General features: G+C 50.9%; 1 protein-coding gene across 1 annotated transcript; it reads right to left on the bottom strand.

Moving 5' to 3' along the window:
* Positions 1-24,183: 24,183 nt before the first annotated feature.
* Positions 24,184-121,214, bottom strand: LOC140427384 (spondin-2-like). Its single transcript, XM_072512927.1, has 7 exons — positions 121,067-121,214; positions 57,230-57,445; positions 54,619-54,842; positions 50,312-50,503; positions 39,576-39,742; positions 33,235-33,245; positions 24,184-24,376 (listed from the first exon to the last, which is right to left on the bottom strand). Exons 1-7 carry the CDS (start codon positions 121,212-121,214, stop codon positions 24,195-24,197), a joined length of 1,140 nt encoding a protein of 379 aa, XP_072369028.1. The 3' UTR covers positions 24,184-24,194.
* Between the last annotated feature and the right edge of the window lie 682 nt (positions 121,215-121,896).

The following is a 121,896-nucleotide window of genomic DNA, read 5'->3' on the forward strand; positions in this document are numbered from 1 at the left end:
TCACGTATAATAAGGAGAAATGTGTGTTCCGCACCAACCGCTTAGCCATCCTTGGCTATATTGTGGAAAATGGAGTTCTAGGGCCCGACCCCGACCGCATACACCCCCTCATGGAACCCCCACTCCCCCACTGCCCCAAGGCCCTGAAACGATGCCTGGGGTTTTTCTCCTACTATGCCCAGTGGGTCCCTAATTATGCGGACAAGGCCCACCCACTCATTCAGTCCACAATTTTTTCCCCCAAGCCTTCAATCGCATCAAGGCAGACATCGCCAAGGTCACGATGCACGCAGTCGCGAGTCCCTCCCCTTTCAGGTCGAGAGCGAATCATCGGACGTAGCTCTGGCCGCCACCGTCAACCAGGCGGGCAGGCCCGTGGCCTTCTTCTCCCACACCCTCCATGCCTCCGAAATTCAGCACTCCTCTGTCGAAAAGGAGTCCCAAGCCATTGTGGAAGCTGTGAGACATTGGAGGCATTACCTGGCCGGCAGGAGATTCACTCTCCTCACTAACCAATGGTCAGTTGCCTTCATGTTCAATAACACACAGCGGGACTTCCGGGTGCGGCGATGACCAGCTGAGTCGCACGTTTCGGCAGCTCCCGGTGAAACGGACTTTTGGGCTCTTGATAGGAGCCCCAACGGCAATTTTGACGGCTAAAAACACTGTGCGGTAAACCAGAAGGGAATCCCCCCTGGATACGGATGAAAAAAGGAGGAGAAAGTGGCCGGATTGCAGTGGATCCTTTAGAACAGCAGCAAGGAAGGCAAGCAAAAACCAAGATGGCGTCGGAAGGTGGCATTTTAACATGGGGCCCTGAACAACAAGAGTTCTTGAAATGCTGTGTGGAAGAGCTCAAAAAGGAAATGAAGAAAGAGCTGTTGGCCCCGATACTACAGGCGATCGAAGGGCTAAAGGAGGAACAAAAGACCCAGGAGCGGGAGCTTCGGGTCGTGAAGGCAAAGGCAGCCGAGAATGAGGACGACATACAGGGCCTGGTGGTGAAGACGGAGGTGCATGAGGCACATCAGAAACGATGTGTGGAGAGGTTGGAGGCACTGGAGAACAACGCAAGGAGGAACAACCTGAGGATTCTTGGTCTTCCTGAAGGTGCGGAGGGAGCGGACGTCGGGGCATATGTGAGCACGATGCTGCACTCGTTAATGGGAGCGGAGGCCCCGGCGGGTCCGTTGGAGGTGGAGGGAGCATACCGAGTGATGGCGCGAGGACCGAGAGCAGGAGAAATTCCCAGAGCCACAGTGGTGAGATTCCTCCGTTTTAAGGATAGAGAAATGGTCCTTAGATGGGCAAAGAAAACCCGGAGCAGTAAATGGGAGAACGCGATGATCCGCGTTTATCAAGACTGGAGTGCGGAGGTGGCGAGAAGGAGGGCGAGCTTTAATCGGGCCAAGGCGGTGCTTCATAAAAAGAAGATAAAATTTGGAATGCTGCAACCGGCAAGACTGTGGGTCACATATCGAGGGAGGCACCACTACTTTGAGACGGCGGATGAAGCGTGGACTTTTATTGTGGAAGAAAAACTGGAATGAGCGGGTTATTAAAAAGAACGTTTGAACAAAGTGGTGGGGCGAATGTGGGGGGCGAAGAGGGGGGTTAAAAAGGGGGGAAAGAGGAGTTTTATGTACTAATCCTGCGATGTGGTAACTTTTCTCTCTTCCACAGGTGGTGATGGGGGAGGAGGGGAGGTGGAGGAGATGGGGCGTTGGCCATTGGGGGCGGGGCCAAGGGAGAAGCGCGGGCTTGGTTCCCGCGCTATGATAATCATGGCGGGAATAGAGAAGCAGGAAGGAGGGGGCGTCACACGGTGCGAGCCGAGGTCACGGGGGGAAGCCGAGGTCGGCCAGAGTTTGCTGACTTCTGGGAGCAACATGGGGGGAGTAATTACGCTAGCGGGGGATCTAGCGGGGGGGGTGGGAGGGGGGAATTACTGGGTTGCTGCTACTGGGGAGAGGGGGGAGCTGGTTTGGGAGGGGATGGGCGGGGGGGCACCGCCTGGGGGAGATACAGCTGCGTGGGAACCGGGTGAGGAGCTGGAAAAAGGGGATGGCTAATCGACAAGGAGGGGGGGGGGAGTAGGAAGCCCCCCAACCCGGCTGATCACGTGGAACGTGAGAGGGCTGAACGGGCCGATAAAGAGGGCACGGGTACTCGCACACCTTAAGAAACTTAAGGCAGATGTGGTTATGTTACAGGAAACGCACCTGAAACTGATAGACCAGGTTAGGCTACGCAAAGGATGGGTGGGGCAGGTGTTCCATTCGGGGCTAGATGCGAAAAACAGGGGGGTGGCTATATTAGTGGGGAAGCGGGTAATGTTTGAGGCAAAGACTATAGTGGCGGATAACGGGGGCAGATACGTGATGGTGAGTGGCAAACTACAGGGGGAGACGGTGGTTTTGGAAAACGTATATGCCCCGAACTGGGATGATGACAATTTTATGAGGCGGATGATAGGACGCATTCCGGACCTAGAGATGGGAAAGCTGATAATGGGGGGAGATTTTAATACGGTGTTGGAACCAGGGCTGGATAGGTCGAAGTCCAGGACTGGAAGGAGGCCGGCAGCAGCCAAGGTATTTAAAGATTTTATGGAGCAGATGGGAGGCGTAGACCCGTGGAGATTTAGCAGACCTAGGAGTAAGGAGTTCTCGTTTTTCTCCTATGTCCATAAAGTCTACTCGCGAATAGACTTTTTTGTGCTGGGAAGGGCGTTGATCCCGAAGGTGAGGGGAACGGAGTATACGGCTATAGCCATTTCGGATCACGCTCCACACTGGGTAGACTTGGAGATAGGGGAGGAAACAGGAGGGCGCCCACCCTGGAGAATGGACATGGGACTAATGGCAGATGAGGGGGTGTGTCCAAGGGTGAGGGGGTGCATTGAAAAGTACTTGGAACTCAATGATAATGGGGAGGTCCAGGTGGGAGTGGTCTGGGAGGCGCTGAAGGCGGTGGTTAGAGGGGAGCTGATATCAATAAGGGCACATAAAGGGAAGCAGGAGAGTAAGGAATGGGAGCGGTTGCTGCAAGAACTTTTGAGGGTGGACAGACAATATGCGGAAGCACCGGAGGAGGGACTGTACAGGGAAAGGCAAAGGCTACATGTAGAATTTGACTTGCTGACTACGGGCACTGCAGAGGCACAATGGAGGAAGGCACAGGGTGTACAGTACGAATATGGGGAGAAGGCGAGCAGGTTGCTGGCACACCAATTGAGGAAAAGGGGAGCAGCGAGGGAAATAGGGGGAGTGAGGGATGAGGAAGGAGAGATGGAGCGGGGAGCAGAGAGAGTGAATGGAGTGTTCAAGACATTTTATAAAAAATTATATGAAGCTCAACCCCCGGATGGTGACGAATGTGATATAAAATAGTTACTTTAGAGTTACTAGTTAATGTAATGTAGAAATAAGCCACTTTGATTCTTGCAGTTAGGGACAAAGGAATTTGAGACCGCATGGAAAAAGCAGGAAGAGGTGGGTCTATGAGAGTGATGCTGCATTGATAGGGGCCAGAGAAAGGGATTGGAAGTGAGCCAATCAGAATAGATCGAACAGGTCAGGAGGGACATAGGCTGACCTATGTCCGTCGAGTATGTGAAACTTGATACCATTTGAATTGATTTTGCAGAGATCCCTTTGTCTTTTAGTTCAGTCGTTTTCTGGGATGTAAGAAGCTGGATGTCTCTTACATTTCTGTAAGATGATTCAAGCTTGCAAGCTAAATAAATAACTTCTGTTTACGTGCGAATCCGTCTCAACTTTTATTGAGGCCAGACTGACAGAGAAAGAAATTTGGGAATCAACATTTGGTGCCGAAACCCGGGATTTCTCTGGGCGATCCTGATCCAACTGCGAAATCAGAATTAGACTGATTATGAACAGGAAGATGGGGAACAAAGGGCCCTCAATGTAGAACTGGAAAACGACCGCGCATTGATTGTTCCCCTCTTCTTATCGTCTGATTAGTCTGGTCACTCGCGGTTGGCACAGAAAGACCGCCTCGACGAAATCACAGGTCAGTCTGGGGATTAGCACTTTAATTGATGGGATTTCATATTGTTGTTTCGGCTTGGGTTAGGGTTTTGGGCTGATGGGACTTTAATAATGAAGGTTCAGTCTATTATCAGGGTTCAGAGGCTGATGGGACTTAAATAATGAAGGTTCAGTCTATTATCAGGGTTCAGAGGCTGATGGGACTTAAATAATGAAGGTTCAGTCTATTATCAGAGTTCAGAGGCTGATGGGACTTAAATAATGAAGGTTCAGTCTATTATCAGGGTTCAGAGGCTGATGGGACTTAAATAATGAAGGTTCAGTCTATTATCAGGGTTCAGAGGCTGATGGGACTTAATTAATGAAGGTTCAGTCTATTATCAGGGTTCAGAGGCTGATGTGACTTAATTAATGAAGGTTCAGTCCAGTATAACTGTTTTTAAATCTGAAGATGGTTCAACTCTATGTGTGAGTGTTTTAAATATATAGTTGATTAAGCTAAAATTGTCTCCTTGGACTGTAAAGTTCCGAGGTCTAGTTGAGATTGTGAGGAATGCTGCATATTGGTTGAAGCAGAAGTCTCTCAAAGGGTTAACAGCAGCAGGCGGAGTTGAAAACAGACAGTGCTTCTCACTCAGGCCTTGAGATAACAGCACCAGTCTGCAGTGTAATCGGATACCTTTCCTTTGAGTCAGTGAACACCAGCAAAGTTACGTTTTGAATTAATTAAAGGAAACCAGTGGGTTTCTCCACCTCTTTGATAAAAGTTATTATTTTCGAAAGCAATTGATTGAAATTGCCAGAATCTTAAATTTTACTTACTTGAAATAAGGTTTATCTCATTTTATCTGGAGATTAATAGAAACTTAAAGAAGATCATGGACACCATTTTAAAAAGTGTCAATCTGGAGATGATAATTGATTTTGCTAATACTTATGATAGTTGATTTTGCTAATACTTATGTGTATGTAACAGAAAAAAAACTTGTTAAAAGAAAAATTGTTAAGATAAAGAAATAATTAAGTTGTAAATGTTATACAAGTTTGTGTTAAGCAAATTGTAAATTTAGTTCTGAGTTGAGATCAGAGCTAAGCTTGCAAGTTGCAGTAATTCAATTTGAATTTTCAAACATTTTTAAGTTTAAAAAAAAGAGAGCAAATAGAGAAAAGAAGGACACAGATCTTGAATGCGTTGAATAGCACATTTCAAAGGCCCATAAATCTTTCTGTTATCTTAGACCTAAAACCTAGGAAGATTGACGAGCCATAGGAATTTCTGGGGCGTTTTAATGAAATCTACCGGGGGCAGTCAGGCGATTTGCTGTATCAAAATGGTCAGAATTCCCCTCAATACTGTGCTATGTTAATGCATTGCCTACCACCTTCTGTGGTTACTGCTGTGAAATGTAATAACATGAATTGGACAGAGAACGACCCTTCCCAGATGGCAAGGGCAGTCAGATTTTACTGGAAGGAGGGTGTAGGCCAAGAAGGAGGCTCAGTTACAAAGGTTAAGACTGAGTATGTAATGAAAAAGGATGATCTGCGATCCCAACAAGCGGCAGAAATGGTAGTTTACCAGCAGGAGCTCCAATATAGTGACTTTGGGTGGGTGGATCAGCGAAGAGGAGGATGAGACAACAGTGCTATATTTCTATCACCCCCCAGTGGTGGACGTTAGACATTGAACAGTCACTGCATCACGTTACCCTGGCCTATGACAGAACTGGACGAAACAGGGAGTTGGAGGACAAATACCGGCCATTACTTGAGACCGAATGGCCAGTCAAGGTTACAGCCACAGTCACGGGAAAAGAAGGTACAGCCGATTTTGTTACAATATCACCACATTTATGGCCACAGTCAGCTTCGGTAAGCCCTCATATTACACGTCAGGTCCATGACCAGTACCATGCCAGGGATATGGGGCGAATGGTCAGCATCTTACCGCAGCTCGTCAGAATAGGTATGAGATATACCTTTTGAACAATCCACGTCTGACATTTAAATACTGTACCACTATCAATCCAGCCTGTTTTCTTAGTGGTCCCCCTGTCCATGAAGACGCACCTGGCCACGACTGTTTAGCCTTGATTCAGGAAACTACCACAATAAGGGGCGATTTGAGTGACATTTCGTCAGAACAACCTGACATGATTATGTGTGGTCAAATATCCCACCGGGGTTTAGTTAATGACCTACTGCAGGCCCTCCTTCTGCCAGCGCAGATTTCCGTTATTAAATGCGCTGCCCACACGAATGGTACAACCCCAGTTGACGTTGGTAATGAACGAGCAGATCGTGCAGCGCGCACAGCCGCACAAATTCAGCAAGTGAAGTGCCTAAAATGTTAAGTCAGACTAAACGATCTACTATGAATGTGTCTGCTTCTGACAAGCCAATGCCAGACGTCATAAGGTTACAGGAGGACGCTCCTGAGAGTGATAAACAAATGTGGAAACGGTTAGGTTGTACATATGATTCTGTTTCCTCTTTATGGACCACGCCTGCACATCAGACTTGTATGTCTGATGTACTGGCTTTATGGGTCATCGAATGTGTACACTTTGCAACTCATTGTGGGGCTCGAGGGACTAGTGATTTGTTGCTGGACACTTGGTGGCACCCTAAAATGCAGGGGTTGGCCCAGAGTATCAGTAATCGGTGTTTGATTTGTCAGCAATATAACACCGGAAAAGGTATCCCTTGTGGGAAGGGGCAAACCCCGTTGCCCAGTGGTCCCTTTGAGACACTCCAAATGGATTACATTGAGTTGGAAAGGTGTCAATGTTACAAATATGTTTTGGTCATTGTGGATGTGTTCAGCAGATGGGTCGAGGCGTATCCGACTATCTATAGTAAAGCTGCTACTGTGGTTAAAGTCTTGATGAGGGAAATCATTCCCCGGTACGGTATACCAGCTCAGTTAAGTTCTGATAATGGGCCTCATTTTATTGGACAAATTAACAAGGAGTTTTGCTCCCAGTTGGGCATACGCCAGCAGTTACACTGTGCTTACAGACCGCAGGCAGCCGGGGTGGTTGAGAGACACAATCAGACCCTCAAAACTAAATTGGCTAAATTAAGAGCAGACACGGGACTGACATGGCTTAAGTTGCTCCCCGTTGCCCTCTTCCAGCTGCGGGTTACACCTGCAGGACCAGCCCGGCTCTCTCCCGCCGAGATTCTTTATGGCAGGCCTCTTAGAACTCCTTGGAGCCTGCAGGTTCCCAGACGGGTTCAGTTTCATCAGATGACTGAAGAAATGACCACCTATGTTCTAGCCCTTACGCAAGTGCTCAAGGAACTCCATGGCCCAGTCCGTGCGGCTCACCAGCCATTGCCCCAGTACCTAGCTCACTTTCAGTCCAGCCCGGTAGTTATGTCATGGTCAAAAATTGGACTAGGAAGGGGTCGGAGCCGCGATGGGACGGGCCCTTCCAAGTTCTCCTTACCACCCCCACAGCAGTTAAAGTGGAGGGGCGAAGTGCTTGGGTCCACCTACATCACTGTAAATTGAGTCCATCTCCACTACTGTAAAAGGTCGGATACTAACCTGCCTCCCTTCTCCAGTGCTATTTTACAGGTGTGGAGCATGATGGAGTGGCTACGCATCGTCTGTCTGATATTTGGCCTCACTTCGCTTGGCGTGTTATTGGCGATGGACATGGAAAAGGGGAATATTATGTATCTGTGTAGCCCCAACCAATCTACAAGGATACATCACCTATGCAAAGGTGATGTCCTTCACTGCCCCCATATACGAGGACATGGTATCGACTCATGGAAGGTCATCAAAGTTAAGGAGAATGCGGGAGTCATGAAGCAGCTGCACCGGTCCCGGTGATGGGAAGGGAACATTATATGGACATTGCCTTGTTTTTGGAATACATGTAAATTTGATTTTGGATGTGTTAAAAGTGGTACAATAAAGGTAACATCAGGCTGTCAGAAGAGTGTAGGAAGAGGCTATGAGAAAGAGAAAGGGACTAGAGAGAGGACGGGGCGTGTGAGAAGGGAAGTACAGCTAGAACGTAGGTTACCGGGAGATGCACTTAAGTTAATTAAAGGCCAAACTGAGGAAAACCCGGGTAGTATGAATCTCTTCTACCAGATTTACCACCGTCTGTATGGCCAGGGACGGGTTGTCTGCTACCCAAACCCCGCAGCGGTGTCTAGGTTATTTTCTGTTTCACCGCTTTGGGGCACTCCCCAAACGGTGGTTCATTGTCAGCGTTCCGAGCCATTGCCCGAGCACGTCACTCTTCCTTACGATCCGGATTCAGCACCACCGGCTATTTGCCTTCCCCTCCCTCGGGATAATTCCCATTCACAGTACGATAGGCTGCGACGGTGGAGGGCGTACATACCTAGCCACTTCACTCCCAATAGGGATTCCCGGTCGTACGAGAATTGCTTCAGCAGTGAAGGATATGGCTGTTTGCTGGTAGAGGTGGACACAAATATAACATGTCTGTTTCCCACCTGTACGGACAGGAGGTGCCATATCACCCAGGCGTCTGGCCAATGCGTTTGTTATAACACCACTTGCGTTCCATTGAACGCTGGCCTCCAGCTCCTTTGTGGCTGGGCGAATGTCTCTCATATCACTGTTGGGAATAGGGCTTTCTGCATTGCTGGGCGGCCCGAATGGGCATTTCAAAATTGGATAAACTGGGCTACTGGGAGGTCCTTACGCAACCGATATGCTGATTGTGATGCTAGCCTGCACACGGAACAAGGATACTACTTTTTATTTAATGGTACGGCGACCAACGTTTTGTCACCCCATTTCCCCGCCGAATTGCTATAGGGACTCTAGTCCCTACCACAGTCCCCTGCCCTTCAGCGTGGAACCTGCATAATCAGTTAGCACGCCGGGCAGTCTCTGCTGAATTTTGCGAGAACTGGAAAAAACCTCAGGTTCTTGCACCCAACCGGGGCCACTCAGCCGGGTGGGGCATTCTGAGCGTATTGACACTGGGAGGTGTGGGGGGTTCCTTGGCTGTTAGTGATCGGAATTATTTTATTTGCGGCCTTACCATCTTGGGAAATGAAACCTTGGGAGCCCTCGGGGCAATAACTAAGGAGTTGTCTCAGCTACGGTTGTTTGCAATGCAGAACCGGTATGCTCTTGACTATCTTCTGGCCCGTGAGGGTGGGGTATGCGCCATAGTACAGGGCAAGTGTATCATGGGAGTTCAAGACTTGACCGCTAACATTACTAAATTTATGGATCGCATACGGGATCACTTGGACGGGATGCAGGATCCTGACTCTTGGGGTAACTGGGGATCTGGAGGATGGAAGGACTGGTTGATAAATATGGCCATGTATCTAGTGGTAGCTATCGGCTGCATCTTTGTGGGCCTGGCCATCCTTAAATGTGTGATGGGTAGAATGCGGGGTGCACTAGATCAGATCACCGCCCCAATCACCGAGAAAAAAAATTTAACTGTTAAAATCCATGAGGGTGAAGCAGATGAAGGGGGGCTAAGACAGGAATTGGAAATGCAGCGACGGATCTTTTTAGATGAGGAACCGTAGCTATAGATTGGATAGTTCGGTTATCATGGAATGATAAAAGGAGGGAATGACGAATGTGATATAAAATAGTTACTTTAGAGTTACTAGTTAATGTAATGTAGAAATAAGCCACTTTGATTCTTGCAGTTAGGGACAAAGGAATTTGAGACCGCATGGAAAAAGCAGGAAGAGGTGGGTCTATGAGAGTGATGCTGCATTGATAGGGGCCAGAGAAAGGGATTGGAAGTGAGCCAATCAGAATAGATCGAACAGGTCAGGAGGGACATAGGCTGACCTATGTCCGTCGAGTATGTGAAACTTGATACCATTTGAATTGATTTTGCAGAGATCCCTTTGTCTTTTAGTTCAGTCGTTTTCTGGGATGTAAGAAGCTGGATGTCTCTTACATTTCTGTAAGATGATTCAAGCTTGCAAGCTAAATAAATAACTTCTGTTTACGTGCGAATCCGTCTCAACTTTTATTGAGGCCAGACTGACAGAGAAAGAAATTTGGGAATCAACATTTGGTGCCGAAACCCGGGATTTCTCTGGGCGATCCTGATCCAACTGCGAAATCAGAATTAGACTGATTATGAACAGGAAGATGGGGAACAAAGGGCCCTCAATGTAGAACTGGAAAACGACCGCGCATTGATTGTTCCCCTCTTCTTATCGTCTGATTAGTCTGGTCACTCGCGGTTGGCACAGAAAGACCGCCTCGACGAAAATCACAGGTCAGTCTGGGGATTAGCACTTTAATTGATGGGATTTCATATTGTTGTTTCGGCTTGGGTTAGGGTTTTGGGCTGATGGGACTTTAATAATGAAGGTTCAGTCTATTATCAGGGTTCAGAGGCTGATGGGACTTAAATAATGAAGGTTCAGTCTATTATCAGGGTTCAGAGGCTGATGGGACTTAAATAATGAAGGTTCAGTCTATTATCAGAGTTCATAGGCTGATGGGACTTAAATAATGAAGGTTCAGTCTATTATCAGGGTTCAGAGGCTGATGGGATTTAAATAATGAAGGTTCAGTCTATTATCAGGGTTCAGAGGCTGATGGGACTTAATTAATGAAGGTTCAGTCTATTATCAGGGTTCAGAGGCTGATGTGACTTAATTAATGAAGGTTCAGTCCAGTATAACTGTTTTTAAATCTGAAGATGGTTCAACTCTATGTGTGAGTGTTTTAAATATATAGTTGATTAAGCTAAAATTGTCTCCTTGGACTGTAAAGTTCCGAGGTCTAGTTGAGATTGTGAGGAATGCTGCATATTGGTTGAAGCAGAAGTCTCTCAAAGGGTTAACAGCAGCAGGCGGAGTTGAAAACAAACAGTGCTTCTCACTCAGGCCTTGAGATAACAGCACCAGTCTGCAGTGTAATCGGATAACTTTCCTTTGAGTCAGTGAACACCAGCAAAGTTACGTTTTGAATTAATTAAAGGAAACCAGTGGGTTTCTCCACCTCTTTGATAAAAGTTATTATTTTCGAAAGCAATTGATTGAAATTGCCAGAATCTTAAATTTTACTTACTTGAAATAAGGTTTATCTCATTTTATCTGGAGATTAATAGAAACTTAAAGAAGATCATGGACACCATTTTAAAAAGTGTCAATCTGGAGATGATAATTGATTTTGCTAATACTTATGATAGTGGAGTGGGATTATTTGTGGGAGGTGTTGAGGAGATTTGGTTTTGGAGAGGGGTATATTAGATGGGTGCTGCTGTTGTATAGGGCCCCGATGGCGAGCGTGGTCACGAATGGACGATGATCTGCATATTTTCGGCTCCATAGAGGGACAAGGCAGGGATGCCCTCTGTCCCCATTATTGTTTGCACTGGCGATTGAGCCCATGGCGATAGCGTTGAGGGGTTCCAAGAAGTGGAGGGGAGTACTTAGAGGAGGAGAAGAACACCGGGTATCTTTGTATGCGCACGATTTGTTACTATATGTGGCAGACCCGGCGGAGGGAATGCCAGAAATAATGCGGATACTTGGGGAGTTTGGGGATTTTTCAGGGTATAAATTGAACATGGGGAAAAGTGAGTTGTTTGTGGTGCATCCAGGGGAGCAGAGTAGAGAAATAGAGGACCTACCGTTGAGGGAGGTAACAAGGGACTTTCGTTACCTGGGGATCCAGATAGCCAAGAATTGGGGCACATTGCATAGGTTAAATTTAACGCGGTTGGTGGAACAAATGGAGGAGGATTTCAAGAGATGGGATATGGTGTCCCTGTCACTGGCAGGGAGGGTGCAGGCGGTTAAGATGGTGGTCCTCCCGAGATTCCTCTTTGTGTTTCAATGCCTCCCGGTGGTGATCACGAAGGCTTTTTTAAAACGGATTGAAAAGAGCATCATGGGTTTTGTGTGGGCCGGGAAGACCCCGAGAGTGAGGAAGGGATTGTTACAGCGTAGCAGGGATAGAGGGGGGCTGGCACTACTGAGCCTAAGTGAGTATTATTGGGCCGCTAATATTTCAATGGTGAGTAAGTGGATGGGAGAGGAGGAGGGAGCGGTGTGGAAGAGATTAGAGAGGGCCTCCTGTAGGGGGACTAGCCTACAGGCTATGGTGACAGCCCCATTGCCGTTCTCACCGAGGAACTACACCACAAGCCCGGTGGTGGTGGCTACGCTGAAGATTTGGGGACAGTGGAGACGGCATAGGGGAAAGACTGGAGCCTTGGGGGGGTCCCCGATAAGAAACAACTATAGGTTTGCCCCGGGTGGAATGGATGGGGGATATGGAATGTGGCAAAGAGCAGGAATAACGCAACTGAATGATCTGTTTGTGGATGGGAAGTTCACGAGTCTGGGAGCGCTGACCGAGAAATATGGGTTGCCCCAAGGGAATGCATTCAGGTATATGCAACTGAGGGCTTTTGCGAGGCAACAGGTGAGGGAATTCCCGCAGCTCCCGACACAAGAGGTGCAGGACAGAGTGATCTCAAAGACATGGGTGGGGGATGGTAAGGTGTCAGATATATATAGGGAAATGAGGGACGAAGGGGAGACTATGGTAGATGAACTAAAAGGGAAATGGGAAGAAGAGCTGGGGGAGGAGATCGAGGAGGGGCTGTGGGCAGATGCCCTAAGCAGGGTAAACTCGTCGTCCTCGTGTGCCAGGCTAAGCCTGATTCAGTTTAAGGTATTACACAGGGCACATATGACTGGAGCACAGCTCAGTAAATTTTTTGGGGTGGAGGATAGGTGTGCGAGGTGCTCAAGAAGCCCAGCGAATCATACCCATATGTTCTGGTCATGCCCGGCACTACATGGGTTTTGGATGGGGGTGACAAAGGTGCTTTCAAAAGTAGTGGGGGTCCGGGTCGAACCAAGCTGGGGGTTGGCTATATTTGGGGTTGCACAAGAGCCGGGAGTGCAGGAGGCGAGAGAGGCCGATGTTTTGGCCTTTGCGTCCCTAGTAGCCCGGCGCAGGATATTGCTAATGTGGAAAGAAGCCAAGCCCCCGGGGGTGGAGACCTGGATAAATGACATGGCAGGGTTTATAAAGCTAGAGCGGATTAAGTTCGTTCTAAGGGGGTCGGCTCAAGGGTTCACCAGGCGGTGGCAACCGTTCGTCGAATACCTCGCAGAAAGATAGATGGAATGGAAAAAAGAAGGCAGCAGCAGCAGCCCAGGATCGGGGGTGGGGGGGGGGGGGGGGGGTGGGGGGGGGGGGGAGGGGGGAGGGGGGGGGAGGAGGAACCAGAAGGACTCTCAGGGTTGTTAATATATACTGTATAATATGTATAGGTCGTTGCTACAGATAATTATATATTGGACTGTTAAATTATATTTTTGGAGAGTGTTACTTGTGATAAGGCAGTTTCCAATTAGGGTTAGTTTTCATTTTTGTTATTTATTATTTATTCATTTTCTGTTTATAAAATAGGTCATTGTTATTTGTGTTGTTATAATATTGTGCAAAGGATGCACAATGTACTGTGTTGGTTGACCAAAAATTTTCAATAAAATATTTTTTAAAAAAAATAACACACAGCGAGTTGTTTGTGGTGCATCCAGGGGAGCAGAGTAGAGAAATAGAGGACCTACCTCTATTCAAGATCTCTACCTCTACCAAGATCAAAAACGACAAGATCTTGAGGTGGAGGATTGAACTCTCCACCTATAATTATGAGATTTTGTATCGCCCGCGGAACCTCAACGAGCCCCCTGACGCCCTATCCCGCGGTACATGTGTCAGCGCACAAGTGGACAGACTCCGGGCTCTCCACTATGACCTCTGCCACCCGGAGGTCATACGGTTCTTCCATTTCGTCAAGTCCCGCAATTTGCCCTACTCCATTGAGGAGGTCAGGACCGTCACCAGAGACTTCCAGGTCTGCGCAGAGTGCAAGCCGCACTTCTACTGGCCAGGTCGAGCGCACCTGGTGAAGGCCTCCCGCCCTTTTGAACACCTCAGCATGGACTTCAAAGGGCCCCTCCTCTCCACCGACCGCAACACGTACTTTCTGAACGTGATTGACAAGTACTCCCGGTTCCCTTTCGCCATCCCATGCCCCGATTTGACTTCTGCCACATTCATTAAAGCCCTCCACAGCATCTTCACTCTGTTCGGTTTCCCCACCTTTATTCATAGTGATCGGGGATCCTCTTTTATGAGCGATGAGCTGTGTCAGTTCCTGCTCAGCAAGGGCATTGCCTCAAGCAGGACTACCAGCTACAACCTCCGGAGAAACGGGCAGGTGGCGAGGGAGAATGGGACGGTCTGGAAGACCATCCTGCTGGCCTGCGGTCTAAAAATCTCCTGGTCTCCCGCTGGCAGGAGGTCCTCCCTGACGCGCTCCACTCCATCCGATCGCTCCTCTGCACCGCGACTAACAAGACCCCTCACGAACGCGTGTTTGCCTTCCCCAGGAAGTCCACCTCCGGGGTCTCGCTCCCAACATGGCTGACAGTTCCTGGACCCATCCTCCTTCGCAAGCAAGTGCGGATCTATAAGTCAGACCCCTTGGTCGAAAGAGTCCACCTCCTATACATGAACCCGCAGTACGCCTACATGGCACACCCCGACAGGCGCCAGGACCCAGTCTCCCTCCAGGACCTGGTACCCGCTGGATCCCCACCTACGGCCCCCGACCTGACACCAACCCCCCCCCCCCCCCGACTGCCCCTTCCACCCCTGCGCCACTCACCCTCCCCCCCCCCCAGCGAACCTCACCAGTTCCACTCAGGGGTGACGAAGACGAGGACAACACGCTCCCGGAGACACAGGTGACCAAGTCGGTGCCCACTTCACCACCAGGACTGAGGCGATCGTAGAGGAGGGTCAAGGCCCCCGACAGATTGAACTTGTAATGTTTTCCACCATCCCCACAAGACTTTTTTTTAACAGGGGGTGAATGTGCTAGTCACCACTAAGCAGTATTACATGAATTACGGTAAGGCCTGTATATTAGAGGTACATGGGTAAATCCCTGCCTGTTGGCTCCGCCCAGTAGGCGGCGTATAAATGTGTGTGCTCGCCGACGCTGCAGCCATTCTGGTTCCAGCTACAGGAGGCACAACATCTTTGCCCAATAAAGCCTCGATTATTCCACTGCTCTCGTCTTTGTGGTAATTGATAGTGCATCAGAACATTCCATCACACTCCTGACTTGAGCCTTGTAGATCTTAGACAGGCTTTGGGGAGTCAGGAGTCGAGTTCCTCACCACAGAATTCTTACCATCTGATCTGCTCTTGTAGCCACAGTATGTTTATGGCTGGTGCAGTTAAGTTTCTGGTCAATTCTAACTCCCAGGAAGTTGATCGTGAGGGCTTCGGCAATGGGAATGACATTGAATGTCAAATGGAGGTGGTTAGATTCTTGCTGGAGCTGGTCCTTGTTTGGCACATGTGTGATGCGAATGTTACTTGCCATCTACCAGCCCCAGCTGAATGTTGTCCCGGTCTTGCTGCATGCAGACTCTGATTGCTTCAATGTCTGAGTTGTGACTGGTACTGAGCACTGCAATCATCAGCAAACATCCCCTTTTCTGAACTTATGTTGGAGGGAAGGTCATTGATGAAACAGTTGAAGGAGTTGGGCCCAGGACACTGTGCTGAGTACTTCCTGTAATGATGTCTTGGGCTGATTTATTGCCCTCCAATAATCACAACCATCTTACTTTGTGCTAGTTATGCAACTTGACTTGGGAGTCTTAGCTTTTATTTATGCTTCAAAATATGTGCTGGACTCATGGTTACTGAACATCCACTTTACCAGTTTAAAATAATTATTCTTGTTAGCATCATTTTACTGTGTATGCTCATTTTAAAAATAATTATTTGAAATTTCTCTATATTTTCTTTTTTTCAATATAAATTTAGAGTACCCAATTCATTTTTTCCAATTAAGGGGCAATTTAGCGTGGCCAATCCACCTACCCTGCACATCTTTGGGTTGTGGGGCGAAACCCACACAAACACAGGGAAAATGTGCAAACTCCACACTTCTCTGCATTTTCAAAGCAAGTACATAATAAGCTCTCATGACAAGCTGTCTTTATATAAATAGTTAAACCATTCTCATACTTTTCTTCCGTCGACATTTTAAAATAGAGCGGTAATTGCTCAGATTACTGGGGCCTTAACAGCTATCTTTGCATCCTCTTTGACCACAGGCGAGGTTCCAGAGAGCTGGAGAATAGCCAATGTTGTTCCCTTGTTTAAGAAAGGAAGCAGGGATAATCAATCAACTTATAGGCCGGTGAGCCTGACATCAGTGGTGGGGAAGCTTTTGGAAAACATACTGAGGGACAGGATACATGCACATTTGGAGGAAAATGGACTAGTTAGTGACAGGCAGCATGGTTTTGTACAGGGCAGGTCATCTCTCAACAACTTGGTTTTTTGAAGAGGTGACAAAGAAAATTGATGAGGGAAGGGTCGTGGATGTAGTTTATATGGACCTTAGTAAGGCATCTGATAAGGTCCCACATGACAGATTGGTACAAAAACTAAAATCACAAGTGATTCGGGGTGGGGTGGCTAGATGGATACAGAACTGGCTTGGTTATAGGAGACAGAGAGTAGCGGTGGAAGGGTGTTTTTCAGAATGGAGATCTGTAGCTAGTGGTGTTCCGCAGGGATCAGTGCTGGGATCTTAGTAGTTTGTAGTGTATATAAATGATCTGGAGAAAATGAGGGTGTTCTGATTACTAAGTCTGAGGATAACAAGAAGATTGGTGACGTTGCTGATAGTGCTGAGGATTGTCAGAGGATACAACAGGATCTAGATAGATTGGAGACTTGGGTACAGAAAGAATAGATGGGGTTTAATCGGCACAAATGCAAAGTGATTCATTTTGGAGGATCAAATCTAGGTATGAATCATACTGGAAATGGCAGGACCCTTAGGAATATTAACATACAGAAGAATCTGAGCATGCAGTTCCATTGTTCCCTAAAAGTGGCAACACAGGTGGCCAAGGCGATTAAGAAGGCATATGGCATGCTTGCATTGATCAACCGGGTCATTGAGTACAAGAGTTGGGAAATCATGTTGCAGCAATATAAAATCTTGGTTAGGCTGCATTTGGAGTATTGCATGCAGTTCTGGTCACCACATTATCAGCATAGAATAGAATAGAATAGAATTTACAGTTCAGAGAAGGCCATTCAGCCCATCGGGTCTGCACCTGCCCTTGGAAAGAGCATCCAACTTAGGCCCCCTGCCCCATACCCATAACCCAGCAACTCCACCCAACCCTTTTGGACACTGAGGGAAATTTAGCTTGGCCAATTAACCTAACCTGCACGTCTTTGGACTGTGGGCGGAAACCAGAGCTCCCAGAGGAAACCCACGCAGACATGAGGAGAACATGCATACTCCGCAGAGACAGTGACCCAAGCTGGGAATCGAAGCTAGGACCCTGGAGCTGTGAAGCGACAGTGCTAACCACTGTGCTACCGTGCCGCCCCTTGGAATCTCTGGAAAGAGTGCAAAGAAGGTGTAGCGCAAAAAGACTCACGAGAGACGAATAGAGATGAAGTCGATGAGGCTTTATTAAGCGTGACTTGTTCCCCGCAGTTCAGTAACAGACTGGCCTGCGGGGGAGAACTCCTGGTTCTTATACTCCGCCTTCAGGGCGGAGCTAGAGGTCAACAGCCAACCAGGACCATGGATGTGTCAGCCAATGACATCACGGCTTCACAGTCCCACATGACCCCTAATGCATACTACCACATTCACCCCTTGTTAAAAATGAACCCGGCGGGGTTGTGCTTCACATGGTGGTAAGGGTTTACAAGGCTGGTCCTGGGAGGAAAACCTTTGCATGTCATCACAGTATGTACAGGGTTTTTTTTTTTGTTTTGCACTATTTACAGTGGTCGTAAGGGGGAAAAGAAAAAAAGTTCTCGTTAAAGTCCACAACATTGTAGTGTTACATCCGTGCCACGAGTCGGTCGGGCGGTCTGGTCGTCCTTGTCGATCGCCTCGGCCCCGGTGGTGGTGCTTGTTCCCGTGTTGTCGTCTCCGGGAGCCTTACGGTTTCTGCTTCAGCTTCACTTCTGGTCGGACCTGGGAGGAGGACCGATCCTCCCGGGAAGGGGGCGGTGGCGGGGTGCGCCGGTGGCAGGGAGGGTGTGATTGGTGTCGGGGGGGTGTGCGTGTTGCCGGCGGGCGCCAGATCTCGCAGGGAGACCGTGTCCTGTCGGCTGTCGGGGTACTCCATGTAAGCGTACTGCGGGTTCGCGTGGAGGAGGTGAACCCTCTCGACCAACGGGTCCGACTTGTGCGCCCGCACATGTTTTCGGAGCAAGATGGGTCCTGGGGCCGCCAGCCAGGTCGGCAGCGACGTTCCAGAGGAGGACTTCCTGGGGAAGACAAGGAGGCGCTCATGAGGCGTTTGGTTAGTGCTAGTACACAGTAGCGACCGGATGGAGTGGAGAGCGTCTGGGAGGACCTCCTGCCACCGTGAAACTGGGAGGTCCCTGGACCGTAGGGCCAGTAGGACGGTCTTCCAGACCGTGCCGTTCTCCCTCTCTACTTGCCCGTTCCCCCGGGGGTTGTAGCTGGTCGTCCTGCTCGAGGCTATACCGTTGCTGAGCAGGAACTGGCGCAGCTCGTCACTCATGAAGGAGGACCCCCTGTCGCTGTGGACGTATGTGGGGCAACCGAACAGTGTGAATATGGTGTTAAGGGCTTTAATGACTGTGGCCGCTGTCATGTCAGGGCAGGGGATGGCGAAGGGGAAACGGGAGTACTCGTCCACCATATTCAGGAAGTATGTGTTGCGGTCGGTGGAGGGGAGGGGCCCTTTGAAATCCAGACTAAGGCGTTCAAAGGGACGGGAAGCCTTGATCAGGTGCGCACCATCCGGCCTGAAAAAGTGCGGTTTGCACTCTGCGCAGATGTGGCAGTTCCTTGTGACTGTACGGACCTCCTCCACAGAGTAGAGGAGGTTGCGGGACTTTATAAAGTGGTAGAACCGAGTGACCCCCGGGTGGCAGAGGTCCTCGTGGAGGGTTTGGAGGCGGTTAATTTGTGCGTTGGCACATGTGCCGCGGGATAGGGCATTGGACGGCTCGTTCAGCTTTCCGGGACGGTACAGGATCTCATAGTTGAAGGTGGAGAGCTCGATCCTCCACCTTAAGATCTTGTCGTTTTTAATTTTGCCCCGCTGTGCATTATCGAACATGAAGGCTACCGACCGTTGGTCCGTGAGGAGAGTGAATCTCCTGCCGGCCAGGTAATGCCTCCAATGTCACACAGCTTCCACTATGGCTTGGGCCTCCTTTTCCACTGAGGAGTGGCGGATTTCTGAAGCGTGGAGGGTTCGGGAGAAAAAGGCCACGGGTCTGCCTGCTTGGTTAAGGGTGGCCGCTAGAGCTACATCGGAGGCGTCGCTCTCGACCTGGAAGGGGAGGGACTCGTCGATGGCGCGCATCGTGGCCTTTGCGATATCCGCTTTGATGCGGCTGAAGGCCTGGCAAGCCTCCCTGGCAAGACAGAGGGAAGGTCGTGGTCTGTATTAGGGGGCGGGCCTTGTCTGCATACTGGGGGACCCACTGGGCGTAATATGAAAAGAACCCCAGGCAGCGTTTTAGGGCTTTTGAGCAGTGAGGGAGGGGAAATTCCATGAGGGGGCGCATGCGTTCGGGGTCGGGGCCTATTATCACATTGCGCACTACATATCCCAAGATGGCTAGCCGGTTTGTGCTGAAAACGCACTTGTCCTCGTTGTATGTGAGGTTCAAGGCTTTAGCGGTCTGGAGGAATTTTTGGAGGTTGGCGTCGTGGTCCTGCTGATCGTGGCCGCAGATGGTTACGTTGTCGAGATACGGGAACGTGGCCTGCAACCCGTGTTGATCAACCATTCGGTCCATCTCTCGTTGGAAGACCGAGACCCCGTTTGTGACGCCAAATGGGACCCTTAGGAAGTGGTATAATCGCCCGTCTGCCTCGAAGGCTGTGTACTTGCGGTCACTTGGGCGGATGGGGAGCTGATGGTAGGCGGACTTGAGGTCCACGGTGGAGAAGAACTTATATTGGGCAATCCGATTGACCATGTCGGATATGCGGGGGAGAGGGTACGCATCTAGTTGTGTGTACCTGTTGATGGTCTGGCTATAGTCTATGACCATCCTTTGCTTCTCCCCTGTCTTTACTACGACCACCTGTGCTCTCCAGGGACTATTGTTGGCCTGGATTATGCCTTCCTTCAGTAGCCGCTGGACTTCGGACCAAATGAATGTCCGGTCCTAGGCGCTGTACCGTCTGCTCCTAGTGGCGACGGGTTTGCAATCCGGGGTGAGGTTTGCAAACAAGGATGGGGGCTCAACCTTGAGGGTTGCGAGGCCGCAGATAGTGAGTGGGGGTATTGGGCCACCGAATTGGAAGGTTAGGCTCTGCAGATTGCACTGGAAGTCTAATCCCAGTAATGTGGGCGCGCAGAGTTGGGGAAGGATGTAGAGCCTGTAGTTTTTAAACTCCCTCCCTTGCACCATTAGGGTTACTATGCAGAAGCCTTTAATCTGTACGGAGTGGGATCCTGCAGCTAGGGAAATCTTTTGCGCACTGGGACGGATGGTCAAAAGACAGCGTCTTACCGTGTCGGGGTGGATGAAGCTTTCTGTGCTCCCGGAGTCGAGCAGGCATGGTGTCTCGTGGCCGTTTATCAGCACCATTGTTGTCGTCGTCTGGAGCGTCCGGGGCCGTGCTTGGTCCAGCGTCATTGAGGCCAGACGTGATCGTAGTGTTTGAGCGTCTTCCTCGAACCCTGTGGAGCCGTCGACACTGGGGTCCGTTGTTGCCGTCCAAGATGGCGGCGGGGGTGAACAAAATGGCCGCCCCCATGCATCGCACATGGCTGGGGGGTCCCAAGGTGGTGGCGGGGGTGGACAAAATGGCCGCCCCCATGCGTCGCACAGGGCTGGGGGGTCCCAAGATGGCGGCGCCCCTCCCCTCGTGGTGGCCGGGACCCAAAATGGTGGCGCCTGCGGGTCGCACATGGGGCGCTGGGGGGGTTGGGGAGCGTTTGAAACGCGCAGGACTCCTTGTTCTCCGGGGACAGCGGTGGTCAGGACCCAAAATGGTGGCGCCTGCGGGTCGCACATGGGGCACTGGGGGGGTTGGGGAGCGTTAGAAACGCGCAGGACTGCTTCTTCTCCTGGGACAGCGGCGACCTCCCGGGACCGGCACACAGCCACGAAATGGCCCTTTTTCCCGCAGCTCTTGCAAATCGCTGCGCGGGCCGGGCAGTGCTGCCGGGGATGTTTCGCCTGGCCGCAGAAATAGCAGCGGGCTCCCCCGGGACGGCTTGGAGTCTGAACCGCGCAAGCCTGTGGGGTGGGGGTGGGGGGTGGGTCTGTCGCGACGGGGGTCCACAGAGCCCAAGGGGCTGCCACGCGGTCGGGGCCGTACGCGCGGGCGTTTCGCGCAGCTACATCCAGGGAGGCTGCAAGGGCCCGTGCCTCTGAGAGTCCCAGCGACTCTTTTTCCAAAAGTCTTTGGCGGATTTGGGGAGAGTTCATACCTGCGACAAAAGCACCGCGCATCAACATGTCCATGTGTTCAATCGCGTTTACCGGCGGGCAGCTGCAGGCCCGTCCCAAAATTAGCAGCGCGGCGTAGAATTCGTCCAGCGATTCTCCGGGACTTTGCCGTCTCATTGCGAGTTGGTAGCGTGCGTAGATCTGGTTCACTGGGCGAATATAGATGCTCTTTAGTGCTGCGAACGCGGTCTGGAAATCCTCTGCGTCTTCGATGAGAGGGAAAATTTCCGGGCTTACCCTCGAGTGCAGGACCTGTAGTTTCTGGTCTTCTGTGACCCGGCCGGGGGCTGTTCTGAGGTAGGCCTCGAAACAAGTCTGCCAGTGTTTGAAAACTGCTGCTGAGTTCACTGCGTTGGGGCTGATCCTCAGGCATTCCGGGATGATCCTGAGCTCCATAGTCCTTTAAGCACGCTTAATAAATTGTAGCACACAAAGACTCACGAGAGACGAATAGAGATGAAGTCGATGAGGCTTTATTAAGCGTGACTTGTTCCCCGCAGTTCAGTAACAGACTGGCCTGCGGGGGAGAACTCCTGGTTCTTATACTCCGCCTTCAGGGCGGAGCTAGAGGTCAACAGCCAACCAGGACCCGGGATCTGTCAGCCAATGACATCACGGCTTCACAGTCCCACATGACCCCTAATGCATACTACCACAGAAGGCTCACCAGAATGTTGCCTGGTCTTGAGGATGTTGGCTATGAGTAGCGGTTGAATAAACTAGGGATTGCTTTCACTGGAAAGACGGAGGCTGAGGGGTGACCTGATGGAGGTCTAGATAATTATGAGAGGCATAGGCAGGGTGGATAGTCAGAGACTTTTTCCAAGGGTCGAAGTGTCATTTACATGGAGCACAGGTTCAAAGTGAGAGGGAGAATGTTTAAGGAAGATGTACGAGGTAGGTTTTTCATGCAGAGAGCAGTGAGTGCCTGGAACGCGCTGCCAGAGGATGTGGTGGAAGCAGGCACATTAGCAACATTTAAGAGGCATCAGGATGGGTACATGAGTAGGGAGGAAATAGAGGAATATGGACTGAGTAAGGGCAGAAGGTTTTATTTTAATTAGGGCATCATGATCGGCACAGACTTTGAGGGCCGAAGGGCCTGTTCCTTAGCTGTATTTTCTTTGTTCTTTGATTTAAACACACTAAACTCCAGGGCTTCTATCATTTAAAACTGCGATGCACACATCCATTAAACACACAATATCACTGTAGCTCATCACTGAGCTCTGTATTTACTTTGTCTAGTTATTTAATTTCAGAAATTCCATCTTTATTATCAATCCAAGAAGCATCAGTTTATGCTGGGACACATTTTTGTGGGCACCAGCGCCATTTTGTGATACTTTGCTCAAGTGACCAACATTTGTGTGTGAGCCAGACAGTCAAGCGCCCTCAGGTTATCTGATCAAGGCCGATCTTTTTCTCATCAGACATCACCACACATGTAACTTCCTTGTATGGATCACTGCATAGTAAGCGGAAGAGGAAACCCTGCTGAATTTCTCAACTCAACCCAGGTCTCCATCATAGCACCTCAATTTTCCAAGTCACTAAGATGATATAACTCAGTATTAACCAGACAGTGGTTCTAAGGTGATCTAACTCAGCATTAACCAGGTGCTATGTACCTGCTTTGAAAATGTAGATACATTTTAAATAATTTTTTTAAAATGAGCAGGCACAATAAAATGATGCTAACAAGAATAATTATTTTAAATTGGTAAAGTGGATGATCAGTAACCATGAGTCTAACATGTATTGTGAAGCATTAACCGGGAATCAAAATCGAGACTTTCTGCTCTCTGTCGCCCAAACTCCGAAGTTGTTGCCCACTAAACCATTGGAGAAGCCAGTTAATTGTTACTTAACAGGTGTTGTGCAGCTGAGGTGGACATTGGTCCATATAAACACCCAGAGCTAGGACATTAATTGCTGATTAATTAACATTGGGAATGTCCTGAGATATCTAGTCACCTGCTTATCCACTTCTTTTCAGAAGGACCACTGATGATAAAATGATTCAGCATCAATCATGCCTGAGGCACCTCTTAATCCCACTCCCCTGCAATTTTTTTTCTTTCTCAAGTAATCTACCCAATTCCCTCACTCACTCTTCAATAATTCCTCCTGACTTAACTCATCAGATAGTCTGACGAATGGTGTTTTATGGTTCTACTCAGACGAACATGTCTTCATTCGGATAGTGAAGTGAAGGTTTTTTTGACCTGAGCTATTAAAGTTTCACTATGTTTCAAGATTATTTTTGTTTCGTTTCGGACAAATTCTTCACAATTACACAATCACAAAGGGTTCAAGAACCAAGTTTACTGCTTGGAGTCATTTAATGGATGTCAGACTTCATCCAAATGGAATAAGTTATCAGAAAAGGCCAATGAAGCAGACAATGCACATGGGTTTGAAATACATTTATTTGTGTATCTGAAGAGAGAAGGGTTTGAGGGATATGAAAAGAGGATGGGTAAGAAAGCAGTGAAAACAATCAAAAAGGAATGGACTTGTCGGCTCCAATGACATCCTCCATTCCTAAAGCTTCTTACATTCTCAGCACTCACCATTAACTGCGACCTACAGTAATGAAAACGTTGTCACCCCAACAGGAATGTTGTCAGTCACACATCTAAAAAAAATCACCAGAAACAATTCCTGGGAATGCATTTCCTCTTCTGCTCCAACTCTGGACATGGAGCTCCACTGCTGGAAGGTTGGGTGTGGATAAAACGTGTCCTAATCCTCACACCAAACTGACTGCAATCGCCATTGCACAGACCCCAAGAAGACCAGGTGGAAACCTCACAATCGAGAGGTGTTTCTGTAAGTAGATGCAAGACCAAATGAAGATCAATGTGAGACCGATCTTGAAGGCCCTTTAACCTCCCACCAGCAAAACAACCCAAAAATATCAGGGCAGCGAAACTATTGATATGATCATAAATATGCAGTGAAAGAGATTGTTCTCCTTACAACAGAGAAGGTTGAATGGAATTTAATGAGAGTTCAAAATTATAATGTATTTCAAACAAGTAGTTGGGTCGGTATCCAGAAGCATAGATTTAGACAATTGGCAAAGAACCAGGGAGGAGATGAGGAAAATATTTTGATATAATAATAATATATAATAAAAACAGAAAATGCTGGAAAAACTTAACAGGCCTGGCAGCGTCTGTGGCGCGAGAAACTATTTTTCTTCTTTTTTTAAAGTTTAGAGCACCAAATTATTTTTTTCCAACTAAGGGGCAATTTAGTGTGGCCAATCCACGTAACCTGCACATCTTTGGGTTGTGGGGGTGAAACCCACGCAGACACGGGGAGAATGTGCTTTGTGAAACTCCACACAGACAGTGACCCAGGGCCGGGATTCGAACCATCTACAAGGCACAAGTCAGATGTGTGATGGAATACTGTCCACTGGCTTGACTGAGTGCAGTTCCAACAACACTCAAGACGTTCAACACCATGCAAGACAAAACTGCCTAGTTCATTGGCACCCCAACCACCAACGTAAACATTCACTCTCTCCACCACTGATGCACAGTGGGAGCAGTATGAACCATCCACAAGATTCATTGCAGCAATTCACCAAGGCTCCTTTGACAGCAACTCCCTATGAAACCCAGTCAGAAGGGCAAGAGCAACTGGCACATGGGAACACCATGAAGGGTGGGAGGCTGCAGGGCGGGTATGAAGGGGCCTCTGGAAAGTTAGGGGTCCTGGAAGGGGGGTCAAAAAGGGGGCGTGGGAAGAACTGAAAAGAGGGGGCACTCAGCGATGCTATAGCAGGGTGTCCACACTTCGGGGGGGGGGGGGGGGTATTGCCCATACGTGTGGGGGGTAACATCGCCCATGGGTGGGGTGTGCGGGGGATGCACAATCTCACTTAAAGATCGGGGCAACCCTTTCAAAATGGCGGTCCAATCTCCTCGTAGCCATTCTGGCCAGTGAGTTCAGTTCCCCAGTGATGAAAATAATTCTAATTGTGGGCTAAACTGGTGAGAAACTCTCCTGGGTCGAAAAAAGTGACCAAGTGTCATTAGATAGCAGTGGGGAACTCACCAACAGAGCCGACGGGAAACTCCCAGCAAAACCCGCCAAAAATGACACAAAGAAACTTTTCCATTAGACCACACCATCTATATAACAGGTACTCATATACGGTTTATTATCAAGTACTCTATATTACAGTTGTTTCTGTTGAAAGATTTTGTTCTCTGCCTCTGGGGGATTAAAACTTATTATTATTAATAACACCATGATTTTGTCTTTATCACAGGCCAAATGTTAGTACTTTTGGCCTTTGGTGACATTCTGTCAATATCAAGGAAGATGAGCAGCAGAAACAGTAAAGACTCCAATGCAACTTTAGAGCAATGGCATATGGGCAAATCTATCCCACAGCAGAAACAGGATGGATTTAGATATCTACAATCTATGAAAGAACTGCTTCCACTGCAAGTAATCTCACAGTATAAATGTGTCTATGAATCTGACTGCATCTAAAGCTATTTGCTCATCAAAACTGACACATAGTTGTCAAATTATTGTGCAGCAATGCACCTCATTGTATTGACAATGCATGTCTTCAGTTCAATATAATATATAATCAGGTTTAATTTCTGGCTAGCACTGAGTGAGCTGGTCCCTGTTTTTTAATAATCTTTATTGTCACAAGTAGACTTACATTAACATTGCAATGAAGTGCAAAGCCCCGAGTCGCCACACTCCGGCGTCTGTTCAGGCACAATGAGGGAGAATTCAGACTGTCCAAATTACCCAACAGCATGTCTTTCGGGTCTTGTGGGAGGAAACCGGAGCACCCGGAGGAAACCAACGCAGACACAGGGAGAACATGCAGACTCCGCACAGACAGTGACCCAAGCTGGGAATCGAACCAGGGACCCTGGCACTGTGAAGCCATATTGCTAATCACTATGCTACCGTGCTGCTGTGTTGTGTCATTCATAACACTTAACAATTGGCTTTGGCACACCTGGGTTAAAGAGGGGTGAGAAAGAATCAGCCAGGATTGCTGCTCCCGTCCCTATCCAGTGACGTCTGCTGGAAGGTGCTTGCGTGCCTATGTATCAGGTGAGGTCAGGACTGGACTCCTTAAAATCTATCCTTTTGACAAAGCTTTTTGATCACCTGCCTCCTTATGCGCCTCGTTTGTCACACAAGGGGGTGCGGGGGTGGGGAGGGGGTATGCTCCTGTGGTGGCAAACGGATTAAGAAATAGAGGACGGATAACGGCAAGAAATTGTCCAGCACATTTTGTAATGTTACAGTGTGTTTCAAGACCAGATGCATTCATTAAGGCATAAGTTAGTTCCAAGTATTACAGGGGACCATGTAGATACAGCTGTCTCAAATTAATCACAAATAAAGTTCTGGGCATGGTCCAGGTCCAGTGGTTCGCTTTTATAACAGAAATAGAGATCCCTAAAACATGTGTTATGAAGCATTAAACTACCACACAACACCTGGGACACACTCAAAAAACCATGAAGGAAATAAGTGAGCAGGCAGGCAAGACTCAAGCCAATGTTTTGAGCAGCTCTAAAAATAGACAACAGGAAAACAGATCGAGCTGTGGACCAGCTAGTCTCAATACTTTAGAGAACAGTATCAGTGGGCAGAAAAAGAGTACAGAGGCCAGAAGAGTTGTTTTAGAGGCCATACTGAAATTAGAGGACAGAACTAAATTGGTCTGCCTGCTAATATATTAAAAAGCCTTTGCCCCTAATTGACTTCCACAGGCCTCTGGCCAGGATCCTCTGTTCTTCAACTAGTTACTCTCTCGTGGCACAGATAAAAACAGCGGCATTATATCATTTAAAATTAAATCATTCTTAGGAACGATGTCAAGGCCAACATTTAATGCCTCTTCCTAGCTGTCATTGAGAAGGTACTGATGACCTTCTCCTTGATCAGTTGCAGTGCATATGGTGAAAGTACTCCCACAGTGATATCAGCTTGGATGTTCGAGGATTTTGCCCCAATAATGAAAGAACAACAACATAAGTCCAGGCCATGGTGATGATTGACCGGGAGGTAATCAATTATCGATTATTTGTTTCTGGTGAGGGAAGTTTATAGATTATAACATTTTGGTTCTTGGTGTGATGAAACCGCCATGAAAATAATTGCCTTCCTGTCTCTTTTATTCCTGGTTTTGACACTTTGTAGTGTGACACACTGAAGTGTGACAGACACACAGCAGACAGGAAGGGTTGGAGTTTAGCAGTGGTATTCTCATCCACCCATTATCATTCAGGGGATGGGTAGAATTCAGGAACCAACAGGAAAACTGTGTAAGCAGCAAATACGCCATTTATCTAAGGTTTCTGCAGTATTTTCCATTGTGTTGGTACCAATGTTGGGAAATATGTTCATGACATTAAAATATGGCCAGCTGATTTGAACTGGACAGAATCCCGATTCAGCAGAATGCAGAGGAGCACCCATGTGGCACCAATGCAGGAGAAAATGAGCTGTGTTGATATAATTCATTGGTGAGCTAGCTGATGGAAAAGTGTTTCTCTTTCTCATACCTCTTACCATTTGACTGAGTGACTATCATAACGAGGCTTGGATATAATTAGAAAGAGAAAGATAGAATTTGCTAGCAACCATCCCACACTCATGGTCTGGTGAACCTGGGCTGTGAGGGTAGGCTATTCCAGTATTGAGGGCATCACAATTGCTGCTGTCTGATGTGCACAGGCACTTTGTGGGTGGGGTGGTATTGTACAGACTCTCCCACTCATCCTCAATATCCCTCACCATTCGCTCAGGGGCACTTATAGTGTTTAATTCTTCCCTCGTCGGAAATAATCCAACTCAGTATTGACCAGCTTTGTTGGTTGCTTGTAGTAGTACCATATGCTCTGTGAATGTGGGTTAATGACTTTGGAATGTTGTCGGGCACAGTACAGTAATTATAAGCCAGCTGCAACTCCAGAAGATTTGCTGGACGCGCTTTCTACTTTGCACAGATCCTGTTACACTGTTCTCCCCAGCTGGGTGCAATCCTGTTTTTTTCTTTAAATAATTATTACTAAAGGTTTTCATAAAACATCAATAACAAAATGAAAAAGAAACCCAACATGGTTAAGTACAAAACACAGTCCAGAAAAACAACCCTCCATATCCCCCTTCCCCCCTGTATATAAATAATAAATTAACACTAACCCCCCGACTTAATACAACAAGTATATACACCCCCTCAGACCCTCCAGTGTAAATAACAAAAACGAAAAAATAATAAAGTGACCCCCCCCCCCCCCGCCCGCCGAGTTGCTGCTGCCATTGACCAATGTCTACCGCTCTGCCAGGAAGTCTAACAACGGTTGTCACCGCCTAAAGAACCCTTGTGCCGACCCTCTCAAGGCGAATTTCACCCTCTCCAACTTAATAAACCCCGCCATATTGTTGATCCAGGATTCCACGCTTGGGGGCCTCGCATCCTTCCACTGAAGAAGAATCCTTCGCCGGGCTACCAGGGATGCAAAGGCCAGAATTCGGGCCTCTTTCACCTCCTGCACTCCCGGCTCCCCTGCCACCCCAAATATTGCGAGCCCCCAACCGGCTTGACCCTGGATCCTACCACCCTCGACACCATCCTCGCTACGCCCTTCCAAAATTCCTCCAGCACTGGGCATGCCCAGAACATATGGGTGTGGTTTGCTGGGCTCCCTAAGCACCTAACACACCTGTCCTCACCCTCAAAAAACCGACTCATCCTTGTCCCGGTCATGTGTGCCCTGTGCAGCACCTTAAACTGTATGAGGCTGAGCCTCGCGCACGATGAGGAAGAGTTCACCCTCCCCAGGGCATCTGCCCACGTCCCTTCCTCAATTTCCTCTTCCAACTCCACCTCCCACTTACCTTTTACCTCCACCACCGAGGCCTCCTCCTCCTCCTGCATCACCTGGTAAGTTCCTGAGATCTTCCCCCCCCCCCCCCCCGAGAGCACTCTATCCTGTACTGTGTGTGGCCGTAGCCGTGGGAATTCCACCACCTGCCGTCTGGCGAACGCCCTTGCCTGTAAGTACCCGAAGCTATTCCCTGTGGGGAGCCCGTACTTCTCCTCCAGCTCACCCAGGCTCGCGAACTTCCCGTCCACAAACAGGTCTCCCAGCTTTCGTATCCCGGCCCTGTGCCACCCCGCAAACCCTCCACCTGTTCTTCCTGGGGCGAACCGGTGGTTCCCCCGTAATGGGGTCCCCGCCAAGGCCCCCACTTCCCCCCTGTGCCGCCTCCACTGCCCCCAAATTTTGAGGGCAGCCACCACCACCAGGCTCGTGGTATACCTCCTTGGAGGGAGCGGCAGCGGCGCCGTTGCCAGCGCCCCCAGACTCATACCCACACAAGACGCTGTCTCCAGCCTCTTCCATGCAGCCCCCTCCCCCTCCATCATCCACTTGCGCACCATCGTCGCATTGGCGGCCCAGTAGTATCCACAGAGGTTGGGCAGCGCCAGTCCCCCCCTATCTCTACTCTGCTCCAGGAACACCCTTCTCACCCTCGGAGTCCCTCGCGCCCACACAAACCCCATTATACTCCTGTTAACCCACCTGAAAAAAGCCTTCGGGATAAACACGGGGAGGCACTGGAACAGGAACAAAAATCTTGGGAGCACCGTCATTTTGATTGACTGCACCCTACCCGCCAAGGACAGTGGCAACGCGTCCCACCTCTTGAACTCCTCCTCCATTTGCTCCACCAGCCTTGTGAAATTAAGCCTATGCAGGGCCCCCCAGCTCATGGCCACCTGGACTCCCAGATACCTGAAGCTCCTCTCCGCCTTTTTTAGTGGGAGCTCGCCATCCTGGTCCCCTGGATGAACTATGAACAGCTCGCTCTTCCCCATGTTGAGCTTGTACCCCGAAAAGTCTCCAAATTCCCTAAGAATCCTCATTACCTCCGGCATTCCTCCCACCGGGTCCGCCACATACAGCAGCAGGTCGTCCGCATAAAGTGACACCCTATGCTCCTCCCTACCCCGCACCAACCCCCTCCAGTTCCTCGACTCCCTCAGTGCCATAGCCAGGGGTTCAATCGCCAGTGCGAAGAGCAGGGGGGATAGGGGACACCCCTGTCTCGTCCCTCGGTGCAACCGAATGTACTCGGACCTCCTCCTATTTGTGGCCACACTCGCCATCGGGACCTCGTACAACAGCCTAACCCACCTGACAAACCCCTCCCCAAACCCGAACCTCTTCAGCACCTCCCACAGGTACCCCCACTCTACCCTATCGAAGGCTTTCTCAGCGTCCATCGCCACCACTATCTCCGCCTCCCCCTCCCTCGCCGGCATCATGATAACGTTCAAAAGCCTCCGCACATTCGCGTTCAACTGCCTCCCCTTCACAAACCCCGTCTGGTCTTCATGGATGATCTGCGGCACACAATCCTCAATCCTCATGGCTAAGATCTTCGCCAGCACCTTGGCATCTACATTTAGCAAGGAAATCGGTCTGTAAGACCCACACTGCAGGGGATCCTTGTCCCGCTTCAGGATCAAGGAGATCAGTGCTCGGGACATCGTCGGGGGCAAAGCCCCCTCCCTCCCTTGCCTCATTGAAGGTCCTAACTAACAGCGGGCCCAACAGGTCCATATATTTTTTATAGAATTCGACCGGGAAACCGTCCGGCCCCGGTGCCTTCCCCGCCTGCATGCTTCCTATCCCTTTGATCAGCTCCTCCAGCCCAATCGGGGCCCCCAATCCCGCCACCAGTGCCTCTTGCACCTTTGGAAACCTCAATTGGTACAGGAAGCGGCCCATCCCTCCCTCCTCCCGTGGGGGCTCAGATCGGTACAATTCCTCGTAGAAGTCCCTGAAGACCCCATTGATGCCAGCTCCATTCCGCACCACACTCCCTCCCCTGTCCTTAACTCCCCCGATCTCCCTAGCTGCATCGCGCTTCCGAAGCTGATGCGCCAGCATCCGACTTGCCTTTTCCCTATACTCGTAAATCGCCCCCTGGGCCTTCCTCCACTGCACCTCTGCCTTCCTGGTGGTCACCAGGTCGAATTCGGCCTGGAGGCTACGCCTCTTCCTCAACAATCCTTCCTCGGGCTCCTCCGCATACCTCCTGTCTACCCTCACCATCTCCCACACCAGCCTCTCCCTCTCCCCCTGCTCCCTCCGCTCCTTGTGGGCCCTAATGGAGATCAGCTCTTCCCTCACCACCGCCTTCAGAGCCTCCCATACCATCCCCACTCGGACCTCCCTGTTGTCGTTGGTCTCCAGGTACCTCTCTATACTTCCTCGGACCCGCTCGCTCACCTCCTCGTCCGCCAACAGCCCCACCTCCAAGCGCCACAGCGGGCGCTGGTCCCTCTCCTCCCCCATCTCCAAGTCGGGGCGTGGTCCGAAATGGCTATTGCCGAATACTCAGTATCCTCTACTCTCGCTATCAACGCCCTACTCAAGATGAAAAAGTCGACGCCTCAAATGACACCTTCTTTCCCACCAAGATCGCCACCCCTCGATTTTTGGCATCCAGCCCCGAGTGAAACACCTGACCTACCCACCCTTTCCTCAATCTTACCTGGTCTGCCACCTTCAGGTGTGTCTCCTGAAGCATAACCACATCCGCCTTGAGCCCCTTCAGGTGCGCGAACATGCGGGCCCGCTTAACCGGTCCATTCAGTTCCCTTACATTCCAGGTTATCATCCGGATCAGGGGGCTACCCGCCCCCCCTCCCCCGCCGACTAGCCATGACCCCTCTTCGGCCAGCCACGCGCCTGCACCCCACACCCGGCCCATTCCCCACAGCGGCATACCCCGGTCTCGACCCCCCCCCCACTCGCTCCAGCTCCTCCTTGACCATAGCAGCAGCAACTCAATCCTCCCCCCCCCCCCCCCCCCCCCCCCCCCCCGGCTAGGACCCATCCTAGCTGATTTACTCCCCCCCATTGTACTTCCGCAAGTCAGCTGATTCCTGCTGACCCCGGTCACTCCCGCCTCTCCTTCGACTCCTGCCATTGAGTGGCACACCGTCCTCTCCCGTCCACATACATAGGCTCTCCCCTCCCCCTTCTTTTCTAAGCGCGGGAAACATCCCTCGCTTCCCCGCCCCGGCCCCGCCCCCTCCAGTCTTCAATGTGGGAAAAAACCCGCGCTTTCCACCTACCAGGCCCCGCCACCTCTGACGCAGCTCGTTTTACAGGCCCGGTCCCCTCACCCCTGACTTGGGCCTCCCCCTCCCCCGCGGGGCCCCATCTCACCTCCAAGAGCCCCCCCCGACCAACACAACCAAAACAGTGCCCAACCCGGCCCAGCCACCCTCACCGACCCAAAAGAGAAAAAACACAAAAAAAAAGAAACCCGGAGCAATACAAAGGCCCCCCCCTCGAAACAAAAATAAACATAGCATATCAACCGCAATCCCCAATTGCCCGTCCCGACCCTCAATCTGTGTCCAACTTCTCGGCCTGAACAAAGGCCCATGCCTCCTCCGGAGACTCAAAATAATGGTGCCGGGCCTTGTAGGTAACCCACAGTCGCACCAGCTGCAACATGCCAAGCAACACCCCCTTCCTGTGCAGCACCGCCTTCGCTCGATTGTACCTGGCCCTCCTCTTCGCCACCTCTGCACTCCAGTCCTGATATATCCGACCCTCCGCGTTCTCCCACCTGCTGCTCCTCTCCTTCTTGGCCCACCTGAGCACACACTCCCGATCGACGAACCGATGGAACCTCACCAGCACCGCCCGCGGAGGCTCGTTAGCCTTGGGCCTCCTCGCCAGCACTCTATGGGCCCCTTCCAGCTCCAGGGGCCCCTGGAAGGACCCCGCTCCCATCAGCGAGTTCAACATGGTGACCACATAGGCCCCCACGTCCGGCCCCTCCAGCCCCTCCGGGAGGCCCAGAATCCGCAGATCCTTCTGCCTCGACCGATTCTCCATCTCCTCGAACCGCTCCTGCCATTTCTTGTGGAGCGCCTCGTGTGCCTCCACCTTTACCGCCAGGCCTAAGATCTCATCCTCATTGTCAGAGATCTTTTGTCGAGTGATGCACTAAGCGTCAAGAACCACAAAGACATGTGAGACTTTAACCAAGGCTTTAATACACTACATAGGAAGCTTACCCGATACAGACGACCCCAGCCAAAATGGGTCCGGTCTCAGAAGCTGTGTCTTATACTTAACTCCCGGGGGAGTGGCCAAGGCGGAGCTCTCCGTGGCCAGGTCAGGTTACATACAGGTGACCGAACCTCTACAGAGCTACAGTACAATACACAGTACCATACACAGGATTACAGGGCCACGTTACACACAACTATTATATGACTATGTACAATGCTAGGGAAGTACAGTGGTGTATCACCACATCGAGCCTCGCGGATCGCCACTCCCTGGGACGTCTGTGGCTCCAGCAGCTTATCAATAGACGCCTTCATCGGCTCTAGCAGGTCCGATTTAATCTCTCTGAAGCAGCGCTGGATACCCTCCTGCTGCTCTTCCGCCTACTGCATCCACGCTGCCTGGGCTCCGCCCGCCGCCATTTTGTCCTTCTTCCCTCGCACCTTCTTCGGGTCCACCACAACCTTTTTTGTCGCCCCGCTCCTAGTTGAAGCCACATACTGACGGGGAGCTGTTGTAGACTCCTTCCCACACCAGGAAACGTCGACAAAGTGCCGTTGGGGGCCCTGAAAAGAGCCCAAAAGTCCGTTTTTGCAGGACCCGCCGAATGTGCGACTTAGCTCCGCATAGCCGCAACCGGAAGCCGGGTGCAATCCTATTGTGCGCAGGAGGATTATTGAACTTCTGGATAAGTCACTGCAATTTGGAGATGATACTTAGAAGAGTGGAAGGCCTAAATTTATATAGCATCATTCGCAACCTTAGGATGTCCCATAATGTTTTACAATCACAACAAAATGCTTTTGAAATGTAGTCACTGCTTTAATGTAAGAGACATGGCTGCTAATTTATGCACAGCACCAGATAATCTATTTCAGTGAAGTAGCACAGTGGTTAGCACTGTTGCTTCACAGTATCAGCGTCCCAGATTCAATTCACGGCTTGGGTGCGATGTCTGCACCTTCTCCCCGTTTCTGTGTGGGTTTCCTCTGGATGCTCCGGTTTCCTCCCCAGCCCAAAGATGTGCAGGTTAGGTGGATTGGCCATACTAAATTGCCCTTAGTGTCCAAAATTGTTAGGTGGGGTTACGGGGATAGGGTGATGGGCATAAGTAGGGTGCTCTTTCCAAGGGTCAGTGAAGACTCGATGGGCCGAATGGTCTCCTTCTGCACTGTAAATTCTATGATTCAATGACCTCCCCATCCCTTCTTTATGTCGTGTTATGTACTCTGGGATAACACAGGCTGCAACTGGATGCAGCTTTAACCAAAAGATACTCCAGACCGGGAAGTTATTTCAATCTAATTTATTGAACCAGTAGCACAGTTAGCACAGTTCTCTATGAGTTCGACTCTCTGCTAACCAAAGTGTGGTTACTCTGTCTGACTGGACCAGATTAGCTCTTAGCCACGTGCTGGAGGTGTGATACTGTACATACACCCTGATTCACTCTGTAGATGTTCATCAGTCGAAAGAGGCAGAGTGTGAGTGCCTCGTGCCTTTTATAGTGAAATACCACCCCTGTGTGTCCTGCCTGCTCATTGGTCATGTCCTGTTCTCTGTGTTCATTAGCTGCCTGTCTGTGCCTGTCTGTATATCATTATCTGCATGTCTGCATATCATGACAGACACTTTAAATAGTGCCATGGCCGGTGCACCTCGTAAAATGGGCAGCACGGCGGCACAGTGGTTAGCACTGCTGTCTCACAACACCAGGGACCTATGTTCGATTGGGTCCTTGAGTTACTCCTGAGTGGAGTTTGCATATTCTCCCAGTGTCATAGGAACATAGGAATTAGGAGCAGAAGTAGGCAATTCATCCCTTCGAGCCTGCTCCGCCATTCAATCAGATCATGGCTGATCTCTTCCTGGTCTGATATCCACCTCCCCACCTGTTGCCTATGTCTTTTTAACCCATTTCTTCAAATCAGAAGTATACCAATCTTCTTATTGAAACCAGTTAATTAAAAAGATTCCACCGCACTATGGGGCATCAAGTTCCACAAATTCACCACCCTCTGCGCGAAATAGTTCCTCCTCAGCTCAGTTCGCATGGGTTTCCTCCGGGTGCTCCGGTTTCCTCCCACAGACCAAAGACTAGCAGGTTAGGTGGATTGGCCATATTAAATTGACCCTCTTTCAGGGGGTCAGGGGAGACTCGATGGGCCAAATAGCCTCCTTCTGCACTGTAGGGATTCTATCAATGAACAGATCAGGCCTCAGTTGCGGCACTCGCTCGTTCAGTACTGCTTCGGACTATCCGGCCTAGATTTTTGTGTTCAAGCCCTCTGGAGTGGACCTGGAAGCCCCAATCTGCCAACTCAGATGTGCAAGTGCTGCCAACTGAGCCACAGCAGAAAGGCTGGCAGTTAATTCAAAATATCATCAGTACAAGAACTTATTCAGGAAAATAAAATGGAGAATGGAGATAACGCTAGAATGAAACATTGCATTTTTGCTTATATTCTTTTTTTAAAACTTAGAGTACCCAATTACTTTTTCCAATTAAGGGGCAATTTAGCATGGCCAATCCATCTACCTTGCACATCTTTGGGTTGTGGGGATGCGAGCCACTCAGACATGGGGAGAATGTGCAAACTCCACACGGACAGTGATCTGGGGTCGGGATCGAACCTGGGTCCTCGTCGCTGTGTGGCAGCAGGGCTAACCACTGCACCAACGTGCCACCTATTTTTGATTATATTCAAGGGTCTTTGAACTTCAGGATTAGACAATCCCATTACATATTTGGAGGAATCGTTTACTTAACAATTTATTATCAATACATGCTTTGAAAGATTTATGGGTCATTTTGTGCTGCAGCCTCATATCCAGTAGTAAGTGAGCTGAACTGAAAATATTTTTTTTAATTTTCTTTCATGAAATGTGGACTTCACTAGCTCGGTCAGCACTTACTGCCCATCCCTAATTGCCCTTGAGAAGTTGGCAGTGAGCTGCTTTCTTGCATTACTGTAGTCCATCTGGTGTAGGTACATCCACAATGCTGTTAGGGAGGGAGTTCCAGGATTTCGCCCCAGCGACACTGAAGGCACAGCAATATATTTCAAAGTCAGGATGGTGCTTAGCTTGGAGGGGAGCTTGCAAGTGATGCTGTTCCTATGTATCTGCTGCCCTTGCCCTTCAAGTAGTAATGGTCGAGGGTTTGGAAGGTGTTGTCGAATGAGGTTTAGTGAGTTACTACAGTGCATACTGTAGCTGGTACACACTGCTGCTACTGTGCATAGATGGCGGAGGAAGTGAATGCGAGCCAGTGGTGGATGAGGTGCCAAACAAGCAGGCTGCTTTTTTCCGCCTGGATTCCCAGATTTACCAGAAGTTGAACTTGTCCAGCCTACAAGAGCAGGTCAGAAGCGAATGACTCAGCCCCTCACTCCCCAAAGCCTGTACACCAACTACGAGGCACATAGTCAGGAGCATGATGGAATACTCTCCACTTGCCTGGATGAACTCTGCTGCCATTACACTTAAAAGCTTTAGACGCATTCAGACCAAGCAACCCGCTTCATCGGCACTCCACCCACCACCTTAAACATTCAATCGCTCCATCACCGACATGTAATAGCAGCAGTGTAGGCCATCTACAAGATGTACTGCAAAAACACACCAATGCTCCTTTGACAGCATCTTCCATTTAGAAGGACAAGGGCAGTCGATGCAGGAGAACGTCACCACTTGCAAGTTCCCCTATGCTGATCCTTCATTGTCGCAGGATCAAAATTATGGAACTCCCTTCTCAACTGCACTCTGTGTACACCTGCCCCACATGGACAGCAGTTGTTCAAGGACCATTAGGAATGGAGAACAAATGTTGTCCTTATCATCAATATCTACATCCCATGAAATAATTAAAAATTATAGCAGCGATTTAACCAGTAAAAATCTATGTCTGGGTTTGGGCACGTTTATCGTGTTAATTCTCAATTTCTGCAGCGTCAAGAAACATCTCGCTATTTCATGGCACTTTGCCATTTTTTATTGGCCTTGGCGAGTTTCTCTCCGCTGCGGCCATACTTAGAGTAACTTCCTGCTGGCGAGCTTAAAGGCTCCATGCAGATCAGGGCACCATTTTGTCTGGCTGCCCCGATCTTTCCTCTCCCCCTTTCAGCACCGCCCTCACCCCCCTCACCTCGTGTTTTCAAACCCCCCTGTAGCACCGTCAATACGACGTGAGGCAGGTTGAGGTAACGTCAATTGAAGGCTTTATTAAGCAGAACTTTATCCCCAGCAGCGTGGTTACAGAATGCAACTGCTGAGGGAAATGGAGGGAAAAACTGGGTTCTTATACCGGCATTTCTGGGTGGAGTCCAGTAGGTGGTAGATCCTATCAGGACCTGGCATCCCTCCACCAATAGCTTGTCGACACGTGGTGTACCGTATTACCCCTAATACATACCACCACACCCCCTTCCCCGCTCAACCTCAGGGATGCCAATGGGAACACAGCCTCAGCCCCCCCCCCCCCCCCCTCCACCTGGTCGGGCCCCTCGGGCCCGATCCCTGGCAGTGTCAACCTGGGCTCCCTGGCAGTGCCAGGCTGGCAGTGCCAAGGTGCCCAGGTGCCAGAGAGAGTGCAAGGGTGCCACCCTGCGCTGTCCTCACCACATGGGGTGGGAGTCATCCCAGGTGCCATTATGACTAGACTACATTTGTGTAAACCAATACTAAAAAACGTCCTGTGAACGTATATTTAAACGAGCCAAATACGCTGATCTAGTTCACGCCAGTGAGGGCGAGATCGAGATCGCTATGCCCTCAGTGAGCACGAGACTCTGTTAAATCTGGCAAGGCGTTTCGAGCGTCGCAAATCACGAGCGGCCTCTTGCGAGATTCAACGGCCTTGTCTCAACACCAAGTCGGCGAGACGAGGCTGTCAATTGGACCAGACAAATTTCTGGTCAATTGGAACACCCAGAATGTTGATAGTGGGAGATTCAACAATGGTAATGCCATTAAATGTCAAGGGGAGATGGCTGGATTCTTGTTTGTTGGAGATGATCATGCCTGGCACTTGTGTGATGCAAATGCCACTTACTACATATCAGTCCAAGCTTGAATGTGGTCCAGACTTTGCGGCATATGGATACAGACTGATTCAGTATCTGAGGAGTTGTGGCTCATCCTGAACATTGTACAATCATTAGCGAATTATGATCTTAAGATGGAGGAAAGATCTTTCTTGAAGATGTTTGGGTCTTAGAAACTATCCTGAGAAACTCCTGCAGTTCCTGGGCCTCCATCAACCACCATATTTCTTTGTACCAAGTATGACTCCAACCATTGACGAGTTTTCTCCCTGATTCCCATTGGTTTCAATTTTGCCAGGGCTCCTTTAATGCTGCTTTGATGTCAGGGGTTGTCAATCTCACCACGCCTCTTGAGCTCAGCACTTTTTTCCATGTTTGAACAAAGGCTGTAATTAGATCTGGAGCCAAAACGCCCTGGTGGAACCCAAACCATAAATTCTCCCTGACGTCACCTCCCCTTGATAGCATGACACATTCCATCACATTGATGATGATTCAGAGTAGACTGACGGGGTGGCAAGTGGCTGGATAGGATTTGTCCTGCCTTTTGACAGGACGTAGCTGGGCAATGTTTCCACATTGTTGGGTAGATGCCAGTGTTGTAGCTGTATTGGGACAGCTTGGCTAGGGGTGCAGTGAGTTCTGGAGCACAAGTATCCAGTATAACTACTGAGATATTGTCAGGGCCCATAGTCTTTGCAAATAGGTATCAAGAGTAGAAAAAAGTAACTCTAAGTGAGTACCCCTCGGCATTGGCACTTGCAAATTTTCATAGGTTTATATTGGGACTTGCTGCCAGCTGGACACTTTTTGAGAAACATCACCAATGTAAAATCAGCTCAAGATAGGGGGACTGACTGTCTTACCTGAAAACCTCTCAGCTGTCCTGCCACGAGGTATGAAGTTTAAGTTGATAGTGGGCGGTTTTACTGACTGCCAACTCATCAGCTGCCGGAGTGTGACTCGTGCCATTGGTGGGAGGTGTCTGAGTCTGGGGTAGTAGAATGAATTAGCACCATGATTGGGAAAAGCTGCTGTGATCTGGAAGAAGAAAACATTTAAACCACGGCGTTACTAGAGTCATACAAGAATTAAACCATTTGTTCAGAGAGAGAGACAATGGGAAACCTCTGCAGCTTTCAAACATATATTTTGTTGCATAATGCCAATAATTATTTTCTGAGAATTCTTGTCAACAACATTTGGAGCCGTGGAAAACGAGGTTGGATCTAGCTGGTTTAAAAACAGGGAGGTTATGTTGCAGCTGTATAGGGTGCTGGTGAGGCCACACCTGGAGTACTGTGTACAGTTTTGGTCTCCTTACTTGAGAAAGGATGTACTGGTACTGGAGGGTGTGCGAAAGAGATTGAGTAGGCTGATTCCGGAGTTGAGAGGATTGGCATATGAGGACAGACTGAGTAAACGGTGACTATACTCATTGGAATTTAGAAGAATGAGGGGGGATCTTCTCGAAACATATAAAATAATGAAGGGAATAGATAAGGTAGAAGCAGGGAGGTTGTTTTCACTGGCAGGTGAAAGCAGAACTAGGGAGCACAGCTTCAATATAAGGGGGAGCAGATTTAGGACTGAGTTGAGGAGGAACTTCTTCATCCAAAGGGTTGTGAATCTGTGGAATTTCCTGCCCAGTGAAGCAGTTGAGGCGACCTCGTTGAATGTTTTTAAGGCACAGGTAGATAGATTTTTGAACAGGAAAGGAATTAAGGGTTATGGTGAGTGGGCGGGTAAATGGAGCTGAGTCCACAAAAAGATCAGTCATGATCTCATTGAATGGCGGAGCAGGCTCGAGGGGCCAGATGGCCCACTCCTGTTCCTAGTTCTTATGTTCTTATGTTTGCACAACTGATGATTGATGAGTTTGGACAAATGTGAGACTTGACAAATGGGTTTTTGTCTAAAATAAGCATTGTGAATGGTTTAAACAGCACTTGGGGTGAATGGGACCAAAGGCTATGGGGAGAAAGCAGGATTAGGCTATTGAGTTGGATGATCAGCCATGGTCGTGATAACTGGCGGAGCAGGCTTGAAGGGCCAAATGGCCTCCTCCTGCTCCTATCTTCTATGTATCCATGTATGTAACTGTCGTGTTAATCACCCTGGGGTAACACGGACTGCAACTGGATGCAGTTGTACTTGAAAGTAGACTCCAAACTTTGGTGTTGGTTCAATACGCTTTATTAAACTTGTTAAGCAGTGCACACAGTTCGCTGTGGGTTTGACACTCTACTACTCTAAGCGTGCTTACTATAACTAACTAGACCAGACTAGCTCTGAGCCACGTGTAGAAGGTGCTAACTAATATATACACCCTGACTGTCACTCCAGTTGTCACCAGTGGAAAGAGGCAGAGTGCTAATGCCTCGTGTGTTTTACAGTGGGAGACCACCTTCTAGTGTTCTGCCTGGTGATTGGTTGTGTTCTGTCCTGTGTGTTGATTGGCTGTACTGGGTCTCTGTCACTGCCTGTCTGTATCTCATTATGTGCATGAGTGCATATCATGACATCTCCCCTTTTTAAAAAACAAAATGTTGGTTGCTTGGAGAATATGCGACTGTATTTACATGTCGAACTATTTACATTAAAGCGAGTGGATGAATATATACATAAGAGGTGTCTAATGTGCAGATACAGAACAAAATTTATAAGATAAATATCTATAAGTCCAATCTTTGGGGCTTGTGTCTGATCCTTGACGACCGCCTGAGAGGTGGAGGTGGGGACGACGGCGCCTTGACAGGTGGGATTGCTGCCAGATTGGTGGCCTTGTGGTGCGAGGTGTCCGGAGGAGGCACGACAACATATGGAAAAGTAGGATCTGGTGGTGGGCAGACAACTTTGCACAGTGCCCTTCTGTTGCGCCTGACAATGGAGCCATCAGCCATACGAACTACAAACGATCTGGGAGCAGCCTGTCGAACAACAACAGCTGGAGCTGACCAGCCTCCATCAGGTAGCTTAATCCGAACAGCATCTTGCGGAGATACCACAGGCAAATCGGTAGCATGAGCATCGTACGTCAGCTTTTGCCGGTTTCTGAGTTGCTGCACCTTTTGCAGCACTGGGAGGTGATCCAAGTCTGGTAAGTGTATGGCTGGAACAGTCGTCAGGTATCTATTCATGAGGAGTTGAGCCGGAGACATACCGGTGGACAGAGGGGTTGCCCTGTATGCCAAAAGCGCAAGGTTGAAGTCAGAAGCAGAGTCCGCAGCCTAGCAGAGCAGTTGCTTCACTATATGGACCCCTTCCTCAACCTTCCTGTTGGACTGCGGGTAGTGTGGGCTTGAGGTGATGTGGCTGAATTGGTACGACTTGGCGAAATTGGACCACTCTTGGCTGTGGAAGCAGAGACCATTGTCACTCATGACAGTGAGTGGAATACCATGCCTGGCAAATGTCTCCTTGCAGGCCTTGATGACTGTCCTTGATATGAGGTCTGACAGCTTCACAACTTCTGGGTAATTTGAGAAGTAATGAAGTCGAGGCAAGTTTTTTACGCAGAGGGTAGTGGGTGCCTGGAACTCGCTGCCGGAGGAGGTAGTGGAAGCAGGGATGATAGGGACATTTAAGGGGCATCTTGACAAATATATGAATAGGATGGGAATAGAAGGATACGGACCCAGGAAGTGTAGAAGATTGTAGTTTGGTCGGGCAGTATGGTCGGCACGGGCTTGGAGGGCCGAAGGGCCTGTTCCTGTGCTGTACATTTCTTTGTTCTTTGTTTGTTTGTAATCTATGATGAGCACATAGTCATGCCCATTGGCGTGAAAAAGGTTGATTCCCACCTTGGACCACAGAGAGGTCACGATCTCGTGTTGCTGGAGTGTTTCTTTTGTTTGAGAAGGCTGGAATCGCTGGCAGGTCGCACAATTGAGGACCATGTTGGATATGTCCTGGCTGATTCCAGGCCAATAGACAGTCTGCCGGGCCCTGCGCCTACACTTTTCGACACCTCGGTGTCCCTCGTGGATTTGTTTGAGCACTAAGCTCTGCAGACTGTGAGGAATAACGATACGATCTAGCTTGAGGAGGAACCCCTCGATGACTGTCAGGTCGTCCTTCACATTGAAGAACTGAGGGCATTGCCCTTTTTGCCAGCCATTTGCAAGGTGGTGCATTGCACGCTGCAGAAGAGGGTCTTTGGCAGTCTCTTCACGAATGCTGATCACTCTTTCATCTGAGGCCGGGAGGTTGCTGACACACAGCCGCACCTGTGCCTCAATCTGGTGGATGAAGTCAACCTGTTCACAGGGCGAGGTGATGGAGCGGGACAGGGCATCTGCAATTATCAGCTCCTTGCCTGGTGTGTATACTAACTCAAAATCGTACCTTTGGAGTCGAAGGAGAATGCGCTGAAGCCTGGGCGTCATGTCATTCAAGTCTTTATGAATGATATGGGCCAAGGGTCTGTGGTCAGTCTCCACTGTGAATGTTGGTAGACCGTAGACGTAGTCATGGAACTTTACAATGCCGGTTATGAGGCCCAGGCACTCTTTTTCTATTTGGGTGTACCTCTGTTCAGTAGGAGTCATGGCCCTTGACACATAAGCAACTGGAGCCCAGGACAAGGAGTCATCCCTCTGGAGGAGCACCGCACCAATGCTGTCCTGGCTTGCGTCCGTGGAGATTTTTGTTTCCCTGTCCGGGTCAAAAAACGCCAGTACCGGAGCAGTGGTGAGCTTTGCTTTCAGCTCGAGCCACTCTGCTTGATGTGTGGGTAGCCACTGGAATGCGGTGGACTTCTGCACCAGATGCCTGAGAGCTGTGGTGTGTGAGGCCAAGTTGGGAATGAATTTTCCCAAGAAGTTCACCATTCCAAGGAAGCGTAGTACCGCCTTCTTGTCTTCCGTGGTCTTCATGGCGTTAATGGCCTTGACCTTGTCTGAAACTGGTCGCACACCCTGCTGGGATATCTGGTCGCCCAAGAACTTGATAGTTGACATGCCAAAGTAGGACTTGGCCTTGTTCAGCTTGAGGCCATTTGCATGGACACATCGAGGGACTTGTTTGAGACGAGATATGTGTTCCTCGGGGTCGTGGACTATATGATTACATCATCTACGTAGACACGCACACCCTCAATGCCCTCCATCATAGATCAGAGATCATAGAATTTACAGTGCAGAAGGAGGCCATTCGGCCCATCAAGTCTGCCCAAGGACAACACTTACACCCTATCCCCATAACCCAGTAACCCCACCCAACACTAAGGGCAATTTTGGACACTAAGGGCAATTTATCATGGCCAATCCATCTAACCTGCACATCTTTGGACTGTGGGAGGAAACCGGAGCACCCGGAGGAAACTCACACACACAGGGAGGATGTGCAGACTCCGCACAGACAGTGACCCAAGCCGGAATCGAACCTGGGATACTGGAGCTGTGAAGCAATTGTGCTATCCACAATGCTACCGTGCTGCCCTTCATCTGCTCCATGATCCTGTGGACGATTTCAGAGGCTGAGACAATGCCGAACGGCATACGGTTATAACAGTACCTGCCAAATGTTGTGTTGAATGTGCAGAGCTTCTTGCTGGACTTGTCCAATTTTATCTGCCAGAAACCACGCGATGAATCTAGCTTCGTGAAGAATTTGGCGTGTGCCATCTCACTGGTCAGTTCCTCCTGCTTCGGGATTGGGTAGTGTTCCCGCATTATGTTCTGGTTAAGATCTTTGGGATCTATGCATATCCGCAACTCTCCTGAGGGCTTCTTCACACAGACCATCGAGCTGACCCAGTCAGTCGGTTCCGTCACTTTGGAGATGATGCCCTGGTCTTGGAGCTCCTGTAGCTGTGCCTTTAAACGTTCCTTCAGAGGAGCCGGCACCCGGCGTGGTGCATGGATTACAGGCGTGGCATCAGGCCTGAGTAGGATCTTATAGCAGTATGGCAGAGTGCCCATTCCATCAAACACATCCGGATATTGAACAAGGATGTCAGCAATGTCAGCCTGAAGATCCACATTGGAAGAAGACATGGCATGGACTCGCTGTACGAGGTTGAGTAGCTGGCATGCATGGGCATCGAGCAGGGATGCCTTATCAGGCGTGACGATTTCGAATCGCACTGTGACATTGATGGTCTTGTTGGGGACAAATAGATGACACGATCCGAGTGCAGTTATGGCATTGCCATTATAATCGAGGAGCTGGCAGGCTGGCGGAAGAATTTAGGTTGCTGTTTAATGCGGTCAAAATCAGCTTGAGAGATGAGATTGGCAGAAACACCAGTGTCCAGCTTGAACTGGATGCTGCATTGATTAACTTGTATGACAGCACGCCATTCATCCACGGAATCCACATTGAGGATAGATAGGCGTCTTGCTGAATTTGAAGAGGCATACCCACATATAGTGATGATGCTCACATGATAGGGGGACTCCAGGCAGTCGTCCTCTGGATCCGTAGTGCTACCAGAATCCAGTAAACCTTGCTGTACACATCAAACGCGCTTGCATTGGAATTGGGATCGCTGGCCCTTGACTGGTGGTGCAGACCTGTACAAGGCTGCATAATGTCCAGGCTTCCCACAATTTAAACATCGCCTGCCTTTTGCAGGGCATTGCCGCTTTAAGTGGGCGGTGCCGCAGTTCAGGCACGTCAAGACATTGACGTCATCAAGCTCCGTGCTTCGTCGCACATGCGCAGTGCAGTCAGCCAACGTTCGCACCTGTGCAGTTTCGTTTTCGGCCGCTTCGTTCTCCCGTTCGTGTTGTGGCATGCGTGGGGCCCCAGGAAAAGCGGGTGAAATGGCCGCTTTCATCGATACTGAGGCGCTGCATCCGGGCGATGGCCTGTATACTCTCTGTCTCGAGGGAGGCAGGTTTTTCGTATTCTGCCGATTTGAAACAGGAGTATCGATTTCTTGCATACTCATGCACTATACATGTCTCGATTGCCACTGGCAGGGTCATGTGCTTAAATTTTGAGGAGTTGCTCCTGCAAGGAGTGGAACCCAAACATGATCTGATCCCTGATCATGGAATCAGCGGTTGCACCATGATTGCAGGACTGCACTAATATATGGAGATGAGTTAGAAAGGATTGGAACGGTTCATCCTTACCCTGAAGGCATTGCTGGAAGATATAGCGCTCAAAGGTCTCATTTGTTTCGACTTCACAGTACTGTCGAACTTCTTGAATTTTGTCTTGTCCTGGCCATCAGTAAAATTAAGCGAGTTGAAAATTTGGATGGCTTGATCCCCTGCAGTTGATAGGAGCAGCACGATTTTTCTGGCATCGGATGCATCTTCGAGGTCAGAGGCCTCAATGTAGAGAAGGAACCTTTGCTTGAAGACCCGCCAGTTGGCGCCGAGATTGCTGAAGATCCATAGCTGTGGAGGGGCCTGGATCTTCTCCATGCCGCTGGAAGGCACTCGTTGGTCGTCACGTAATCACTCGAGGTAAACCACTTAGAGATAGTAGACTACTGGTACCATGTCGTGTTAATCACCCTGGGATAACACGGACTGCAACTGGATGCAGTTGTACTTGAAAGTAGACTCCAAACTTTGGTGTTGGTTCAATACGCTTTTTTGAACTTGTTAAGCAGTGCACACAATTCGCTGTGGGTTTGACACTCTACTAATCTAAGCATGCTTACTATAACTAACTAGACCAGACTAGCTCTGAGCCACGTGTAGAAGGTGCTAACTGATATATACATCCTGACTGTCACTCCAGTTGTCACCAGTGGAAAGAGGCAGAGTGATGATGCCTCGTGTGTTTTATAGTGGGAGACCACCTTCTAGTGTTCTGCCTGGTGATTGGTTGTGTTCTGTCCTGTGTGTTGATTGGCTGTAATGGGTGTTTGTCACTACCTGTCTATATCTCATTATGTGCATGAGTGCATATCATGACAGTAACCTGGATTAATTGAGAATGTGTTTTAACAAATGTTGGTAAAAACACTCATTGAATCATAGAATTTATCGTGCAGAAGGAGGCAATTCGGCCCATCAAGTCTGCACCGACCCTTGGAAAGAGCACCCTACTTAAGCCCACACCTCTACCCGATCCCCGTAACCCAATAACCCCACCTAACCTTTTTTGACTCTACGGGCAATTTAGCATGGTCAATCCGCCTAACCTGCACACCTTTGGACTGTGGGAGGATACCAGAGCACCCGGAGGAAACCCACGCAGACACGGGGAGAACGTGCAGAGTCCGCACAGACAGTGACCCAAGCCGGGAATCGAACCTAGGACCCTGGAGCTGTGAAGCAGCAGTGCTAACCACTGTGATATCGTGCCGCCTTAGTTTTGGTGGATGCCCACTCCAAGTGGCTGTCTAAACAGGAAATGGGGACCACGACCTCAGTGGTGACGGCGGCACCTTACTCCGAGTGTTCTCCATACACTGACTGCCAGAATCCATTGTGTCTGACAATGGCACGCCTTTTACAGGGGGCACGTCCAAATGTTTGTTTGGGCGAATAGCATTCACCACACCAGGACGACCCCATACCACCCTGCTCCAATGGTTTGGCCCGAGAGGGCCGCACAGACATTTAAAAACGCCATGAGGAGACAATCTGACAGAATGCTGTGCTATCGGCTTGCGAGTTTTCTGTTATTCCACAACATGACACCAATACCACCACGGGGGTAACAGCTGCTGAGTTGCTAATGGGCCATTGTTTCAGAACCCGTTTGAATTTGCTATTTCCTAACTTGGTGTGGAAGGTGGAGGCACATCTGGCCTCCCAGAGAGGTCAACAAAGGGGCAACAGATCATTCCAGGTGGGGGAACCCTGGTCTTAGTTCGAAAATCCACCTTGGGCCCACTATGGTTAGCCAATTGGTTTGTGTCCCAGTCTGGGCCCGTGTCGTATGTGATGAATGTAAATGACAAAGTTGTTAAAAAGCATTTTGACCATTTGAGGAACTAGGGGGGGGACGGTGGCGATCCCCGCTTCAGAATAGACGGGTCCCAATAGTGTTGTCGACACTCCTGTGAATGTTCCCGAGCAGAGGGAGCCAAGAACTCCCGAGTCAACCTACAGCAGCTGTGCAGATGGAAGCCGGTGAGACCAGTTGCCCTACCAAGGAGACGGTGCATCTTGAGCTGTCGTTTGCCACCGACAATATATCTACTTCGGAGGCTGCTGAGCTAGTGGGAGGACCACGGAGGTCAGGGAGGACTTGAAGATCCCCTGACTGACTGACTCTGATGAAATCTCTCTCCCTGATGTCTTTACCATGTATATAGAACCTGTAGATATTTATTGGACAAAATGTAATCAGGGACTTGAGGGGGCAGAGATGTGGTAGCACTGCCCCTTTAAGTGGCGGCCCTAGTGGCCCATGTGACCTGTTCAGCCTACTCGTGCAGGAGCATGTGAACTTGGCCAATATAAGTAAGCACTAGGCCCTGGGAGCAGGGGCCTGGGTAATGTGGACCCCAGAGCCAGAGAGCTAAAAGCCATCTGTTAGTGTTCTGTGCCTGTACAGCTTTGCGAGGGCATCAACACCATGGGCCATGGGGAACCGCCAGGGCTGGCAGAGCCAGATGATGCAGGAGCAGCCGGGGCATGAACCAGCTACCCCTCCGTCCCAAGGAGGACCTCATGGCCCTATGGGCATCGATCGGGTGGAGGGGCGCTGGTGTCAGGCCGGACCCATCCGATGGAGTGGCTACGGTGGCCACCAGCTCACCCCAGTTCCACTACTCTGATGAGGCCACGTCTCACAGTCAGCTCACAGGACAGGGCAGCGCGGCTGTAAATGTGCCGCCGACAAGTGAGCTGGGACTCCCCAGCCCCCAGAGGTCGCCCACCAGGGGCATCGAGGGCCACGGGATGAATTAAGCAGCTGGCTGCCTCCACCTCAGATGTGCATCCTGGGGAAACACCAAGTCATAGTGATAGAGCCAGGCACATTGAGGTTCACTGAGGGCACCTGGGTTGGGGTTGAGGGGAGTGGCACCATCGGGAAAGGAGTATTGTACAGCACATTAAATGATTTTTTGCACAACCATTAAGATGCCTCTGTCACTTTCTTCTGCAATGGGGGCTGACTCCCGGACCCTTTGCCCTGTGGGGCAAATCTCCGCTCCCTGTGGTGCTCAACTAGCTTCCGGCCATGGACATGTCCCCGGAGCTGTGACTCATCCCCTGGGTGTTCGGTTGCTGGCTACTGCGTGTGTGGTGTTGCCTCCCACAGTATTCAAGCACAATGTCCAGGCACCAAGGTGTGATTAGGATGCTAGGCAATGACTCTCACATGCTACATGGCCCACCCACACACAGGAATCCACTTATCATGTGTCAAGTGCTCACTTAACCACAATTGCCAATTCCCTATTAGCAATAGCCTTCAGCCGCACAACCAGAGGCCTCAGCAGTCGGTGGGGGTTATGGGTGATCGTTAAGGCAGAAGGGCAGGGTCAAGCATTACCCCTGGAATGGGGTTGGTAGTGAGCCATTGCCCCCACAGTGCCTCACCCCCCACCCCCACCTCCCATGGCGGCCCACCCCTGTGGAGGTCCCCCACCCCTGCCAATCACTGGGTGGCAATCCCAGCATCACCGGGCTCTTTGCCTATGAGCAAAGATGGCTACTTATTTTCTCGGCCCCCCACAGAAGCCGTCCCGCCAGGTTCATGTTTTTAAAAAGGAGCGCTAATCGTCAGCCAGCGTGAGCACCTGCTGAGGAGGCCGTTGAATGACGGGAGGCCTTTGGATCTGGGGTCGTTCTCATTGATTGTATGGAAATGGGGCTTAAGTGGTGAAATGGCGAGATCCCGATTTCACCTACGGGAGCGGATCGGTTGCAGTGCAATTGTTTGCCGCCCAGCGTGGATCTCATTTTTGGCCTCTCCCGCTATTCACCGGCCTCGTTGCACTTGAGTGAGAGTGCAACGAGGCTGGAGAATCGCACCCGTGGATTTGAATTAGCGATGGGTTTGAATTTGCAAGTGTTGGTTTGGATGAAGGAAGATGCATTTAGATTTACCGTGGGCATGTTTTAACAAATGTTGACTGATACCCTCAGTGAAATTTTGAAATCCAGCGTCTTTGCAATGATATGAATTTTGTTCTCAACCTGTGATAAAATACGTAAAGGAAGTTGGGTGATGTGCCTCACAGCCATTGCAGCCTCCAGGAACATGTGCTTAATTGTCTTGGGAGGTCAAAGATTTTACAAGTTTGTTCTTCTACCTCAGCCAGGTGACTACATAATGCTGTCGAGTGCGGCATCACTGGGGGACGGGGGTGGGGGCTGGTCCTGATAACAATGGTTCCATACGGGTCCTTGTAATGTAGGAAGTCTCTGGTTATGGGTTTGAACTTTATCAAAGTGTTTATGTGCCGGAATGATTGTAGTTTAATTAAATATTTTTTCACCCTTTCTCTTAACCATAATGTTGACTCTAGAGAAAAATAATAAGAGCAGTCAATTGGTGCAGCTCACTACAGTTGACTGTGATCTCTTAATAAAGTGGAATTACAGAGGCCACTGACCACAGTTTTCTTCTTTCTGGAGTATGAAGCAGTTGAGCCTTTTCGCTCTCTCATGTTCTTCCTTTGCTCCATCCATTTTGCTCAAATTTAATTGCAAATTTATGGTCAGAAGTCACATTAATTACCTTTGTTATTTTGTCCTGTGGAACTGTTGCAAAGTTGGGTGAGGAAAAAGTGAAGCCACTGTCTGTCCCAGCATCATAGGGGTAAAGGTCAAGTGTCAGTTCCTCCTTCCATTGATTTCCCTCACACAGAATAATGCTGTTGCCACCAACAAACCAGTCAGGACTGGGGACTATCCGTACCATGAAGGACAGCTGAAGAAGAACCAACAAGTAAACCACAGTGGGAGGATACAACACTCCGTACAATTGCTCTTTAGCACATCACCCCTCAATCCCCAATCTCTTCTATGTGGTTCCCTTAAGGAAAATATACATTCAAATTCCACTTGAGGGAGAGATTAACCAGCACATTGGAACATTCTTTATGGTATGATGTCTATATTGCTCACAGCTAAATGAAAGACCTGAAGCTAACCATTGCTTGCTGAGACAGGGTGTTGGGAATTAAGCCAAATTTTTAACTTGACATGACCACAATGAGATCAATTTGCATTATTTTACCAATACCTGAATTTAGTTACATTCAAGTATCAGGTTGAGATTTGCACAGTCCTTTTTTTCAAATTCATTTACAGGATGTGGGCGTCGCTGGTTAGGCCAGCATTTATTGCCCATCCCTAGATACCCTTCAGAAGGTGGTGACTTCTTGAATGGCTGCAGTCCCTCAGGCGTAGGTACACCCACACTGATGTAAGAGAGGGAAAGCCAGGATTTTGACCCAGTAACAGGGAAGGAACAGCAATCTATTTCCAAGTCAGGATGGTGAGTGACTTGGAGGGGGAGCTTCCAGATGCTGGGGTTTCCAGGTATCTGCTGCTCTTGTCCTTCCAGGTGGTAGTTGTCGTGGGTTTGGAAGGTTCTGCTCAAGGCACCTTGGTGAGTTTTTGCAGTGCATCTTGTAGATGGTACACACCGCTGCTACTGTTTGTCAGTGGTGGAGGGAGTGAATATTGGTGGAAGGGGTAGCGATCAAGCAAGCTGCTTTGTCCTGGATGGTGTCAAGCTTCTTGACTGTTAATGGAGCACAGTAAGAAGTCTTACAACAAGTTAAAGTCCAACAGGTTTGTTTGGAATCACCAGCTTTCGGAGCGTAGCTCCTTCATCAGGTGAGTCAAGAGATGGGTTACACAAACACATATAGATGAAGCCAATGATGCTTGGCTGAAGGCCACCGTGGAGAACGCTTACCTGAAGATCAGAGGCTGAATGCCCTTGATTGCTGAAATATTCCCCGACTGGTAAGCATTCTCCAAGACGGCCTTCAGGATGCACGACAACACAGAATCGCCGAGCAGAAACTGATAGCCAAGTTCCGCAAGCATGAGTACAAACTGAACCGAGACCTTGGATTCATGTCTCACTACATACACCCCCCCCCCCCCACTATCTGACCTGGGCTTGTGAAATCCTACCAACTGTACTGGCTTGAGACAATTCACACCTCTTTAACCTGTGATTATCCCTCTCTCTAGTTGCACAGTCTGGACCTGTAAAGACTTAATTATCTGCAAAGACTTGCATTCAAAGTATCATCTTGCACCATTGACTTTGTCTATATATATGTTTGTGTAACCCACTTCTTCATTCACCTGATGAAGGAGCTGCGCTCTGAAAGCTAGTGATTCCAAACAAACCTGTTGGACTCTCCCCTGGTGTTGTAAGACTTCTTACTGTGCTCACCCCAGTTCAACGCTGGCATCGCCACATTGTTGTGGGAGCAGCACTCATCCAGGCAAGTGGAGAGTATTCCATTTAGAGAAACCAGAGGTTTCCAAACTACAGCCCATGGACTAAAATTGCCTAAACCCAACCCGCATAGCCCAAGCAATATAATCCTCATTATGACTCATTCACTGATTTGACCTGTTTGAATTTTTATGGGCCTGTCAATTTAGAAAGCGTTGTTTCTATTTAGGACACTGTTGCTTCATTGACCCACACACCAAGTAATAACCAGCTACTTAAGGCATAATATAATAATAATCGCTTATTGTCACAAGTAGGCTTCAATGAAGTTACTGTGAAAAGCCCCTAGTCGACTGGAGAAAGGGTTAGTGTCAGCGGTTTACGGAGCTATTTTGGAAGAGGAGAAGGCACCACTGGAAGGGATCAAAGCAAAGTGGGAGGAAGAGTTGGGAGAGGATATGGAGGAGGGGTCCTGGTGTGAGGTGCTCCAGAGAGTGAATGCCTCCACCTCGTGCGCGAGGTTGGGGCTGATACAGCTGAAGGTGGTATATAGAGTGCACCTCACGAGGGCGAGGATGAGCCGATTCTTTGAAGGAGTAGAAGATGTGTGTGAACGTTGCGGGGGGGGGGGGCTGCTAATCATGTCCCCCTGCTAATCATATTTATATGTTTTGGTCCTGTCCAAAGCTAGAGGATTACTAGAAGGATGTTTTTAGGGTAATTTCTAAAGTGGTGCCGTGAAACTGGACCATATTCGGGGTGTCGGACCAGCCAGGGTTGGAAACGGGTGTGGAGGCAGATGTTGTAGCCTTCGCCTCGTTGATCGCCCTAAGGCGGATCCTGATAGGTTGGAGAGCAACCTCTCCACCCTGTGCCCTGGCGTGGTGGGGGGACCTGTTGGAATGCTTGACTCTTGAGAAGGTTAAGTTTGAACTGAGGGGAAGGATGGAGGGGTTCTACAATTCATGGGCATTATTCATTATTCAAGAACTGGATAACATCGAACATTAGTTGGGGTGGGTGGTTGGGAGGGTTGGGGGGAGGGGGATATGTGTGTTAATGGCGTCTATGGGTCATCCCTAATTCCTTTTTGTCATTTGTTTGTGTGAACATGCGGGCTAATGTTTGGCGTTTGTTGGGAGGATGGGATCGTTGCTATTGATATGGGGATTGACATATTTGTTACTGATTATTGTTTATTGTTGGTGGGTGTAAATTTGGGAGAAAATGTGAAAAAGGAGGAGAATTAAAAATATTTTTAATAAAAAGAAAAGCCCCTAGTCGCCACATTCCCGCGCCTGCTTAGGGAGGCCAGTACGGGAATTGAACCTGCGCTGCTGGCATTGTTCTGCGTTATTCTGCATTACATGCCAGCTGTTTAACCCACTGTGCTAAACCAGCCTAATTTGAATGTGATTTGTAATAGTGATTATTCTTCATATGTAGGTCCAAATTGTGTATCTAAGAGACAAAGAGAACGAGAGGGCCTAGTTTTAGGATAAGAGGTAGCAAATTAAAAAAAAGAGTTGAGGATAAACTAACTCTCCCAAAGAGTTGTGAAATCTGTGGAATTCGCTACCCCAGAGTGCGGTGGATGCTGGGACAGTGAATAGGAGGAGCGAGACAGATTTTTCATTGGTGATGGGTTGAAGGGTTATGTAGAACGGGCAGGACGGTGGGGTTAAGGCCAGAATGAGATCAGCCATGATCGTATTGAATGGTGGAGCATGCTTGAGAGGCTAAATGTGTTCAAAGAAAGAACTACTCTGGCTGATTTTACTATCCAGCTCTTGGTCTGCAACAGCATCTCAAGCACAAATATGGTGTTCTTGATCAATAAGGGGATTTCTTGATTAATATGATGATCAGGGTTTATGGGGTGAAGGCAGGAGATGGAGATGAGGAACATATCAGCCATGATCGAACGGCAGAGCAGACTCAATGGCCAAATGGCCTAATCCTGCTCCTATACCTCATGAACGTATGAAATAGATGGGCAAGGCTCACAAAGGGATTTTGTATCTAGTTGAACTTTGAGTCGGGAACAGGGAAGGACACACATAGCTGGGCTTTCAAACTTTGCAGATGTTCTCGGATGTCATACTTTACACTACTTGGAAGCTGCATTTCTGCCTTGGCTAAAAAATCGGACAGATTTGCAAATGAATCAGAGACTTTTTCCCCGGGTGGAACAAACCATTACAAGGGGACATAAATTTAAGGTGAATGGTGGAAGATGTAGGGGGGATGTCAGAGGTAGGTTCTTTACCCAGAGAGTAGTGAGGGCATGGAATGCACTGCCTGTGGAAATAGTTGAGTCGGAAGCATTAGGGACCTTCAAGCGGCTATTGGATAGGTACATGGATTACGGTAGAATGATGGGCTGTAGATTAATTTGTTCTCAATCTAGGACAAAAGTTTGGCACAACATCGTGGGCCGAAGGACCTGTTCTGTGCTGTATTTTTCTATGTTCTATGTCTGCACTGGGCTCTGTGCTGCCCCTATTATAATTTTAACACCTCAGTATAATTTTTTCACGGCATTCTGTGCTTCCATCAAAACCGGCTGAGCCAGCTGTCCGCCTGATACACATAAAAACATTGCTTCACCAATTCCTTACCAGTGGGTGCGTTGGATAGACTGTAAGTTTAATTGATCTCTGTCCTATCCCGTTTGGAATGGCGGGTGCTTTGAAGAACCCAGCAATGCTGTGCATCTTGTTCTTCATATTTTCTGTCTCCTGCATTAGTGTAGCATGAGTTCCTCTTTCTGTGTATTCCTGTGTCCCAGGGCTGGCCAGGGAATCCAACTGCCATAGCTGGTACTTGTCATCATGTGTGACAGCTGCATTGGAAAATTAAGCTATTAACACAGCATTCATTAAATTATTGAGTAAGCTCCTCAATAGCTGATTGAGATGCTAGACCACTCAGACCAGGAAAGATTTAATAATTACTCTGGCATAGATCTTGCGCAGAGGGTAAAACAGGCTAGAGTGTAGCAGGAGTCCATTTTGCATCTCTCCTATTTTTTTAAATTTCCATTGACTACAATCGCGAGCGTGCTTAAATGGATTGCCAGCTCACTATCAACTATTTAACACTATTGCACAATGTCAAGATCTCTGTCAATTTTTTAAAAATATTTTTATTCAGATTTTCAATATTTTAACATTTTTACACAGAATAAACACAAACACCCCCCCCCCCCCCCGCCTTTGATGGCAGCCAGATCCCCAAAGTGTAAGATAAACAAACCCCATCTCTTGTGGAACCCCTCACCTGCCCCTCTCAGAGAAAATTTCACCTTCTCTAAGGATAGGAACTCCATTAGATCCCCCAGCTATGCTGAGGCACAGGGGGGAAGGGCTGACCTCCAGCACAACAGGACCCAGCTGTGAGCGATCAATGAGGCAAAGGCTAAAATATCTGCCCCCGCACCCGCCTGCAACACCGGCAGGTCTGACACCCTGAATATGGCGTCCAGGGAACCAGGCTCCAAATCTACGTGTAGGATCTCTGACATGGTGCTAAAAAGCAACCTCTCTGTCAATTTTAACAACATTTACATTTTTGTTACCATTTACCTGTCAGTATATTCATACCACCAGACCATCTGCAATTGTGAAAGATTTACATCTTGCAAACCGGGGCATCACAATAGGAATCCCTGCTGAATATAACTGTGGCACACATGAGGTGGGCTGCATCTGGGAGAAATGACGTCCATTCAAGTTCCCTGTCTTGAGTCATTTCAATGGCCAGGGTGCGCTCAGGCTCAACACTGGGTCTTGCAATTGAAAGCAAGGGGTGCGGTGGAGGGGGCAAGAGAAGGGTAGATACAGGCCCAACAGGTGCTACTGGCTTTTATCAGCTCTGCCTTCTGAGAGAAAATAAGCTGAAACCTTAAAATCATTCAGGTGAGGTTTAAGTATGAAGAAATCACTTACTGCTGAATCGTGAGTTATCCACCCCAGCAGCCCCACTAGACCCCATGAGGAATACCAACACCTGATTTCTTCAAGCATCCCCTCCTCCCTGACAGGGAACTGGGATTATCCCTTTCCACCTCATTTTCATTGTATAATCTTGCATTTGGCACTGACCCAATGATGTACCCTTAGGAAATGCAGTGCAGCCCAACAGGGGGAAAGGGAAAGTTGAGGTGAGGGGCCTGCACTCTATCTGAGGTGAGTATTCCCCGGGCCTGACACTGAGAAAAATTTACCCCTTGCAGGGTAAACATTACTGACAATGATGTCATCTTAGAAACAATGAATGTCCTCATATCTGCTTTCGCTCTCCACTATTCTAACAGAGGGCCTAACCTACTTAATTAGCCATCAGAAAAAGTATGAAAAGAGGAATTATAATTGTATCTTTTAAAATTCATTTATGGGATGTGGGTTTGACTGGTTAGGTCGGTATTTATTGCCCACCCCTCAGTATCGTTAGGAAGGTGCGTCGTGGTGGTGGTGAGCTGGGTTCCCTGAGGTGTAGGTACACAGGTGGTGCTGTCAGAGAGGGAGTTCCAGGATTTTGACCGAGTGACAGTGAAGGAACAGCAATATGTTTCCAAGTGAGGATGGTGTGTGGCTTGGAGGTGAAGTGGTGGTGTTCCCATGTGCCTGCTGACTTTGACCTTCCAGGTGGTAGCGCTCGTGGGTTTGGAAGGTGTTACCTAAGGAGCCTTGGTGAGTTACTGCAGTGCATCTTGTAAATGGTAAAAACTGCTGCTACGGTGCATCAGTGGTGGGGAGATTGAATGTTAGTGAGAGGGGTATCAATCAAGCAGGCTGCTTTGTCCTGGATGGTGTCGAGCTTCTTGAGTGTTGTTGGAGCTGCACTCACCCAGTGCAGTGGAGAGAATTCCATCACACTCCTGACTAGTGCCTTGTAGATGGTAGGTAGGCTTTGGGGGAGTAGGAAGATGAGTTACTTGCCACAGAATTCCTTGCATGTGTCCTTCTCTGGTACCCATCGTATTTATATGGATAGTCCTGTTCAGTTTCTGGTCATGTGTAATTAATGTTTTTATAGTAAAGGGAATTACACCTTTAAATAAAAGCAAAAATATTTCTGCATGCGTATGGGTTGTTATTCCCCCAGTTATGTATTGCCCCACCATCCAACTGTAACTCCTCCACCCCCCAACACCCCCCGCCCCCTCTCACCCTGCCCTTTTGCAAACTGCTGTTCCATTGTCATCCAGCATGGTATTTCTCCTCCTACCTATGAGAGGTGACCACTGTGCAGGAGGCCTGTAGAGTGGGTACTGCTTGGGGAAGGCACTGGGACTCCATTTGCCCTTAAATACCAGTGAATATGAGGCAGCACTGTGAGCTGAACAGGGCAGGGCAGGGAGGCTGTCAGTGAATGCCGTGAGGAACAACAACAGCTCCAGGACATTCCAAAGCCACAGGCAGATGAGAGGCTCCATTGGGATACCTGCATGCAGGAGAGGGAAAGAGGAAAAATGACACCACATTGTATTACACTGTTTCCATTCATTAACAAGTCCCTGTGAAGAAACATGATCTGTTATTAATTAGACACACCAACATGGAGAAGACAAGAGGCCATGGGGCGTGGGCAGTAGTGCACAGGATGCAGAGAAAAAACAAGAAGCAATACTTCAACAGTGGAATTTTTTTGTTTGGAAACCTTTTAAAACTAATATTCCCCGACATCAAGATTGAGACGAACTGAGAAACTGATTATTTACAAGCTAAATTAAATTTTCAAAGAGATTTTCATGTGTTCTGCAGGGAGTGATGTTTGTCTCCAGTATAAAGTTGAAAATTAGCCTCCATGTTTCTTGGGGTCCGACTAGCTTTCCTCCCCCCTCACCTCAAGATTCCCATATATTTTGAGAGGTGTTTATTTGACAGTAGCGGTGGGTTCAGCCACTAAGTCAGTCATGTATGGAAATAATGGGCATCAAGATCATTTCCAGATGATAAGGGTGATTAAAGTCAGTTTTTAAATGCCAATATTAAATCCCAGGGATTTTTTTCAGGTGTTTTCCAGACTCTATATTTAGCATTAAAATCTCGTGAAAATTAAAGAGGAGAAAAGAATTGGGTCTGAAAATCCAGGTCAATTTACAGAAAATCAATATTTAGTGGGAATATCATTAAAGACTTAAAATACGTTAAGGATTAATGACTGTGAGCACAGATAGTCAAAGTGAAACACAGAAACTGGAATATTTCTCCAGCATGTTAAGGGAAAGAAATTACTTTTGAGAAATCTTAAGATGGGCAGCACAGTGGTTAGCACCTCACAGCGCCAGAGACCCGGGTTCAATTCCAGCCTTGGATGATTGCCTGTGTGGAGCTTGCACATTCTCCTTGAGTCTGCCTGGGTTTCCTCCGGGTGCTCTGGTTTCCTCCCACAGTCCAAAGATGTGCAGGTTATGTGGATAGGCCTTGCTAAATTGCCCCTTGGTGTTCAGAGATGTGCAGGTTAGGTTACTGGAATAGGGTGAGGGAGCGAACTGGGTAGAGTGCTCTTTCAGAGGGTTGGTGCAGACTCGATGGACCGAATGGCCTCCTTCTGCACTGTAGATTCTGAGTTGTTAGCATCTGCCCATTCAAACAGATTGCGTCAAAACACTTCGGGATCAATACTTATTTTTAACCCTTTAGAATTAAACATTACCTGGGTAGACTGGAGAAAGAAAAATCTGGCACACCTTGAACAGAAACACGTGGATTTTTTTTACATTTGTTTTAATTGTGGGTTCTTGTACCAGCTTTCCTTTCCAATCTTCCTCTCTACACTCTGCCCAACAAATGATGCTTAACACCCAAGATGATTAAAATGCCTCAAAGCACGACACTTCACACCATGCTCATGTAGCCCTCTTGGGTGCAAGAGGTTTTACTTTAAAGTACAGGGATCCCCTCTTCACAGCTTTGTGCCCATCCAAAAGCACTGAAGGACTGAGCTATTTTCTACAGGAAGAGTCGTCTCTAACCTGCCACTGCCTGAGCTTAAGATAAAGTAGTGGGACTATTTAACCCATATGCAATCGTGAAGATAGAAAAAAGACTTTTACAAATTACCAATCAATTTGCATTGTCACTAGCACAATTAAAACACTAAACCGTGTTGAAATTATAGAGCACAATTGTATTGTACACATGTGTGGTGATACACCACTGTACTTCCCTACCATTGTACATAGTATATAATAGTTGTGTGTAACGTGGCCCTGTAATACTGTGTATTGTACTGTAGCTCTGCAGAGGTTCGGTCGCTGGTAGGTAACCCGACCTGGTCACGGAGAGCTCCGCCTTAGCCACTCCCCCGGGAGTTAGTATAAGAACCCTCTTCTGGGACAGGCCCCATTCTGTCTGGGGTCGTCTGTGTCGGGTAAGCCTCCCATGTAGTATATTAAAGACTGAGTTAGAGTCTCACATGTCTTTGTGGTTCTTGACGCTTAGCGCATCAACATGTTGTATCGTTACCTTGGTTCTATAAAGGTAAAGAAGGAGATAACAGGATCCTGCTGAATAAACAGGAACACCAGTAGATTACAAAATGAATGTTAACATATGAAGATAGTTAAATAAGTTCAGTCACACTATTCAATGTCAGTGACGTAGCTGGGGTCGTGGGGACGGGGGACATCTTTTATTGGAGATAATACAATGAGTTGCCTGGTACACAAAACACTTGCCCATATGTTGACCGCTAGAACTTATATGGGACTACTGCTGGATCCTACTTGTATTTCATCAGAGTTATCCATGTTTACGAGGGGCCCCAAAAACATTGAAACTGCCTTTTCCCAGTTTGTACTTCACCTTGTTTTTACAATTGGCCACCCAGGAAATCAATGTTCCTCTTGTTCCTTTTCCTGGCTGCTGAGCATTAGAAGCGTTTGTGATCTTGTATGTTGGTTGTATCTGTCATTAATGGCATATGAAACGTACAGCTTGCAACACACATAATGGCATAAAATAAAAACACATTAATATAGAAACATTTACAACCCCAGGACTCCCCAAGGTACATTAAAACCAACAGCGTGCTTTTGAAGTATAGTCATAGATGTAATGTAGGAAATGTGGTGGACAATTTGTTCACAGCGAGGTCTCACATGCAGCAATATCAAAGTTAGCAACTAAGCTGTTCTCTAGCGATGCTGCTAGATGGATAGATATTGGAAAACTCCCGAACTCTTCATTTAGATACTGACATGGAACCTTTTACGTTGACAGGAGAGGTCAAACTGAGACATGGGGCGAAATTCTCCGTTATCGGCGGAAAGTCCGCCGATCGGCGCAAAAAACGGCGCAAATCCCACTTGCGTCACGTCATAAAAATGGGCCGATAGTCTCCGGCCCGAAATGGGCTAGCAGCGACGTGACGGGATCTGCGCTTGCGCAATGGTTCACGCCGTGCAGCGTCATACGCGCTGCACGGCGTGACGGCTCATAAGGCCGCGCAGCTCCCCCCCACCCGACCGGAACACCCGACCGCAACACCCGACTGGATGGCTAGCCGTCGCTCAGCACCGAGGTTCGAGTCACGCGATGTGGAGGCGCTCCTGGACGCGGTGGAGCAGAGGAGGGATGCCCTGTATCCCGGGCACGGCCGCAGAGTTGCCCCACGCCACAGCCGGCGTCTGTGGAGGGAAGTGGCAGAGGCCATCACCGCTGTGGCCCTGACACCACGGACAGGCACCCAGTACCACAAGAAGGTGAACGACCTCGTCAGAGCAGGCAGGGTGAGCCACCCCCATATCCCCCCTCCCCCATATCCCCCCTCCCCCATATCCCCCCTCCCCCATATCCCCCCTCCCCCATATCCCCCCTCCCCGATATCCCCCCTCCCCCATATCCCCCATATCCCCCCTCCCCCATATCCCCCCTCCCCAATATCCCCCCTCCCCCATATCCCCCCCTCCCCCATATCCCCCATATCCCCCCTCCCCCATATCCCCCCTCCCCATATCCCCCATACCCCCCTCCCCCATATCCCCCATACCCCCCTCCCCCATATCCCCACTCCCCCATATCCCCCCTCCCCCATATCCCCATATCCCCCCTCCCCCATATCCCCCCTCCCCCATATCCCCCCTCCCCCATATCCCCCCTCCCCCATATCCCCCCTATCCCCCATATCCCCCCTCCCCCATATCCCCCCTCCCCCATATCCCCCCTCCCCCATATCCCCCCCTCCCCCATATCCCCCCTCCCCCATATCCCCCCTCCCCCATATCCCCCATATCCCCCTCCCCCATATCCCCCCTCCCCCATATCCCCCCTCCCCATATCCCCCCTCCCCCATATCCCCCATATCCCCCCTCCCCCATATCCCCCCTCCCCCATATCCCCCATACCCCCCCTCCCCATATCCCCCCTCCCCCATATCCCCCCTCCCCCATATCCCCCATATCCCCCCTCCCCCATATTCCCTCTCCCCCATATCCCCCCTCCCCATATCCCCCCTCCCCCATATCCCCCATATCCCCCCTCCCCCATATCCCCCCTCCCCCATATCCCCCATATCCCCCCCTCCCCCATATCCCCCCATCCCCCATATCCCCCCTCCCCCATATCCCCCATATCCCCAAGTGAATCCGGCCCTAACCTTAACCTCTGCAATGCACGCGCAACCGATGGCGTGCATTCATATACCTGCCTAACACTGTTGCCTTTTACCCCTGCCACCACCGCCCCCCCCCCACAGGAGAAGCGCGCACACAACAATAGGGAGCATGTGAGGACTGGAGGAGGGCCCGCTGATGAGAGGCCACTGACCGTACACGAGGAAAGGGCCCTGGAACTGGCTGGCGGACCTGAGGACCGTGAGGTTGCTGATGCAGAGGTCGGGGCCCCACGAGCAAGTGAGCCACCAACAGCCCGTCCCCATATCCCCCCTCCCCTATATCCCCCTCCCCCGTATCACCTGATCACTGCCTGATGTCTAACCATGCATGCTTCATTGTGTATCGCAGGACCAAACGTCCAGGCACCCATCCCCGCAGATGCACACCGCCCGCAGGATGCCCCTCGGAGACCACAGGAGATGGAGAGACCCGCATCCTCCAGCATGCGACGCCCGCAGGATGCCCCTCGGAGACCACGGGAGACGGAGAGACCCGGACCCTCCAGCATGCGACGCCCGCAGGATGCCCCTCGCACACCACGGGAGACGGAGAGACCTGGAGCAACAGGGAGACGACACCCCCGTCACGTGCGGGAGCGACCACCCAGCGATGAGGGGGGCAGCCACAGGCCCCCGTCACATCCGAGCCAGGACACCACTACCCAGGACACCACTATCCAGGACACCCCTACCCGGGACACCACTACCCAGGACACCCCTACCCGGGACACCACTACCCAGGACACCCCGACCCGGGACAGCACTACCCGGGACAGCACTACCCGGGACAGCACTACCCGGGACAGCACTACCCGGGACAGCACTACCCAGGACAACCCTACCCGGGAAGACGAAATACCGGACAGTGACTCAGAGTGGATGGGTGGAGATGGACCCCCACCCCAAAGTGCCATGGAATCAGAGTGGGATGAAGAGCACGACACAACGCCACTGCTGTCACCAACACCCTCCACCATCGCAGAAACACTCACCACGGTTGGGCACTTTAGTGATGAGGCGTCTGGTACACTCACTGGTGCGCACAACACAGCCGTCCCGGTACAGCAGGTGGAGGTAGGAGCAGCAGAGGGACCGGGCGGTCGGAGGGCAGCCCAGGCCAAGCGAACATCTGCCGCCCAGATGGATCCCGGGTTCCTGCAGTTACCACACCCACACATAGATCCGATGCAACCACCGACACGGAGACGAGCGAATAGGGTGACGGGTGGCTTGCGGCGGCTGCGGTCGCAGGTGGAGGAGTCTACCCGCGTCCAGGAGCTGGGACTGGTCCCGGTCATGCGTGCCACCCAGGCTGACACCGCACGGGTGGCGTCCGCGGTGGAGGCAATGGGTGCGACGGTGTCAGACATGGGGAACGGTTTGCGAGGCCTGGGGCCTTCCGTGCAGGCGGCGTCTGTGGCCCAGGAAATGGCTGCCCTCTCACAGGAGGCCATGAGCCAGTGCCAGCGCCAGATGGCAGAGGCGCTCAACGCCATAGCCCAGTCTCAGCAGGCCATGGCCCAGTCTCAGCAGGCCATAGCCCAGTCTCTGCAGGCCATGGCCCAGTCTCTGCAGGCCATGGCCCAGTCTCAGCAGGCCATCGCTGAGGGCATCGGCGCCAGTGGTCACGTGCGAGCCGGCGTCGCACTGTCACAGACAGGGTTCGACAACCCCCTGGGCTCCATGGCTGCAAACCTGCAGACCCCTGTCGATACCAGCACGGGCCTCCAGGACTGGCAGCGCCAGATGTCGGGGGAGCGTCGGATGGCCAGTCCGTTCGCATCCCCCACCCATGTAGAGGCCTGGGGGCCATCGGGCACACCGAGGGAGGAGGAGGTGGTGTGGTCCGTCCCGGCTCCCTCTGTAGGGGAGGTCCCGGTACACCGCGACACCTCGGACTCCCCCCCTTCCGTCCCAGGTGCATCGGGTGGGCAACGGGCAGGACAGGCTGGCAGCTCGCCATCCCAGTCGCCCGGGCCGCAGCCTGGCCCATCTAGGCCAGGACGCCCCAGGAAACGGCCGCCAAAGGGATCCAGTGTCAGAGGGCAGGAATCACAGGAGTCCACCTCCAGTTCTGCTGTACCGTCTGGGGAACCACGTAGACGTAGTCAAAGGGCCCGTAAGGCCAAACAATTAGACACTGAGTAAGTTGGCACGGGTGCAGGGCACAGATGAGTTTTAGGGGCTAGGGCACGTGCATGAACTCCTTTGGTTATTAAAGTCAATGTTACACCTACCGAAGCTGCCTTTGTGCTCTGTCCAAAGTGTGCGGGGGTGTCATGTACGTTGAGCGCAAGTGTGTGTGTGACGGGTGGTCTTACCTCAGCCTCAGGTGAGTCTGCCCCCTTCCCCCTGGGCCGCCATCAACATCCCCCGGGCAGAGGACGGGACTGTGCGCTGCAGTGTCACAGCCGCATGCAGAGATGGTCCGGGTGGATGGTGGTACTGTGGCCATGGGTCAGACATAGTCCAACGATGTAGAGCCAGGAGCTCATCGGAGGCGGGTTGTCATCATCCTCCATGGCCTGCGATAGACACGCGTCCATCCGCAACTGGGTGAGCCCGGCCCGTTGTGCCGCCGGTGGATCGGCAATTGGGGGGGGGGTGGTGTGCATGCGGGTGGGGTGTGTGGGGTTGGGGAGGGGGGTGAGGGTGCTGGGTGGGTGGATGGGTGGGGGGTGTGGGTGGTCGGCTGTTGTCATGGTGTGCGGTCTGTGGCCATACTACCCGATTCCCACGCCCATCTAGTCAGTGAAGCGGGCGTCTATCAGTCTGTCCCGTGCCCGCTGGGCCAGCCGGTAACGGTGGACAGCCACCCGCCTGTGTCTACCCCGTCTGCCCTGACCATTGCCCCCATCCCCCTCATCTGGGGAGGACTGGGCCTCTTCCTGCTGCTCCTCCACTCCGCCCTCCTCTGCCTGCGGCACATCGCCCCTCTGCTGGGCTATGTTGTGCAGGACGCAGCACACCACAATGATGCGGCCGACCCTATCTGACCGATACTGGAGGGCGCCCCCAGAGAGGTCCAGGCACCTGAAACGCATGTTCAGCATGCCAAAGCACCTCTCGATCACTCCCCTTGTCGCTACATGGGCATCATTGTAGCGGTTCTCCGCCTCATTGCGTGGCCTCCGTATAGGCGTCATCAGCCACGATCGCAATGGGTAGCCCCTGTCGCCCAGCAACCAGCCCCTCAGCCGGGGATGGCGTCCCTCGTACATGCCGGGGATGGATGACCGCGACAACACGAATGAGTCGTGTACACTGCTTGGGTGACGGGCGCAGACTTGCAGGATCATCATGCGGTGGTCGCAGACCACCTGTACGTTCATCGAATAGGTCCCCTTCCTATTAGTGAACACGGCCCTGTTCTCTGCAGGTGGCCGCACGGCGACGTGCATCCCATCGATCGCGCCCTGGACCATGGGGAACCCGGCAATGGCAGAGAAGCCCACGGCCCGGGCATCTTGGCTGGCCCGGTCCACGGGGAAGCGGATGTAGCGGTGCGCCATGGCATAAAGGGCATCTGTCACTGCCCGGATGCACCGATGCACCGATGTCTGCGATATGCCGGACAGGTCCCCACTCGGTGCCTGGAATGACCCCGTTGCATAAACGTTCAGGGCCACCGTAACCTTGACGGACACGGGGAGAGGGTGTCCCCCGCCAGTGCCACGCGGTGACAGGTGTGCCAGCAGGTGGCAGATGTGTGCCACGGTTTCCCGGCTCATCCGGAGTCTCCTCCTGCATTCCCGGTCCGTGAGGTCCTGGTATTACTGCCGGGGCCGGTACACAGGGGGGGCGCCCTCGGGTGCCTCCGTTGCCGTGGGGCCGCGACGTCCTCCTCCCCCTCCTCGTCCTGTCGGTCAGGTGTCCCTCCAGCCTGGGCGGCTGCCGCCTGCCCCTCTGCGGCAGCCTGCGCCGCCTCTCTGGCACGCTCCTCCTCCTCCTCCTCCTCCTCCTCCTCATCCAGGGCAACATAGACATGAGCGGCGGCCACCACGGCGGCCAACATCGCTGGACGGTCTGAAAACATGACGGCCTGGTGGGGGGGAGGGGAACGACGACATGTCATCATTGCCCATATCCCCTCCTCCCCCCAGCCAGGTGGCATGAACCGCATGGGTCCAACTGTTGGAGGCTGGCACCTGGCCAGGTGGACCAACTCATTTGCCCTCCCATCACCCACCCCGGCACGGACCCCCTCCCCAACCCCCAACCTCCACCCCAGCACGGAGCCCCCCCCCAACCTCCACCCCAGCACGGACCCCCCCCCAACCTCCACCCCGGCATGGACCCCCTCCCCAACCTCCACCCCAGCACGGACCCCCCCAACCCCCAACCTCCACCCCAGCACGGACCCCCACCCCCAACCTCCACCCCAGCACGGACCCCCCCAACCTCCACACCGGCACGGACCCCCTCCCCAACCTCCACCCCAGCACGGACCCCCCCCAACCCCCAACCTCCACCCCAGCACGGACCCCCCCCCCCAACCTCCACCCCAGCACGGACCCCCCCCCAACCTCCACCCCGGCACGGACCCCCTCCCCAACCTCCACCCCAGCACGGACCCCCCCAACCCCCAACCTCCACCCCAGCACGGACCCCCCCCCCAACCTCCACCCTGGCACGGACCCCCTCCCCAACCTCCACCCCAGCATGGACCCCCTCCCCAACCTCCACCCCAGCACGGACCCCCCCCAACCCCCAACCTCCACCCCAGCACGGACCCCCCCCCAACCTCCACCCCGGCACGGACCCCCCCCCCAACCTCCACCCCGGCACGGCCCCCTCCCCAACCTCCACCCTGGCACGGACCCCCCCCAACCCCCAACCTCCACCCCAGCACGGACCCCCCCCCAACCTCCACCCTGGCACGGACCCCCTCCCCAACCTCCACCCCAGCACGGACCCCCACCCAACCCCCAACCTCCACCCCAGCACGGACCCCCCCCCAACCTCCACCCCGGCACGGACCCCCTCCCCAACCTCCACCCCAGCACGGACCCCCCCCAACCCCCAACCTCCACCCCAGCACGGACCCCCCCCCCAACCTCCACCCCGACACGGACCCCCCCCCAACCTCCACCCCGGCACGGACCTCCTCCCCAACCTCCACCCCAGCACGGACCCCCCCCAACCCCCAACCTCCACCCCAGCACGGACCCCCCCTCCCAACCTCCACCCCGGCACGGACCCCCCCCCCCCCAACCTCCACCCCGGCACGGACCCCCCCCCCAACCCCCAACCTCCACCCCGGCACGGACCCCCTCCCGGCACTCCCCCGGAGCCCAGCCTACTCTAACCACCCCCCCCCCCCCCACCCCCCCCCCGCCGCACACACACAAAAGCCGAGACACACCTCTCCTCACGCAATCAGCCTGCGGCCACGCCATTTCCTGCCCAGAGCCAACCCCCCAGGCCGTCACTCACCTCCTCGCTGGTCGGCGTGAGCCTGGAGCACCGGGTCACGCCGATGAAAAGGAGGTTTGATTCACGTCGACGTGAACGGTCATCACGTCGACGGGACTTCGGCCCATCCGAAGGGAGAATATCGGCAGGCCGAAAATCGGCTGCCTTGCGCAGACCCGTGACATTCTCCGCGGCAGCGGCGCCATTAACGCCCCGCCGACTTTTCTCCCTTCGGAGACTTCGGCGGGGGCGGGGGCGGGATTCACGGCGGCCAACGGCCATTCTCCGACCCGGCGGGGGGTCGGAGAATGACGCCCATGATTCTTCATCTCTTCCCAAAACGATTCCCAGAGAGATACACAGAAGCAAAAGCCTAGGTCATGCACTCAAGTCTCTAGAGTGGGACTTGAACACACAACGTTTTGACCCAGAGATAAAAGTCAGGAGAAATTTGGGTTTCCAATAAGTTCACTTAGTTCTGTTGTTAGTATTTTCTCTCTTGTTTACCTCAGGACATTGAATGCACGACTGATAGGTTAGTGATGTACACCCATGTCTGGATGAAGATAGGGTGACACATTGACTTTGTTTACTTAGGTACCTTCATCTTTATCTTGTGAGGGAAGGGCATTCCTGTTTATTTCAGAGGGCATTTCTGCTGTTTTCACAAATGCTGCCAAATTTCCAAAACATTTTTTAGATTAATGGAGGAAAAATCTCAACAATCCTAATCCCTTGAGGAGATATCAGGGACTTTGTCCACTTAGGGAATGAAGCTGTAATATTTGGAATTTATCTAATGTGTGAGAAGTGAAATCTGAAATCACAACGTGAATTGTGCTCTGGGGCAAAGAGAGGAGAAATCAGACATAACCTTTTTTCTTTGGTGTGGATTCTCACATGATGGTAAAGCAAGCTGAGAGAACGGAGCTGGTTAGCTCAGTTGACTGGAAGGCTAGGGTGTGGTGCAAAATGATGTCAACTGCCATGTTCAATCCCTGTGCTGGCTGAGGTCGTTCTTGGGGCCTATTTCCTTGCCTCATAGCAATATCATGGGATAAGTCATAATTCGCAACCTTCAGTTGATGAGGACACTACCTGACTAGAGGGGCAGCTGAAAGCTAGGCTGAGGGTAAAAAGAAAAGCTGGAGGGAACGGGTTGGTAAGGAGAGCTTCAGAGATTTAAAAGTGAACAGAAGTAAACTTTTCAAGAGAACTTTGCATTATAGCAATATGGAAGAGCAAAAGAAATTCAAATTATAAATGGTAGACTTACGGAGCTGAAGGAGATGGTCAAATGTGTCTCAAGTTCCCTCTGCAACTTTTGCCTGGATATGTTTGTCTCTTATCGTCTCACCCGGATTTCTTTATCCTCTTCTTTTTCTGTGTATTTTTCTCCCTTCTCGCTATCCGTTCCCTCTCAAAACTGTCTATCTCCTCTGCTCCCTATTTGTTTCTATTCTCTTTCTCACTCCTTCCTCCTGTCTTTCCTTTCCTCACTTTCCTATCTGTCTCCTCTTCCTCTCTCTCTGCTTTCTCATTTTATACTTGTACACATGCAGTTCACTTATGTTAACTCATTAATACAGACCCACACATGCTGAGCTTGGCTCAAAGGAAAGCATACATCATTCTTTTTCTCCTGAACACTTAAGTTTCTTTTGCCACACAGTTTGGTGAACACAATCCATTTGAGTTCACATAACCTGAAGTAAAAGCATTGAAAAAAGTTATGTTTCTATTGTGCAAACCTTCTTAGAGCCAATTAGTGGAAGAGGAGACCATCAATGTTTACATAGTTTCGTTTCATTCACAAAGTGAACATTACAAATGTGTAGTGCCTAATTCTACAACCCAACTCCAGCGCCATGTGCACAAGTCTTTACCCAACAAATGCCTCTGACCTTTAAACACTTTAGCTTAATTTAAACAATTAATATATTGCATCTTATGATGCCTTAGCAACAGAACAAATTGCTTCAGATATTAAAAAATGTCTCACAGCCCAGAAACAGGCCATTCAACCCACTTGGTAAAAGCTGGTGTTTAAGCTCCACATTAGCCTCCACCTACACAACTTCATCTAATCAAATCAGTACATACTTCTTTTCTCCTCATGTGTTCACAAAGCTTTCTCTTAAATGCAGCAATACTATTTGCCTCAACCACTCCATTTGGTGGTGAGTTCCGCATGCTAACTACTCTCTGGGTGAAGAGGTTTTTCCTCAATTTCCTATTTGGTTTATTAGTGACAATATTATGTTTATGATCCCCTTTTTTCATTTTTCACATCTGGGAAATGGTGCAGGGTGCTCCAAATGTCATCAAACCTAGCTATGGGGAATTTGAAACTCCAAATGTGGACTAGCCAAGGTATATAAGGTCAAATTGATACTCCATAACTATCCATATGCAGGTCTACCTTGCTTTCCAGAGGCAGGTAGTGCCACCGGCAGCGACCTGCACGGCCCATGTGGCATGCTTCATTGACACAGGGGTGCACCTAACTGTGTCCCCTGTGTGAGTCCCCACATAGCCTGCCTGTCTCCCGTGTTTCTCTTGGGTATATTCGTTCTCCCACCACCCCCAACACCCTGCCACTCTTCCTCGTCCTTGTTCCATGACTTCTTGCCCTGGGGGTAACCCCCCCCCCCCTCCACACACACACACACACACACACACATCCCTCTCTTCTCCCTACTTTATTGGTTGCTGGCCACGAACAAATCTTGAAACAAGTTGGTGAATGGCTTCCACATCCTGTGAAAGCCTTGTCTGACCCACGGATGGCGAACACTATCTTCTCCAGCCTGAGAAATTCCACCAGTTCGGACAGCTAGTCTGCAGCATTGGGTGGTGCTGCTGATCATAAGCCAAGCAGGAGTCTCGGGTGGGCGATTATGGAGGCAAAGGCTAGGGTGTCAGCCACTCTCCCCATGAAGAGCTCTGGCTGCTCTGATGCTCCGAAGACCTCCACTTTTGGGCACGGCTCCACCCTTACTCCCACAACCCTGGACATAGCCTCAAGAAGGACATTCAGTACACAGGTTTGGGGTAAGCCCAGAACACGTGGGAGTGATTGGTCGGGTCTCCCTAGCACTGTTCACATTTGTCCTCCACCTCCGGAGAGAATCCACTCAATTGTGTTCTCGTTAGGTTCACCTGTGCACAACCTTTAGTGGCGTTAGGCACAGCCCTGCACATGTGGAGGTGAAGCTTTCCCTGTGCAGTGCTTTGATCCAGAGACCACCCCCTATCTCCCTGCCTAATTCCTCCTCCGACGTTTCCTTTGTCTCGTCCAGGGGTGAGCATACCTCTTCTAGTCCATACATAGCCGCAGAGTTCCTCTCCCCTAGATCACCCGCGTTCAGTAGTCTTTCTAATAGTGAATGTCCTGATATCTGGGGTACATTGTCGTTTCTTTGCGGAGGACGTTTTTGACCACAGATCGTTCCCTCTTGAGAATTGAAACTTCTCCGTGAGTTCCCCCAGGGCCGCCACTCTACTGTCTGTGTACATATCCCTAACCATCAGTGTCCCCTCATCCTATCTCCATCTCTTGATGAGGCATTCATTGTTGCGGGAGTGAACCTGTAATTATTGCAGATGAAGGCCATGGCGGACATTTCAGTTAGTCCAAAGTGCTGCCTCATTTGATTCCACATTCGGAGCACGGCTACTATCATTGGGCATTTTGAGTATCTGGCTGGGGAGGAATGGGAGTACGGTTGTGGCTTACGCTTGGGGGATGTCCCTGCACAGGAACTTACCCCTATCCTCACCGCACCTTGTCAAAAGCTTTCTGGAAATCCAGATATACCACATCCATTGGCTCCCCGTTATCTACTGCACTGGTAACGTCCTCAAAAAATTCTACCAAATTAGTCAGACACGACCTACCCTTTATGAACCCATGCTGCGTCTGCCCAATGGGACAATTTCCCTCCAAGTGCCCCGCTATTTCCTCCTTAATGATAGATTCCAGCATTTTCCCTACAACCGAAGTTAAGCTTCCCGGCCTATAATTACCCGCTTTCTGCCGACCTCCTTTTTTAAACAGTGGTGTCACGTTTGCTACTTTCCAATCCTCTGGGACCACCCCAGAGTCTAGTGAATTTTGATAAATTTCCACCCAAGAGGTGAACCCTGGCTCAAGCCCAAACTGTTTCAGTACCTCCATGAGGTATTTGCATTCAGCTCTATTGAAGGCCTTTTCTGCATCCAGGGAGATGATTACTTTTGATGTTCTTCCCCCGGATGGGGTCATGATCATGTTCAACAGGAGCCTGATGTTTGCTGTTGGCTGCCTGTCCTTGACAAAGCCTGTCTGATCTTCCGCGGCTACCTCTGGCACATGGCTCTCTGGCCGCCTTTGCTAGGATCTTAGCGTCGGTGTTAAGGGGTGAGATGGGTCTGCAGGACCCGTGGTCTGTCGGGTCTTTTTCTTTTGGGGGGGATCAGCGAAATTGAGGCCTGAGTCAACGTTGGCAGCAAGGCATCCATTGCTAGTAAGTCTGTGAACATCTCCCGCAGGTGCGGGGCCAATGCTGGCACAAATTCTTTATAGCAGTCCATCGGGAATCTTTCCGGCCTCGGCACCGTTCCCGCCTGCATGGGGTTAATGCTCTCCATGACTTCCCTCAGTTCTAATGGTGTTTCCAGACCCATCCCCCATCTTCCCCCAAGACCGGCATGTCCAGTCCGTCGAGGAACTGCTTCATCTTTGAGTCTCCCTCTGGGGGCTCGGAGGTGTACAGCTCCTGGTAGAAGGTTGCACAGGCTTCATTGATCTGCTCTGCCACTGCAACTAGCTTATTGCTCCTGTCTTTTACTTGGGCTATTTCCCTCAAGGGCTGCCTGTTTTCTCAGCTGGTGAGCCAGCAGGCGGCTGGTTTTGACTCCATGCTCGTAAAAGGTCCCCGTGTCAGGCGGAGCTGGTGAACTGCTTTCCCAGTGGAGAGCAGGTCAAAGTTCATCTGTAGCTTTTTCTTCTCCACCAGTAGTTCCACGGTCGGGGTCGAGGAGTGCCACCGATCCATCCCTAGTATGGAGTCGATCAGCTGTTACCTGGCCGTCCTGCTACTTACTATCTTTGCGTTTCTTTTCTCAATAGTTTTACCTCTTATCACCACCTTCACCGTCTCCCAGAATGTGGAGGGTGAGACCTCTCCATTCTGGTTGTTGGTAATGTACCTGCCTATGGTCTGTGATATCTGTTCGCAGAATGCCTTGTCGGCCAGAAAGGCCATGTCCAGCCTCCATGGGGGGACGTGGTGCCCGGCCCGTCTCCAACCTCACATCCACTAGTGTGGCACATGGTCGGAGATTACGATTGCAGAGTAATCTGCTACTACTATCCCTGCAAGCGCCGCTTTCCCCACTGCAAAGATGTTGATCCTGGTGTAGATCCTCTCTAACCTGGGAGAAGAAGGGGAACTCCTTCTCCCCTGGGTGTGTGAACCTCAGGGATCCACTGCCCCCATCTGCTCCATGAAGTTGTTCAACTCTCTCTCCATGTTTGATAGTTTCCCTGATTTGGGGTTGGATCTGTCCGTAGATCCTGTACGCAGTTAAAGTCCCCCCCCCCCCCCCCCCCCCACCTAATGAATGGTGTGAATCTCCTCCCATAATGAATTGGTGGGACTCTATGTTGGGAATTTCTGCCATGGTTTTCCTTATGAATTCTATGTTGCCTGTTGGAAGCGTACACATTTACGACGACCACTGGTGCCGCTTCCAGGACACCGCTAACCATGATATACCATCCCCCGAGTCCTTGACTATCTTTACCGCCGTGAAGACTGCCCTCTTGTTGAGCAACATGGCCACACCCTAGCTCTCATCTTGCATGGCATGATTGGTAAGTCTGTCACACCCAGCTCTTTCTTACCACAGTCGATCCTTCTCCTACAGGTGCTTCACTTAGAGGAAGACAACATCAGCCCTCAGACTTTTCAGATTGGCGAAGACTCTGGATCTTTTCACTGGGCCATTACGTCCCCTGACGTTCCAGGTGACTATCCTGATAGGGGGTGGATTCTGTCCCCCTTCCTCCTGTGGTGTCAACCATACTTACCTTGTGGATGCACCCCTGTACTCAAGGGTTTCCCTTTGCCCAGGGGCCATCCATGATGGCCGTTGGTGCCATATTCGCCCTGTAGACAGGCCCCTGCACTCTGGGTTATTCCCTTTGTCCAGGGGCCATCCAAGATGGCCGTCAGTGGCTTTGGGTGGCATGGTATCAAAGTGGTTAGCACTATTGCTTCACAGCGCCAGAGTCGCGGGTTCGATTCCAGCTTGGGTCACTGTCTGTGCGCAGTTTGCACGTTCTCCCCATGTCTGCATGGGTTTCTTCCGGGTGCTCCAATTTCCTCCCACAAGTCCCAAAAGACATGCTTGTTAGGTGAATTGGACATTCTGAGTTCTCCCTCAGTGTACCCGAACAGGCACCGGGGTGTGGCGACTAGGGGATTTTCACAGTAACTTCATTACAGTAGTAATGTGAGCCTACTTGTGACAATAAAGATTATTATTATCTGCCTAGAGTTTTCTCACTCCCCACCTTTCTGCCAGGCATGCTCCCCCCCTCGGGAGATGTGCCGCAGCACCACCTTCTTCCAGGAAGACATCTTAACGAACGGCGGGGTGGTCTAGAAACAGGCTGTAGGCATCCATGAGAAAGAAGATTTATCACTAAAAATAACAAGGACTGAAACACCTTTACTAATTATGGGAGGAGGAATGGATTAGGAAATGTCAACAGGAAAATGAACCCCAGAAATGCCCAGGGTACAGTCACTTGGTGTTTTGGATGTGATTCGAAGTTCCCATTATAGAATAAACTGTCCTGAGCAATATAGTAGGGTATTTGAAAAGGGAGAAGAAGAGGGAGATATTGACCAAAGATAAGGCATTATCTTAATAACAAGGAGATTTGGCCTGATGATTCATGTGCTGGTTGCAAAGTCATTCAATTATGCAGTTTTAGACAGCACGTGGAGTAGATTGGTTGCAATGTTGCCTGGACTCTTTGTGCGGGAATCTCTGACCCCCCGGCGGCTCGGAGAATCGCCGGTGGGGAGGCTTAAATCCCACCTGGCCGCCCCTGCGATATTCTCCGGCCCCCCAAAAATCGCGGCGACGTGAATCGCGCCGCGCACCTCGGAGAATGTCGAGGACCGGAGCAACACAACGGGCCCCGGAGCCGCCCCAATTCTCCGGGCCGGATGGGCCGAAGTCCCGCCGATGTCACCACGGGTCACGCCGGCGTAAATCAACCCTGATGCACGATCAATGATCACTAAAGCGAGGTTGTAGTCCAACTGAAGGCTTTAATAAGCTCGATGTTTCCCTCAGCGGCTCAGGTACAGAATGAAGGCTGCTGGGGCGGCACGGGCTCTTATACCCCGCCTAGCAGGGCGGAGCTACCATACACCTTGACCAGTAGGAAGCATACAGTTTCTACCAATGGTGTTCCAGCATTACCAGGTACCGTAATACCTCTACTACCACAAAACCACCTATTTAACGGCGTCAACCAGTCGTACTGGTTGACACCGGCCAGCGCGGAGGTAGGGGTCAGCGTGGGGCAGCCGCTGGAGAAGTGACGGCACGGCCGCAGGTGATGGGGTTGGTCGCAGGAACGGTTGGAGTGTGCGACGGGGGGAGGGGCTAGGGGGGAGGAGCTGCGGGGGAGGGACTGGGGGAGGGGCTGGAGAAGGGGCTGGGGGTGTGGTGGGGGGAGGATGCTGGGGCTGGGGGGGAGGGGCTGGGTGGGAGAGGGGGGGTTGGGGAGGGTGCGTGATGGAGAGGATGCGTGCCAGGGAGGAGAGGGGGGGCCGGGGAGGGCGTGTGATGGAGAGTGTGAGTGCCGGAGAGGAGGGTGGTGGATTTGCGAGGTTGCATGCCGGGGAGGAGAGGGTGGGAGGTGGGGTGTTGGGGAGGGTGCGTGCCGGGGAGGAGGGGGGGGGCTGGGGATGGTGCATGCCGGGGAGGAGGGGGGCGGGTGGGGAGTGTGCGTGCTGGGGAGGAGAGGGAGGGGGGTTGTGGAGGTTGCGTCCCGGGGAGGAGAGGTGCCCGCCGGGGAGGAGGGGGGGGGTTGGGGAAGGTGCGTGCCGGGGAGGAGGGGCGGGGGGTTGGGGAGGGTGCGTGCCGGGGAGGAGAGGGAGGGGGGGTTGGGGGTGGTGCGTGTCGGGGAGGACGGTGCGTGCCGGGGAGGAGATGGGGGGTTGGGTAGGGTGCGTGCCAGGGAGGAGAGGGTGGGAGGAGGGGGTGTTGGGGAGTGTGCGCGCTGGGGAGGAGGGGGTGGGATTGGGGATGGTGCGTGCCGGGGAGGGGGGGGGGGGTTGGGGAGGGTGTGTGCCGGGGAGGAGAGGGGGGGTTGGGGAGGGTGCGTGCCGGGGAGGAAAGGGGGGGGAGTTGGGGTAGGTGCGTGCCAGGGAGGAGAGGGGGGGGGAGTTGGAGAGGGTGCGTGCCAGGAAGAGGGGGGCGGGGGGTTGGGGAGGTTGCGTGCCGGGGAGGAGAGGGGGGCGGGTGTTGGGGAAGGTGCGTGCCGGGGAGGAGAGGGGGGGTGGCTGGGGAGGGTGCGTGCCAGGGAGGAGGGGGGGGGGTTGGGAGGTTGCTTGCCGGGGAGGAGAGGTGAGGGGGGGGGTTTGGGGAGGTTGCGTGCCGGGGAGGAGGGGGTGGGGTTGGGGAGGGTGCGTGCCGTGGAGGAGACGGGGGGGGGGGGTTTGGGGAGGGCGCGTGATGGAGTGGGTGTTTGCCGGGGAGGAGAGTGGGGGGTTGAGGACGGTGCGTGCCAGGGAGAGGGGGGGTGGTTGAGGAGGGTGTGTGCCAGGGAGGAGAGGGGGGGTTGTTGGGGGGTTGTTGGGGAGGGTGCGTGCCAGGGAGGAGAGGGGGTGGGACCAGGCAGGGCGAATGATGGCTGAGGGGATATATGGGAGAAGGGGATATGGGGGAAGGGTGGATATGGGGGAAGGGGGATATGGGGGAAGGGGGGATATGGGAAAGGTAGAGAGAAGGGGGATATGGGGGAAGGGGGATATGGGGGAAGGGGGATATGGGGAAGGGGATATGGGGGAAGGGGGATATGGGGAAGGGGGATATGGGAAGGGGATATGGGGAATGGGATATGAGGAAGGGGGGATATGGGGGAAGGGGGGATATATGGGGAAAGGGAGATATGGGGAAGAGGGCAAGGGGGGATATATGGAGGAAGGGGATATGGGGAAGGGGGATATGGGGGAAGGGGGATATGGGGGAAGGGGATGTGGGGGAAGGGGGATATGGGGAAAGGGGATATGGGGGAAGGAGAGATATGGGGGAAGGGGAATATGGGGAAGGGGGATATGGGGAAGGGGACATGGGGGAGGGGGCATATGGGGGAAGGGGGATATGGGGGGATGGGGAAGGGGATATGGGGGAAGGGTGATATGAGGTAGGGGGAAATGGGGAAGGGGGGATATGGGGGAAGGAGGGATATGGGGTAGGGGGGATATGGGGATAGGAGAGATATGGGGAAGGGGTATATGGAGGAAGGAGCGATATGGGGTAGGGGGGATATGTGGGAAGGAGGATATGGGGGAAGGGGGGATATGGGGGATGTGGGGGAAGGGGATATGGGGGAAGGGGGGAAAAATGGGGAAAGGGTATATGGGGGAAGGGTGGATATGGGGGAAGTGGGATATGGGGGAAGGGGATATGGGGAAGGAGGGATATGGGAGGAGAGATAAGGGGGATATGGAGGAAGGGGGATATGGGGAAGGGGGATATGGGGGATGGGGAAATGGGGAAGGGGGATATGGGGGAAGGGGGATATGGGGGAAGGGGAATATGGGGGAAGGGTGATATGGTGAAGGGGTGTATGGGGAAGGGGGGATATGGCATAGGGGATATGGCGAAGGGGGTTATGGGGGAAGGAGAGATATGGGAGAAGGGGGGATATGGGGGAAGGGGGGTTATGGGGGAAGGGGGATATGGGGAAGGGGATATGGGGAAGGGGGAATATGTGGGTAGGGGGGATATTGGGGAAGGGGGATATGGGGGAAGGGGGAAAGGGAAATGTTGGGCAGGCAGTGGGGGTCTCACTTGGCGCTTCGGGGCGGGCGGCCATTTTGCTGGATCTCCAGGTGGCGCGTCAATGATGGGCGACGTTACGAATGGCGTCACGCCTCTACTAGCCCATTCCGGGCCGGAGAATTCACGACGTTCCGGGGGGCCCAACGTTGGAGTGATTCACGCCGTTTTTGGCACCAGGTTCGGGCCCTCGAGCCGATTCGCAGAGATGATTCCATGTAAAATCCCTGGAGTAAATCATTTTGTTAGCATGGATGTTGTATCCAGTGAAATACCTTTACCAATGAGATGACCGTCAATGAAGAAGACACATATAAAAATTGACATGGAAAACGGCAAGTCCGTCACATTTGGGAAAACTGTGGACTTACAATTAACACAGACAGGATATTATTGTTTCCGTTAATGAATCCCAGATTTTCTTGTCAAGTAATTAGGGATGTACTGTTAGCATCATAAAACAGGGGTCTAGTAGACAAAAAGGAGATTGTGTTAAAGCTCCATCAGCAATTTCTCCATCCATCTCCCCAAAGATTAAATATTTTGCTCAGGGATCTGGGTAAAGAGATGAGGAATACACCTAACCTATGGAATAGATGTGATATAATAATAATAATCTTTATTGTCACAAGTAGGCTTACATTAACACTGCAATGAAGTTACTGTGAAAAGCCCCTAGTCGCCACATTCCAGCACCTGTTCAGGTGCACAGAGGGAGAATTCAGAATGTCCAAACATGAAAGAAATATAGAACACATCCTGACCCTTAGTAACTATGTTCCTAGCAAGAGATTTTAATGAAGTTGTGGCCACGGATCTTGAGGTGTGAGATACAGAATAGAACATTTTTATTTTACACTTTGTAGACTTGGCAACAAGGTTTAATCAGTCAATGATTATAGACAGCAAAGGAAAGGAAATAATTGTGGAACAGATAATGGAGAAATGGATAGGGGCCGGTCTCGGGTCAGTGATAAAGGGGGGGAATTTGCTAACATTGAATTTCAGGATTTCTGTGAGAACTTGAACATAAGAGTTACTAATACAGCTGCAGAAAGCCCATTTAATAACGGGGTGTGCGAGAGAAATCATACCGTGACAGGTGAAATGCTTTGTAAAATATTGGCAGATAAGCCAAATTACAACTTCGGCTTTAGCATGGGCCATCCATGCAAGGAATTTGTTGCAGAGCAGTTTTTTTAAAAATTCCAATTAAGGGGCAATTTAGCGTGGCCAATACACCTACCCTGCACATCTTTGGGTTGTGGGGGTGAGACCCACGCAGACACGGGGTGCAGATCAGTTGTTTTTTGGTAGAAATCCCAAAATTCCATCAGTCATGAATGATCGTACTCCAGCTTGGGAGGGGACTACGATTAGCTCTACCTTTTTCTGAGCATTTGAAAGCAGTCCGCTCAGGCAGAAGAGCATTCCTTAAAGCAGAAGCCTTAATGAATTCGGAGAGCTTAGAGGCACAATGTACGACCATCGGTAAAGCAAACATTTTGCAGCTTGGAAGTCAGACAGTTCGGGTACTTGCGTCAAGATTAGTGGGCATCGATTACAAGTTTGCAGATTCAAAATGGGTTGTTGAAAGTGCTGAGGTTGAGGGTGGCAGTGGTTAGCACTGGGACTGCTGCGCTGAGGTCCCAGGTTCGAATCCTGGCCCTGGGTCACTGTCCGTGTGGAGTTTGAACATTCTCCCCATGTCTGCGTGGCTTTCACCCCCACAACCCAATGATGTGCTGGTTAGGTGGATTGGCCACGCTAAATTGCCCCTTAATTGGAAAAGAAAAAGAATTGGCTACTCTAAATTTAAAGAAAAAGAAAGTGCTGAGAAACCAGTTACTTCTCATACACATTGCAGAATTATGAGGACCAGAACGCGGAAATTGACAGGGTACCTGAGAGGGACATTATAATTTTGCCGAACTGGATGAGGGATGCGGCTAGTCGCCCTAAAGGACAGCTGCCAAAAGTTGGTGCTAGAATCATAGAATTTATAGTGCATAGGGAGGCTATTCGGCCCATGGAGTCTGCACCAGCCCTTGGAAAGAACACCCCACTTAAGCTCACACCACCATTCTATCCCCGTAATCCAGTAACTACACATAACCTTTTTTTTTGGACACTAAGGGCTTTTAGCATGGCCAATCCACCTACCTGCACCTCTTTGGACTGTGGGTGGAAACCGGAGCACCTGGAGGAAACCCATGCACATACAAGGAGAACATGCAGACGCCGCACAGACAGTGACCCAAGCCGAGAATCGAACCTGGGACCATGGAGCTGTGAACAACAGTGCTAACCACTGTGCTCCCGTGCCGTCCTAGTAACATACTTGCCAGAAGGGGCCAGTCAATGGAAGGACGCAACTATCATTTATAGAGCAGCGAAGGCCACTGGAAAGTATAACGACTGGTTGAATATACAAGATGAAGGAGAGGAGGTTAGGCCCATGGATTGGGAATATGAAGTAAAAAAATGGAGAGCACAGAAACATAAAGACAGTTCGGATAGGTCTGGCAGTGAACATCTCATAATAAGAAGGGGAGGTCAAGCAGTAGCAGTTTAGAACAAGATATTTGGCAGGGTAGAGGGCACAGCTTAACCAGGTCAAATAATATGGTACAGGCTAGGGGTGATACAAGGAGCAGGAGCCCATATATTGAGATGTTTTAGTGGCCTCCAATAAATTAGAATCAAAGATGCAAAACAGAAGGAACAGCAAGGTTGGAAACATTTTTTGGTGTACACAGATGTCCCAGTTAGGGGACAACGGGTTCTGTCTCGTAGATAAATATGCACAGAAAAGGTGCTTCCTGGATGTTATAAGGCCAAAGTCAGGCTGGTGGTACGAGGTTTTGACTCACTTACGGCAGGAAAAGTTATTTCGAAGATCTTTGTGGCGCTATTAGCAACAAATGCTTAGGAATGCAAGTCGAGCAATATTAAAGCTGCTTTCTCACAGGGGCATCAGCTTCAAAGAGAGTTTTTTTCTTCATCCTCCGAAAGAGGCGGCAAACACAGAAAGGATACTCTGTATATGGGTTGAATGACTCCTCAGAGTTTGGTATTTTTCCATGAGGTCAGTTTTGTTAAAGTTGGGCTGTCTTCAGTTGAAAGCAGATCCTGCGATGTTTTATTGGCACCATGGAGGGAAACTTTCGGGTATCTTCATGGTGCAGATAGATGATTTTTTGTGGGGTCGTAGTAGCGATTTTGAAAAACTGTTATTAACAGGCTTAGAACACAGTTCAAGATTGGAGTCAGGCCTCTGGTGCATTCAAATACATAGAAATCGGGCAGAGTGATTCACATGTCACTCTACATCAGCAGCCTCACTTGCAGAATAATAATCCCACAGCAATTACCCATGATGGGGCCTCACAAAAGGATATGGTAGTTTCTGAAATGGAACTCCGAAGTTTAATTGGGCAGTTGAACTGGTTAGCTGGACAAACAAGACCAGAAGCCAGTTTTGATGTTTAGAACTCAGTACTAAAATGTACAATCGCAAAGTTGAAGAATTTGTTCGGGCAAACAAAACATTGGCAAAATTAAAATCGGAGAATTGTGTTTTGAAATCCCATTTTTAGGTGATATTAGAAAACTGAAACTGATTGTTTATAGTGACACATCTTATGTTAATCTCAGTGATGGCTTTTGAGTGTGAGAGGATTTAACATGTTTCTCCTGGGGCAAAAGGTCAATGTTGCCCTTTGACATGGGAAAGTAAAATATACAGAGAGTAGTAAAAAGTACATTGACAGTGGAGACTAGCCCCAGTGGAGGCAGTAGATAGGGACTTTTTTATATCCAGTATTCTGACTGAAATTTTGAATGGAACAGGGCATCCAGGAACAGTAGTAGAGTGACATCTAGACGATAAGTCCCTTTGGGACAATATCCAATCTACAAAATGCGTCGATGCAAAGAGACTACAGATTGACATAGCAAGCCTAAAACAGATGCCAGAGAACTGTGGTAAATGGAGAGCAGAACTGTGCACAGTGCACAGTAGTCTCAGGTGTGGTCAAACCAAGAAGCATAGCCTTGCTGTTCTGTAGAGTTTTGTACCTGAGTCAAACAAGAGTTTATTTTTCATTCTTCCATTGCAGTTGCTTGACTCCATTACAATAATTTAGCAATTTCAAGAACCCCTCCTGTTCCTACCACACATGTGGATCTGCAGAGCAGTGGCAGGAAATGATGATAACATAAAGAAAATAAAAAGGGCATATTCTGATCAGATCTCCCCCTTGACAGTGCCAGCCAGGCACACAGGCACTACCAACCTGGCAGCCGTGGTTTGCACTGCCTGGGTGCCAGAGGCACTTCCAGGGCACTGCTCTGCCTGTCTCCAACCACCCCTGGGCTCCAATGGCCTCCGAGCCCGCCAGTGTGGCCATCACATCTGCGGCTGAATTCTCCACCATCGGGATTATCCATTTTGCTGGCAGCCCAGGGGTTTCCCGACGGCGTGGGGCTGCCCCACAATGGGAAACCCCATTGGCCAGCCGGCAAAACGGAGAATCCAAATAGCGGGCCGCATACGCCGTCAGGATTCTCCATTTCACCGGCTGGCCAATGGGGTTTCCTATTGTGGGGCAGCCCCACAATGTGTAGGGTGGGTATTCCAGACTTTATGCCTAAGTAATTGAACACAGTAAGAAGTCTTACAACACCAGGTTAAAGTCCAACAGGTTTGTTTCAAACACTAGCTTTCGGAGCACATGAGTGAGTCACCTGAGGAAGGAGCAGCGCTCCGAAAGCTAGTGTTTGAAACAAACCTGTTGGACTTTAACCTGGTGTTGTAAGACTTCTTACTGTGCTCATCCCAATCCAACGCCGGCATCTCCACGTCATAAGTAATTGAAGATATGGTTACCAACAGTGGAGCGATTAAAAGTGAGAATACACAAGATTTCTGGTATGGCGGGATGGAGAAAACCGACCCTGGTCTCTGTTTTGGGAGTTGCATTAACAACGATTTAACCTTTGCTCTCCTTATTTAAGAAAGGACATAATTTCATTGGAAGCGGTTCAGAGAAGGTTCACTTGACTAATTCCTGGGACGAAGGGGTTGGACAGGTTAACCTGTATCCATCGGATTTTAGAAGAATGAGAGGTGATCTTTTTGAAATATATAAGATTCTGGGGGGGGGACTTGACAGAATGGATGTTTCACATTGTGGAAGAAACTAGAACCAGGGGACGCAATTTTAAAATAAGGGGTCTCACATTTAAGGTGGAGATGAGAAGCTTTTCTCTCAGAAGGCTATGTGCCTGTTGAACCCTCTCCCTCAGAGGGTATTTGAATACTTTTAAAGCAGAGGTATGTAGATTTTTGGCTAAGAAGGGAGTCAAAGGTTAGAGGGGTAGGAAGGGAAGTGGTGTTGAAACCACAATAAGTTAAGCCATGTTCTATTTGAATGGCGGAGCAGGCTTGAGAAGCCAAATTTCCTACTCCTGATCCTAATTTGCATATTTGTATGTAACCCTCCAAGATATCTGTGCTCCTGTAATTCTGACCTTTTTGTGTATCATCACTGCTAAATGCTCCACTATTGGTAGTCATGTCTTCAATTGCTTAGGCCCTACAAACTCTGGAATACCCACCCTACACCTCCTTGCCCCTCTATCTCACTTTCCTCATGCAAATCTCAGCTTACACAATGGCAGCTAACTTTGTCCTTTGGAAAATACTTGGAAGAAGACTGGTGCAAGAAGACTATCATGGTTTCAACATGCAAGATGTAGAGGCTCTACCAGGAAAAGGTTTGTCCATAGTTTGGGACATTCTTGTATTCAAGCTCCAAATTAGATCTCCGTTGCCAATGACTAACACTGCTCCTTCAACTGACCTTGCTCAATTTTAGTCATCTTATCACTCCTTCTTTGTACAAGCTTTAGGCCCTCTGACCTGGGGCAGCAGGGTGGCACAGTGGTTAGCACTGCTGTCTCACAGCGCCAGGGATCCGAGTTCAATTCCAGCCTTGGGTAATTCTCCCCGTGTTTGTGTGGGTTTCCTCCCACAGTCCATTGATGTGCGGGGTTAGGTGGATTGGACATGATCAATTGCCCTTAGTGTCCACGGATGTGCAGGTTAGGTGGGGTTGCAGATATAGGGCGGGACCCTGGTTAGGGCGCTCTTTCAGAGGGTTGGTGCAGATTCAAAGGGCCAAATGGCCTCCTTCTGAACTGTAGTGGTTCTATGGTTCTATGACCTATTATCTCCTTTTGTAGATCAGCACCATTTGCTTTATAATGCTCTTGTGAAGTGCTTTGGGACACTTTATGATGTTGAATATAGGTTGTTGCTATTAACAAATTTGTCTAGTTTACTGTTATATCTCTTTGGCTCATCCGACTGGAAATGGCCTTATCTAAATCTGGAACCTTCTTCACTCTCTTTTGCATTTCTCTCTTTCAAACATCACGTTGAATTCACTCATAATATGATTGCTACTCGATAAATGTGCACGCCATTAGGCTGTTAACATCGTCACATCGACAACCGTTCCGGCGCTGCTTCATGTCCCATCTGGACCTGGAAACATTTATCAATCAGTAATTTGCTTTTATCTTATGGCTGACAGCGGGTCTTCAGTGCCACCCACCTCCCACCCCCACACCACCATTACAACCATCGGAACTGGGGTTTCAATGCTCCCCCCTCCCACCACCGTCACCAGCATCGGGGCTTCAGTGTCCCCCACACACACCCCCACCACCATCCTCGCTAGCATCAACCCCCCTGTGCTATTGTGCCAGGGGGCAGTGCTAGGCTCTGCCCTTCTATGTCCCCAACCACCCGGATGCCCCGATCCCCCTGACATGGTCATTACGCTTGGTCTCCGCTGGTGGAGCCCAGTGGTGATTCATGCTGGCTTCACATCACGCTGGCCGGGTGGAAGAATAGCAGGATTGGCAGAAATCAGTTTAAAGCATTTTTATATATTTAAATGCTACTTTTAACATGCTAATCTGGTTAGTGCCCTCACTGGACGTGAACCAGATCACCTCAGCTGGAGCAGGCCAGGGGCATCGCGCACTCTTTGGCGCCCGGCGCAAATCCCGTTTCTGGCCTCTCCCGGAATTCTCCTGACATAGCGGGATTTGAGCCAGGCACACTGCTGCCAGAGGATCACCCCGTGTCTTGCCAAGGCACGGTAATTAGTCCATTCCAAATCAAGCAACTCAGTTCTAGGTTAAGAAAAAAACTGCCCTGTAAGCAGAACAGACCAACGACTGGTTCAAATAATTTTTAGAACTTGCCTTTAGCGGAGACTATTTGTCCGTTCTCCCTCATTAAAACACCGCTCTAAGCTGCTTGAATAGGTCTCAACAGGGGACTGGGACCGAAGCCATAGGGTGCAACCTGGAGGCAGTTACAGAAATTGAAACCAGACAGCTACACATTTGATGACAACCTGACCCATTGTTCTATTTAAGAAACCCAGGACTAGAATAGAGAAGCAGGCTGGGTGAGAACTCATTGCAACACCAACAAGAACTACCAATTAAATTGCTTTCTGGCATGCAAAAGACCTCCTCAGAACGAAAATAATTTGATTCCCGTTATCCTTTCTCTTCCTGCCAAGGTAAGCCCAATGCCAACGCTGAGACATTAGAAGGAAAAAGTGTGTGCATGATTATATTAAATGGTTAAGCTTTCATTATTTATGGGATTGTGCAGGTCCAATCCTCCCAAACGTCTCCTTTTCACTATGCAGTGCAAGGAGATTAGAGATAGAGAGAGGTTAGGGAGGGCAAGGCAACATTTGAACAGGAGGATGATAATGTTGAAATCAAAAGGTACCCGAACCTGAAGTCAATTTAAGTCAATGATCATAGGAATGATGTACAAACAGGGAAAGGTAGGCGATTTTACGGCAGTAAAATTTTGTAATTGTTGGAGAGGATGAGAGTCAGAAGTGTAGCTCAGAGGGCAGCACGGTGGTGCAATGGTTAGCACTGCTACCTCACGGTGCTGAGGACCCGGGTTCAATCCCGGCCCCAGGTCACTGTCCGTGTGGAGTTTGCACATTCTCCGCATGTCTGCGTGGGTCTCACCCCGACAACCCGAAAAGATGTGCAGTTAGGTGGATTGGCCACGTTAAATTGCCCCTTAATTGAAAAAACATAATTGGGTACTCTAAATATATTAAAAAAGAAGTGTAGCTCAGGGTCATCATGTAGGGTGCCGAGGTTGCTAACCGTTTGACTTAACCTAGGATAATGGCCAGGGAGAGGGAGGAAATTGGTGTCCTGGGAACGAGGGCTTTGATCTTCCTAATATTTAATTGTCGGAAACTTCTGCCCACCCAGGACTAAATAGCATACAAGAGTTGACAATACAGAAACAGCAGAGAATTCAAGAGGGATGGGGTAGGGCTGGGTGGTTATCAGCCTATACAGGAACATGTAGACCATTCAGCCCATTCGGGGCTATTCTGGCATTCAGATGGATCATAACTGATCTGTATCTCAACTCCATTTACCTGCCTTTGCTGCTTTAATTAAGATATCCTTTATCTGATCCATCCAGCTCTGATTTTAAAGCTTCAATTGATGCAGCAGTCAAAGCCTTTCGGGGGAGAGGGTCCCAGATTTCCAGTACCTTTTATTTCTAGGCATTTTACTGTCATTCTGTATATTATATAAGTATATCATATATGTATACACAGAATACCCACTTAGGCTATTATATGGGCACAATTCAGTGACCGTGTTAATCCCGGTGCAGATCGGGATGTGCTGGGTGAATAGCGGGAGGGGGCAAAATTGAGATTCGTGCCGGGTGCGACACTCAGCGTGGTTGGGCCTGCTCAAGAGGCTGAAGCCTTCCAGGTCAGGGGGTTGCCCCAGGGCGCGGGAGGTAAGGGGCTTTGCATCAGTGAGGCCTTCAAGCCGTCTTTAAATATTGTGGAGATCCATAACAGGGGCAACCACAGTCGCAGCCAGTCTGTCCTACCAAACTCACCCAGGACAGAGCCCTGCTGCAGCTTCTATCCTGAAATTCAATTTCACTCCCTTTGACCGTGAGCAGCCTGTAGCTTCACAGTAGAAGCCTATCAAATGAGGAAGTAGCCTTGTTAGTTGTGATAGCACCTCACGCTCCTTAACTCTCAAGTGCCTCATCGAGGGCACACGTGCCATACCTTAGAGGATGAATAGTGCATTGCATGTCCAGCAACCTTTGATGCCTGAACATTGGGCGCGATTCTCCACTCCCACGCCGGTTGGGAGAATCGCCTGGGCCGCCAAAATTGCCGGGACGCCGGTCCGACGCCCTCCCGCGATTCTCCCAAGCGGCGAGAACGGCCCGGTCGAGTTTCGCGGGCCGCAGGCCGGAGAATCGCCGGAGACACCGAAAATGGTAATTCTCCAGCACCCCCGCTATTCTGAGGCCCGGATGGGCCAAGCAGCCAGGCCAAAATGGCGGGTTCCCCCCGGCGCCGTCCACACCTGGTCGCTGCAGTCGTGGGCGGTGCGTGAACGTTGGGGGGGCGGCCTGTGGGGGGGGCGAGGGGGGATCCTGCACCGGGCTTCACCTGGAATGTGGGGTGGCCCGCGATCGGTGCCCACCGATCGTCGGGCCGTCCTCTCTGAAGGAGGACCTCCTTCCTTCCGCGGCCCCGCAAGATCCGTACCCCATCTTCTTGCGGGGCGGACTTAGAGAGGACGGCAACCACGCATGCGCAGATGACGTCCATTATGTGGCGCCGGCCGCGTCATCTATGCGGCGCCGCTTTTACGCGAGCGACAAGGCCTGGTACGTGTAGATGACGCGGCCCCGATACTGGCCCATTGTCAGGGCCTGAATCGGTCGGGACCGGGGCCGTTCCGCACCGTCGTGAACCTCGACGGTGTTCACGACGGCGTGGCCTAGTGCCTGAACTCTGGAGTGTCAGCACCATAGAGGCAGCTGCCAACAATCAAACTTAAGTGCTGGGCTTCACCACGGTGGATCTGCAGGGGCTGTTTAGCACCGGGCTAAATCGCTGGCTTTGAAAGCAGACCAAGGCAGGCCAGCAGCACGGTTCAATTCCCGTCACAGCCTCCCCGAACAGGCGCCGGAATGTGGCGACTAGGGGCTTTTCACAGTAACTTCATTTGAAGCCTACTTGTGACAATAGGCGATTTTCATTTTTTCATCTTCTCGCGGACAAAGGATAGGTATGTGGATGAGCGGAGGGCAGCTGAGCACTGTCTCCCTCATGTTCCCGGCAGAGGTCTGGGGTCTAGGGGCTCCTGATGTGGCCTGAGATGAGCGTGCAGATCAACGTCTGCCAGCAAAACTGGCTCACTGGATGGCACTCTGAGAGAAGGCAGGACAGTCATGGTAAGGGTGGGGAGCCCTGTGGGAGTTGAGGTTCCCGGGATAGAAGCCCTAACTGATTGTCGGTCTCTTTCCTTCTCCAATTCCTTCCAGATATCACTATGCCTGCTGGAGTTGATCCTGCGGAGAGCCCGTGTTGCTTGTGGCAGCCAAGGCAAACAGATGCCTTAGAAGGCAGCAGCGACAATGCAGGCTGAAGGCTGCACCCCATGTGCAGCGGGCCGCCACATACCATGAAGACCTGGCCACCCATCAAGCTGAGGAAGGACCCAGACGCGGAGGTCAGCGACGGCCCAAGGTGTACAGGCGTAGTTGGTCATTTAATGTGCTGACAGACACCATGTGCCGCAGAAGACTGCAGTTCAGCAGAGAGACAGTGTGGCACCCAATGGAGGGAGAGGAGGACACCTGTTTCCGGTGGCCATGAAGGTCACTGGACCATAAATCTCTATGCGGGGACTGGTGTGGCATATACTAATCTTCGGCCTACAGGTCCATCCAGGAGGTGATGGATGCTCTGTATGCCCAGTCATCAGACTATATCACCTTTACGAAGTCTTACAACACCAGGTTAAAGTCCAACAGGTTTGTTTCGATGTCACTAGCTTTCGGAGCGCTGCTCCTTCCTCAGGTGAATGAAGAGGTCTGTTCCAGAAACACATATATAGACAAATTCAAAGATGCCAGACAATGTGTCTATATTGAATTTGTCTATATATGTGTTTCTGGAACAGACCTCTTCATTCACCTGAGGAAGGAGCAGCGCTCCGAAAGCTAGTGACATCGAAACAAACCTGTTGGACTTTAACCTGGTGTTGTAAGGCTTTGTACTGTGCTCACCCCAGTCCAACGCCGGCATCTCCACATTATATCACCTTTGAGCGAGACCAGGTCCACCAAGATGCCCAGGCTGCAGGATTGCTGCCATCGCCGTGATGCCACAGGTGCAAGGGGTGATCGATGGCACACTGGTCACTCTGCGAGCACTGGGGCATCAGGGAGTGCCCTATATTAACAGGAAAGGGTTTCAGTCCCTGAATGTTCAGATCGTGTGTGACCACTTGCCGCTGAATCATGCACCTGTGTGCCCGCTACCCTGGGAGCATGCATGACAGTTATGTTCTGGGGCACTCGGAGATCCCCAGTGTATTGGAGGACCACCCAGGATGACAAGTTGGCTCGTGCTGAGGATACCTTCTGAGGTCATGGCTTATGATGCCGGTGCGGAGGCCTGAGACCGAGGCGGAGGCTCGTTATAATGAGGCCCACACTGATACCTGTTGTTAAACGGTTCATCGAGCTGCTCAAGATGCGGTTGGGATGCCTTAGCACTCTGGCGGTACCTTGCAGAACACCGCGAAAGGGTGTCCCACTTTGTGGTGGTCTGTTGTGCCCTCCACAATCTGGCACAGCAGCGGGGCGACATTCTGGAGGAGGAGGAGCAGGAGGAGGCGGAGGATCACGTGGCCTTGTCTGAGGAGCAGGATGAGGCTGTCCAGAAAGAGTTGGAAGATGAGCCAAAGAGAAGCCGGAGGATGGAGGACAGGCTGTTGAGTTGCGGGTCGGGATCAGATGGCGAGGGAGCCAGTAATGTTGAGAATCTTGTTGGGACTCATTGTTGGCATTAAGGGCCATTGAACACAGGCCACGATCTCACCAACACAGCCATTGCAAAACTCCCTGCCAAACGGCCCAAAACCAGACTTTAACTTGAGTCCGCTGAATCATGTTTCTTGAGATGCCGGGTGCACAACTTAATTACAGGACTTAAAATGGGGACCACAGTTCCCCAGTCTTTTGTAGGTTCCTGCTCCCAACTCTATTACTTACTGTGCCTCCCAACTCAATGTCATATGAAACCTCATATTTCAGATCATATCATTGAGGGGCATCATGTGAGAAATAGGATGGGTGCCCAGGTACATCCTTGTGGGACTTCAGGGGGTAACTGTGCGAGAAAGAGAGGCCATTGCAGGAAATTCATTGGGTGCTACAGGATTAATCAGGAAAGGTGTTCCCACTCAGCTGGACAATGGAGGAGAAACATTGCATGGTGTGGTCAACTGTGGTCCCATTGACCCCCCCCCCCCCGCGCTGGGAAACCCACAGGGGCTGTTTGCCATTGGTGGCAAAAGGAGATCCAGTCAGCCTGAATAGCTGGGAAAACTCCCCCACCGTTTTTTTGTAAATTGAGTTATAATTTCACTAAACCTACTGGGCCGAGCAAACCTCGCTGCGAACCAACAACAACATGCATTTATGGAGCACCGTAAGAAGAAAAACAATTGACTTCGTGGCGCACAAAGACTCCGTGAGACGAATAGAGTGAAGTCGATGAGGCTTTATTAAGCGTGTCTGTTCCCCAGCAGCCCGATAGTAAACTGGCCTGCGGGGGAAGGCACCGGCTTCTTATACTTCGCCTTCAGGGCGGAGTATGAGGTCAACGGCCAACCAGGACCCGGGATCTGTCAGCCAATGACATTAGGGCTTCCAGTCCCACATGACCCCCAATACATACTACCACATTCACCCCTTGTCAAAAATGAACCCGGCGGGGTGATGCTTCGTATGGTGGTAAGGGTTTACAGTACTGGTCCTGGGAGGATAGAACAGTTACATGGTAGTACAGTATTGGACAGTATCGTCCTGTTACAACTATTTACAGAGGATATAGGAAAAACAAAATGTTCATTGGACAGTCCATCTTTGTTTTACATCGACGCCACGAGTCGGTCGGGCGGTCTGGTCGTCCGTGTCGATCGCCTCGTCCCCGGCGGTGGTAGTGGTGCTTGTACCAGCGTTGTCGCCTCCGGGAGCCGCACGGTTTCAGCTGTCGGTGCAAAGGGGAGGGGGACTGATCCTCCTGGGAAGGGGGCGGTCGCGGGGTGCGGCGGTGGCAGGAAGGGGGGGCGGTTGGGTTGATGGTGCCGGGGGGGGTGTGCGTGGTGCCGGCGGGCGCCAGATCCCACAGGGAGACCGTGTCCTGTCGGCCGTCGTGGTACTCCACGTAGGCGTACTGGGGGTTTGCGTGGAGGAGGTGAACCCTTTCGACCAACGGGTCCGCCTTATGTGCCCGCACGTGCTTTCGGAGCAGGATGGGTCCTGGGGCCGCCAGCCAGGTCGGCAGCGACGTTCCAGAGGAGGACCTCCTAGGGAAGACAAGGAGACGGTCGTGAGGCGTTTGATTAGTGCTCGTACATAATAACGACCGGATGGAATGGAGAGCGTCCGGGAGGACCTCCTGCCACCGTGAAACTGGGAGATCCCTGGACCGTAGGGCCAGTAGGACGGCCTTCCAGACCGTGCCGTTCTCCCTTTCTACTTGCCCGTTCCCCCGGGGGTTGTAGCTGGTCGTCCTGCTTGAAGCTATGCCCTTGCTGAGCAGGAACTGGCGCAGCTCGTCACTCATGAAAGAGGACCCCCTGTCGCTGTGGACGTATGCGGGGTAACCGAACAGCATGAAGATGCTGTTCAGGGCTTTAATGACTGTGGCCGCGGTCATGTCCGAGCAGGGAATGGCAAAAGGGAAGCGGGAGTATTCGTCCACTACATTAAGGAAATACGCGTTGCGGTCGGTGGAGGGGAGGGGCCCTTTGAAATCGAGACTGAGGCGTTCAAAGGGACGGGAAGCCTTAATCAGGTGCGCTCCATCTGGCCTGAAAAAATGCGGTTTGCATTCTGCGCAGATGTGGCAGTCTCTTGTGACTGTACGGACCTCCTCTAAGGAGTATGGGAGATTGCGGGACTTGATGAAGTGGTAAAACCGAGTGACCCCCGGGTGACAGAGGTACTCGTGGAGGGCTTGGAGGCGGTCAATTTGTGCGTTGGCACATGTCCCGCGGGATAGGGCATCAGACGGCTCGTTCAGCTTTCCCGGCCGGTACAAGATCTCATAGTTGAAGGTGGAGAGTTCGATCCTCCACCGCAAGATCTTGTCGTTCTTGATCTTGCCCCGCTGTGCATTATCGAACATGAAGGCTACCGACCGTTGGTCAGTGAGGAGAGTGAATCTCCTGCCGGCTAGGTAATGCCTCCAATGTCGCACAGCTTCTACTATGGCTTGGGCTTCCTTTTCCACTGAGGAGTGGCGGATTTCTGAGGCGTGGAGGGTTCGGGAGAAGAAGGCCACGGGTCTGCCCGCTTGGTTAAGGGTAGCCGCTAGAGCTACGTCAGAGGCGTCGCTCTCGACCTGGAAAGGGAGGGACTCGTCGATGGCGCGCATCGTGGCCTTTGCGATGTCCGCTTTGATGCGGCTGAAAGCCTGGCAAGCCTCTGTCGACAGCGGGAAAGTCGTGGTCTGTATTAGGGGGCGGGCCTTGTCTGCGTACTGGGGGACCCACTGGGCGTAGTATGAAAAGAACCCCAGGCAGCGTTTCAGGGCTTTTGGGCAGTGCGGGAGGGGAAATTCCATGAGTGCGCGCATACGTTCGGGGTCGGGGCCTATTATCCCATTGCGCACTATGTAGCCCAGAATGGCTAGCCGATCGGTGCTAAAAACGCACTTGTCCTCGTTGTACGTGAGGTTCAAGGCTTTGGCAGTCTGGAGGAATTTTTGGAGGTTGGCGTCGTGGTCCTGCTGATCGTGGCCGCAGATGGTTACATTGTCGAGGTACGGGAACGTGGCCCGTAACCCATGTTGATCAACCATTCGGTCCATTTCCCATTGGAAGACCGAGACGCCGTTTGTGACGCCAAAAGGGACCCGTAGGAAATGGTATAACCGCCCGTCTGCCTCGAAGGCTGTGTACTTGCGGTCACTTGGGCGGATGGGGAGCTGATGGTAGGCGGACTTGAGGTCCACGGTGGAGAAGACTTTATACTGGGCAATCCGATTGACCATGTCGGATATGCGGGGGAGAGGGTACGCGTCTAGTTGTGTGTACCTGTTGATGGTCTGGCTATAGTCAATGACCATCCTTTGTTTCTCCCCTGTCTTCACTACTACCACCTGCGCTCTCCAGGGACTATTGCTGGCCTGGATTATGCCCTCCTTTAGTAGCCGCTGGACTTCGGAGCGAATGAAGGTCCGGTCCTGGGCGCTGTACCGTCTGCTCCTAGTGGCGACGGGTTTGCAATCCGGGGTGAGGTTCGCAAACAAGGACGGGGGTTGCACCTTGAGGGTGGCGAGGCCGCAGATAGTGAGTGGGGGTATGGGGCCGCCGAATTTAAACGTAAGGCTCTGTAGGTTACATTGAAAATCTAAGCCCAGCAAGGTGGGGGCACAGAGTTGGGGAAGGACGTTAAGTTTGTAGTTTTTGAATTCCCTCCCCTGTACCGTTAGGGTAACTATGCAGAATCCCTGGATCTGTACGGAGTGGGATCCTGCAGCTAGGCAAATCTTTTGTGCGCTGGGGAAGGTAGTTAAGGAACAGCGTCTTACCGTGTCGGGATGTATAAAACTTTCCGTGCTCCCGGAGTCGACTAGGCATGGCGTCTCGTGGCCGTTAATTAGGACCGTTGTCATCGTCGTCTGGAGAGTCCGGGGCCGAGCCTGATCGAGTGTAACCGAAGCGAGCCGTGGTTGTAGTAGTGGGGTGGGGTCCGTTGTTGCCGTCCAAGATGGCGTCGGGGGTGGACAAAATGGCCGCCCCCATGCGTCGTACAGGTCGGGGGCGGTCCAAGATGGCGGGGCCCCTCCTCCCCTCGTGGTGGTCGGGACGCAAAATGGCGGCGTCTGCGGGTCGCACATTGAGTGCTGGGGGGTCTGGGGGGGCGCTAGGACCGCGCGGAGTTCCTGCATTGCGAGCGCCCGGGCCGCGGGCGCTAGGACCGCGCGGAGTTCCTTGACTGCGAGCGCCAGGGCCGCGGGCGCTAGGACCGCGCGGAGCTCCCTCGCCGGGGACAGCGGTGGTCGGGGCCCAGGCCGGCGGGTCAGTACTGCGAGCGCTGGGACCGTGAGGAGCTCCCTCGCCGGGGACGGAGGTGATCGGGGTCCAGGTAAGTTGTATTGCCGGCGGGTCAGGCGTGGGGCGCGGGACGGGGGTGAGGGCCCAGGTCGGCGGCGCCGGCGGGTCAGGCGTGGGGCGCGGGACGGGGGTGAGGGCCCAGGTCGGCGGCGCCGGCGGGTCAGGCGTGCGGCGCGGGACGGGGGTGATGGCCCAGGTCGGCGGCGCCGGCGGGTCAGGCGTGGGGCGCGGGACGGGGGTGAGGGCCCAGGTCGGCGGCGCCAGCGGGTCAGGCGTGGGGCCGCGAGCGCTGGCACCGCGCGGAGCTCCCTCGCCGGGGACAGCGGTGGTCGGGGCCCAGGCCGGCGGGTCAGGCGTGGGGCGCGGGACGGGGGTGAGGGCCCAGGTCGGCGGCGCTGGCGGGTCAGTCGTGGGGCCGCGAGCGCTGGCACCGTGCGGAGCTCCCTCGCCGGGGACAGCGGTGGTCGGGGTCAAGGTAGGTGGCGCCGGCGGGTCAGGCGTGGGGCGCGGGACGGGGGTGAGGGTGGCGTTCGGGATGCGAAAAACCCCCTCCTCTCCGTGGAGAGTGTTGGCCGGCACCCAAATCGGGAGCGCCGGCGGCGGGTCGTACATGGACTGCGGGGAGGGGGGTTGGGGAGCGTAGGCGGCGTGCAGGGCTCCCAGTTCTCCCGGGGCCGCGGTGGTCGGGACCCAGAGCGGCTGCGCCTGCCGGTCGCACATGGCGTGCTGGGGGGGTTGGGAGGCATAGACTGCCTGTAGGGCTCCCTGTTCTCCCGGGACGGCGGCGACCACGCGGGATCGGCACACCACCGCATAGTGGCCCTTTTTCCCGCAGCTTTTGCAGATGGCTGCGCGGGCCGGACAGCGTTGTCGGGGGTGCTTCGCCTGGCCGCAGAAATAACAGCGGGCGCCCCCGGTGCGACTCGGCGTTTGAACTGCGCAAGCCTGTGGGGTGTCCGGGGGGGGGGGGTAGGGGGTTTGGCGTGACGGGTACGTACGGGGCCCAATGGCCTGCCGCGCGGTCGGGGCCGTAGGCGCGGGTATTACGCGCGGCTACGTCCGGCGAGGCTGCCAGGGCCCGTGCCTCTGAGAGTCCTAGCGACTCTTTTTCTAGAAGTCTTTGGCGGATTTGGGAGGATTGCATACCTGCAACATAAGCATCGCGCATTAACATGTCCGTATGTTCGTTTGCATTCACCGACGGGCAGCTGCAGGCTCTTCCCAGAATCAGCAGCGCGGCGTAGAACTCGTCCATCGATTCTCCGGGAGCTTGCCGTCTTGTCGCGAGCTGGTAGCGAGCGTAGATTTGGTTAACTGGGCGAACGTAGAGACTTCTCAGTGCTGTGAACGCCGTCTGGAAATCGCGGGTGTCTTCAATGAGGGTGAAAATCTCCGTGCTCACCCTCGAGTGCAGGACCTGCAGTTTTTGTTCGTCTGAGACTCGGCCGGTGGTCGATGTGATGTAGGCCTCAAAGCAAGTCTGCCAGTGTTTGAAGGCTGCTGCCGCATTCACTGCGTGGGGGCTGATCCTCAGGCATTCTGGAATGATCCTGAGCTCCATAGTCCTTTTTAGGCACGCTTAATAAATTGTGGCGCACAAAGACTCCGTGAGACGAATAGAGTGAAGTCGATGAAGCTTTATTAAGCGTGTCTGTTCCCCAGCAGCCCGATAGTAAACTGGACTGCGGGGGAAGGCACCGGCTTCTTATACTTCGCCTTCAGGGCGGAGTATGAGGTCAACGGCCAACCAGGACCAGGGATCTGTCAGCCAATGACATTAGGGCTTCCAGTCCCACATGACCCCCAATACATACTACCACACTTCCAGTTGCGGCTATGCCGAGGTAGGTCGCACGTTCGGTAGCTCCTGCCAGGAACGGACTTTTGGGCTCTCTAGAGGGGCCCCAATGGCAATTGTTCGACGGCTCCCAGTGTGGGAAGGTGACACCAAGGTTACCCCGGCACTGTATGGATTGGACCAGGAGTGGAGCGGTTAAGAAAGTGATTCTGGTGCAGCGGAAAGTGCGAGGGAGGAGAAGCAAGATGGCGGCGGGTGGAGACCAAGCAGCGTGGGCGCAGTGGTCACAGGAGCAGCAGGAGTTCCTTAAACGCTGCTTTGAGGAGCTGAAGACAGAAATGCTGGCGCCAATGAAGGCGGCGATTGAGAAGCTTGTGGAGACCCAGAAGGCCAAGGGGCGGTGAACCAGGAGGTGCGGCAAAAAGCCTCGGAGAACGAGGACGAGATCTTGGGCCTGGCGGTGAAGGTGGAGGCGCACGAGGCGCTGCACAAGAGGTGCAGGAAAAATTTGAGGACCTGGAGAATAGGTCGAGGAGGAAGAATCTTCGGATTCTGGGTCTCCCTGAAGGAGTGGAGGGGCCCAATGCCGGGGCATATATGAGCACGATGCTCAATTCGCTGATGGGCGCGGGAGCTTTCCCGTGGCCCCTGGAGCTGGATGGGGCTCATCGGGTCCTGGCAAGGAGACCCAAGGCCAACGAGCCGCCAAGGGCTGCAGTGGTGAGGTTCGACCGCTTTATGGAAGAGAGTGCGTCCTGAGATGGGCCAAAAAAGAACGGAGCAGCAGGTGGGAGAACACAGAGATCCGAATCTACCAGGACTGGAGTACGGAGGTGGCTAAGAAGAGAGCTGGTTTTAACCGGGCTAAGGTGGTTCTCCATCGGAAGGGGGTGAAGTTCGGGATGCTGCAGCCAGCGCGATTGTGGGTCACATTCCAAGATCGGCACCACTATTTTGAGACGCCTGATGAGGCATGGAACTTTATCCAGTCTGAAAAATTGGACTCAAACTGAGGGTTTGTCGTGTGGGGGGTGTTTACTGTGTTTAGGGAATGTTCTTTTTGTTTTGGTGCTGGGTGGGGATGGGTGAATGGATTTGATGTGGGGGCTGTGGGAGAGTGTGGGCGTCGGTGTTGGAGGGGCAGGGCCCCACGGAGGAAGAGGGGGGGTGGATGCCCGGGGATGGGGAGTTGGGGTAAGGCCGCAAAAAATGGGCTGCGCCAGAGGGGGCGGGGCCGAGTCAGACTAAAAGTGCGGGCTTTTTCCCGTGTTAGGGAAGGATGGGGGCGGTGCCAGTGGAGGGGCAGTGCTGGAGAGGAGCGCACACTGATTGCCAAGGGGTGGGGGGATTCTCACACTGGGGGGTCGATGGAATGGTGGGAGAGGCCGGGGTCAGCAGGAGTCAGCTGACTTACGGGAGTGTCATGGGGGGAGCAAAATGGCTAGATGAGGATCTAGCGAGGGAGGGGGGGAGGGAGGGGGGGAATGGGTTGCTGCTGCATTGGCCAAAGGGGAGCTGGAAGTAGGAGAGGTAGACGGGATGGGGGGTCCACTGCCTGGGGGTTGGAGGGTGCGGGAGGCGCGGGCACGTGGCTGGCCTAGAAAGTGAGATGGCTAGTCGGCAGGGGGGCGGGGGGCGAGTAGCCCCCTGATCCAGCTGATAACTTGGAATGTGAGGGGCCTGAACGGGCCGGTCAAGAGGGCCCGGGTGTTTACGCACTTAAAGGGACTGGAGGCAGACATGGTTATGCTCCAGGAGACGCATCTGAAGGTGGCAGATCAGGTTAGGCTGAGAAAGGGATGGGTCGGGCAGGTCTTTCATTCAGGGCTGGATGCGAAGAACAGAGTGATTACAATACTGGTGGGGAAGCGGGTGTCGTTCAAGGCACTGAATATTGTAGCGGATAATAGAGGTCGATCTGTGATGGTGAGTGGTAGGTTGCAGGGGGTGAGGGTGGTACTGGTGAACGTATATACCCCGAATTGGGATGATGCCGGATTTATGAAGCGCATGCTGGGTCGGATTATGGATCTGGGGGTAGGAAGCTTGATAATGGGGGGAGACTTCAACACGGTGCTGGACCCAGCACTGGACCGTTCTTGGTCCAGGCCGGGTAAGAGGCCGGCTGCGGCCAAGGTGCTCAGGGGGTTTATGGACCAGATGGGGGGAGTGGATCCATCGAGGCTTGCCAGGCCGCTGGCCAGGGAATTTTGCTTTTTTCCCACATCCATGGAGCCTATCCCGGATAGATTTTTTCATCTTGAGTTGGGCGCTAATCCCGAAAGTGGAGGGAACGGAATATTTGGCCCTAGCCATCTCGGACCATGCCCCGCATTGGGTGGAGCTGAAGTTGGGGGAGGAGAGGGACCAGCACCCGCTGTGGCGCCTCGATGTGGGACTGTTGGCGGATGAGGGAGTGTGCGGGGGTGTATTGAAAGATACTTGGAGGCCAACGACAACGGGGAGGTGCAGGTGGGGGTAGTCTGGGAGGCATTGAAGGCGGTGGACAAGGGAGAGCTAATCTCCATTAGGGCCCACAGGGAGAAGAGAGAGAGGAGGGAGAGGGAGAAGTTGGTGGGGGAGATTTTAAGGGTGGACAGGAGGTATGCAGAGGCCCCCGAAGATGGGCTACTTAGGGAGCGACGGAACCTCCAGACGGAATTCGACCTGTTGACCACAGGGAAAGCAGAGGCACAGTGGAGGAAAGTGCAAGGGGCGGTGTATGAGTATGAGGAGAAGGCGAGTCGGATGCTGGCACATCAGCTTTGTAAAAGAGAGGCAGCGAGGGAGATTGGTGGAGTTAGGGATAGAGGGGGGAATACGGTGCGGAGTGCAATGAGAATAAACAAGGTATTTAGGGACTTCTATGGGGATCTCTACAGGTCTGAGCCCCCAACGGGTAGGAGGGGATGCGACAATTCCTAGATCAGCTGAGGTTCCCGAGGGTGGAGGAGGAGGAGGTGGCTGGTTTGGGGGCACCGACTGGGCTGGAGGAGCTGGTTAAAGGATTGGGGAGCATGCAGGCGGGGAAGGCCCCGGGGCCGGATGGGTTGAATTTTACAGGAATTACGTGGACCTGCTGGGCCCGTTGCTAGTGAGGACTTTTAATAAGGTGAGGGAGGGGACCTTGCCCCCGACAATGTCCAGGGTGTTGATTTCTTTGATTTTGTAGTGGGACAAGGATCCATTGCAATGTGGGTCGTATAAACCGATCTCGCTCCTCAATGTTGACGCTAAGTTGCTGGCGAAGGTGCTGGCGCTGAGGATTGAGGACTGTGTCCCGGGCGTGATTCATGAGGACCAGACGGGATTTGTGAAGGGTAGGCAGCTAAATACTAATGTGCGGAGGCTCCTCAATGTGATTATGATGCCCTCGGTGGAGGGGGAAGCGGAGGTAGTGGCAGCTATGGACGCGGAGAAAGGCTTTGATCGGGTGGAGTAGGAGTATCTTTGGGAAGTGTTGCGGAGGTCTGGGTTCGGGGAGGGGTTCATCAGTTGGGTCAGGCTGCTATATAGAGCCCCTGTGGCGAGTGTGGCTACGAACCGGTGGAGGCCGGAGTATTTCGGCTGTACCGGGGGACGAGGCAGGGGTGCCCCTTATCCCCCTTGTTGTTTGCACTGGCAATTGAGCCGCTGGCCATGGCACTGAGGGAGTCCAGGAAATGGAGGGGATTGGTTCGGAAGGGAGAGGAATACCGGGTGTCGTTGTATGCCGATGACCTGTTGTTGTATGTTGCGGATCCAGTGGAGGGGATGGCGGACGTCATGCGGATCCTTAGGGAGTTTGGGGACTTTTCGGGGCATAAACTCAACGTAGGGAAGAGTGAGCTCTTTGTGGTGCATTCAGGGGACCAGGGAAGGGGAATAGACGAGCTACAGCTGAAGAGGGCGGAAAGGAGCTTTCGGTACCTGGGAATCCAAGTAGCTAGGAGTTGGGGGGCCCTGTACAGGCTCAATTTGACGCGATTGGTGAGCAGATGGAGGAGGATTTTAAAAGGTGGGTTATGCTGCCACTCTCACTAGCGGGTAGGGTGCAGTCGATCAAAATGACGGTCCTCCCGAGGTTTCTCTTTGTGTTCCAGTGCCATCCCATTATGATCCCCAAGGCCTTTTTCAAACGGGTAAGTAGGAGCTTTGTGGGTTTTGTGTTGGCGAATAAGACCCCGAGGGTGAAGAGAGTGTTTCTGGAGTGTAGCAGGGACAGGCGGGGCATGCGCTGCCGAATTTGTGTGGCTATTATTGGGCAGCCAATGTGGCGATGATCCATAAGTGGGTAATGGAGGGAGAGGGGGCGGCGTGGAAGAGGTTAGAGATGGCGTCCTGTGTGGGCACGAGCCTGAGGGCGCTGGTGACGGCACCACTGCCGCTCTCGCCGACAAGGTACACCACGGGTCCGGTGGTGGCAGCGACGCTGAAGATCTGGGGGCAGTGGAGGCGACACAGGGGCGAGGTGGGAGCCTCGGTTTGGTCCCCGATTTGGGAGAATCATCGGTTTGTCCCGGGAAGGATAGATGGGGGGTTTCGGAGCTGGCATCGGGCAGGGATTAGAAGAATGGGGGACCTGTTCATCGATGGGACGTTTGTGAGCCTAAGGGCACTGGAGGAGAAGTTTGGGCTACCCCCAGGAAACGCTTTCAGGTACATGCAAGTGAGGGCGTTTGTGAGGTGGCAGGTGAGGAAATTCCCGCTGCTTCCGGCACGTAGGATTCAGGACAGGGTGATTTCGGGTGTATGGGTTGGAGAAGGCAAGGTTTCGGCAATTTATCAGGAGCTGCAGGAAGAGGAGGAGGCCTCGGTGGAGGAGTTAAAGGGCAAGTGGGAGGAGGAGCTTGGGGAGGAGATAGATGAGGGCCTGTGGGCTGATGCCCTGAGTAGGGTTAATTCTTCCTCCTCTTGCGCCAGGCTCAGCCTAATACAGTTTAACATAGATTAACATAGAATTTACAGTGCAGAAGGAGGCCATTCGGCCCAGCGAGACTGCACCGGCTCTTGGAAAGAGCACCCTACGAAAGGTCAACACCTCCACCCGATCCCCATAACCCAGTAATCAGCAGCAGCAGCGGCCCAGGGGCGGGGGGACGGAGGGGGGGTTTCTTTTGGGGTGGCATTTGGGTTAATGTGGGGGGGTTCCCTATTTTTGTTTTCTACTGTTATATGGGGGGTTATTGTATTTGGGGGAAATCCAATGTATAATTTCTGCTTGTTGTATTTTTGTTTCTTTTTCTTGTTGGGGGGGTGGTTTGTTGAAAATTTGTTGAAAAATTTGAATAAATATATTTTCAAAAAAAAGAAGCAAAACAATTTAGGGTGCTCAAAGGGATCATTATTAAACAATATGTGACACTGATTCAGTTGGAGATACACCGACAGGTGATCAAAATCTTAGGGAAGGCAGTTTCAAGAAATGTATCAAAGGAGGAGAGAGATGGAGAAACTGACGTTTCGGAGGGAATTCCGAGGCTTAGGTCCTAGACAACTAAAGGAATAGCTGCTTCTAGTGGAGTGATGAAAATGAAGGATGTACAAGAGGCCAAAATTGAAGAGACACACAGATCTTAGAGGGTCATAGAGCAGGAGAAGATATGATGGGTCAAGGCCATGGAAATGTTTGAGCACAAGACTGGGAATTTTATATTCGAGGCATTGTCCATTAGTGAGGAGAGCCAATAGAGATCAGTGAGCAATGAGCTGAAGGGTGAGTGAAACAGCAGACAGTTAGACGAGATCTGGTTTATGTTGGGTGGAAAGTGGGAGTTGGCTCGAGAGAGCACTGGGTTAACTGAAGCTGGTGGTAACAAAAGTGTGCAGGAGTGTTTCAGCAGCAGAAGGACTGCTGGAGCCTTGGATGGACCCCAGGGGTGGGGATGAGCAATATCACAGAGATAGCAGTACGCAGACTTGGCAACAGAGAGGATATGCGGTCGGAACCTAAATGCAAAGTCAAATAGGACTCTGACAATGCAAGTTATGTTCAAACATGGATAAAATACTTGGAAGTCTATGCAATTAAAATTGAATTTCCCATATACAAACACATGAGCCCAGTTGCCTGTCTATATTCAGCACTGCGTTTTAATTGTTGGCTCTTTATCTGTTGTCAGATTGTGTGTGTGTGTGTGTGTGTGCAGAGTCAGCGCTTTTGAAATGGTTGGCCAGCTTTTGTTAGATTTCTACATTGGGATATCTGGCGAGCCTTGTAACCTGGCAGAGTATAGTTTGCATTATACACTGCAATAGACCCAATGTGATTTCTTCAATAAAGTGGCTGTGCTAAAAAACCTGGCTGTGGCAGGTTTACAAAATTGGATCCAGGTGTGTCTCTTCTATCTGAAAGAGTGATCAACTTTACATTGGAGATAAAAATAAATGCCTATGTTTTTCCCCTTTTTTTTTTGAATGCTGCATTCAATCATTTTATTCCAGTATCACTTTGTGCTGAAGTAAGTTTTATTACACCCTTGTGCAGTTAGCATGCTGGCTTGTTCAAGAGATGGCACACCTAGCTCCAGTAGGCAATTTCTGTTGTTGTAAATCATTTCACTTTATGGGGCTTGAAAATAAATGGTAACATATTGATTTTTATATGGAAAAGAAATGGGCTCTCTCTTTGTTCAAGGTGTTACGTGTAGCCGAATCTCTGGTTCTTTGCTGCATAATTACTTTCACTTTGGAATTTTACAGCAAACTTTCCTTAGTTCCCCGACTTTGGAAAAAAAAAACCCATCTTCTGGAGGCTTTTACCTGGTCGCGGAAAGAAAAATGGCTGAAGGTGTTTTCCATTTAGTATTTTACCTTTGTTCCCTCTCGGCTCAGCAGTGCCAAGTAAACAACTGATCACAGCTCCTCGCTGTCAACTGCAGCACCTTGTGACTTCCAAAGGCTTGCCATCACAAGAGGAGTGCAGATGAAGAAGTCATTTCTCAGCTTATGTCTCAGCCTCTGTCACGAAAAGGAATGCTTGGCTTTCTGCCCCCATCATTGGATCTCATGTGTAATCCTCCCAGCCCATAGCAAATGCCTCCATAAAACTGAAATCAAACTCAATAGGATTGATTTTGAAGTTGCCACTCAATCTCAGAAGTCAGATGTAAACTCTTTCCGATTCATGTATTTGTCAAGATGCCCCTTAAACGTCACTATTGTCCCTGCTTCCACCACTTCCTCCGGCAGCGAGTTCCAGGCACCCACTACCTTCGTGTAAAAAGCTTGCCTCTTACATCTCCTCTAAACCTTGCCCCTCGCGCCTTAAACCTATGCCCCCTAGTAATTGACCCCTCTACCCTGGGAAAAAGTCTCTGACTATCCACTCTGTCTATGCCCCTCATAATTTGTAGACGTCTATCAGGTCGCCCCTCAACCTCCGTCTTTCCAGTGAGAACAAACCAAGTTTATTCAATCTCTCCTCATAGCTAATGCCCTCCATACCAGGCAACATCCTGGTAAATCTCTTCTGCACCCTCTCTAAAGCCTCCATATCCTTCTGGTAGTGCGGCGACCAGAATGGAACACTATAGTCCAAGTTTGGCCTAACTAAGGTTCTACACAGCTGCAACATGACTTGCCAATTTTTATACTCAGTGTCCTGGCCAATGAAGGCAAGCGTGCTATATGCCTTCTTGACTACCTTCTCCACCTGTGTTGCCCCTTTCAGTGACCTATGGACCTGTACACCTAGATCTCTCTGACTGTCAATACTCTTGAGGGTTCAACCATTCACTGAATATTCCCTACCTGCATTAGACCTTCCAAAATGCATTACCTCACATTTGTCCGGATTAAACTCCATCTGCCATCTCTCCACCCAAGTCTCCAAACGATCTAAATCCTGCTGTATCCTCTGACAGTCCTCATCGCTATCTGCAATTCCACCAACCTTTGTGTCATCCACAAACTTACTAATCAGACCAGTTACATTTTCCTCTAAATTATTTATATACTACAAACAGCAATGGTCCCAGCACTGATCCCTGTGGAACACCACTAGACACAGCCCTCCAATGAGAAAAGCACCCTTCCATTGCTACTCTCTGTCTTCTATGACCTAGCCAGTTCTGTATCCATCTTGCCAGCTCACCTCTGATCCCATGTGACTTCGCCTTTTGTACCAGTCTGCCATGAGGGACCTTGTCAAAGGCCTTCCTGAAGTCCATATAGACAACATCCACTGCCCTACCTGCATCAACCATCTTTGTGACCTCCTCGAAAAACTCTATCAAGTTAGTGAGACATGACCTTCCCAGTCGTTTACATACAAACCAGTATGTTTTGTTCAAAATTCAGTCAGTGCCATCTATTATCAATGGTAAAATCAAAGTGAGCAAAGACAGAAGAGGTAATTACAAATCAAGGCATGACAATAGCACCAATCTGAAAGAAGCAGCAGGACCGGATGATATACCAGCGGAATTATAGACCTGTCTATGTGAGGATGGGGTCCAGTTACTACTCAGTTGTGTTATGATAAGAGAGAAAGTCTCAAGGGCATGGAGGCAAAGCATTTTGGGACCTATATTCAAGAGAAAGGGAGACATTTAAGATTGCGAAGACCAGGGAGGAATTAAACTCCTATCACATACCTTCAAGATCGGCGAGAGAGTCATAGACCAGAGGCTGAGAAACATTATGGAATTATATGGAGGTCAGTTTGGATCCTTGCCCAGCACCGACCGATGCCATTTTTGTTTTGAAGCGAGTGATACCAGGAAGGTCAATGCAACATGAAAATTGTATTCATCGATCTAAGGAAGGTGTATGATCGTCCTAGGGAGGAAGTCTGGAGATGTGTTAGAATTTGTGTGGTCTTTGAAGTAAGCATGATTATTACATGACAGGTACAAGGAGTTCCAGACAAGAATGAGAAGCAGTGTAGGGAGGGGGAAGAGTGAGAGTTTTGAAGCCAAATTTGGGTTACACTAAGGATCAGCATTGAGCCCCTTCCACTTCCTGATTGGATTGGATTGGATTTGTTTATTGTCACATGTACCGAGGTACAGTGAAAAGTATTTTTATGCGAGCGGCTCAACAGATCATTAGGTACATGGGAAGAAAAGGGAAGAAAAGAAAATATATGATAGGGCAACACAAGGTATACAATGTAACTACATAAGCACTGGCATCGGATGAAGCATACAGAATGTAGTGTTAATGAGGTCAGTCCATAAGAGGGTCATTTAGGAGTCTGGTGACAGTGGGGAAGAAGCTGTTTTTGAGTCTGTTTGTGCGTGTTCTCAGACTTCTGTATCTCCTGCCCGATGGAAGAAGTTGGAAGAGTGAGTAAGCCGGGTGGGAGGGGTCTTTGATTATGCTGCCCGCTTTCCCCAGGCAGCGGGAGGTGTAGATGGAGTCAATGGATGGGAGGCAGGTTTGTGTGATGGACTGGGCGGTGTTCACGACTCGCTGAAGTTTCTTGCAGTCCTGGGCCGAGCAGTTGCCATACCAGGCTGTGATGCAGCCCGATAGGATGTTTTCTATGGTGCATCTGTAAAAGTTGGTGAGGGTTAATGTGGACATGCAAAATTTCCTTAGTTTCCTGAGGACGTATAGGCACTGTTGTGCTTTCTTGGTGGTAGCGTCCACGTGGGTGGACCAGGACAGATTTTTGGAGATGTGCACCCCTAGGAATTTGAAACTGCTAACCATCTCCACCTCGGCCCCGTTGATGCTGACAGGCGTGTGTACAGTACTTGCTTCCTGAAGTCAATGACCAGCTCATTAGTTTTGCTGGCATTGAGGGAGAGATTGTTGTCGCTGCACCACTCCACCGCCGGCATCTCCACATCATGGCTACCATCGACACCGCAAACTGCCGGCTCAAAGTGGAGAGGATCTCCAGGAAGATCGCGCATATAGACACTGACATTAAGTTTCTACAAAGATGCAAGAAAGCAGCAGGAATGTTCCCTTCCAGTCGGAGAACACTTCAGCAGTCAAGGGCATTCAGCCTCTGATCTCCGGGTAAGCGTTCTCCAAGGCGGCCTTCAGGACGCGCAACAACGCAGAATCGCCGAGCAGAAACTTATAGCCCAGTTCCGCACACATGAGTGCGGCCTCAACCGGGACCTGGGATTCATGTCACATTACATTCATCCCCCACCATCTGGCCTGCAAAATCCTACCAACTGTCCTGGCTTGATGTAATTCACACCTCTTTAACCTGGGGTTACCCCATCTCTGGATCTGTAAAGATTTAATCACCTGCTAATGGTCGCATTCCAAGCATTGTTGGGCATCTTTGAATTTGTCTATATATATGTTTCTGGAACATACCTCTTCATTCACCTGAGGAAGGAGCAACGCTCCGAAAGCTAGTGACATCGAAACAAACCTGTTGGACTTTAACCTGGTGTTGTAAGACTTCGATCTGTGCTCACCCCAGTCCAACGCCGGCATCTCCACATCACCACTCCACTATGTTCTCTATCTCCCTCCTGTATTCTGACTCATCGTTATTCGAGATCCGGCCCACTATGGTCGTATCGTCAGCAAACGTGTAGATGGAGTTGGAACCAAGTTTTGCCACACAGTCATGTGTGTACAGGGAGTAGAGTAGGGGGCTAAGTACGCAGCCTTGCGGGGCGCCGGTATTGAGGACTATTGTGGAGGAGGTGTTGTTGTTCATTCTTACTGATTGTGGTCTGTTGGTCAGAAAATCGAGGATCCAGTTGCAGAGTGGTGAGCCAAGTCCTAGGTTTTGGAGCTTTGATATGAGCTTGGCTGGGATTATGGTGTTGAAGGCGGAGCTGTAGTCAATAAATAGGAGTCTGATGTAGGAGTCCTTGTTGTCGAGTTGCTCTAGGGATGAGTGTAGGGCCAGGGAAATGGCGTCTGCTGTGGACCGGTTGCGACGGTATGCGAATTGCAGTGAATCAAGGCGTTCTGGGAGTATGGAGGTGATGCGCTTCATGATCAACCTCTTGAAGCACTTCATTATGACTGAAGTCAGGGCCACCGGACGGCAGTCATTGAGGCACGTTGCCTGGTTCTTCTTTGGCACCGGTATGATGGTGGTCTTCTTGAAGCAGGTGGGGACCTCGGAGTGGAGTAGGGACAGGTTAAAGATGTCCGTGAATACCTCTGTCAGCTGGTCCGCGCAGGCTCTGAGTACACGACCAGGGATCCAGTCTGGGCCCGTCGCCTTCCGAGGGTTCACTTTCAGGAAGGCCAATCTGCCTTCAGAAGCTGTGATGGTGTATATGGGTGAGTTAAAGGCTGCTGGGGAACTCGACAGCGGATTGTTCTGGAAAGTGAGATGGGAGGTGCCATGGTCAATGGTGTTGACAGATGACATTGAGCCATGTGGTGGGAATGATAAAAACATGGGGCGAAATTCTCCCCCAACGGCGGGATGTCTGCCGACTGGCGCCAAAGCCGGCGCCAATCAGACGGGCATCGCGCCGGCCCAAAGGTGCGGAAGGCTCAGCATCTTTGGCGGCCTAGCCCCAACATTGAGGGGCTAGGCCGACGCCGGAGGGATTTCCGCCCCGCCAGCTGGCGGAAATGGCGTTTGTTTCCCCGCCAGCTTGCGCGGAAATGCGGCGCATGCGCGGGAGCGTCAGCGGCCGCTGTCAGTTTCCCGGCGCATGCGCGGGAGCGTCAGCGGCCGCTGTCAGTTTCTCGCGCATGCGCAGTGGGGAGAGTCTCTTCCGCCTCCGCCATGGTGGAGGCCGTAGCGGAGACGGAAGGGAAAGAGTGCCCCCACGGCACAGGCCCGCCCGCGGATCGGTGGGCCCCGATCGCGGGCCAGGCCACCGTGGGGGCATCCCCCGGGGTCAGATCGCCCCGCGCCCCCCCCCCCCCAGGACCCCGGAGCCCGCCCACGCCGCCTGGTCCCGGCGGTAAATACCAGGTTTGATTTACGACGGCGGGACAGGCAATTCCTGGGCGGGACTTCGGCCCATCTGGGCCGGAGAATCCAGCGGGGGGTCCCGCCAACCGGCGCGGCCCGATTCCCGCCCCCGCCCAATCTCCGGGAGCGGAGACTTCGGCGGGGGTGGGATTCACGGCGGCCAACGGCCATTCTCCGACCCGGCGGGGGGTCGGAGAATGACGCCCATGATATCTGAAGAACTGTTGTTACACATGGAAGTTCAATTGCTGTCACATGGCAGGGTCTTGACATATTTCTTTGGAACTCCACTCTGAGGGGAAGTTATTCTTTACAGATTACCCATTCCCACTCTCTTACTGTCTGCATGATACGGCGTGGTTCACATGGCTAGGCAGCTTGTCAGGTATATTCTCCCACCTGACTGAGTTGCATCTGGGTCTTCAAGGGCCCAGTGCAACCATCGTCAATACCTTGGACAAAATTGAGTCATCGATTTTTTAAAAGTGAGAATTCTGGGCTTGCTTTGAGGAGGAAAACAGCACTGTAAATTCTTCCAAACATACATAGATTCCTGACAATTCCTGACAATCCCTTTGCTACGCTGTGGTTTTCTGTCTTTGTAACTCACTAAGTGTGGGGCTTCAAGGGTCAATTACCGTCAGCAGCAGAAAACATTCTTGCTCGTCATTATCTGCATTTGTGAATGTTTGAAAAATTCTGGCAGTTTATCCTTGTTCATATTTAGTCTCCAAGTGTCTGTATAGAAGAGCTAAAGTTTTAATTTTGGCTATTATTCAAGAGGACTTTACTTCATAACACACAATGTGGCTGAGGGGGTAGATCAATGGTTCCAGTCCAAGTGAATCCCATTTCAATGTATTTTTAGTCATACTTATGTAACATCTTGTTTTGTGCTTCGTGTCAAAGTTTTGCTTTATGGGCTGACACTCACGGCTTGAGTCAGTTGTTGTCTTGCCATTGATTTCATCAAGTAAACTGGTACTGGCAAGGCCGATTTCATTCCTTTACCACTTCTTGGTTCTTCTTGACCTGACCTCTCTCTTTATCCATCTGTCCATTTTCAACTATTACATTCTGGCAGATTTAGTAATATAGTTATACTACAATGTATCATAGAACCTCTGCAGTGCAGAAGGAGGCCATGTGACCCATCGAGTCAGCACCTTTGAAAGAGCACCCTACCCATGTCCACTCCCCTGTGCACCGTGCCCTATCCCCATGATCACTTTTTAAAAAAATTTAGAGTGCCTGTTGCTCTTATTAGCCTTAGTTTTATTAGCTCTGATTATGTCACCTTTGCTCACGAGTCGCCAGGTATCTTTCGGATACCGCCACGTGGTTCAAGCTCGAGTCATGATTAATAAGTCAGCACACCGCTTAGTAAGATTGAAATCAACGGTCATTTATTATGTACAGCAATAAATACTTACACAATAATCCTACTTTCTATATCACTACCTACCACTACTGGCCAATACTTAACTTTTGGGGATGGCCCATCAAGTCAGGGAAACAAATGGTTTATTGAATTGGGTCTGGCCTGCGGGATTCAAAAGGCTGATACGGGTCGATGGCTAGGAGTCTCTATCGGGTAGCGATCGCTGGAGTCAAACTTACAGTTTCTGGTCGATGTTCTTGCGAAGGTTGCGAGCAGGAGAAGAAGGGAGAGAGAGAGAGATCTGAACTTGGCCCCTCAATTTATAGGGCCCAGGGGCTTCCCGCTTCTTGGGGCTGCCCTTGACCCTGAGTCCCAAATGATTGGACTTGTTCCCAATCACTGGGTTCGATATGCTCCAATAATGGGGTGATTCCTCGATCGGGGGTTGGTCGTTCACCTGTCTTTGTTTCGGCCACTGCAGGCGCCGAGAGGTCTGGCCCGGCATTCAATTGCTAATATGTTGCAATTGGTCCCGGGGATAGCCGATTAAACTGCAGATGTCTGTGTTGATGTGCTGCTAATAGTCGCAGGTATCGATCTGGGCCTACTTCCCCAGAGCCGAATACGCTATTCTGTCTGCAGCTGTCCGTTTGTGTCCTGTTGGCTGCTTTTCCCATCAGCCTTTTCGGGTAGCCATTTTATATCGGGTTTTGGCCAAATTAATAAGGAATCAGCCATTTTAGGTGGCTACAGTCCCTCCTTGTGATCCTTACGCGAAGCGTGAAGGATCACATAAATTTTGTCCGTTCCGTTCCCTGACCGGGGGGGACACCTCCTACATGGCCACTACTCTGACCCTAGCTATGCACAAAAATTTACCTAAACAATTCTTGAGGGTGCTATGTCCGGCAGGGGCATGTATCTAAAAAATAAAAACTTGGAACCTCTAATTTTACCTATATACACTCATCAAGCATTGCATCATGCTATCTCTCTAAACATACAACAACAATTATAACATTCAATATACTCTTTCCTGGCTTGGCAGTCAAGCGCAGGATCATACATTTTCTGTTATTGGGGTTTTGTACATTTTTATTTACAGAAAAACGCAAGTGCATGTTTTATTATTGTGGTTTTATAGGTCGCAGGGGTCTGGGGTCTGGTCATACCCGAATATAGGGGATCGGATCCGATATACGGGGTTCGAGCGCGGTACGCTCTCCTTCTCCATTTGCGGAGGCGCATAGTCTGCACTGCACAGCAGAGTATTGCCAACGCTAACAGTGCTTCAATTACGTAAGACAGGGAGTACCAAGTTATGAACTTGGCACACCAGGATAATGCAGCGTGGCTGGTGACTGGGCCCTCGGTACTGCGGGGCAGTGAAACATTAACGGCAGGGGGGTTTGGAGTAATGGGGTCCGCGTTCCCGCGCAACCAAATGTTCATCATAAAAATTTTGATCACGATGAAAGAAGTCCTCATGGCTGTCCTCTTTCTTTTTCTTTCTTTGTGTTCTGTTTTCCTCCGGTCCTGGAGCTTCTGGAGTTCTGTAAAACAAGCATAGTATCTGTAACTACCTTGGTATAATATCCGGTATGTGAGTGTGTCTGTCCTTCTTGAGGCCAATTATTCCCTTATAATTGGTCACTCTATGTGACTCCCTCATTTTTTTTTTCAAAACAAATGTAAGGACACGGCACACTTCCCAATGGTGGACCCGTGCTAAGTTTATCATCCAAATGTTCCTGGATGTAAATAGCATGAGGCAGCAACCCAAGGGTCGCCTAAATAAATAAAACTGTTTTGAAAGGAAAAGTTCGAATGAGGTGCGTATGGGCCGCGACAGGTAAGATTTGGATGGAGTCCCCGGGTAGGACGGCTACCAATACCGTATGTCCCCTACCCGAGCGTTTTTGACTAGTGGGGGGTTCCCAGGCAGGGCGGGTCTCACGCCGTTTCTCCACTGCCTGAGCAACCGACAAGAACGGGCAAAAATGTAGTCATCATGGTGGGGTTGCTGCTGTGATTCTACCGTCAAATCAGATCGGGCATCTGGCACTTGAACCAGTACCAGCTGAAAAGCTAGTGCTGTGCTTCTACCCTCAAATCAGAACGGGCATCTGGTACTCGAACAGGTATCAGCTAGAGTGTCTGCAGACAAGCTAGTTCCACTGATCAGGCGTCCGGTCTGCTGACCAGGTATCTGCAGATAAGCTAGTTCCGCTGAACAAGCATCTGGTCTGTTGACCAGGTACCTGTGGACAAGTTGGTACCGCTGAACAAGCGTCTGGCCGCGGTGCGGGTGTTGGAAAGAGCTAAAAGGTTTCAGGTGAATGGGTGTGTGACGGTGAGAAAAATTCTCCTGTCGGACGAAGAACACTTAAACAAATATACAAACAACATAAAAGATCCTGCAGGTTCCATCAGGAAGGACAACACTTTTCCCCAAGTGTTTCCTTTAAATCATCATGTGGACACCTCAGTTCTCTGTTGCGAACAGAGTCGCAAAGGGGTTGGCGGATTGGGGGTCTGACTCGGGGTCGTCCCCTTCTCCCGGGTGCCAAATTCTGGAGTGAATTAATATTGAGAGGGCTGCGTGGCATGAGTTGGGGTTGCTTTCGTCATTGCGGACGAGTCTGTAGGAGTTGTCGCGGTGCCAATGGGTTTCGTCAAGTTGTGTGGGGACAAAGTCGGGGTCGTCCGTATGGTTCGGTGGTCGGTGGTGTGGTTTGTTTAAGAAAGTGATCAGGAAGGGATCACTGGAGTCGAACTCGGAGTCGCTGGGTGTGGGTCCAGAATAGTAGGGAGGCGTGCTGTGGCTATCGTCAGAGTCACAGTCACTGTCTCTGCTGCTGCAGTCTGTGGGCATTCCGGGGCGGAGTGTAAATTTTGGGGGTGGAGTCAGGGGCGAGTCCGTGTCTGGGCTGGACGTGGTGGGGGTTGGTGTGCTCACGTTGGCTGTGGGCGGGGTGTGGTCTGCTGCGTCAAGCATGACGTGGTGAGTGTGGTTTGACTGTGCTCCATAAGCCTTTAACTGGTTTATGTGAAACCACGCAGTCTTACCATTTGGGTATTTGATTATATATACCGATGGGCTTACTTTATCCGTAATGGAGTACGGACGTGAGTATTTCGGAGACAGAAGTGTGCTGGGGTTATACACAGACAACATCACTTGTTGTCCTATTTTATACTCCGTTGCATGCACTGCCTTATCAAAACAGGCCTTGCTCTGTTTTCTTTTAGTGCCCAGTTTAACAGCGGCTGCTAACTGAGCCGTTTTTACATTTGCAAGTAATTGCTCAACGGCTTTCTCGTGGGTGAGGGCCGTAACTTCAGGGCTGGTCAGGTCTAAACCCAACAAGTACTCTGCCCCTTTCATGGGGCGTCCGGTCATGAGGGTGTGTGGGGTGTAACCTGTGGAGGTGGAAACAGTGTTACGCAAAAACATCAGCGCAAAGGGGAGGACCGAATCCCAAGTGGTGTTGTTCTGCTGGACCATTTTTCTAAGGGTGGTTTTTAGGGTCCGATTCATGCGCTCCACTATACCACTCGACTGTGGGTGGTACGCAATGTGAAATTTTTGGGTTATGCCAAATATCGTGAGGACATTCTGCATGACGCGTCCCGTAAAGTGAGAACCTTGGTCCGATTCAATACTGCGGGGGAGTCCCCATCTTGTAAAGATGTGGTGGGTTAGGATTTTGGCTGTGGTTTTCGCGGTGTTGGTGCGGGCTGGAAATGCTTCCACCCACTTTGTAAAGGTGTCTATGACCATCAGAACATATTTATAGCCATTCCTGCAAGGGGGCAATGGACCTATAAAATCGATCTGGAGGTTAGTCCAGGGGCCGTTAACGGGTGGGGTGTGGCTGAGTTGAGCCTTTTTGGCATATCTATCTGGGTTGTTCTGTGTGCAGATGAGGCAATTCTCAATGTAATGGGATACATCCTCTTTGAGATTTGGCCACCAACAAAGCTGTTTGAGGTGGGCTGCGGTGGGATCGATTCCCTGGTATCCATGACCATCATGGAATAAACAGATTAATTGGTTCCTATCCTGCTTCGGAACTACATAAAGGGTGTCCTTTAGCACCACACCGTCATGTGTGGTTATCGTATATCTGAACCTCTCGTATGGGGCTGGAAACTTCCCTTTCACGATCTCAGTGAGAGCGCTATCCTGCTTCTGGGCCTCTACTAGACCTTCAATCCTAGTCTGCGTGACCTGAACTGCACTCACTGGCGCACTCACTGGGGCGCTTTCGGGGGGCTTCCAAAAGTACCCATGCCTGGATCCTGCCTTAGCCAGTGTGTCGGCTTTTACATTTCCAGGGGGGGAGGAACGATGGTGGCTGCGGACTTTTATAATGCCAAAGTCCGGTTCTTGGCTTTTTCCAGAATATGGCGGAGTAATGGGGCTGAGGGGAGGGGTTTCCCATCCGTGGAAACAAATCCTCTTGTTTCCCAGAGGGGTAGAAATTCAGTGAGGCTGTTGCACACGTATAGACTGTCTGAATATATGTCTGCTGGGCTGGGGAAGGAATCTGGGTGCTCTATAATGTAAGCGATGGCCGCAAGCTCTGCTGCCTGCGCGCCTAAGTGTCCGGGTAATTTTAATGCGATTTCCTCGAGGGCGCGTCCCTGCGCGTCCTCCACATAAATCCCACAACCTGTTATGCGTTGCCCATTCAGAACCGTGGAAGATCCATCCTCATAGATCCTAATGGGATCACACGTGTCCGGGTGAGGGGGGCTTTGAGATGGAGTGGCTAGTTTTCTGGGGGGTGTTTTTGCGATAAAGGGGCCTGTATTATGGTGGGGCGTGATGATTTCACACTCATGGGGGGTTCCGGGGTACTGTAGATTGTCCGCTAAGTATGTATGTGTTTTGGTCCGTTTGACTGTGATGTCCCGCCCTTGTAAGAGAAGGGTCCACCTAGCAGCTCGGATTTGGCTGACGGTACCGTCTTTAAGTCGTCCGTCTAGTAAAAGTTGGGTGGGGGTGTGCTCGGTCAAAATGGTGATGGGGTTCAGTCCGGTAATGTATGAAAAGTACTGGACTGCCCAGAAAACTGCGAGCAGGTGCCTCTCACAGGCTGAGAATCCCTGCTCCACAGCATCTAAAATTCGGGAGGCATAAGCCACGGGTCTTAGCTGGTCATGCCGTTCCTGCAGGAGCACGGCTGAAAGGATGCGGTCTGTGGTCGCTACCTCTATGGTGTAAGGGGAAAGCGGGTCGGGAACTTGTCGTGCGGGGGCGGCTATGAGCGCCTGTTTTAATGATTCCACAGCATCCATATGCTGCGGAAGCCACTCCCAGGGGGCTCCTTTCTTTAAGAGCTCTGAGAGGGACGCTGCCTTACTGGCGAAACCGTCAATGTGGTTTCGGCAGTAGCCAACCAGTCCTAAAAACAACCGGAGGGCTGAAACGTTTTAGGGAAGGGACAATTTAGCGATCGAGTCAATTCTTTTGTGCTCGATCTCGCGTTTGCCGTGTGTGATGATAGTACCCAAATATACCACCTTTTCTTCCAATATCTGGGCCTTTTTGGGGTTGACTTTACAGCCAATGGAATGTAGTAATTCCAGGAGTTCGGACAGAAGCTCAATGTGCTCTTCCTTTGTGTCTGGCTGCAGTAGTAGATCGTCTACATACTGTACCAGACATTCGGGGCGAGAAAATTTCGCTAGTCCATTTGCCAGCTGTCGGTGGAAAATGGAGGGGGAGTTGTGGAAGCCTTGTGGCAGGCATGTCCATGTGTATTGCTGCGCTCGGAAAGTGAAGGCAAATTTGTACTGGCACGCCTTTGCCAATGGAATGGACCAGAATCCATTACTGACGTCCAAAACCGTGAAATACCGGACATGGAGTCCCTGTTTGAGCATGGTCTCGGGACTTGTTGCAAAGGTGGGGGCTGCTACGGGGGTGACCTTATTGAGTTCCCGATAATCTATGGTCAAGCGCCATGATCCGTCGGGCTTCCTTACTGGCCAAATCGGGGCATTATTAGTTGAGGCTACCGATCTTAGGACGCCCTGCTCTAATAAACTTTCTATAACCTTTAGGATGTCTCCCTCTGCTTCTAGGGGGAATCCGTACTGCTTTTGGGGTCTAGGTCCGGTCCTGTTATTTGTACGGAACTAGTCATCCATCCACAGTCGTGTTTGTGGGTTGCGAATGCTGCCCTGTTTTTTTGCAGGACTGCCCTAACCTGTCGGTCCGTGCTGAGTGTGGTGGGGTTGAACCAAAACTCGCCTACTGCGCTAATTTTGTTCATATAGTCCCCTATATTGAGCGTTGCGGGGGCTCTAGCGGATTTCGCCATCTTCCAGACACACTGGTTGACTGGATCGAAAGAGAGGTGGTGAGAATTCATGAAGTCAATTCCCAAAATGTGCTCTGCTGTTGGGGGCAGGTCGACTAAAACTACAGGGTGTTTTGTGTTAATGGTTCCAATTTGGATAGGTACAGGGGTTGTGATGTGTCCCTGCTGTGAGTGGCCTGTGAAGCCGCTGAGGGTGTTAGTGGCTGTAGTGGGTCACGTGTCCTTACCAAGGGTGGAGGAATTTAAGGTGGTGCGGGACCCTCCTGTGTCCCAGAGAAGCTCGATCGGCTGTCCCCTAACCTTTGCTGCGACTACGGGTCGTCCTGACCTATCCCAAAGGGTATCGCAGTCCCAACTGGGGGAGCCTGTACACCGTCAGTCCGTTCCGGTCAAGTCTGTCTGATTGGACTGGGCGCTAACGCTATGTATGGGCTCTGCTTTTTTCTTATTGAGAGTGCCTGTCTGTTGGGCTCTCTGTGGCTTTTTAGGGGCCTTGCATTCTTTGGCAAAATGTCCCAACTGTCCGCAATTGTAGCATTCTTGCGGTTTTGCTGGGGGGCTGCTCTTTCCCTCGTTTACCCAGGCGGGGTTGTGAAGAGTGGTTCTTACTGCCTGCACGTCTGCGGCGGCTTGCTTTTCCTCAGGGGTTCTAGCGGCGGGTTTATTGTGAGCCGACTGTTCCCAAACGCGGGACAATCTTTTGACCACCCACTTCTCATTATGAGCCTCCTCCGAGGGGTCATAATTGCTACAGGCATTCTGTCCTGCTTCCGTGCCATGGGAGATAAGGGTGCAGGTCCATTTGGCCATATTGTCTGCGGACAAATGGGCACGGTCTACGTTGCCGAAAACGGCTTCAAAATGAATCCACAAGCGTCCTGCGAACGCTGTGGGGTGTTCCGACTTTTTCTGTCTGCACTTATTTAGGCCATCTACGGGGTCGCCCCGGTTATACCCGATCGCATCCAGAATCACGGTATGCATTTCTGCAAGGGTGCCTCCTCCTATGTTCTGTGGGTCGGGAAGGGCTGCTGCGACCGATGGGTCTAAGCTGAGGACCGTGAGCTTTACCTGCTCTTTCTCATCCAGGCCGTACAAGGTCGCCTGGTGTTTGACGGTGGCAAAGAAATGGTGTGGGTCTGAAGCGGGGAGGAACGGTGTGATTTTAGCACACGCGTCCTGTAATTGGGTCACTGTGAGGGGGGTGGAATATAAGACTTCCGCCTCGTCTGCTGTGGCTGTGCGGTGGGTTGTTACAGGGTTCATGGGAGCCTGAATTACCTGCTGTGTGGGGGGTGGGGGTGCTTTCCTCCTTTGGGGCTTTCCCTGCGCACATGTTCCCTGAACATATCTCTGCGCTGTCTCCTGCAATTCTTCCCAATCAAGGCCGTCCTCCGGTTCTAAACTTTCCCCAAAGGTTACTTGGAATCCCTTTTGGACAGAAAGCATTGATTGCAGGTCTGCAATTTGCTTTCGGCACTTCGCGTGATCTAAGGTACTCTGCCTTTGTTCCGTGGTTGCAGCGTGGAGCGCTCTCAAGGCTGCCTTGAGATCACTACATTGCTTCTGTAGAGTCTCCACCAGCTTCTCTGTCTCTTTCTTTACCAGGACTGCACGCTGCGTGTCCTGATAAGCCTTCTCATACTAGGATTGAAAACTGCTTAAATGTGCCAGACAAGACTGGTGACCCCATTTGGCGTCAGCCACCTCTTCGTCCTTGGCTTCTAACTGCCTTTTCAATTCCAGGTTCTCTTTTTCCATCTCGCATACATCGATTTTACTCATACGATGTATGCCTTCTATTTCTTTCCGGAGCGTACTGACGACCTCCTCTGTGCCTCGCAATTGTGCCATACAGGACACGATTGCCATCAGCTTGCGCGCTTTTGCTAAGCTTTTCTTATGAATTTCACTCATTTTCTCCCACCAAGTATGCCCTATACTCCCGGGACTTGAATCGTCATTATTACAGAAACCGCTCCACACCGGCCATCCTTTGCCCTGTAGAAATTTCCAAATTTCCACTTCCCAAATGGGACACTGTCCCACTTTAATGTTGCTGATCGGTGCGACCGCAAATTCTTCGGGGTTCATGAGGCGTTGCATTGCCTGCATGGCCATCTCTCTTATCTGCTTGCTACGTTCAAATTTGGAACAGGGGGCTACGGTGGTGTCGTAGATGCGGGTACGGCTTGCGCTAATTTCCGAAAATACCGACTTCCGACAGTTTTGACGCAACAAAATCTATCAGTTTTACCTTATAACCCTGTTAGTTACGCATGCATACACACACTTCCAAATTGTGAATTATTAACCAGAACCTCTTGAACACTTGTGGTTTTCTTTTTGTTTTTGTTTCCAATTGGATTCTATTCAAATTTCTGGGGTTCTCCCGGAGTGGTTTTCCACTTCTATGTCGGGTCCCACCAGAGTCGCCAATTATGTTGCTCTTATTAGCCTTAGTTTTATTAGCTCTGATTATGTCACCTTTGTTCACGAGTCGCCAGGTATCTTTCGGATACCGCCAGGTGGTTCAAGCTCGAGTTATGATTAATAAGTCAGCACACCGCTTAGTAAGATTGAAATCAACGGTCATTTATTATGTACAGCAATAAATACTTACACAATAACCCTACTTTCTATATCACTATCTACCACTACTGGCCAATACTTAACTTTTGGGGATGGCCCACCAAGTCAGGGAAACGAATGGTTTATCGAATTGGGTCTGGCCTGCAGGATTCAAAAGGCTGATATGGGTCGATGGCTAGGAATCTCTATCGGGTAGCGATCGCTGGAGTCAAACTTACAGTTTCTGGGCGATGTTCTTGCGAAGGTTGCGAGCAGGAGAAGAAAGGAGAGAGAGAGCGATCTGAACTTGGCCCCTCAATTTATAGGGCCCAGGGGCTTCCCACCTCTTGGGGCGGCTCTTGACCCTGAGTCCCAAGTGATTGGACTTGCTCCCAATCACTGGGTTCGATATGCTCCAATAATGGGGCGATTCCTCGATCGGGGAGTGGTCATTCACCTGTCTTTGTTTCGGCCACTGCAGGCGCCGAGAGGTCTGGCCCGGCATTCAATTGCTAATATGTTGCAATTGGTCCCGGGGATAGCCTATTAAACTGCAGATGTCTGTGTTGATGTGCTGCTAATAGTCGCAGGTATCGATATGGGCCTACGTCCCCAGAGCCGAATACGCTATTCTGTCTGCAGCTGTCCGTTTGTGTCCTGTTGGCTGCTTTTCCCATCAGCCTTTTCGGTTAGCCATTTTATATCGGGTTTTGGCCAAATTAATAGGGAATTAATTAATAGTCTCTGGGTCACTGTCCATGTGGAGTTTGCACATTCTCCCCGTGTTTACGTGGGTTTCGCCCCCACAACCCAAAGATGTGCAGGGTAGGTGGATTGGCCACGCTAAATTGCCCCTTAATTGGAAAAAATGAATTGGGCAAATCGTCTATGTAAATTGTGAACAACTGCGGGCCCAACACTGATCCTTGAGGGACCCCACTAGTTATAGGTTACCAACCAGAGAAACACCCATTTATCCCCACTCTCTGCTTTCTGTTAGTTAACCAATCCTCTACCCATGCTACCACTTTACCCTCAATGCCATGCATCTTTAGTTTATGCAGCAACCTTTTGTGTGGCACCTTGTCAAAAGCTTTCTGGAAATCCAGATATACCAAATCCATTGGCTCCCCGTTATCTACTGCAATGGTAACGTCCTCAAAGAATTCTACCAAATTAGTAAGACACGACCTACCCTTTGTGAACCCATGCTGCGTCTGCCCAATGGGACAATTTCCCTCCAGGTGCCCCGCTATTTCCTCCTTAATGATAGATTCCAGCATTTTCCCTACAACCGAAGTTAAGCTTACCGGCCTATAATTACCCGCTTTCTGCCGACCTCCTTTTTTAAACAGTGGTGTCACGTTTGCTACTTTCCAATCCTCTGGGACCACCCCAGAGTCTAGTGAATTTTGATAAATTATCACTAGTGCGTTTACAATTTCCCTAGCCACCTCTTTTAACACTCTGGGATGCATCCCATCAGGGCCAGGAGACTTGTCTACCTTTAGCCCCATTAACTTGCCCAATACTGCCAATATTATTGGGAGAAAATGTGAAAAGGGAGGAGAATAAACTTTAAACTTTAAAAACAAGAACCCCCGCCCCCCTCCCCTTTACAATGTGCTGTTTGGTTTGGCCTCAGGAAACCCCCTGGTAAAATGTGCTGTTTGATCTGGCCCGATGATGACTCAACTTGATGGACTTGGCTGGCTACTTTAAATCAGCTACTTGAAATTTCCGGGTCAAAACTAACAGCCTGTGCTGATTGATTCTGGTGTTCTGGAATGTTCTGCCAAACTCAGACAGGCTCTATTTTGGAGATTAGAGCTCACTATTTGATTACGAGGCTTGCAGAGCCACAATTCTGGGGCGAAATTCTCCGGAAACGGCGCGATGTCCGCCGACTGGCGCCCAAAACGGCGCAAATCAGACGGGCATCGCGCCGCCCCAAAGGTGCGGAATGCTCCGCATCTTTGGGGGCCGAGCCCCAACATTGAGGGGCTAGGCCGGCGGCGGACGAATTTCCGCCCTGCCAGCTGGCGGGGCACCAAAGGCCTTTTCCGCCAGCTGGCAGGGCAGAAATTCGTCCGGTTCCGCCCACCAGGGAGCCGTATATAAGGTGACGCCCTGTAGGCGGCACTCAGTAAGCACACGTCTCTGTAGCTGGCTCGTTCTCTGCTTATTAAAGCCTTCATTTACCATTCCACACTCTCGTGTCGTTATTGAGGGTACTACAGTAACAAAGACCCATCCCTCTTTCTTCCATATTTTAATCCTTATCATTTTACCCCCCACACTTCCTCTTATGTGCGACTGTCTTATGTGTGTTTGGATAGAGGGTGGGACGGTCAAGGGCGGGGAGGAGAGTAGCTGGACGTTATTCTAGGTTTTTGTATTGCATGTTTTAACTCATTTCTTGTTATAAATAAGCAGTTATTGTGTTTTACTTACATACCTGTTGTCTGTAAGTCACTGCAGCAGTCGAGGGCCCAAGATCTCAGAAACTTTGTAAGAATTATTGGTTAATTCTCTTCTGTTGAGACTCCCAAGCCTGTGGGGCTGGAATTGGCCACGTACTAGCCCAAGGTCTTATAACAGGAATCCTTCAAAAAAGCAGCCCCAGGTGTAGCTGAAATCTTGGACTGAACAAAGTAGCCAGAATGGCAGGTTCTTGTTCCATAGCCCAGACAAGGGAAGTAATGGGATTGATTTTGTTGAATTTGAATGGTGCGCGACAGAGGTCAGAAAAATGATGAAATTTCAAACTTACCCGCGTTTTTGGAACAGTTTGAGACTCCAGCACCCTCTGGCATGATAATTTTATGAAGAAATCGCACACTGTGAATGAAGGGTAAACAATGGGGGAGCACGGGTGAGAGAGCACAGAGGAAATTCACAAGAGAGTGTGCTGCTTGGAGGGAATATGCGAGCGAGAGCAGATTGAGGGGCCCATGGGAGTGCAGGAGAGGATGAGCAGAGGAGGCCTGCAATAGGATCCACCATTGGACAATTTCTCCTGCGTAGCCCCAGATTCGATTCCCGGCTTGGATCACTGTCTGTGTGGAGTCTGCACGTTCTCCCAGTTTCTGCGTGGGTTCCCTCTGGGTGCTCCGGTTTCCTCCCAAAAGTCCCGAAAGACGTGCTGTTAGGTGATTTGGACATTCTGAATTCTCCCTCTGTGTACCCGAACAGGCACCAGAGTGTGGCAACTAGGGAATTTTCACAGTAACTTCATTGCAGTGTTAATGTAGGCCTACTTGGGACAATAAAGATTATTTTTATATTATAGATAGTGAGTTCCAGATCCCCACAACCCTCTGGGTGAAAAAGCTTTTCCTCATCTCCCCTTCGATCCTTCTACCGATCACTGTAGATCTATGCTCCTTGGTCACTGACCTCTCTGCTAAAGTAAATAGGCCCTTCCCATCCACACTATCCAGGCCCCTCGCAATTTTGTACATCTCAATCAAATCTACCCTCAGCTGCCTCTATTCCATGGAGAACAGCCCCAGCCTATCCAATCTTTCCTCATGGCTGCAGTTTTACAGTCCTGGCAGCATCCTTGTAAATCTCCTCTGCATCCTCGCTAATATAATTACATCCTTTCTGTAATGAGGTCACCAGAACTGCACACAGTACTCAAGTTGTGGCCTAACTAATGATCTATACAGTTCCAACATAACCTCCCTGCTCTTATATTCTATACCTCGGCTAATAAAGGAAAAAAATCCATATGCCATCTTAACTACCTTTTGACCTGTCCTGCTACCTTCAGTGATCTGTGGACATCCAAAGTCCTTCACTTCCTCTATAACTTTGAGTACACCTTTCAGTATTCTCCCATTAATTGTGTATTCCTTTGCCTTGTTTGAACTCTCCAAGTGCACCACCTCACACTTCCCTGAGTTGAATTCCATGTTGCCACTTTTCTGCCCACCTGATCAGTCCATTGATATCTTCATGCAGTCTACATCTACCCTCTTCAACATTCAACCAATTTTTGTGTCATCTGCCAACCTTTTGATCATGCCCCCTGCATTTATCTCCCATGTGTTAATATATACCATAAAAGGCTTGGAATCTAATACTGAGCACTGGAAAAGGCATTCCAGTCACAAAAATACTCATCAACGATTATCCTTTGTTTCCTGCCACTGAGTCAATATTGTACCCAACTTGTTTCATTCCCCTGGATCCCATGGGCTTAATTTATTTAGTCTGCCATGTGGGACCTTGTCAAAAGCCTTGCTAAAACCCATGTAGACCACATTAACTGCACTACCCTCTGATGCGACCATCAATTCATACGAGACGATTAGTAGAAGTGAACTGTGGTTTTAATAAGCTAGATCTGTGCCTGCCACTACTCTGTACTGAGTGCTGCCTACCGGCTGCAGGTTTATATACCACCCTCGAGGGGGCGGAGCCACAGGCGGAGCCCACAGGGGCATCAACATAATACAGTACAATACAGTGGTGAATTGCAGTAGCAAGACGTTCACCACACCCTTATTATTCCTCCTTGTTACTTCCTCAAAAAATTCACTCAAGTTAGTCAGACATGTGGATTGCAAAACGTTGGTTTGCAGGTGCAGCAGG

Source organism: Scyliorhinus torazame, chromosome 7 (genome assembly GCF_047496885.1).
Source record: "Scyliorhinus torazame isolate Kashiwa2021f chromosome 7, sScyTor2.1, whole genome shotgun sequence".
NCBI classification, from domain to species: Eukaryota; Metazoa; Chordata; class Chondrichthyes; order Carcharhiniformes; family Scyliorhinidae; genus Scyliorhinus; species Scyliorhinus torazame.

Coding starts and splice junctions, on each gene's coding strand:
- LOC140427384 (XM_072512927.1), bottom strand. CDS start 121,214: ATGGAATTCAACTCAGGGAAGTGTGAGGTGGTGCACTTGGAGAGTTCA. Junction 50,504..54,618: donor TCTATCCAACGCACCCACTG/GTAAGGAATTGG, acceptor GTTCTTCTTCAG/CTGTCCTTCATGGTACGGAT. Junction 39,743..50,311: donor CACAGGACAAAATAACAAAG/GTAATTAATGTG, acceptor TTCTTCTTCCAG/ATCACAGCAGCTTTTCCCAA.